Source organism: Lampetra fluviatilis, chromosome 21, assembly GCF_964198595.1.
Source record: "Lampetra fluviatilis chromosome 21, kcLamFluv1.1, whole genome shotgun sequence".
NCBI classification, from domain to species: domain Eukaryota; kingdom Metazoa; phylum Chordata; class Hyperoartia; order Petromyzontiformes; family Petromyzontidae; genus Lampetra; species Lampetra fluviatilis.
Window position 1 is genome coordinate 10,781,475 of NC_136295.1, and position 101,435 is coordinate 10,882,909.

General features: G+C 51.7%; 1 protein-coding gene across 1 annotated transcript; it reads right to left on the reverse strand.

Annotated features, from left to right (window-relative positions):
- Positions 1 to 3,290: 3,290 nt before the first annotated feature.
- LOC144938222 (sodium channel protein type 4 subunit alpha-like) lies at positions 3,291 to 66,474 on the reverse strand. Its single transcript, XM_078866038.1, has 26 exons — positions 66,001 to 66,474; positions 65,209 to 65,327; positions 58,668 to 58,757; positions 53,430 to 53,558; positions 52,457 to 52,548; positions 51,437 to 51,658; positions 50,373 to 50,439; positions 49,228 to 49,369; positions 46,015 to 46,227; positions 41,697 to 41,894; positions 41,044 to 41,289; positions 39,026 to 39,158; positions 36,601 to 36,839; positions 34,160 to 34,333; positions 23,476 to 23,832; positions 20,479 to 20,979; positions 19,698 to 19,821; positions 18,003 to 18,157; positions 16,888 to 17,061; positions 15,400 to 15,522; positions 13,073 to 13,354; positions 12,272 to 12,325; positions 9,559 to 9,696; positions 8,352 to 8,456; positions 6,272 to 6,542; positions 3,291 to 5,537 (listed from the first exon to the last, which is right to left on the reverse strand). The coding sequence occupies exons 1-26, from the start codon at positions 66,298 to 66,300 to the stop codon at positions 4,228 to 4,230; spliced, it is 5,958 nt and encodes a 1,985-aa protein (XP_078722164.1). The 5' UTR covers positions 66,301 to 66,474; the 3' UTR covers positions 3,291 to 4,227.
- Positions 66,475 to 101,435: the final 34,961 nt, after the last annotated feature.

The following is a 101,435-nucleotide window of genomic DNA, read 5'->3' on the forward strand; positions in this document are numbered from 1 at the left end:
TCATCTCTCTTCCCCCATGCTCTTATCACAATAGTATTGATAACCTCGCCCCAATTCAAGCAGCGCATTAGGTCGTGTGTAGTAACACCTGCAATAGTGCTGGTTAGTACTGGCTGCCAGGCTTTTTTAGTTTCTTGGGCCTGTGCTCGGAAACTAATAAATAAAAACTAAAAAAATACTCTTTGGTTATTTCGGTAAAGTCACGTGGGTATGAAATAAAATAAATCACGATGTCATAAACCACGTTTCGGGCGCAACACAAAGCTTGTGTTGCGCCTGAAACGTCGTGATTTATTTTATTTGATACCCACGTGACTTTACCGAAAGAACCAAAGGGTATGGATTCCTGCAGTCACGAAAGCTTCAAATCAAGATTAAAAAAAAAATGCCGACCAGATTCACCGCAGAGAAATCTCATCTCGCCGGCGTTTTCCCACGGGTCGAGCCCTCGGGCGGCGGGGCATTGGGCTCAGAGCCCCGTGCCCGGGAGGTCGTTGGCAGCGGAGATGAAGACGCGGGCAGACCGCGGCGTGGCTGGCGGTCGTTCAACGTGCGACTGTGGTCGTCCAGAACAGACCGTGCAACGTAGAACGACGCAATGCCCCGATCCACAAATACATCGCGGCGATAAAACTACTCCGCTGCTCCTGACGCGCTTGCCGTCTGGGCTTTGACCACCTGAATGTGCAACTGCAAGTTGTTGCTCTGCGCCCACATCAGCCGTACGACAAGAAGAAGAAGAAGTTCCAATCCCTCTGTCGCGTCCGCGGCCGCCCGCTCGGACGTTCGGTTCGGGCACCAAGCCAGTAGGCGGTCGCTGTTTCACAAGCGGTCGATGGTTTGTTGTTCTTGGCACTGCAAGAGGCGCGTGTCCCTTGTTTAGTTTGGTGTCCTTCCCCCGCACCTCCGACTCGCACGGTTTGGCTACGTACGTACGACACGTCCGTGCCCCGCCACGATAGGTCGAGCTTGCGAGCTTCGCGGTAATCTTTATTCGAAATTCACGGCCGTTGTGCGGGGAACAATAAATCCAATAGTTCACGGAGAGGTCGGGGATTGAGGTGGGGGCGGGTGGTCTGCCCCCCCCCCCCCCAAAATTACTTAGCAAAGCGGTCAGAGGCTCAGAGCAGCTCGCGATCGGAAGGTCGCAAGTTAAAATCCCGGTCAGAGGGTCAAGTTGGGACACCAATTCTCTAAGGTCGATTAAAATGTGGGGTTGTCACCAGCGGTCATGCTATGGAGAGACTGGCCCCGGCCATGATAACGTGGAAAACCCACCGCTGGCTGAGCACCGGGGAAGAAAGATGAGCACCGCCCCATTGCCCATCTGAGCAGGGAGATGACTCGAACGACGACCTGTCAACTCAACTCATTTACCGGCAGCCGTAGTCAATACACTGCTGGATGGACGAAGGCCCCCCCCACCACCCCTCAAGCCGCCATTTCTCGTGATGTAATAAACCATTCCCTGCAATAATCCACAGCCGATTTCATTGCTCCATCGGCTGAGTTCCCCCCCGTTCCTTGGCCACCGCTCCGCTATGATTCTGGACCACCGTGCCATCATACGAAGGAGGAGACATCGCAGCAGTTAACAACTTCGCTGCTCCCGGCTATCGGGCTTGACCACCTGAATGTGACGAGATGTTAATTGCCTCGCCTGGTATACAGGAGGTCGTGGGTTTGATCCATACCCCTGTATATTTGGAGTTTGCATTCTCTCTCTCTCTCCCCGTGGTCACGTGGATTTCTCTCCGGGTCCTCCGGTTTTCCCCTCCACATTTTGAAACACGCGTCTAAGAGTATTTTGGCTGCAATAAACGTCCACGTGATAAGCCACTTCGTTGAGCTATCATTTACGATAGCTATACAGCTCAGTAGGGCCTTACCTGGTTAAAAAAAAAATAGTTGCGTGAAATCGCTGCTCTGCGTCTACATCAGCCGTACGACAAGAAGAAGATCCCTTCTAGCCGCGACGCGTCCAGCCCAAAAGGCAAATTAAACTTTTCTCAACGCCTCGAATCGTGCCGCTGTCCCGGTTGTGTTCATCCGACGACAACGCAAAATTGCCAATCGGTTCGCCAACGACCTATCAAACGCTTCCGTTGTGCGCACTCCTCGTCGTTTTCGCACGTTTCCCACGCCTCTGGTCGCAGGCGTCGGAAATTTCACGTCGCAAGCAAAAATAAACCCCGCAAGATCACTTCCCAAACGCAAAAAAAAAACCTCACGTTGGCAATCGTGCGACGGAAACCGCCCCGCGCGTCGTTCGCCATCTTTCTCGCGCAGGTTGAGTTGTTGTTTATTTATTTTCTCCCCCATTCAGAGTGAGAGAGCTGGTACAAAACTGACACCTTTATTCAAGGCATCATGTTTGCAATGACCACAACACAAGTAGTCAATAAAGCAAACAAAAAGAAGCAACTCTGATAAGGATGATAATATGCACTGTCCAGTACAGTGCATATTATCATCCTTATCAGAAGCAACTCGGATAAGGATGATAATATGCACTGTACTGGACAGTGCATATTATCATCCTTATCAGAGTTGCTTCTTTTTGTTTGCTTTTTTTGACTACTTGTGTTGTGTACTTGTGTTGTGGTCATTGCAAACATGATGCCTTGAATAAAGGTGTCAGTTTTGTACCAGTTAAAAGGGTAAAAACCTACTATCATATTTTGCCACTGGTAAAAGAGATCTCATAGTGAGTGAGAGAGCTGTTCGTATCTTCGTGTCTCCAATTTTTTGTTTATTTTCATTCATATTATTGAATATTCACTTGGAGCTGCAGCAATTTCTTTCATAACAGCGGAGTATATCACATTATAGAAACATAAACCGCTCGGAGGCAGGGGAAAATAAAAATTACATCCCCTAAATCCTTAAACTTAAAGTGTCCGTAGAGACAAAGTGGGGGGGGGACGGGGGACGGTCGGGATCCCCTTTAGGCTGTCACAGACATCGGCAGGGTCCGTGTGCAAAAATACAAAAGAAATAATTAAAGTAATCGTAATAAGAATAACATTCATAACGGTAATAGTTTCTGCATACCTTATACACATCAGAACATGCAAGCGTCGATACGTATCATCATCATCATCATCCCAGGGCGTTGAAAGAATTAAAAATAACGATTAAAAAAAACAACAACAAGCAGAACCTCGCTGCATCATCTCACTGCGGAAGCCACTTCGCTCAAACGCATGCTTCATCCACTCGCCGGCTCCGTCGCCGCAGCGTTTATTTATTTATTTATCCCCCCCCTCCCCCCCAAAAAAAGCCTCTAAACCCCGGGGCGGTGTAAATGGCATGCGTCGTGCAAACCCGCTCGATTGTCCCGTCGACGTCACGCCGCCGTTCCGGCTCATGCTTCGTGGTGGCGGCTCCTTCTCGCTCGCCAGATTGATGTATCACGTACATATTATTGTTATTTTTTGGTTGCAGCTGCAATTGCGGGCTGGTAGAGGCGGGTGGGTAGGGGCGGTCGGGCGGGCGGGCACCGTGGCAATTTTGCAGCTGGTGGATAACTTGGCCGAGGTGGCGGACGGCTCGGAGAGCGGCGATTGCGTCGCGTTGAGCGCCGTGACCCCTGACCCTGCCCCTGCCCCGTCCACCCCACCGCCGCCTCCTCCTCTCCCCGCGTACTTCCCCGCCTGACCTCGCTTCAACCCGGAGCTTTCCGTCGCAATAAATAATTTCGGAGTAGATTCCGGCTTTCTTTCCGAAGAAACAAAACAAAAAACGGCGGCCCGTTGAATTTGTTAACAACGATCTTTCTTTTTTGGTTTTCTTCAAACGTGCGCCTTCCGTCTGCGAGCTCGCGCGAAAGCTGCACCGGGAGTGTACCACTCGGCGGACGCGACGTGGGTGCATCTCCTGGCAAAAGTGCACACAAATAAAAACGATAATGTCCACGCAACGTCGAAAGAGCGATGCTTTGTTGGCAAGTCATTACTTGATCACAGTTGTTGTTTTTCATTTTGCGCAAGTGCGATTCGCAGCAAGCAGTTGCATAATTTTGGCATCCGAGCGAGATACATGTTGCCGACAGGCGTCGGCGGTACGGGCGTCGCGAGCGGTCATCCCGGCACGCACGTGGGCGGCAGCCGGAGGAGACAGCGCCAACTCGTTCACCGCGGAGCGTCCCGTCTCGTCAGAAAGGGCCGAACCTTTCGGCGCCGCCGCCGCTTGGCTCGGACGCGAAGGGGTGGTGCGCGTGCGCCGCTAGACGACGGATTCCCGTATGTTCTTGCCCTCGAAGTCCTTGTTTTCTGGCTTGAGCCGCGCCGTGGCGACGCCGCCTTTGTCGCCTTCTTCTTTACGTTCCGCCTCCTTGTCATAGACGACGTCGTCCGGCGTCGCGGGAGACTCGCCGGGCAGCGGCGGAGATGCCAACGTCGCCGACGCGTCCGGCGACGCAGCTTCGGGATCGACGACCTCCGCTTCTGGCCGAGTCGCCGCCGCCGCCGCGGCTGCCGCGGCCGCCGTCTCCGGCTCCGGTACCTCCACCGTGGCGGCGTCTTTCGGCCCCGCGTCCGCCCCGTCGCCCGCTCCGGGCTTGACGTCGCCGTCGTGAATCTTCTTGAGCGACACGCGCATGCGGTGGCGCCGGTACGCGCGCTGGATGACGCGCGCCGCCAGCTCCTCCTGCCGGCGCCGCAGCGTCGTGGTGATGGGCTCGTAGGAGATCTTGGAGGGGTTCGCCGCCATGAAGCGGTCCTCCATCTGCTGCTTGAGCGCGTCCATGCCGGCGCCCTCGCCCAGCACGCGCTTGGTGAACGCGAAGAGGATGTCCAGGCAGTGGATGCGGTCGCCTATCACCATGGGCAGGTCCATGTTGTAGAGGCGGATCTTGTTGGGCTTGGCGACGCGCAGCGGGTCGTCCAGGGCGTCGGCAAAGTCCGACAGGCGCTCCCACTCCATGAACTGCGTGACGTCCGGGTCGAAGCGCTCCCACACCTCGTAGAACGTCTCGAAGTCGTCCTCGCTCAGCGGCTCGGTGCTCTCCTCCGTGGCCACGTTGAAGTTCTCGAGGATGATGGCGATGTACATGTTGACGACCACCAGGAAGGAGATGATGATGTAGCTGGTGAAGAAGGCGATGCCCACCGGCGAGTTGCCGCAGTCGCCCCTCACCGACGTGCCCGGGTGCTCCTGCTCGAGGTCGCAGTCGGGCGGGCTGTTGAGGATGGGGTTCAGGAGGCCGTCCCAGCCGGCCGACGTGGTGATCATGAAGAGGCAGATCATGCTGTTGCCGAACGTCTCGAAGTTGAACATGTCGTCGATGCCGCTCTCCCGCCGCACGTAGGCGAAGTTGGACATGGCGAAGATGGAGAAGATGAACATGACGAGGAAGAGCAGCAGGCCGATGTTGAAGAGCGCCGGCAGCGACATCATGAGCGCGAAGAGCAGCGTGCGGATGCCCTTGGCGCCGCGGATCAGGCGGAGCACTCGCCCGATTCGGGCGAGGCGGATCACGCGGAACAACGTGGGGGACACGAAGTACTTCTCGATGATGTCCGCCAGCAGGATGCCTGCGAGACACGCGCACACACGCACACACACGCACACACACGCGCACACACGCGCACACACGCGCACACACGCGCTTACTGTGTTGCGTTTGTTGTCCTTCCCCCCCACGCCCGCACGGTGCGAAAGAAGTTCAACATGCGTACAGGCGTCATTCTCCAACGGCACGTTGCGTTTACAAGCGTTGTCGAACATCGCAACTTCGCAAATGTGCCGCGGTGGCTAGGAGATGTTAACTACCTCGCCTGGTATACAGGAGGCCGTGGGTTCGATCCCGACCCTGACGCCTGCTGTATATTTGGAGTTTGCGTGTCTCTCTATCATCATCACGGTGGCTAGGAGATGTTAACTACCTTGCCTGATATACAGCAGGCCGTGGGTTCGATCCCGAGCCTGACGCCTGCCGCTGTATATTTGGAGTTTGCGTGTCTCTCTCCCCGTGGTCGCGTGAATTTTTTTCCGGATCCTCCGGTTTTTCCCTCCACATTTGGTATTTGGCTACTGCTATAAATGTCCACGTGAAAAGCCACTTCGTTGAGCTGTCATTTGTGGCCAGGTGGCTTCTGAAAAAGAGTGATCTTGCTCAGTGGGTGCCTTACCTGGTAAAATAAAAAAAAATATTAATTGTTATACGATTACCGTCATGAAGGTGACCTCGTCTCTGTCTCTCTGACCTCTGGCTCCCTGACCTCGCCAGCCCAAGGAACCTGATGGCGCGACCTTTGCATCAACTCACCCACGATGGACAGGATGACCACCACGAAGTCGAAAATGTTCCACCCGACGGTGAAGTAGTAGTGACGGAGCGAGAAGAGCTTGAGGAGGCACTCGCCGGTGAAGACGACGATGAAGATGAGGTTGACGTAGTAGAGAACTTCGCTCATCAACTGGCTCTGATCGTCGACCTCCACCATCATCGTCACCATGTTGAGGCAGATGAGGACCATGATGATGATGTCGAAGGCCTGCTTGGCCACCAGGTCGTACACCCAGCCCTGGACGATGTTCTGCGTGGCGGGAGCGGACGACGGGAGGAACGGAATTAGCGTCGCGGTCACAAGGGGTTCTAAAAATATACATTGAACCTATTTTTTTTAAATATGAAAACCTACGCTTAGGTGTTTTCGGTAAAGTCACGTAGGCAAAAAAATAATAAGAATAAAATAAAATAATAATGAATGAAAATAACTCAATTAAATCACGACGTTTCGGAGGCAACACAAGTCTCCGTCTTCAGGTGGGACAGTCACAGCTAAATTTACTGTTTCATTTAATTGAGTTATTTTAATTTATTATTATTTTATTATTATTATTATTATTATTTTACCCACGTGACTTTACCGAAAAAACCAAAGAGTATGAATCCTTGCAGTCATGAAAGCTTCAAATCTAGATTCATGAAAACCTACTTGGATTTATTTTACCAGGTAAGGCCCACTGAGCCTATATAGGTCGGTGAGAGAGACTGTGTCAAGGAGTCTGCGATCCAAAGATAATAATAATAATCTTACATACAAGAGGTGAACCATCACATGATGTGCAAGGCATGATGGGAGAACTGATCTGACGGTCATGACTCTGCCTATTTTGCTTAATACAATCCACATTTTGCACTGCTACTATTGTTTGTCTTCAGACTGCTCAGTTCAGTTTGAGTTTATTTTGAATTACCCTGCGAGCCAATAAGCTCTTGAATCAACAAAAAACAACATCGCCGCTTCTCCGACATTAGCTACAAGTCACAGTAAAATACATCAATAATAGACAATAGCAGATAAGTGAAATCAAAAATAGAAATCGCAATGTAAAAAAACAAATTTCAGCAGCATAAAAATTCAGTTAAATATAGATTCTTATCAATTAGCACGCTTTAGCTAAAAAAAATACTAATTTTAATCTGCCATATTAATTGAAATGCCTAAAACACGATGGCATTATATATTTTTTGGCGTCTGACATATATCCTTGTGTGCTTGCATTTCATAACAAGTCACCTCTGATAAGCACGGATGGCTATGTATGGCTTGGAAATTCATAACAGCCAAATACTCGTAAACGGGCGTTGATTATAAATATGGAAGGAAAAACCGGAGGACGCGGAGAAAAATCTACGCGACCACAGGGAGAGAGAGAGACACGCAAACTTCAAATATACAGCAGCAGTCGTCAGGGTCGGGATCGAACCCACAACCTCCTGTATACCAGGCGAGATAGTCAACATCTTCTAGCCACTGCAGCGCCCCCGTTCACAATGCGTCTCATCGTGAAGAGCGAACGGAGGGGCCGCATCGTCGATGTCATTATCTATCAGCGTCAGCCATGATCTATACACCACTGGATGTGAAGGCTTCCTCAAGATCTCACGAAGCAACGACCCATCTAGCGTCTTCCACAAGAGCAGATTTCACCGCACCACCTGTTTGGTGGGCGTCCTGAGCAACGCAGGCAATGACGATGCTGATGATCCGAATGATGACGGTGACACTGATGCTGACAATGACGACGAAGACGATAATTACTACGACTGTTATGACAGTGATGAGACAATGACGATTGTGACTGATCCTGATGATGATGATTGTGACGATATCAGTGACGATGACGATGATGACGATGACGACAACAACGACGGCGGCAGTCATTTCAGCGATGGGCAATAACGATGAGGACGATGACAATGTTCCTGACGACGACGACGAAGACATCGATGACGATGACAGCGACGACGCTTCATGAAGGCCGGGAAACCCGGTGACGACGACGGTAATGATGACGGTGAGATTGACGGTGTAAACGTCGCGAGCGAAGCGTCTCACCGACGGCCGCGGTATCGGCTTCACCGGCTTCTTGGAGCCGAGCTTCTTCATGGCGCTGTGGAACTTCTTCTGCTCTTCCGTCATGAAGATATCCTCACCACCAAAGTACGCGGGAGACAACGCCACGCTGGTTACAACCGGGAACTCGAGAGCTCGCGCTCGCGCGGAGAACTTCGGCGTTCGCATTCACCAAAGAGTTTGCCGCCCCCGGTTGGTGCCGCGGGCGCGATCGCCGATGCCGCCGACGGCACCGTCGCCTCGCAGCAGCGTCATCACACACGGCACGAGCAACCACAAGCATCATCTTAACCATGGCGTTATCTAGCATGGCATCGTCTCACACAGCGTCATTACACGCAGCAACATCAATCATAGCATCATCACACGCAGCATCATCGCAGGCAGCATCATCGACTACAACATTATCTAGCATCACATCATCACACACAGCGTCATCACCGACAGTATCGTCAACCACAGAATTACCACACACAGTGGCCTGTCCTGATCAACTCTGTGGATGTATTGATAATAATGGACGATGCGCTGTCTGCTTCACAGCGAAAGTTACGGGTCCCTTGATGTTGTTTGATGAAGGGTAGGCCACGTGTGCTGGCCTACCATGTATCACTGGGGAGACAAAGGCGGCCGGGAAGTGGTTCTGGCCCACGCCACCCATTTGCTGGCCTTCATAGGTGCTACTCGGTCACTCCACTTGCCCCAACAGTATGTTAAGGCTACACGGGGGACCTTTGTCTCTGTGTGTATTAAACAGGGTCCTGTTCGGCATGTTTGGCTAATCCCTTTTGGAGTCAGTTGACAAGATCTTATTGTTGGCTTAGTCCGGTAACATGGCCTGGGCGCTGGCCTTGTGTCAGCTGACAAATTCCGTCACCATTGGCTTTGTCAGCTGACAAATTCCCTGACCGTTGGTTTTGTTAGGTAACAAATTCCATCACCGTTGGCTTTATCAGGTGACAAATTCCCTCACCGTTGCCTTTGTCAGGTGACAAATTCCCCTCGCCGTCCGCTTCATCGGGTCCAAAATGACCTCGACCTCGGCTTGCGAGCGCCCAGAGAAAGCCCCGCGCGTGCGAAGCGACAACACCGCGCGCACAGGCCCGGGCCTACTTGCCGCACTGCCTGATCCCTCCCGGGGGCCGTCACGCCACGCGCGCCCCTCCCGCGAGCACCGACTTCAACTTATCTTTTTCTTCTGCTGGTTGAAATTGTCGATGATGACGCCGATGAAGAGGTTGAGCGTGAAGAAGGAGCCAAAGATGATGAAGATGACGAAGTACAGGTACATGTAGATGTTCGTCTCGTAGATGGGCTGCTCGGTAACCTGCAGGACGAGGCGCGGTGGGGGGGAGGGGGGGGTCACACACTCATCGTTGGCCCCCCGAGGCTTTGCGGTTCGAACCCGGCAGGTCGCCCGCCCCCCTCACGACCGGTTATTGGCTGCGATGTGCCGACAAGAGGAGGGCCCCCCTTGCTTTTGCCGGCCGTCACGCTCCGAATTTGGCAAGAAACAATAAAAAAAATGGAAACAATCGGCTTTGACCTGTTCTGGGCAATGAAATATTTATCAGAGTATGTTTTTGCCAAAAGCATGTGCGGCGAATGCGGACTTGATGCCCTGCAATCGGCATCCGTTTGGTGTTTCGAACATCTTCACACCTCGTGTTTTAATTGCCAGAAAGGGTCACAAAGCCTTTTGTTGTTTTACATCGAATTACTCAGTTGGGATGGCGCACACGGCACTCATCGCCCACTACCCGTGGGCTGACGGCTAGTCACCCACCACCCAGTGCCACACAGGGACAGCTGCCACTGAGGGGCTGCCCTTTGAAACGTGTGGAGACAGAGACGTGCCGCACGTCGCTCGTGCAAAGCCTTACGAGACGCCACGGAAATAATAACAAAATCATTCTCATCGTCATGGTAAAAAGAAATTACACCGGTAAAATGTTTGAGGTGACATCACCTCATCACTAGCTCATGGTAAAATACCTCATCGCTGGCTTTATCAGAGGGCAAGTGACCTGAATTACGAAGTCACGTGACAAATTACGTCACCACTGGCATTTTCCAGGTATCAATCAAACTCACCAGTGGCTTTTTAGGGGACAATTTACCTCACCGCTGGCTTCGTCGGGCAGTAACAAACCTAATCTTTAGCTTTGCAAGATGGCAAGGGGGCCTAATCATGAGCTCTGTCAGGTGACACATCGCCTCCTGACTGGCTTTGCCCGATGCCAAGTGAACTCGGTGACCTCGTCGTCATCGTCAAAGTGACACATTTACCACTTCGTCAGGTGACAAACGACGCAGGCGAGGCGTCGCGACACCTCGCGAACCGCGAATAAATTGCGCTTGAGGGTCTCTTGAAATATAATTTTTTTAAAAAAGTATTAAACGATAACAGCAAGAAACCTTAAGACGCCAACGCGAACTTGAAACGGAGCGGGTTATAATTAAAGCGGTGTCGCGTTTATTTATTTATTTACCTATCCCTTATATTTAGCCGGGGGGGCGTTGGCGCGAAAGATGCCGCGTCTCTGCTGGCGTGCGATCCGGGGGGGCCGGGGGGGGGGGGCGGGGGGGGGCCGGGGGGGGGGGGCGGGGGGGGGCCGGGGGGGGAGGGGGGGGCGGAGGGCGACCTCTCATTCGACCCAGCAGGGGCCGCGTCAGGTCACAGGGACCCCGTCGTCGCGACACGGGGTGGGGGGGGGGGAACGATCGGAGGAGGCACGGGGGGCCCTCCCGTGACGCCGAAGCCCGCCCGCCGCTCGACCCTCCGTGGCGCCCGTTCCGAGATGCCGGGAACCAATCAGGGATCGGCGCTCCCGCGCGACACGACTGGACGACGCGGGGGGGGGGTCCAACTGCACTGGACGTCTGTGACAAAAGAGCTTTGGAGCTCATCGGATTCCTCCGGCATGAATAAATAAGTGTTCTAATGTTCTAAAGGTTCTAAAGGTTCCCAACACCGGGGAAGCCCCAACCGCAGCTGCTCAGCAATGGCTTCGACCTGCCGAGACGACAGTGGCGGCTCCTCCGTCAAGCCGCAACAGAACGGCGACCGCACAGATGACTCCCCCCCCCCCCCCCAACGCATTTGCGACCTCAGAAGGAAAAATCTAAAGTGGATGATAGGTGACGTTTTAAGCCATGGCCGTTCTTCGTTGCACACGAATGGCGAGCGCAGAGGGATATTGACGAGCCCGCGCCGCGTTATCCAACATGTGTTGCCGAATGCATTCATGCAGAAGCGCACAAGACAAAAAGACAAAGATCCCCCGTGAAGCCTTAACAGGCTATTGGGGCAAGTGCTGTTAGCGAGCAGCACCTACGAAGGCTGGAACAGCGCACAAGGGGGTGGGTGGCCAACACCATGCCCAGCCGCCGTTGTCTCTCCGGTGGCGATGTTTACTAAACACTGCACTGGGTACTCATTTAAGGCTGAGTCGACCTAGGGGAGGCCCAGGACCGGTTCAGATAATCGTCACCACTGGTGTTGGCCGTGAGCGGGAATCGAACTCGGGTCCGCCGGGGTTCATAGCGCGGCGCGCAGACCGCTACACCACCGCTCACACACAGACACACGCACGCACCGCAGAAGCCTACACGCGGACACGACGGGCACGTGAACATCGCCGCCACTCATCAAACTCCCTAGCGCCCGGCGCCTCGTGTGTGTACAGTACGACGACGGGGATGGCGGTGGTAAGCGACGGCTCGGCAACCCGCCTCAGAAAGCGCGCGCCGCGTTTCCCCCCGGAGGAGGGAAAACCGCATCTCATCGATCGCTCAGGTTACCCCGAGGGGAAAAATCAAATCGCTTCGCTCGGGTCAGATGACGACGCCATTACAGGGTGGGGGCGTGAGGGGGCGGGGGGGGGGCTCAATTAACTTACTCCGCGGGAGTCGACGGCCGCGTACATGATGTCCATCCAGCCCTTGAACGTCGCCTACCGTGAAAGGGGCAAAGGCGAGAGGTTTAGTTGGGTTGGGGTGGCGGTGGGGAGGGGGCGTAGGGATGGGGGAGGCAGGGGCGGCACTTTTTATTCAGCATCCCTTGCCGAAAGGGATGTCCCCCAACGGCGCGATGGTTGACGCACGCCAGGCTTGCAATCAAGACAATGAACACAACCGCCGCCACCTTCTCCCCCGTCGCTACACGAAGGAGCGGCAGCCCCCCCGCCATCGTCGTTGTCATCTTGCTGCTGCTGCAAATTCGCAACAACAGCGGCGTTCACTCCGCACCGACTTTTCAGAGACACTCGAAAGGCCCCAACTCTATCACCTCGGAGCGACGCCTCAGTCACGGTCGTTCACGTCCGTGAATTATTGCGAGCGTTCACAATGAGCATTTTCAAAAATCATCATTATCGCGATCCACGGGCAGACAGCCTGTAGGTGTCCACTGCAACATCTCGCCATTTGTTTCCACTTTCCTCCGTCTCTGTGGCAATGTGCTCAGCCGGTGCCACATCTTTCCGGCACTAATCTCTTACGATGTCGTCGCCACGCCATTCTTCGTCTTCCTCTCATTCCGGTTCCTTCCATTTCCCCCCGAACAACGCACTTTTGATTTCCCCGTTGTTGTCCGTCCTACACGTGTCTCCAAACGGTGCCGGTTTCCCTCGTTATCATTACATTAATTTTAAACGGTAACATTTGTTGTTATTCACAAGAAGCCAGTGAGGAACACTCACGACTTGGAGGAGGGCCAGGTAGCCGAAGCCAACGTTGTCGTAGTTGACCTTGACGTTGAGCCAGCGCGCCTCCTGAGTGCTCTGTTTGAGCACCATGCAATCGGAATAGTTGTTGACCACCTCGGGCAGGAAGCGGCTGCCGTCCGTCGTGTTCATGCAGTAGTAGTACTTCCCCGCAAACAGGTTGACGCCCATGATGCTGAAGATGAGCCAGAAGATGAGGCACACGAGCAGCACGTTCATGATGGACGGGATGGCTCCCACCAGCGCGTTCACCACCACCTGGAGGACACGAACACCGGAGGAGGGAGGGAGGCGGGGGGAGGAGAGGGATTGAGGCAGGGAGGGAGGATGGGGGAGAAGGAGGGGAAAAAGGGAGGGAGGTGAGAAAGGGAGGGAGGGAGGAGGGGCGAGAAGGAGGTGAGAAAGGGAGGGGTAAAAAGAGAACAAAACAATATTTACAAAAGTTGTGTCACGTAGCACCAGAGACACGTCAATTAGACATTAATAGACAGACAGGCAGACTGGTCTCTGATGGGATCCCCAGATAATGGACAGATATGAAATCAACACGCCAAATCAGAAAGGCGTCTGGGAGTAATTACAGGGCAAAATGAGTTGTTGTTTGTATTTACGCGCCACAGCCGACGCGGCATCGCTAAACAAATGGTGTGACATTTCCCAGGGATTCTAACGATCACCTCCATGCAGGGCCATCCATGGGGGGGTCAGGACAAACCCCACCGCGTGGACGCCTTCAAACTAAACCGGAAGTATTACATCCGACACCGTGACGCGGAAGCGCGGGGGAGGGGGGGCTCCCCCCCAAAGCGTGGGGGGCCCGGGTCGGTCGCATTGATTCTCCGTACACCCTAGATACACCCTAGGGACGGCCCTGCCTCCACCGCTCGGTGGCGTGGGCATGGCGCGGCTACTACCCCCCAAAGCCCCCCCCCCCCCACCTCCAATCTCAGCCTCTCAAGTCGACGGAGAAATTTAAAATGAAATTGGGTCAACGCCTGCGAGCGTTTCATCGCGGCGGGTCGGCCGCGAGGAATTATTTTTGGCGAGCGCCGTTGAATAAGTGAACGTTCGCACGGCAGCGCACGAAGCGGCGGCGCGGAGACGGTGAAGCGGCACGAATGCCACGGTCTCCGTGACCCCCGCGTGACCCCCACGACCCCAACGGCCACCATGACCCCCACGACCGCCGCGACCCCCACGACCGCCACGACCCCCACGACCGCCACGACCCCAACAACCTTCACGACCACCACCACTCTGTCCTACAGACAAGTTTTTTTGGGGGGGGGACCACCACCACTCTGTCCTACAGACAAGTTTTTTTGGGGGGGGGAGGGGAGGTGAATTCTCTTCTTGACTATGGTCCTTAAATGATGTGCAACACCTTTTGAATGTCGCCTTCCTCCAATGTGCTTGCTACTCGGGCGTCTGCAGCGTTTACGATCCGTTCCCCGTTGTAACTTCCTTTTTTTTTACGACCAAGGTCCTCCTCGGGTCATTCACGTAAAGCAGCTCATGGCTGAATGTTTCTTACCGGCGTCAACAAACACGCGAACAAATCAAGTCAACGAACGACACTGCGTCGCACGCGAGTAGATACGAGGCCTTGTTCGGACTTTGTTTGAAGGACATGACAATGACCGTGGTGAGGAAGACCTGATGGGAATTTTGGAAGGAGGATCTCAGAAGAAGGACTTGGTCAGATAGCAGATCAGAAGGACACCTTGGTTCGGAGCAAATCAGAAGGAGGACGTTTGATGGAGGACATCAGAAGGAAGACATCAGAAGGAGGACAATGGAAGGAGGACAACGGAAGGAGGACAATGGAAGGAGGACAACAGAAGGAGGACAACGGAAAGAGAACAACGGAAGGAGGACAATGAAAGGAGGACAACGGAAGGACAACGGAAGGAGAACAACGGAAGGAGGACAATGGAAGGAGGACAATTTAACACGTCGGCTTTCGCGACTCAAATTTTTAAATGCTGTTGATTCTCTCTTCAGCACACCGGTGGGGTAAAGAAGTCAATTAATTTGTCCTTTGAAAAACGTGACGCATTTTTTTACTGTTTGGCCGTGTCGGGTGGTGGAGGGTTACGACACATTTATAAATAACGCGATCTGACCCAAAAACCTTTATTATGGAAGGAGGACAATGGAAGGAGGACAATGGAAGGAGGACAATGGAAGGAGGACAATGGAACGAAGACAACGGAAGGAAGACATCGGAAGGAAAGACAAAGGAAGGAAGACATCAGAAGGAGGACAATGGAAGAAGACCCTCTGATGCGACGGGGCCTTACCCGCATGCCTTCAAAGCGAGACAGAGCACGGAGAGGTCGCAGGGCCCTGAGCGTGCGCAGGGACTTGATGGCTCCGAGCTCCGAGTAGCCCATGGCGGTTGCCGCGAGGCTCACCAGGGACACCTGGGGCGAGGAGATGACGGGGGAGGGGTGAGACACAGGGAGTCGGGGGGTATCAACACATTGTGCGTGAAACCTACAATCCCTCTACATTGATTCCACATTAGGATGACCGACTAAACCGAATAACACTTTTGTATTCGTGCAACCAACGGTGCAAAATCCTCGGATTGCATCGCTTGACGAGCATGAAAACCACCACGACCATTAAAAACCGACAGGGTAATTGGACGATTTGTATGGAAACGACGGCACGTTAGCGGCAAGAGGGATGTGGACTCGCTCGCAGAACAGGCAGACACGCCAGCCTTCACGCGAGACTCAAACGCGGCCGAGGAATCCACCACGTTCACAAAGTTACGGGGGACGGATTTGCAGGACTCGCGAGCCGCACCAGAATACGATGTAAAACAGAAGTAACTATTTCACGGTAACTTCACGATTAGAGCCGTCTGTGATTGTTCGGACGGAATCCGTCGCACACGGCTTATTGCGTGGTAACTTCCCGATTGTAACCATCTGTGATTGGACGGGATCCATCACGTGTCGTTTATTTTAACTTCCTTCACAATTGTGGCTAATCGCCTGATGATGCTGGTTGTTGTAATCGCCCGCGAAACGTCACGGTACTGGAATTGTAAATGTTGTAAGAACTAAAAAATGTTTTACGTGACAAACCTTCCTGATTGCCCCTCCCCCCCTTAATTATGAATGATATCGTATTCATTAATTTAATGAATATTTAAATTACTCGTACATTTAGACTCATTTGCCCCTCGTATTTTATTTTAGTCTTCTGCCAGCACGAGGTTATACCGCGCGATGACTCTCCATCCGGTCCGCATACCGGCGTGCACAGCACCCCACTTGAGATTCTGATTTCGTGAGGGGTGCGAGGGAGTCGCGGTGTGGGAAAGGGTGGGAAGGGTGTGAGGGTGTGGAATGCCGGCGAAGCGTTGGGTGGTGTGGAGGCGTTGAGGCGTGGATCACACGGGCGCGTGGAAGGGGGGGGGTACACCCGAGATGATTTATTTGCGAGGGAGAGACGTTAAAGCCAGCGGGGATTCCCCTTCCGCCCGCGCTGACGCGAGCAAGAAACTGCGGGGCTGCGCCTGCAGCTGCGCCGAGACAACGCAACTCGCGTGCAATTCTCCCCTCTCCTGCTATTGTAAAACATCCTTCTTATTAAACACGTCCCGGTATTTTTTGGTACGTTCTTTTGTATTCATTATTTAGTTTATTCTCTTTTTAATTTCGTATATTTTTTTTACTCGAGCCCCACGTGGGCGACCTTAACGAAGGGGAGGCGTCGGGAGGTTGCCCGGCGCACGGTGGGCCTGGCGGTCGTGCCGCCACTTCGCTACGTACGTCCACGATGAGGAAGTCGAGCCAGCACCACGCGTTGGTGAAGTACGTGTGGAAGCCGTAGGCCACCCACTTGAGCAGCATCTCCATCACGAAGATGTAGGAGAACACCTTGTCGGCGTATTCCAGCACCGTCTTGATCATCCTGCGCTGGTCGATGTAGATGTCTTCGAACGCCTGCGCAGAGCGGTCTCCAGTCAGCTACTTGTGACTCGCCCGCCCGCCCGCCCGCTCGCTTACCGGCATTGACACTTCAATGCAAAGTAAAGGCGCAGCCCTGCAAGCGCTCGCTCACTCGCGACACTGCTGGCGGAACAGGCCTCCGCGAGAGGAAGCCCTACAGAGACCCCGTGAAGGGTGTTTGGCCTAGTCTTCTACTACGCACACTTTACCCCACCGCACGTAACCTGCCTCGCGACTAACCGTGGGTGTACCCGTTGGTACTGCTGCGTGGACAGATGAAGGGTGGGGGGAGGGCGAGATTGAATCGATCGTGACGAACTGTGGATTGGCAGCGTGCGACCTGTGGCACCACGGCCACCTTTTGTCATCGAAATCGCAATTTGAAACAATGCGATTAGCAAATTGCAAAGGCTGCAATTTTTTGCGAAGTCCTATTACAGTACTTTCTTATTGGAATTGTTGTAATTGTTATTATATTAAATTTATGTATTTAAACTTAACAATTGTTCCGTGTTTGATTGATCTATTTCAATTTAAACATTTTAATAAATACATGTTGGAAGCAATTCATATCTTTTAAGTTCTCATCCTTGCACTAGAATATATAGAGCAATTCATATTTTGATGGTATCATATGGTAATGCCCCATCGCATGTTTTACATCTATTACACAGTGAATATTGAACAGAAGCTTGTCTTTAAAATGTAATCGCAATATCTGTCAGAAAACTCGCAATTAGATATTTTCCCCAAATCGTTCAGCCCTAGACTCTTCCTAGATCAACGAAGCCGAGTTCGATTCCCGGCCAGGGTTGAACGTAAAGTGGCGAGTGTCCATCCCGAGCCTCCACGTCGCCGACTTTGACGCCGTGGTGGTGCACCGTCACGGTGCTGCGACCGTCTCTCGCAGCGCTTCGGAAGGCCGGCGCTCTCACCAGCGCGCCGCTGCTCATCAGGATCATGAAGACGATGAACGTCTCGAACCAGTTGTGCTCGACGATGCGGAAGCAGGCGCGGCGCAGCGTCCACCAGACGAGGCCGCGTCCGCTCTCCACGTCCACGTCGCAGATCGGGTGGCGACGCACAAACTCTGCCGGGGGGGGGGGGGGGGGCGGTCGTTCGCTCGGCGTTACCGATTGGCGTGAGCATTCGGCATTTGTCCGTCCGTTGTCCGTCACGTGTTGTTTTAGTTTTGTTACGTGAGCGTCACAATAACTCTAGCAAAGATGGGACGATATGAACGAATCTTCAGTGCGAAGTTGTCTTGCTGTTAGGGAGTTACCACGTGGAAAGCCGGTTAAAATTGGAAACAGTGGAAATCAAGTCAGCATTTAATCACTTTCCAGCTAAGGTCGAAAGCGTTCATGCATTAACTGTGTCCTTCTGTCAGCCTGTCCAACAGTCTGTCTATTTGTAACGTGGGGTCACAATTACTCTGTCGTAAAGGTGATCAGGCACCAAATATCTGGGAGGCTGAATCATTGGAACACAATTTTTTTTGTTTTACCAGGTCAGACCCACTGAGCTAAATAGCTCTTTTTCAGAAGCGACCTGGCCACAAATGATAGCTCAATGAGGAGGCTTATCACATGGAAATTTATAGCAGCCAAATACTCTAAACGCACGTTTATAAAATGTAGAGGGAATATCCGGAGGACACGGACCAAAATCGACACGATCTCGAGGAGAACATGAAAACTCCAAATATACAGGTATCAGGGTCGGGATTGAAACCACGACCTCCTGTATACCAGGTGAGGGAGTTAACATCTCGCCACCGTGGCACGCCATAGGGGCTCTCTAGAGCTACCGCAGGCGAAGGCTCTGCCACCAGCGCTTTCACCGAACCAGTAACGGGTGGCAATCTGACAGCCCCTCCCTCAACTCCGCCAAACCCTGTCCACTATTACGTAGACACCCACTCAGTCACTAGGCCTCCTCAGCCTTTCGTGTCAGCTCCGCCCACTACTCTGGCGGCTCCGCCCACTACTCTGGCGGCTCCGCCCACTACTCTGGAAGCTCCGCCCACTACTACGGTGGCTCCGCCCACTACTCTGGAAGCTCCGCCCACTACTCTGGCGGCTCCGCCCACTACTCTGGCGGCTCCGCCCACTACTCTGGCGGCTCCGCCCACTACTCTGGCGGCTCCGCCCACTACTCTGGCGGCTCCGCCCACTACTCGGGCGGCTCCGCCCACTACTCGGGCGGCTCCGCCCACTACTCTGGCGGCTCCGCCCACTACTAGGGTGGCTCCGCCCACTACTCTGGCAGCTCCGCCCACTACTCTGGCGGCTCCGCCCATTACTCTGGCGGCTCCGCCCACTACTCAGGTAGCTCCGCCCACTACTCTGGCGTCTCCGCCCACTACTACGGTGGCTCTGCCCTTTGCCGCGGTAAGATTTTAAAGAGGCGACAAAATCCTGATTTTCACAAAAGCTTCGGTGTGTGTGTGTACGTTGAACTTCTTTTGCACCACCGTACGTAGCCAACCGTGTTAATCGGAGGTGTGGGGCGGGGGGGGAGAAGGACAACAAGCTAACACGCAAAAATCAGTTCGCATCTAGACGCCGTATAAATCTGTGAGGGCACCGGTACTGTTCCGGCTAAACCGGGACGTTTGGCAGCCTTACCATCGGTGAAGCAGCCGAGGGGCCCCTCCTCCTGCTCCTCGGTATCCAGCGCCTCCTCGACCACGTCATTGGGAGCCAGGTCCACGGTGCTCGCCTCCGACGAGCTGCCCTCGTGACCGTTTCTCTGCACAAAGCACAAAGACCCCCCCCCCCCCCCCCCGTATAGCTTTTTTACGGACTGTTGGGGCAAGTCCTGTGAGAGAGTAGCACCTGTGAAGGCTGGAACGATGGGGTGGGGTGGCCAGCACCACGCCCGGTCGCCTTTGTCTCCCCAGTGGTCTATGTTGACACTCCGCACCAGGTACTCTTTTTGAGGCTGAGTCGACCTAGGGGAGGCCCAGGACCAGTTCAGACAATCGTCACTGATGTTGGCCGTGAGCGGGAATCGAAACGGGGTGGCCGAGTTCGTCGAGCATCGTGCTAACCGCTGCACTACCACAACCACCACCACAAGCACACACACAGACGGGTCCCTTGTTCAATCTCGTTTAGACTGCAGGAGCAAGGGATGTCAGCGGGCGCCGATCAAGGCAGGTGCTAAATTATAGGGAGGAGCGCACTGCGCTACGAACCCGGCAGCCTGTGCTCGATTTCCGGCCTTGGGCTTCCCCGACTTCAACTCGGCCACCAATGAGTACCTGGGGCATTGTGGGAACGGCAGCAGAAGGGAAGCCAAGGCGGCCGGGCGGGCGGGCGCAGTGATGGCCACCCACCACACACCCGTGCTGGCCTCAACAGGGTGCTGCCTCAAGCGAACGCGAGGGCCTCCTCTCGCGCTCACCTTCTTCTTCACGCCATCCACCAGCGACAACGACGACGAGGAGGTCGACGAGGACGAGCTGCTCGAAGCCCGGCGCTCCAACTCGGCCTCCAGCTTGGCTATCGGCACTCGCACCGGAAGGACGGCATTCGCCAGGAGCCCCGCTCGTTCCCCGTCCGTGGCAGGCGACCCCTTGGTATCGTCGCCGGCACCCTGCCCGTTACTCTGCAGGGTCTCCATCTCGAGCGCCGTGTGGTTCCGGACGCAGTTGTCGGACTTGTCCGGCAGTTTCCCCTCTTCGAGAGCGGCGGCGTCATTGCCGTTGCTGTCGCTGCCGTCGGCGCCGGGGCCGCCGCTCTTGATGCACTTGGCGAAAACTCCCCGCACGTAGCCCTTCATGAACGCGACGCCGCGCTCGATGCGCGCGATGGCGATCTGTAGGCTGTTGGCTTCGTTGTCGTCGTCGCTGGCCGATAGGCCGCTGAACGAGCTGAGCAGCAGGGCCAGGAAGAGGTTGAGGAGCTGACGGGTTTCGGATGAAGGGGGCAAGGGGGGGGGGTCGGGAAGAAGAAATGTCGGTCAAAGCCAGTGAATGATCGTCAGCGAAACGGTTGTTGTTTGTTTGCTGTTGTCGTTGGTGTCGTCGTCGTCGTATTTGTCGCTGTTGGTTTAGTTGTCGATGTATATACGTATGTTGAACTTCTTTGCCACCATACGTAGCCAACTGTGTTAACGAGAAGTGCTGGAAAGAGTGCATATTTCCGAGAGACCTGCGCATTTTCGTAGTACAGGGAGCAACGATTGATATGCGTTTTGCAATTAAGTATTTTACGAGGTGCAGGGGAAGGACAACAAACTGTCATCGTCGTCATCATCATCATCAGCCTTTGCCATGGATGACGTCGTCGCGGTTATAATGGGCATAATTGTCAGAATAATTTCTAGCAATCGTCATTGTGCCTGACGCCACGTGAAATATGTCCACACCAACACCGTGGTGAAACTTACCGGCGGGGTCACGTGACGTGTCCCATGCTGCTACTGCACTCTAAACCCTGATTGGCTGCCGGTTCACTCAACACCCCCACCCACCGGAAGTGGTCATTATGCGCCATTAGGCGACCCTGCCGACATCACTCATTTGAGAATAAGAACTGGCCAAATGTCTTGTCATAAAGGCCCTCCACCACCCGACATAGGGAAACAAGTTCAGGTGTGCCGTGGTGTGCAAGCCCCCGAACGTAACGATCGTTATTGTTTCGGCTCGCCTGTAAGTTCAAGGACAATTATCATGGCCAAATGGGGCGCTCGGATATGGAGTTTCACGTGAAACCGCTTCAGGAAAAGAAAATCAAGGAAAGACAAAGGAGCCACAAATGTGGCCAGCTTATTACGTGGCAAAACCAAAACTAACATTAAGATGAATCATAATAATAATCTTACGTTGCTCGAAGGGGAATTCTGGTTGTCACTCGCTATTGTCCCCGCCCACCAATTCCTCTTCCTGTTGCGCGTACACTCCACACCGCCCCCCGCCCCGATTCCACAACCCCCCCACTCCGCACCAACCACTATTCACTCGCGCTGTCTCACGCGCCAATGTGCCTTGAAAACTAAAAACACGCCCAAAACAAGCCCGGGGCCTGTAGCCGGAATAGAGGGCGGGGGCCCTCAAGATAAAGGGAGTGGGGCCTAAACAGGAAATGGTTGTGGCCTAAACAGGAAATGGGTGGGGCCTAAACAGGAAATGGGTGGGGCCTAAACAGGCAATGGGTGGGGCCTAAACAGGAAATGGGTGGGACCTAAACAAGAAATGGGTGGGGCCTAAACAGGAAATGGGTGGGGCCTAAACAGGAAATGGGTGGGGCCTAAACAGGACATGGGTGGGGCCTAAACAGGAAATGGGTGGGGCCTAAACAGGAAATGGGTGGGGCCTAAACAGGAAGATGGCAGGGCCTGAACAAGGAAAGGGCTGGCCTAAATATTGAAGGGTGTAGGCCGAAACAAGAAGGGGGTTGGGCCTAAAGAGGAAGGAGGCAGGGCGTGAAGAGGAGGCCTAAATAGAGGACTTCCAATTAAAACAGCAGGGCCCCTTAAAAAAAAATAAACCGCAACTCGACAATGAGAGCTTCGACCATGAACTTCCCACGACAAAAAGACAGTCAAATGAGCACAGCAGGCATCAACAAAGTAATGCTGCAGATGCGACCACAAGCCAACTGGTTACAGATTATAATAGAGGCTGCGAAAGCCTTCGTGTTAAGGTTCTAACTGGTTCCCCGTGACGTCAGGCCCGGCTCCACCTCCTCTCGAATTGGGGGTCCAAAGAAACATTTGGTGGTTCAGGGCTCACCCACTCCAGCACCTTCCCCAGCACCCTCCTAACGCTGACCCTGCGTGCCACGATGAAGTCCTCCCCGTGCCGACAACAGCTGGGGGAGGTCAGGAAATACTATTACATTGCAATGGTGGCGAGATGTTAACTACCTCGCCTGGTATAAATGAGGTCGTGGGTTCGATTCCTGACCCTGACGCCTGCTGTATATTTGAAGATTGCACATCTCTCTCTCTCCCCGTGGTCACATTGATTTTTCTCCGGGTCCTCCGTTTTTTCCCTCCACATTTAGAATCAACATCACGCGTTTAGATTATTCGGCTGCTATAAATGTCCAAGTGATCATAAGCCACTTTGTTGAGCGATCATTTGTGATAGCCAGGTTGCTTCTGAAAACGAGCTACTACATAGCTCAGTGGGCCTTCATCATCATCATCACGATCCATGGGCAGATAGCCCGTAGGTGTCCACTGCACATTTCGTAATTTCTTTCCACTTTCCTTCGTCTCGTGCCAATACGCTCAAATAGCGCCACATCTTTCTGGCGCCAATCTTTTACGTCGAAGCCCTTCTGGCACCAACCTCTAATGTCGGTAAGCCATTTCAGTGAGCTGGTAAAAGTGAAAAAAAAACATAATTCTAAATGAGCATCGATCGCCGCCGTGGAGCTTTTGCCAACGCACCACAAGGTTGCCGATGACCATGACCATCATGAAGACGATGAGGCACATGGTCTGGCCCGCCACCTCCATGCAGTCCCACATGGTCTCGATCCACTCGCCGCAGAGCACGCGGAACACGATGAGGAACGAGTGGAAGAAGTCGTGCATGTGCCAGCGTGGCAGCACACACTCATCGTTGATCTTGCACACGCACTCCTTGTAGTTCTTGCCAAAGAGCTGCATGCCGACGACGGCGAAGATGAAGACGATGATGGCGAGCACCAGCGTCAGGTTGCCCAGGGCGCCCACCGAGTTGCCGATGATCTTGATGAGCATGTTGAGCGTCGGCCATGACTTGGCCAGCTTGAACACTCGCATCTGGATTGAGATGAAATAATACAATGAAAAGTGGAGGAGTTGTATGCACATATGTATGCTCAACTGCTTTCGCACAGTATGTATATCCAACCGCGCAGTCGGAGGTGCGGAGGAAGGGCACCAAACGAAACACAAAAAGCAGTTTTATAGCTCCAGTGGCTTCCTCACATCGGAAGAAAGAGCGTTCCAGACGGCCTCAGCAGCGCACCTGAAAGCGTACGATGTGGTGACCGTCTTTGTTCGATGGTTAGCCAAAAGCCGTTGCGAGGATTACCGGAGTTTGCGTGATGGTATAACGCGTAGTACGGGTTTTTGCGGCCGATGTTACGACTCGTACCTATGTATTTATTTTTCGGGCCGCCACGCGGCGAACTGACCAAATTGTGTATCGGGAAAAACCCTCCGGCCCCTGACACGGCCACCAAAACAAATTCGTCGTCACGCGTGCCCAGCGCTTAACGCGCAAAATTGCTGTTGTTTCAGCTCGCCGGTGAGCTTGAAGAATAATTTTCAACAACCAAATGTAACAATTAGATGCGACGTTCCGTTTGAAACTATGTCAAACCGCTGTCAGGATAGCCCATTCAATCAAAGACTGCGCAACAACGACAACAACAACAAAACCCATCACATGAAATTTGGTTCCATACTGAATTTGGTTAAGATTCCAGCTCTGATAATGAAATATGGGTTTAACCGTTGTGCGTTAAACGTTACTCTCGGCGACGGTGTGGGTAGGGAAAGTGCTGCCCCCTGCTTTGTCACTTGAAGAAGGTATCTCAAGAGGTAGTTCTGCGATATCCACTTTCCTCGGGCCATTGGCTAATACGAAGGGGTCGCAGCTGCTTTGCGAGCGATCTGAGCGGATTCTTCATCGAACGGGGCGACGCCGGTGGCACAATCGGGGAGGAAACGACGCAAATATTTACGATTAAAGTAAATGGCCAAGACCGGTAAAACTGGTGTGAACAGATCGCGAGCGCGCACGCAGTTTGATGAGCGAATGATCGTGCGGGCGCTTGGGCGACCGTGCGAAAACAACCACTACGCAAAGTGGGCAGTAGCTTGAGTGAGTGGGTTTCCCTGCTGTGCGAGTGTGCGAGCGATGTGAACGTCAGCGGTTCAACGTGGGAGCGTTTGAGCGAGCGTGTGAAGGGAAATCACGCTTGCGAGAAGACTGAGCGTTTGATGGAGTGAGCGTCACAGGGAGTAAATGCACGAGGGTGTGTGGATGTGCGTGTTGAGCGAGGTGCTCGCTAAAGAAGCACTTGCCCTGAAAGTTTGTTAAGGCTATATGGGGGGGGGGGGATCTTTGTCTTTGCCTTGCGTGAGCGAGCACATTTTTATTCGGTAATTATTTTAAGCGACGAATGAGCCGCGGTTTTTCGTCCGATCGGCAAAGGAAAAAGAAAAAAACTGCCGGCTGCGTTTGCGAAACACTTACATGGAACTATCATTTTTAATGGAAAAAGAACGAATAATAAATATTTCGATTTAAAGCTTTCGTGACTGCAGGGATTCATCTTCTTGGTTCTTTCGGTAAAGTCACGTAGAAGGGAAGTAATAAAATAATAAAAATAAAACATAATAAAACAATTCTCACGACGTTTCGGCCACAACGCAAGCAGCCATCCTCAGGCGAAGAATGAAACACCCCAAGCTTGGAGCGTATATTTAAGCTGGGTTAGAGGGGGGGGAGGTGGGAAGAAGAGCGCCTAAACAAAATAATTTGCATATCAAGAGGAATTCAGCATATGGAAAATGCGTAGGAGGTGGGCGGGGGGGGTTCCAAATCAATACTATGCCCGTGCATTATGCAGGATTAGCAGCATCAAAGGGGGGGGGGGAAGGGGGGGAGCATTAACAAAGGAAAGGAATGTTAATAGTATGTAGCTGTAGTTACTAAACAACCACGTAAAAAACTACAGTATAAACTGAATGACAAACTAAAGTATAAACTACATAGCATCATCAGTAAACTTACTATACTCTACAATAAGCTGAGTTACTAACAGTAAGTAATACATGAAAAATTCTACGTTGTAAAAAATTATATAATATGCTTCCATCTAAACTTTATTCTCTTACATCACACGCGTCTATACCGTACTATATACTTCCATAGGCAAAACCAACATTAAATTACATACTGTATTGCTATAAACCACCCTATACCTTATACATTTTTAATATAACACTATGTATTATTCTACCCACCCTAATGTGTATCAAAATGGTTTATTACGTCCTTCCAGTGATTGCTAAGCCAGAATCCATCTTCTCGGTTAAAATTGTCTCTGTGTTTGTAAATGTGGATCGCCTCATGTACGAATCTCTCATGATAGCCAGATGGCTTGCAGAGAACCTCTGTCTTGGAGAAGTCAATGTCATGTGAGCCCACTGAGTTGTAACAGTGATCTGCCACGGCTGAGGTGTTTGTCCTACAGTGTTTCAGGTCAGCTTTATGTTCACGGATGCGGTCTGAGACATGTCGTTTGGTTTCCCCAATGTAACTGCTACCACAGAGGCAACTTAGTTTGTAGACACCAGGGTACTGTATGTCTGGAACCACATCTTTTACAGACGGTACCAGATCACGGATTTTATGTACTGTGTTGAATCGGACCTGGATCTTGTGTTTAATCAGGATTTTGGAGATCTTTTTTGTGACCCCAGCAATGTAGGGTAAGGTGATGGTCTTGAAAGGCTCCTCAACAGGATCCTTCTTGGTGGTTGGAGTGATGGCTTTGCGGATTGTGTAGTCGGAGTAACCATTAGCCTTAAGAGCTTGGCGTACGTGTTTGAGTTCACTGGAAATGTGTTCATGGTCGGAGATGCATTGGGCTCTATGATATAGAGTCTTGATGAGGGAATTCTTCTGGGATGGATGGTGGTGGGAATCCGGTTTTAGATAAGCATCCGTGTGGGTGGCTTTCCTGTAGACAGAGTGGCTCATTGAACCATCAGGTCTCCTTTTGATTAGGACATCCAAAAAGGGTAGCTTGCCATCATTTTCGACTTCCATGGTGAATCTGATCATATTCACCATGGAAGTCGAAAATGATGGCAAGCTACCCTTTTTGGATGTCCTAATCAAAAGGAGACCTGATGGTTCAATGAGCCACTCTGTCTACAGGAAAGCCACCCACACGGATGCTTATCTAAAACCGGATTCCCACCACCATCCATCCCAGAAGAATTCCCTCATCAAGACTCTATATCATAGAGCCCAATGCATCTCCGACCATGAACACATTTCCAGTGAACTCAAACACGTACGCCAAGCTCTTAAGGCTAATGGTTACTCCGACTACACAATCCGCAAAGCCATCACTCCAACCACCAAGAAGGATCCTGTTGAGGAGCCTTTCAAGACCATCACCTTACCCTACATTGCTGGGGTCACAAAAAAGATCTCCAAAATCCTGATTAAACACAAGATCCAGGTCCGATTCAACACAGTACATAAAATCCGTGATCTGGTACCGTCTGTAAAAGATGTGGTTCCAGACATACAGTACCCTGGTGTCTACAAACTAAGTTGCCTCTGTGGTAGCAGTTACATTGGGGAAACCAAACGACATGTCTCAGACCGCATCCGTGAACATAAAGCTGACCTGAAACACTGTAGGACAAACACCTCAGCCGTGGCAGATCACTGTTACAACTCAGTGGGCTCACATGACATTGACTTCTCCAAGACAGAGGTTCTCTGCAAGCCATCTGGCTATCATGAGAGATTCGTACATGAGGCGATCCACATTTACAAACACAGAGACAATTTTAACCGAGAAGATGGATTCTGGCTTAGCAATCACTGGAAGGACGTAATAAACCATTTTGATACACATTAGGGTGGGTAGAATAATACATAGTGTTATATTAAAAATGTATAAGGTATAGGGTGGTTTATAGCAATACAGTATGTAATTTAATGTTGGTTTTGCCTATGGAAGTATATAGTACGGTATAGACGCGTGTGATGTAAGAGAATAAAGTTTAGATGGAAGCATATTATATAATTTTTTACAACGTAGAATTTTTCATGTATTACTTACTGTTAGTAACTCAGCTTATTGTAGAGTATAGTAAGTTTACTGATGATGCTATGTAGTTTATACTTTAGTTTGTCATGCAGTTTATACTGTAGTTTTTTACGTGGTTGTTTAGTAACTACAGCTACATACTATTAACATTCCTTTCCTTTGTTAATGCTCCCCCCCTTCCCCCCCCCCCTTTGATGCTGCTAATCCTGCATAATGCACGGGCATAGTATTGATTTGGAACCCCCCCCGCCCACCTCCTACGCATTTTCCATATGCTGAATTCCTCTTGATATGCAAATTATTTTGTTTAGGCGCTCTTCTTCCCACCTCCCCCCCCTCTAACCCAGCTTAAATATACGCTCCAAGCTTGGGGTGTTTCATTCTTCGCCTGAGGATGGCTGCTTGCGTTGTGGCCGAAACGTCGTGAGAATTGTTTTATTATGTTTTATTTTTATTATTTTATTACTTCCCTTCTACGTGACTTTACCGAAAGAACCAAGAAGATGAATAATAAATACCCTGTAACATGATAACAAATGTAATGTTAATAGCTTCAAAAAGTCAAAGAGTCTCCCACTTGTCCACCATCGCTGTCAACACATGGAATCTTCTCCAGGTGGTCTTCAGAGCCTGGAGGCGGCAAATTTCACGTGGCGTTGTTGCAAATTCTCCGAAGTGTTAACATATTTTAGAAGCGCCCTGTGTATACGTGTATATACTCTGCTCTCCTCTCACGTTGCCTCGCTCGTCCGCCCCGGCGTGTGTCGCGAGCTCGCCCAGGTGAGGGGGCTCGGGTAACACGAAACGCCCTTTGCCTTGTAACCCAGCCGCCCGTCTAATTGCGTCCGTTCACGATATTTCACCCGACACTAAACGTCGTCGTCACTTTTTTTGCAACGCCCGTTCGGCTTTTTTTTTTGCCTTCACGCGAGAACGCCGCGGAGAGTGTGCACTGGAGAAAGTGCTCACGGCTCAAACTCAAATAATCATAATAATGGCAGACGAGGTAAAGGCGCGGCCCTGCAAGCGCTTTATCACGCCCGCTGCTGCCAGAGAGGCCCTCTTGACTAACACGGGCATGGCTCGGAGGTCCTCATCATCAGCGGCCTGAAGAATGCCTGTGAATTAACGAGAGTGGAACGTAACGCATATGCTGTAGCACGGAGAGATGTGTCCCCATGCGAGAGCATTCGCTGGAGGGAGCTCTGTCTAGAAGAGCCCTTCTTCCTAACCTTTTGGTTCCCGAACCACCGGTTGGCCTGCTAGGCCGTGGGAAATGGTCCGCTGTTATAATTACAGACATTAATACCAACAGTAACAAACGAACACATCCTGGCTCAAACACCATCAGCCGTCTCATTCGTGCGAGTAAACAAAAATCAACTTCAGTATTCGGCTATTGCGCACTATGGAAGCAGCAATGTGTTGAGGAGCTATAGATGCCAATGCGGAGGTCTGCTGCTGGTCACGACGAGAGGGCTTCAGCAGACATTCGTGTCGTGTCACTGGTCATTCTCCTCCTCCGTCGAAGGAGAGCAGGCCACAGTGGGTTTACTGTGGGGTTCATAGCTTAGGTTGCATGGGCACAGTCACACGACTGTGGCTTTTCATTATTGCATTTCTAGAAGTTTCTCTCTATGAGTCTCTATGTGTCTCTATGGGTCTTTAGCTCCATGACGGTGTATCTCATATGTGTCTCTCTGGGCTTACTATATGGGTCCATGGTTTGGGGCACATGGCCACAATCGCAAGGAGATGTTGCGCATCGACCTGCTGGCATTCTGATTTAGTTGATAGTTAGACCACCAGTGTCTACGAGGACGAGGAGGAGGAAGAATATCCAAGCCAAGAGGAGCTGTGATGATATAAGAAGAGGTTTTACCCTTTCTGGCAATAACACAGCTGTGTTAAGAGATGTTAACACACCAAACAGAAACGTGTTGCAAGGAATCCTGTCTGCAAGAAAGGTCCCATGACGTGTGATGGTGTTTGGGTCTCGAATGAGGCCGTCCACGTTGTTCTACTCTGTTCGCAATGGTTTTTATGGCTTTTCAATGAACACTTCACAACACTCTCAAGAGTTTTTGTTTCAAATATACACTTTCAATAGGAGCCCGGTGCCGAGCACAAACTGTGACGTGAAGGTGGGGAACAAAAAAGTCCGCGGACCTCGGTCCCGAACACTACGCACCTATACTCTTTGGTTGTTTCGGTAAAGTCACGTAGCTAAAAAAGAATAAAAATGAAAACAACTAAATAAAATCACAAAAAAATAGTTATTTCTTTAATTTGTGATTTCATTTAGTTGTTTCCATTTTTATTATTTTTTACCTACGTGACTTTACCTAAAAAACCAAAGAGTATGGATCCTTGCAGTCACGAAAACTTCAAATCTAGAACTACGCACCTAGCCTCAAAGTAGAGGGCTGAAGGGTACTTGTTGATATTTGACAGACTGCGTGTTATTTTGGCGCAAGGTGCTACGAGGAAATCCGCTGACGGGTGAAAGCGGTGCGTGAGTTGAGAACGAGCGGCGAAGCGCGGCCCTGGAGGGTGCTGCTTGGTCCCCACGCTCCCTCCCCGCACGCTTGCCACGCTGCGCAGAAGACGTGGAAGAACCCCACGATTTACCCCACCGCACGCGACCCGGCGAGCGACCAAGCGTGTTCGCACGCAGTGACTCTGCTGGGTGGGCGGAGGCGAGGCGGGAGGGAGGGGGGTTTAAGAAGCTCGCACTGTTGACAGTGCCGGATTAAGCTAAGTCATTTTATTTTTTTCATTTGCTATACAGCCAGATAATACGACAAATCTCTAACCTTAAACACCCAGTCGTTAATAAAAGATGAAGGCGGTATAGTACTATAGTAATAGAGCAAGGGCAGAATCACTGAACTGGAATTGATAGCTTGAAAGCATTTCGCGTGGGGCCCTTGAAAGTTCGGGGCCCGTAGCATGTGTAGCTACTTTTGCTACGAGGATAATCCGGCACTGACTGTTGATCAATCGTTTCAGTCGCTGCGCCGGGAGATTGAATCGAACCGGCGACGTCCGGATCGTGCGTCCAGTGCGCTGACCGCTACACCGCCGCCTGATGAACTGTTGACGGTTTTATGGAGATTGCGTGCTCACGATGTGCTAATGTTGATTCGAGATGAATGAAGCCAAAAGAATGGCATGAACGAAAAAAACGAAACATACAGACGAGATAGCACCCAGCGCCAGCAACACCACGATCAACACCACCACGATCATTGCCACCACCACCAGCGCGATCATCACCACCACTAAGGTCAACACCACCACCACTTCTACAATCACCAACATCACCAAGATCACCACCACCTTGATCATCACCACCAACACCACCCCGATCATCACCACCACAACGATCACCGACACCACCACTCTACCACCATCATCGCCATCGCCACCATGATCATCAACACCACGACAATCATCACCACCACCACCACCACGATTATCACCATCATCAGCATCACCACCACGACCATTGCCACCATCAGAATCACCTCCGCCATCCACCATCATCATCATCATCACTACCGACACACGCCCGAGATCTCGCCAGGCTATGTTTAACTCCCCTCTCCTGTGTCAAGCCTCGGATTTCCATTAATGAAGCTCGGAGCGCAAAGGATCATTTTGTAATCCGAGCGAGTAGAGGGGAAAAAGAGAGGGCGAGAGAATGTGTGCGCACACGAATAACGTCGACGATCACGCACACGTTCTACTACGACAAGCTCGCTCACGCACGCACAAAGACAAAGATACCCCGTGTGGCCTTTACAGACCGTCGGGGCAAGTGCCGTTAGCGAGCGCCACTTATGAAGGCCGGCACGGCACACGAGGGGGCGGTGTGGCTAGTACCAACCCCCGGCCGCCTTTGTCTCCTCGGCACTGATGTTCACTACACACTGCACGCCGCTGGGGGTGGAGTCCAGCTTGCGACTTCGGCGTGCTGAGAACCATCGCGCCGTTCAGCAGCGCCACGGCGGTTTCCCCAACGTCACTCGACGACTAATTTGAGCAATTTCCAGCTTTATCTAATTTGCAACGAGAATACGACTATTAAAATGTATGATTTAGTGATACAATAAAAGTACTCAGAACACAGATATAGATTTCCTTATTAATTTTTTAAAGAATAATACTCAATTACATATCAACGAAGAGTTTATTAACTTTTTTCATCCGAGGAAATCTCGCTGAATCTGAAGATTATTTTTCAGAGGGCCCTGCCTCTAGGATGCTTGCCCAATTCCTTCATCATCATCATCGTCATTCACGGCCAATCCGTCACCATCTCTCGCGGTGCTGCACTCTAAAAATCCGTCCATTGCGTCCTGTCTTGGTAAATTGTGGGTAATTATTAAAAAAAAACCCACGGACAACAAACCTGTGGTTGTTTAAACCACTGAATAAATACAAATAAAATAAAGCTATCTGTTGACCATCCCCACCAATGTTTCATTGTGGCATTTGCTTAGTGGACCACATCCTGCCGATGAGTCTCAAAGAAGTTGAAACAGATCCAAGCGTTTTATTTGCCTAATTCAACAGCTGTTGTCGACGAATATTGGTTCTGCTTTTTGTGTTTAGTTTGTTGCCGCCCCCGCCAGCAAAATCCGATTAGAACGGCTGGCTACGTACGGTGCGAAAGAAATTCGACATACACACACACAGCACGAAAGGTCAATAGGCCATTGAACCGCAACGCCATTGCATTCTATATGAGAGTGGCACAACTTGACTATTCCGTTACTAATTTAATTCCTTCTTGAGTATCTTTGCTCATGCTGGAAGAAACCTGGGGTGCCCGGAGAACCCACCACCCCACCAAAGACAAAGATCTCCCGTATAGCCTTCGCATACAGTTGGGGCAAGTGCTGTTAGCAAGCAACGCCTGATCTCCCCCCCCCCCCCCACACGCGCAAACTCGAGGGAATGGTACGGCCGTGACCGGTTGCGTGCCACTTGCCACGGACCGTACCACTATCACGCAGGGGTGTCACTGATGTTTCAGCTAGGCCAACCCCCTTGGGTCGGTTATCGAGTCCTTCCCATGCAGCTGCTTAGCAGAGGGGGGGGGGTCACATGACATTGCGAGCTTAATCAATGTTTTAATGGGATGAGCCCGGTGTATTTTTAGTAAACGAGCTGCAGCATAACCACAGGGTAGCTGGACCCCCCCCAACCCCTAGCGTGGTTGGATGTGGCCAAGACACAACCGCCACTACCCCCCACCAACCTTCAAGTTTGTCGATGTGGCTAAGAGGCACCCACGGAACGTTTAGTTCTGGCTGAACCACTCACAACATTTTGGCCAGTAATACAAACAAAAATCACAGTATACTTTTGGGTTTCTCTCCCGTCCACGAGCTAAAGCTGACGACGAGACCGTTACGTACACCGTCAGTAGACTAGCCAGTAGTTTTAATAAAGTACAATTTAATTTAATTCACTCTCCTCATCCATGACGAAGTGGAAAAGGGGGGGGGGGGTGGAGGGGCGAACTGGCATGTAACTAATAACCAGCAGGAAACATTCCCTAGGCAGGTAGGTGAGTATGTGGGTGGGTAAGTGAGTAGTCAGGTAGATGGGTAGGCAGAAAGGTGGGTAAGCAGAAAGTGAGTAGCTGGGTAGGTGGGTGAGTAGGCAGATACGTGGGTAGGCAGATTGTCAGGTGGGTGAGTTGGCAGGTAGGAGGGTAGGGATATAGAGAGGTCTGCTGATAGGTGGATAGGCAGGTACAGTAGGTCAGTAGGCAGCAGAGGTCGCAAACGGGTTTTGATTTCTTACCCGTACCCGGCCGCACCAGGGTCGCAAACGGGTACCCGTACCCGGCCGTACCCGTACCTTACCCGTACCCAGCCGGTACGGGTAGGGTACGGGTATCGGGTACCTGATTGCGACCTCTGGGATGAAGCCATGTTGCAGGCGCGGGTGGGTTGATTCTAGGAACTTGAATTGTGAGAAGAGACAAGACGTTTGGAAATGAGTGACAAACGGTGACTCACCAGTGACTCATGGTCTACCCGTACCCGGCCGCACCAGGGTCGCAAACGGCTACCCGTACCCATACCCGGCCGGGTACGGGTAGCTGGGTATCGGGTAGGGTACGGGTATCGGGTACCCGGTTGCGACCTCTGGTAGGCAGGTAGATGGGCCGACAGGTAGGTGAGTAAGTGGGAAGGTGGGTGGGCAGTTAGGTCGGTGAGTAAGTGGTCTGGTAGGTGGGTGGGCCGGTGCGTGAGGCCTACCAGCCTGAAGGAGCGCAGCACGGAGAGGCCCTCCACGTCTGCGAGGCCTAGCTCCATGAGGCTCAGGCTCACGATGATGCTGTCGAAGATGTTCCAGCCCACCTGGAAGTAGTCGTAGGGGTCGAGTGCGATGAGCTTGAGCACCATCTCTGCCGTGAATATCCCAGTGAACACCTTCGTGCACGGCGGGGGGTGGGGCGGAGGGGGGGGGGCGGCAAACAGAGACTCTGGTCAGCGATTCACCTCTCAACGTAGCGCACGGGCGTTCGCAGCCAATGTTACGATTCATCACCGCAACAACCAACCGGCTCTCAACCAACTGGTTCCCGTCTAGTGCCAATCCGGAACCGCTGCTAGGCGGGCTTAGAGTGGGAAGAATATCGGCACGAGGCACTACCACTGGAGTACAAGACACGCCCGCTCCGTGCGCAACACCGCATCATCACGAGGGGCCAGGATCAAATCCGAGGGGCGGACGTGGCCGGCCGGGTGCTAAAAATTACTCCCGGAAAAGCATTCCGGACTGTTCCGGCTGAAAATGAGGCACCGGGCGGAGTGGTTGAATAAGTCGCGAGCCGAGTCGAGAGTGGGTCACTCAACAACGCTCCCCGGCACGCGTGGCGGGAGAACGGGGCGGGGGAGTCTTTGACTCGTGGCAGGCGTTGCGAGCGGTCACAGTATGCCCGTTGGTGGGGGCAGCGACACGGAGGCGAGTGTCCTTTTAGCACCGGTTGCTTTTTCTTTCTCGCCTTCAAGTTGAGGGCGACCCTCTGATCAAGTTGGGCCGGTTTTCTTGAGAGTAACTTCCAAATAACAAATAGCACATCTATATGTATATACACAGCAAAAAAGCTCTATATATGTGAGACTCATTTGCCAGTTACCAAAATGACGAGACAACAAACACCTGATTTTATTGGCAGAAGGGGTACAACCTCAACTTGTTTTTTAAGAAAAAAATATCTGTTATCCGGCATCCATGGGGAATACAGGGCGCCGGTTAATCAGGCACGCCGGTTATCGGAGGCTTCTACCCCCGCTTCTCCAATAATATACTCTCTTAGAGAGGTACTCACACGGGTGCAGTTTAACTTCTATTTTTGGGGGTGGGCAGGGGTTCTCTTTGTCAATCACATTAGGAATCACGGGTGCATATACAGGGTGCTTAAAACAATGTTAACACTTATATGGGACTGTCGTTTTTAATGGAAAAAGAACGGATAATACCCTGCAACATGGTTACAAATGGATGCGAATAGCTTCAAAAAGTCAACGAGTCTCCACTTATTCACCATCATTATCAACACGTTGCCTGGAATCTTCTCCAGGTGGTCTCCAGAGCCCGGAGGCACATTTGTTTCCAAGCACTCTGTACTTAATTGGTGTATCTTCATTGTAAACTACTGAAAACAAATTAATGAAGGCGTCCAGTTTGGGGGTGGCATTTGCCCCCCCACTCCCCCGTGCCCCGTGTCCCCCCCCCACCCAACAAACTCTGCCCATGGGTACTCACCAGTCAGTTGTAGAGCACTCTAAATTGATTGCAGTGAATCAGTGGGGCCCGTTTAAGAGAGTACAGAATAATCTTGATTTGAAGCTTACGTAACTGCAGGAATCCATACTCGTTGGTTCTTTCGGTAAAGTCACGTAGGTAGAAAATAAAATAAATCACGACGTTTCAATTGCAACACAAGCAATCATCATCAGGTGGGAAAACCACAGCAAGAATACAGAATACAGGAGCACGGTCACCGCATGCAAAGCGACGTCCCAAAGCTGCCGTGAAGAAACGACGGATCCGCGGGAAGCGTACGGCAAGATGCCGGAAGTTCTATCGACATTGTTCCAGACGAGGCGAACGGAGGGTTTGCATTGCCGCCTGCGACAGATGCCGGTTAATAGAGCGCCCGGATGGTTACGTGCTGGGTAACAGGGCTGTTGCTGTACTGACGTTATTTTTGCATGCAGGAAGATGGAAAATCCGTTGATCAGCGTAGCTGGTTTTCGCTCGGTTAAGTCTCGAACAGCAATGGAACTTTGTGTTCATGATTTAATATTACGAGAGTTATCGTGTACCCCGCACCACCACCATTCACGATAAACAGACGGAGAACGCCATCTCAATCATCACCGCCACCAACCATCACACCTAGCCTCATCACCAACAACATCACCATTACACCACCACCAACCTCACTACCACCACCACTACCACCCCCAGCCTCACCACCTTCAGCCTCATCACCACCACCACCACCACCAACTACAACCCCCAACCTCACCACCATCACCTCCAGCCTCACCACCACCCCCACCCCTAGCCTCATCACCACCACCACCCCTAGCCTCACCACCACCATCACCATCTCCACCACCCCCAGCCTCACCACCTTCACCACCACCACAGCCCCACCATCACCACCACCAGCCCCGGCTCTCACCAGATTGCCGACCATCAGGACCTCTTCGAATTCGTGTGAAATGGGGTAGTGCTCCATGGCCATGAAGAGCGTGTTGAGGATGATGCAGATGGTGATGGCCAGGTCGACGAACGGGTCCATGACGAACAACTTAATCAGGTTCTTGAACTTGACCCACAGCGGGCAGCAGTCCCAGATGAGGAAGGTGTTGGCGAACTTGTACCAGACAGGGGGGCACTTCTTCTGCGATTCCTCCAACTCTGCCCCACGGGGAATGACAACGAGCGCGCCGGGCAAGGAGTGAGCGACCCGCGACGTGTGCGTGCCCGGCGCGTCCATAACTAGAACTACAAAAAAATGAACTTAGTTTTTTGTATGTTACCAGGTAAGGGCCCCACACTGAGCTACTTAGATCTTTTTCAGAAGCAACCTGACATTTCCCGGGTTGTCTGTCCCCCCCCCTCCCCATCAACCAGGACGGGTCGGTTACATGGGCTCGCCGGATATACGCGTGCAGTTTTTTTCTTGCCAAACGTCGTTCGGCACGGTGTCCGACGTTCCACTCCACGTGCCGTTAACCTTATTCGGGAATTGAAGCTCACACTGGCACATCCGAGCCGAGCCAGTGTGGAGTCCTCACGGTACACGTGATTTTTTTCCCACGAACTCACTTTCGTTCCAGCAAAGCAAGAATCAAACTGTGCTGTACTGGCCTCACAAGGCATCTGAATCCGGCTCAGTTAACGACGCAAGGATGCGGCATCACCGCATCATCTCCACACGTCTCGTATGTTACGGACGTACGAACGTGGAACTTCTTTCGCACCACTGTACGTAGCCAACCGTGCTAATCGGACGTGTGGGGGAAGGATAACAAACTAAGCACTAAAAGCAGTTATAAAAAACAAAATGGCCTCCTAATATCGGAAGGAAGAGTGGTCCAGATGGCCGCAGAAGAGCATCTGAAAGCGTGCCATGTGGTGACCACCGTCTTTGTTCGATAGCTCGTTCTATGCCAAGGCTTCTACTTCTGCAGGGGAAAAAAGCCAACCTGGAGCATACGAGCTACTCTCGATCATGCGTGGGGGAGGGGGGGGGCGCAGATTATCCGAGTTGCGAGAAAAAAAAAAATCTTTACGTAAAAAAAATATCTCCCGATTGCCGAAGAGTACTGACGTTCCGCTCCGCGTTCTGGGAGCTCATGTTCGTGGGGCGGAATGCCGTGCCTGTTACCCAAGTCTCGTGGAGCCAGGCTAAGGCACCTCCCTCGAGACTGATGCACCTCTAGGCTGAGGCACCTCTAGGCTGATGCACCTCTAGGCTGAGGCACCTCTAGGCTGATGCACCTCTAGGCTGAGGCACCTCTAGGCTGAGGCACCTCTAGGCTGAGGCACCTCTAGGCTGATGCACCTCTAGGCTGAGGCACCTCTAGGCAAAGGTACCTTTAGGATTCGTCTGGTTGCACATTAATGCCTGAAACTCAGCAAAGCCACCTTTTAAGCTCTACACGGCCAGGGGAGAGAGATAACAAAAATCACCCAGTTACATCAAAGTTAATATTTATCCTCCACTCTCAAGAAACGATAAAATACAAAAGCGGCGATGTGGCTTTACGGATCGTGGAAGCGACGCCTCGACATCACACAAATGTAAAAGGGGGGGTGGTGGGGGGGTGATACGAATCTTGCCAGCCGAGGAGAGATGAGGGATTTTATCCGGCTATTTTTGGAGGGGTGAGAGTTGGAGTGGTGGGGGGGGTAGGAGGCTTCGAACTGGCAGACAGGGAGAGTAGATCGCAGTACGGCAAAGGTGAACTTGAAGACACATACGGCGTCTAGATGCGAACTGCTTTTTGCGTCTTAGTTTGTTGTCAAGCGCACCGCACCTCCGATTATCAAGGTTGGCTACGTACGAAATAGGTTCAACTTACATACATACATGCGAGGCAGTCAGCGAAACGTCTCTATGGGTCCCTGTGGGTTTATGGGTCTCTGTGTGAGTCTATAGGTTTCTATGGGTCTATGAAGCTCTATGTAAGTCTATGGGTCCCGGAGGGTTTATGGGTCTCTGTGTGAGTCTATAGGTTTCTATGGGTCTATGAGGCTCTATGTAAGTCTATGGGTCCCGGAGGGTTTATGGGTCTCTGTGCGAGTCTATAGGTTTCTATGGGTCTACGAGGCTCTATGTAAGTCTATGGGTCCCTGAGGGTTTATGGGTCTCTGTGTGAGTCTATAGGTTTCTATGGGTCTATGAGGCTCTATGTAAGTCTATGGGTCCCTGAGGGTTTATGGGTCTCTGTGCAAGTCTATAGGTCTACGCTTCTATGAGACTCCATATAACAAAAATTAGAATCCTAATACGGCGGGATCCTCCTGAAAGTGATAAAAGAGGCCTACGACTCCTGGGTAATTAACAACAACAACAAAAACAAAAACACAAGCGGTACCCTCCATGGCGGTGGTGAGCACGGTGACAGCGCTGCGCGTGCGCTTGCTCAGCCGCGGCTCCTCCAGGAGGTTGAGCGAGCGGCTGCTGAGCCTCCTGCAGCTGCGCCGCGTACCGGCCTCGCTGCTCGTGTCCTGCACACCGTCGCACACACGCACGCACACGCACCACGCGTCGTCACACACACACCATCGCACACACGCACACACACGCACCACGCGTCGTCACACACACACCGTCGCACACACGCACGCACACGCACCACGCGTCGTCACACACACACCATCGCACACACGCACGCACACGCACCACGCGTCGTCACACACACATCGTCGCACACACGCACCACGCGTCGTCACGCACACACGCACACACACGCCGTCGCACACACATACACACGCACAGGTCGTCGCACGTACACGCATCGCACACACGCACACACACGCGCACGTCCTCGCACACGTGCACACACTCACGCACGCAAGTCGTCGCACACACGCACACATGCACGCACGCGTGCACGAGTTGTCACACACACACATGAACACACATCGTCGCGGACACGGACACAGACATTGTCGCACACAAGCACACACGAAACAAAGACAAAGATCCCCCGTATATCCTTTAACAGACTGTTAGGGCAAGTGTTGTTAGCCCTGTCGCACCTATGAAGGCCGGCAGAGCACACAAGAGAATGAGTGGCCAGCACCCCAGTGGCGATGTTTACACACCGCACCAGGTATTCATTTGAGGCTGAGTCGACCTAGGGGAGACTCAGGACCGTACCGGCGCACTGCTACTGGCCGTGCCGGGTCCATTGCCCACACGTAGCCGGCGTTCGGCCGATTGCTTTGGTTCGGTGGACGCCGCGCGACGTCAGAATCAGACTTTTTTTTCTCTCTCAGAATCAGAATCTTTACTTGTCCTGTATAATCGTAGTGCCACTCCCCCCCTCACCCCGCCCCCCTCGCCCTTTCACCCACCCCACCCGCACGACCCCCCCTGTCTGTTCCCAAACGAGCGTTGGATCGAGGTCATCAAGCTGGGACCCAGTGGCATAGCGTGGCTGGCACGGGCCCCTGTGCAAGGAATTAAACGGGCCCACCTCCACCGGTCAAATTTCACGCGCCCCACACCGCCACCTCCTAGCCCGATGCCAGGGTCCCTCTGTCCCCGTGGGCTCCGGTGCAGTTGCACCGTCCGCACAGCGGTTGACAGCTACGACACTGTGAGGGCACGATGAGATGTGACGGGAGATGGGACGGAGTCGGGCAGGAAGGATAGTGTGGGAGGACTGAACCCGAGTCGGGACAGGGTGATAGAGGACAGGACTAGACAGGGCAGGACAGAAAAAGAGAGTCAGGAGAGAGCGAACAGGACCACGCAGGGCAGGATGGGGACAAGGCAGGAGGCTTAATAGAGCAACAGAGCCAGGTGGGACAGGACACAAGACAGGGCATTTAAGAGACTGAAGAGGACGAGGTAGAAGAGTTGAGGAAAGGTACAGGACCTGCACAAGACATTTGAGGCCTAGGCAGGGCGGCTGAGAAACTAACGTGAACTAGATGGGGGATAGGACGGGACAAGAAGGTTTAGAGACGGTACAGGGGCAAAACAGGACGCGGCGGGACAAGACAATAATAGAGGGGTTTTTTGGTGTTAGATCGTGTAAATGTGTAAATGTGTCGTTAAAACCCGCCACCACCCGACACTGCCAACTAGTAAGGGTTGTCACGTAAACAGAACGTGGCCAATTCGTCACTAGTACAGCACACCGGTGTGTTGGAGAGCCAAGCCACAACATTTACAATATAAGTACGACGTTTCGCCAGTAATTACAACGAGCTTCATCAGGCGACAGCCAGATTTGTGGAGAAGTCCACCTGTTTCGTTCCTTATATGAAGACTAGACAAGACAAGACGCCACGGGTGCAAGGCAGAGGGCGGTCGCGAGACGGAACGCGACGGGGCGGGGTTAGACGAGACATCGGCGGGAAGCTCGGAGTGCGGCCTCACCGCTTCGTCGGTCGGTGCTCTGTCCACCACAATCTCGGGCAGCAGCAGCAGGTGCTGGTTGGCGCCACCGCCGCCGCCGGCGGCCGTCGCGGCCCCCGCCACGGCCCGCTCCCCGCGGCCGTTGCTGCGGCGCTGGACGGCCGAGCCGCGCCGGCTCCCGGGCACGCTCCTCTCGTCGTCGGCGAGCTCCGTGTCGGAGCTCGGGTCGCGCGCCCGCTTGGGCTTGTAGTACATGCCGATGAGCGACTGTGGGCGGAGGACGACGTGGTGGGTGGGGAGAGAGAGAGGTGGGTGGGATGGGTGGAGGGGGGCCGGGAGGGAGTGCAGGTGGGAGAGACGGCAAGGTGGGGAGATGGGAGGTGAAGGTTGGCGTGGTGGAAGATGGAGGCGGGGAATCGGAAAAAAAACTTTGGAGGTGAGCGGGTGGGTGATTTGCTAAGTGAGTGGGTGGGTGACTTCGTGGTGAGTGGGTGGATGACTTGGGAAGTCAGTGGGTAGGTGGTTGACTTGTTAAGTGAATGGATGGGTGACTTAGTAAGTGGGTGAGTGGGTGTGTGACTTGGTGAGTGGGTGATTTGGGAGGTCGGCAGGCGGACGGGCGGGTGACTCTGTTCGCTGAGCGGACGAGGGGGGCCAGGGAGAGGCGGCCGTACCTCTCGCGAGCGCCCCTTCTTCTTGCCGTTGCTCTTGGCGGTCTCGGCGAGGCTCTCCTCCGACTCGGTCTTGACAATGCCCTCTCCGCTGGTGCATGACTTTCGCTTCTTCTTGTGGCTTACGCGCTCCGTGCCGCTGCTTGGCTTTGACATCTCCGAGGACGAGGAGGAGCTCAGGCCAGCTTGGTCCTCGGCGTACTGCAGGGTTACAAAGGCGGGAAGCAAACAGAGCAGCAGGCTTGGAATCAATTGTCAATTTTCTCGGAGGCTCAATCTGGACGCATGGTGAATTGGCAGCCCCCTCCCACTTATGCAGAGCTCTGCCCACCCAGTCACTTGCCCCGCCCACTATGCAGGTAGCCCCGCCCACTATGCAGGTAGCCCCGCCCATTGCATAGGTAGCCCCGCCCACCACGCATGTAGCCCCGCCCACTACGCATGTAGCCCCGCCCATTACATAGGTAGCCCCGCCCATTACATAGGTAGCCCCGCCCATTGCATAGGTAGCCCCGCCCATTCCGAAGGTAACCCCGCCCATTCCGTAGGTAGCCCCGCCCATTCCGTAGGTAGCCTCGCCCACTACGCGGGTAGCCGTGACCAGTGCATGCACATTCCAAAACATGCAAAAGGCAATGATCCCCAGTTTAGCCTTGAAAGGCCGATTTAGAGCTGAACAAAGACAACGGAGGGTACGGTGACGCTGTGTTAATGTTCGCATCTTCATTGTAGACGTAGCCACAGCGTTACATTAAATGACAAAAATGTTTTACTGTGCTCAACACGAGTGTACAGCAAGTCAGCCTTAACACAAATTAGACGGTGTACAATAACATACAGTGCACTAAAAAAATCACCAAAAAACTGTACATAAATAATATATTGTACTGTGCAGTGCAGTACATTTCTTTGTGCATGAGGCAAATTCGTTTCCGTACGGGGCTAGGTGGAGGCAGTGCCGGATTAAGCTAGTGCATATGTTATAAAGGGGCCCTAAAAACATAAAAAAACATAAAAAACGTACAGTTTTTTACTTGCATGATAAAGTTATTGTATGTTTTTATTTGATATACGGCCAGATAATACGACAAATCGCTAACCTTAAACACCCAGTCGTTCGTGAAAGTTGAAGGTGGTATACTACTACAGTAGTAGAGCAAGTGCAGAATCAGAATTGATTGAAAGCATTCAGCGCGGGGCCCTTGAAAGTGCGGGGGCCCGTAGCATGTGTAGCTACTACGTATGTCGCTACGACATATGTAGCTGCTTTTGCTACTAGAATCATCCGGCATTGGGTGGAGGTGAGGGGCTGAGGCGACGGATACGAGAAATGACGGACGCTATCAGCGACGTAAGTGCGCGGGGGCGAGTCGGGCAGCGGTGTTCATAATAAAGCGACAAAAGCGTTTTGGCGAAACGAGGCAAAAAGGGAGGAGACGAAAACCTGCACGTGGGGACTAGGCTCTAAAGAAAGCCGTCTCGGGTGTGGGCCAATCAACTTCAAGGACAGTGCATATTATTATCCTTATCAGTTGCTTCTTTTTGTTTGCTTTATTGACTACTTGTGTTGTGGTCATTGCAAACATGATGCCTTGAATAAAGGTGTCAGTTTTGTACCAGTTAAAAGGGTAAAAACCTACCATTACTGCACGTGGCTGTTGCTCATGAAGTATGCCGCCATTCGTGAGGCCGTTGGTTTGGCCAGCACCACACCGCTTCAGCTCCGTCTCCCCAGTGGCAATGTTTACGCACCACGCCAGGCACTCATTTAAAGGCTGAGTTGACCAGATGCACAAATATAAAGTTCCCCCGGGTTTTTCCCTCCACACTTTGAATTTAATCCTAATAATAATTGAAATGTTTCATGCGCATTCCATCCTAGGATCCCAAATGCGCGATGCATGGCAACCGACCAAACTAAAGAGGAAAGGCCACTTTTAAGAGATGGGGTTTTCTCAAAGCAGACTTAAATATATCTACCGACTCCGATTGCCCTGATTTCAAGTGGCAAGGCACTTCCATCGTTTGGGTGCCACCGCGAACAAAAGCACCGCTCGCCAAAAGAGCGCAACCCAGACCTGGGAGCGCTGAGCAGTTGGAGATGAGAAGCTTTTAAGGCCCTTGATGGAATATATAAATGTTTTAGTTCCTGCAAGTAATGCGGGGTATTTTTGGCTGATTTACATTCCCACGTGATGAGGAGCCACTGTCTCGCTTCTCAAAAAGAGCTACATAGCCCAGCGGGTACCTTACCTGGTAAAAAATAAAGAGTTTTTAATTCTAGATTTGAAGCTTTCGTGACTGCAAGGATTCATATTCTTGGGTTTTTTCGGTAAAGTCACGTAGGTAAAAAATTATTTTACTTTTATTTTTTACCTACGTGACTTTACCGAAAGAACCCAAAAGAGTTTTTAGTTCAGCCGCAGCTCCGCGCCGCCGACTACCCCGACCTCAACCGCCGAGCCTCCGGCTCCGAGGCTGGGGACCGGGCGACATCAAACGCGGGGCGAGCCGACGGCGCCCCGAGGCTGCGGCAAGGAAACGCCGCCGCCACCGCCGCCTTTCTCGCGAGCGCCGCAATTATTCTGCCCGTCATTCACCGCGGCGGTGGCGCCGGAGTGGTGCGTGTCCCTTACCCCCCTCCCCACCACCCCTCCAGGCCCCTCGCTCCCCACACCCACACGCAACCCCAACTCCCCCCAGACAGCGGGTCACGTGATCCCACACTGCCCACTGCACCGCCGATTCACAGAGCGCGGGTCACGTGATCCCACACTGCCCCCTGCACCACCGACTCACAGACCGTGGGTCACGTGATCCCACACTGCCCACTGCACCACCGATTCACAGACCGTGGGTCACGTGATCCCACACTGCGCCCTGCACCGCTGATTCACAGACCGTGGGTCACGTGATACCACACTGCCCACTGCACCGCCGATTCACAGAGCGCGGGTCACGTGATCCCACACTGCCCCCTGCACCACCGACTCACAGACCGTGGGTCACGTGATCCCACACTGCCCACTGCACCACCGATTCACAGACCGTGGGTCACGTGATCCCACACTGCGCCCTGCACCGCTGATTCACAGACCGTGGGTCACGTGATACCACACTGCCCACTGCACCGCCGATTCACAGAGCGCGGGTCACGTGATCCCACACTGCCCCCTGCACCGCCAATTCACAGACCGTAGGTCACTTGGTAGTATTGGTGGCAACAATGGTGGGAGTTAGTGGTGGTGATGGTGGAGTTGGTGGTTGTCACGGCAGCGGCAATTGTGGCGGTGGTCGTAAGGTGTTTGCAGGCTGCGGTGGCTTCGTGACCAAGTCTCCTTCAGGGCAGGCAGGTGACAGGTGCAATTGTGAGGAAGGTTCCCATTGTGTGCGGGGGTTCACGCGTGTTTGCTCAACGCACAACACGCACGGACGCGCTCGCGGCCGGCCCACCGTGCGTCCGGTCGCCACTGCAGTGGACAGACAAATCGAGCGCCTTGAGAGAAAGGCTGCATTTATTGAAAATTGGAGTTCGGGGAATGGTGTAATTTTTTTTTCTATGCAACTGAACCCGGGACCTGACCAGTGGTTCTCTCGCCCTTCCAATTATTGTAGCCTGATTCGTGGTGATGGCTGAGCCCTTTTACTTGAAGTACCCAAACCTCGTGGTCAATGTTAAGGTCTCACCTCCAGATCTCTCACCTCTCGGGAATTAATGAGGTGCACCTCTTGGTAATTATTGAGGTGCACCTCCGATTAGCACGGTTGGCTACGTACGGTACGAAATAAGTTCAACATGCGTACATACAACATGGGGGTTTTCACAGCTGGCCATTGCTGGGGTCTCATCTTGAGATGCTTTTACCTCTTGGTAATTGTTGACAGTCTTACGCTGAGGTTGTTACATCTTGGTTGTGATTGATAAAGTGTCACCTAAGGATATTTTCAGCCTACGGAGGTCTCGCCTGAGACCATCATACCCGATTGTTGTTGTTGAGCTCCTCGCCTGAGGTACTAAAATCTCCTGGTCAACAACTGAGGACTCGCTTTAGAGGTCCCAGCGTCCGGTCGTGACAGCGAAAATTTTACCATGTGGGTCCTTAAACCTCTTTGTGAACACCAAGAGGGCTCACCTTTGAGATCACCACACCTCCTGAGCATTTCTGAGATCTCAACCTTAAGGTCACCACAGCTGGTGGTAACTTCCGAGTTTTTTCATCCTCAAAGTTCCCGGTAAGTCCCAGGTCCTCCTGGCGGCGATTGTGCAGGCCTCCCGTCCGAGGCCCGTACGCACGTCCACCGCTTTGCGGTTGCCCCTCACCTGCTGCTCCATGTCATCCTGGTGCTTGTGGAGGTTCTCCAGCATCTGCTGGAACTCCCGCTCCTTCTCCTCGGCCTCGGCCAGCGTGGCCTGGTTCTGCTCGTCGTACGCCATGGCCACCACGGCCAGGATGAGGTTGATGAGGTAGAAGGATCCAATGAAGATCACCACCACGAAGAAAATCATGTAGGTCTTTCCGGCGGCCCTCAGCGTCTGCAAGTACAAAGCAATGCCCATTCGCGTCAGTTGGCTTATTACGTTGTTGAGCGACCTGGCCACTTTTCACAGAGTTCCTACGTATCTCTATGATCTTTTATGTATGGGCGCCGCGGTGGCTAAGAGATGTTAACTACCTCGACTGGTATACAGGAGGTCGTGCGTTCGATCCCGACCCTGAACGCCTTTTGCGTGATGCATCAGCATCACGCGTTTACAGATTTGGCTGCTGTAAATGTCCACACGATAAGCCACTTGTTGAGCGATCATTTTTGATGTCCAGGTCGCTTCTGAAAAAGAGCTATACAGCTCAGCGGGCCTTACCTGGTCAAATAAAACGTTGTTAGTTTAGTATCTCTATAAGTCTCTATGTATCTCTTTGAGTTTATGTATCTCTTTGAGTCTATGTATCTCTATGAGTTTCTGTGAGTCTCTATGTCAATTTTATTACGTTTTTGAGTCAGCTGGGCCAGGATTGGCCAATACATTAAAACTAACTATGAACTTTTAAAGAATGACAGTTAAGAGACAAACAACAGTATCCATACTATTAAAATGAACTAAAATAAAAACACATTTGAAACGGGAAGTGAAACCACTCGTGCGCACCGATCATCTGCAACTGCTGCCATTGCGCCGTTCTCCCCAGAAGCATCCCAACTATCGACGCTAAACATCACTTGGAGCCGCACGACGAGGTGACGTAACGACGAGGTGACGAGGTGATGTGACGTGGTGACGAGGTGACGTGACGTGGTGACGAGGTGACGTGACGTGTCAGCGTGTGGCGAGCGGCGGCTTAGGGAAGTGCGGGGGTCGGGGGGGCACAGGAGGCACCCGCTTCCAGTTCGGATTTTAGCACATATTTCTCGCCTCTAAATTCTGGGCAACCCGTTCATCGCTGTACCTCCACCGCCTCTAGCCCCACGCACTGCGCAGAAGGACCGATGCTCGGAACGTTGCCCAACCTCTTCGTAAGTCGTAATTGACGAACCCGTAGAGTTCCTTACATCGATCTGGGCCCGTTCCCTGAGGGGGCAAGTCCCCTCCTTGGCGAAGACAACTCGATGCAAAAGTTTCGCCGTACACGGGATAGTCTTCTTACCGTGCCCCTCAACCCCCACCCACCCCTTCCCCCTTACCTCCGCCCACACGTCGCAGACAGACGGAGCTTAGTTGGAAAGCGTAAAGAAAAACAAGACCCAGATATTAATATCCTAAGATTCGGGTTTGCGAATTAAAAATAGCCGCCATTACCGAACGTCAGGATCGCTGTTAACCGCTGTTGTCCTGTTTACTTGATCTTCTCCTGAGGTGCCAGTGACCACGGAGATAAAAGTGGACGGCCTCCGTGTATCAGCGGTTGGCACAAGGAGGTCCTATAAATGTACAGGAATTCCTGGAATGACTACGATAGCAGATGGGCAGGAGGAGGAGGAAGAAAAAAAAACTCACTCCTGTCGCCCGCCACAGCTCCTCGCATCTCCCACACATCCGGTCGTAACCGCGGCGTTCCTGCGTTGGTGACGCTCCTTCGTTTTTTGTCTGTCGCGTTACTCGATCTCGTGCCCCTGATGCCAAGAGGGTGGCATAGTTGCCAACGGTACCGGTCGCGTCCACCGGCGGTCAGTCGCCTGCTTGTCACTCTTCTATCTGCTAACGACCGTGTGATCGCTGATCCCCGTGAACTTTGCCCGTCGATTCCTCCTCCACCCATGTTGAGGATGACTCGGGTCTGTACCAGAGTCTGACTGTTTCGTCTCAACCACCATCACCACCAACACCGACTCACTCACTCGCTCGCTCACCCACCCATTCACTCATCCGACTGCGGGTCATAACAACTCAGTCACACACACTCAGTCACTCACCCACTCACTCAGCCACTCACACACACACACTCAGCCACTCACCCACGCACTCAGGCACTCACTCACACACTCACTCAGTCACTCACCCACTCACTCAGCCACTCACACACTCACTCAGTCACTCACCCACTCACTCAGGCACTCACCCACTCACTCAGCCACTCACACACACACTCAGTCACTCACCACACTGCTTCTTCCCTCCCACCCACCTGGTTCTCCCAAGCTCTTACGACAATAACCTCGCTCTACTCTCCTCGTATTGAGTACAACGTCAACACTGTCGTCTGTTGCTCGAATCTAGCCATTGATTTTGATGTCGACTTATACGGTCGGTGTCACACTAACTACTAAGACACAATATTTGTAATCAGTCAACCGATTGGCTTGTTCTCTCCCTTAGCTAATTTGAAAGTTTTCAATGGAAAAAAAAATATATAGAGCATATATGTTCATATATATGCCAATTTAATTTATACGCCAATATCGTGGCCACGCGCACACAGTAACCAACTGTGGCCATGCGCTCCTTCAAAGGAGGACGAACAGCGCCACGATCTCTCGCTCTCTCCTGAAGCCCTCTCGTCATGCCGAGCAGCAGCAGTAGGCCGCGACATTGAGGCCCTGAACATCTCGCTTCTGCTGCCATCATACCCAAGAAGAAAAGAGAATGCCCACTTGCGTGCCGGTTCCGTTTACATCTCGTGCCACACAGGGACAGCTGCCAGTGGGGGGAGGGGGAGGGAGGAGGGGTGCCCTATCCTCGCCTTCGGCAGGGCCTTGGCATGGTAGAGATTAGATCTGTGGTGTAAGGCGCTTGGGGAGTTCAATTCCTGGTTGGGTGTGACCCGGCCCAATCAATCCCTCCGTGGTCAATAACATGAGTGCCACTTGTGTGTGCAAGTCAGCAATGGTTGTCCTATGGATTAGACTCCCCGATGTACGTTCGTCTGCTGAACTTCTCTCGCACCGAAACGTAGCCAACCGCGCTGATCGGAGGTGGAACTCCCAACAGTGGTTGGAACATGGGGATCACTTGACTTTTGACTTCCGAGTTGCCGAGGCGTGCGAAGCGGGTGGCCCTGTTCGCGGCAGAGACCCTCCGATGCCGTGACGAGGTTCCCACCTGCATGAAGAGGTTTTCCCAGAAGTCCTGCGTCATGAGGCGGAAGAGCGCGAGGAAGGCCCAGCTGAAGGAGTCGAAGCTCGTGTAGCCGTAATTGGGGTTGCGCCCGGCCTTGATGCACGTGAAGCCCTCGGGGCATTGGCTGCGTGAGGACAACGCACGGGGCTGCATCACGGCACGCTCGCATGCACGCGCGCGCACGCGCACGCACGCTCGCTCGCTCACTCACTCACTCACCCCTGTAAACTCGAGCACTCCCCTCGCTCGCACGCTTTCGTACCTGGCAAGCGGGCGCGCACACACACACGCTCGCTCATCCCGCGCACAGTCGCTCGCTTACCCATGCAGACTTGTTCACCCACATGCACACACACACCCGCTCGCTCACCCACACACACTCGCTCGCTCACCCACGCGCACACACACTCGCTCGCTCACCCACACACACACGCTCGTTCACCCACACGCACACACACTCGCTCGCTCACCCACACACACGCTCGCTCACCCACGAGCACACACACCCGCTCGCTCACCCACATACACGCTCGCTCACCCACGCGCACACAAACTTGCTCGCTCAGCCCTTGTACACGCTCGCTCCCCCATGCACACTCGCTTATCCGCACACACACGCTGGCTCCCTCGCCCACACCGACTCTGCTCGCACACTTGTGTCCTCAAAATCTCACAATTTGCTCTACTAATACTTGCTTACTATTTCATTTTATTTCGCAGGTGAAGCCCACTGAGATATTAGACATTTTTCCGAGGCGATGTGGCCGCACGTGATGACGGCTCACCGTCAAAGTGGCTGGGAATTCATAGCAGCAGCCAAACCATCTAAATGCGAGTCGATTCTACATGTGGAGGAGGGGGGCAAAGCCGGAGGAACCCGGAGAACAATCCATCCGACGGCCACGGGGAGAGAAGGGAGAGAACACGCGGACTCCAACTATACAACAGGCATTGTCCGGGGTCCGGGATCGAACCCACGAGCGGGCGAGAGAGATAACATCTCCCCGCCACCACAGCGCCTGTGTTCGTGACCGCTTAGTTAGGCCGCAGAATAATTCGGCCGCTCGCAAAAAAGATACGTAAAACGCCATCGGGACCTCGCGTCTCGATGCGCAAGTTCCGCTCACCCGGCGTCCGAGCCATTGCCGCAGAGAAGCGCGTCTTTCCCCTTGACTTCCCAGACGTAATGGTTTTCTGGAAACACACGCGCACAACAGCGACACTCATGAAATAATAATTGCCGTTGTCGTCGTCACCATTCAGGGTTCTGTCTGTAGACAGGTCCGTGGGACAATTTTCCTCCCGCGCGTCTCTGCTCGTTGGACGTCCACTGCGGTAAACCGCTGCTGTCTGCACTCCTTCAACGGAGGAGGAACAGCGACGCGACACGAACTCCCTCGCTCTGCTGAAGCCCTCTCGTCATGGCCAGCAGCAGCAGCAGCAAACCTCGACATTGCCATCCAGCTGCTGAACACACTGCCAAAGAGGCTAGAAAAAATAGAACGCTTGTACATGATCGAAAACTCCTGGGACGCATCATCCTCCAGGGAATCAGCCCTCTCATCGACTTGGTGATCCCCCAAGATCAAGTGGGTTTCTAACCTGAATGCTGTTGCTACGACCAAGTATTGGCCATTGCGACCCACAAACCTATTCGAGGCCAGATTTTTTTTTATAAAATCCAAGACAGGCATAGCCTACGTAGACTCATCTTCAGCCTACAATATGGTCTGGATTAACGCCTGATAATGAAGTTCTCAAGGATCATCCCCTGCTGCCTCCAAAACACGACTACGCCCGATACGGACGGTGTGCACCTACGTATGTTGAACGTCTTTTGCACCACTGTACGTGGCCAACCGCGCTAATCAGAGGTGCGGGGGAAGGACAACAAACTGAACACGAAAATCAGCTCTAAAGAAATTAGTTTTCAGTGTACATTTAAAAGTGCATAGCTCCAGTGGCTTCCTGATATCGGAAGGAAGAGCATTCCGGACGGCCGCAGAAGCGCATCTGAAAGCGCTCGATGCGGTGGCCGTCATCTTTGTTTGATGGCCAACCAAAAATGGCGCCGCCGCTGCTGCCGCTGCTGGCGCGAGGATGACCGGGGTTCGCGCGATGGCGCACGCTCCCTCACGACATCGGGACAAGGCATCGCGGGTTCATTCGCGACGAGCGCCCCGCCACCCACTCGTATCGTCGACGTAGCTCTGCCAGTCGAAGGGCTCCTCCGTCGTGTTGTACGCGAACGAGACGTTTGGCAGCGGCCAGAGGATGCACTTGTGCCGCAGGTTGCCCATGAAGAGCTGCAGGCCGATGAGGGCGAACACGCTGAGGCAGAAGACGGTGAGGATCACCACGTCCGACAGCTTCTTCACCGACTGGATCAGCGCCCCCACTATGGTCTTGAGGCCTGCGCACAGAGCCAGCGACATACGTACGTTGAACTTCTTTCACACCGCACGCAAGCCAACCGCGCCAATTGGAGGTGCGTGTACTCTGCAAGAAAGGCTACGCATCGCAAATGTGGCTGCGTGCAGGGCGTTGTCACACGCGCTGGGGCGAGAGAGAGGAGTCGAGCTCGCGACTTTCCGACCTCGAGCCGTTTGGCTCTGCCGCTCAGCCACCCCAGCGGGGTCACCCCCCCCCCCCCCCCCCCCCAGGTCGGCTCAAGCTCGTGCACGGAATTATTGTTGTCAATCCACTGCTGGATGACGTACGTCTACAAATGCCCCCCCCCCACCCCCCACCCCCCCCCCCCCTTAGCAACCCCCTCCCCTCCCCGCCACCTCTCCGAGTATATGAATATACATTCTCCCATGTCATCAAAGAAAACCAATGTTCGGAAAGATATTAGTTCATCTTTTTTTAATAATTTGTGAGCCTCTTTCGTTTTGTAGGGGAAGGAGGAAGCGGTGGCGCCGCGGTGGCTCGCGGTGCTGTGATACGAACAGCGGTGGGCCGAGTTTGAATACCCGCTCACGGCTAACATCGGTGGCGAAAATCTGAACCGATCCCCGGCCTGCCCTAGGACCACTCGTCCGTAACCAACTCGCCGACACGGAGAGTCAGAATCAGACGAAGGCGGCCTGGCTCCGGCCACACCAACGCGTCGTGCGCCGGGTTGGCCTTAATCGGTGCTCGCTAACGGCACTTGCCCTGTGCAGGCTATACGGGAGGACCTTTGTCTTTGTGTGTGTGTGAACGTCACCCGGGATAACGGAGATGGTCTTGAGAGCTCGCAGAACCCGGAAGGTTCTCAGAGCCGAGACGTTCCCCAGGTCCACGAACTCCGTCACGTACCTGGGCACAGTCACACGCGTGAACTACTGATACCACTCCTCACTACGAACGACTCGCTACGACTCCTCACTGCAGCAACTCCACATAAACCACCGGCACTTCTCACTTTTGATACAATTCCATCAATTCGACAAGGCTACTTACTATTAATGAATACGCTTCACGAATATTTAACGCTTCCTGCAAAATTAAAGAGGCGCAGATGTTTCCGCGAGCACACAATGGAGCCCACAGACACTTCCACGACGGAATCCACAGATTTCGATCCCGCGCTAACGAATCATCTCGCGGATTTCTCCTCCTCAACATTCGGCGCAATAACCGAGGAGCACGAACGCGCCCGAGAGAGGAACGTCCCACCCCGGAGACGGAGCGGATTAAAATCAATGCACTTGCGGCTTGGGGGAGGGCCTTCATCCAGCAGTGGATTTTGTCAGGGCTTTCTAGCCCCCCCCCACCCCTGTGAACCCCCCCACCCACAGCCTCGCCCCCCCCCCCCGAAACCACCACTCCCCCCCCCCCTAACACCACTCGCCCCATGGCTGGCTGCATAGATCTCTAATTTAACTATTCTATTCTTATTTTACCAGGTGTGTAAGGGCCCCACTGAGCTATCTAACACATCTTTTTTCTTTTTCAGAAGCGACCTGGCTATCAAAAATAATATGTCTCAACAACGTGGGCTTCATCGCGTGGACATTTATAGCAGTCGCCAAATTACTGTGAAACGCCGTGACGTTGATTCTAAATGCGGTGATGGGTGGGGGGGAAGGAAATATTGGAGCACTCTGGACAAAAATCCACGCGACCACGGGGAGAGACAGAGAGAGACACCGCAAACGCCACATATACAGAACCCCCCCCCTTCCCCCACAACGCACGCCATAGTGATGACGCTGAAGTCCAGCCAATTCCAGGGGTCCCGGAGGAAGGTGAAGTTGTCGATGACGAATCCTCTCGCGACGATCTTGATGAGCGACTCGAACGTGTAGATCCCCGTGAAGGTGTACCTGGGTGGAGGTTACGGCGGCACGGTTACAAAGGCGGCCCGGCGTGGTGCTGGCCACCCACCACCTCGTGTACCGTTCTGGCCTTCACTTGCCCCGACATTCTGTTAAGGCTATACGGGGGATCTTTGTCTTTGTGCGTTTGGGGGGGGGGAGGGGGGCAAACCGGAGCTCTCGGAGAAAACCCGCCGCGTGAGAGAAAGGATGAGGGGGAGGATGCCCGACACTCTGTAAAATCTCTCGCACGCAAAAGATGGAAAGAGATGAAGATTAATGTCGCGCGTAACTCGTCCGCAAGTAACCGTCTCCTCCTGCCGGACCAGCCTGATCCGCCGACCCTAGCCGTCTCCACGGTGCTGAATTCCAGGCAGCCACGTGCAGAGAGCCACCACCGCCACCACGGCCTGGCTACGTGAAGATCGCACGGTGTTCCTCGTGGACAAAAGCCGGTGCTGTAAACACACCTCCACCAGGGATTTCTATGCGCTGCCAGACCACGTGACCTCCGAGAAGTGGCCGAGCAGTCTCCCCATCATCTGGCCTTGAGACTGACAGAGCCCCACAGACTCGCACAGAGACCCACAGACTCGCACAGAGACCCGCAGACTCGCACAGAGACCCACAGACTCACACAGAGACCCACAGACTCATACAGAGACCCACAGACTCACACAGAGACCCACAGACTCACTAAGACCCATTGACTAACACAGATATCCACAGACTCACATAGACCCATAGACCAACACAGAGACCCGCAGACTCGCACAGAGACCCACAGACTCGCACAGAGACCCACAGACTCGCACAGAGACCCGCAGACTCGCACAGAGACCCACAGACTCACACAGAGACCCACAGACTCGCACAGAGACCCGCAGACTCACACAGAGACCCACAGACTCACTAAGACCCATTGACTAACACAGATATCCACAGACTCACATAGACCCATAGACCAACACAGAGACCCACATACTCCCATAGACCCATAAACCAACACAGAGACCCATAGATCCTGCCCTCACAGTATCCCACCACCATCTGGTCTTAGGCCTTCTCTTGCCCCGTGGTCGCCAGGCTCGTGGAGAGACCACTCCAAAGCCGGCCTCAGTAACCGGGCCCTCCCTCCATCCTGCACACGCGTCCCAGCCAGCGAATCCAGGTTTTGCCTAAACGATCCCAGGTAGCCGGGAGCGTAGCGGAATGTTGCTAACCACTGCGCCACCACTCCGCGCTCAAGCAAAAACAGGACAGGTGCCAACCGCCACTGAGTGGTTGTGACGTCACCGCCGTGCTTGTGCCAGGCTAGGTGCATTTCGAGTCAATCACGTGAAGTGTGTAAGGCTCGCTGACGGGTCATGGGACAGACTCAGGTGTTACGCGTCGACTGAGATGATGACTGGAAAATGCAAAGACAAAGATGTCACATATAGCCTTAGACTTTTGGAGCAAGTGCTGTTAGCGAGCACATATGAAAGCCGGCACAACAAACGAAGGGGAGGGGGGGGGGGGTGGCCAGCACCACGCCCGGCCGCCTTTGTCTCCCCGGTGGCGATGTTGAACAACACATCACCAAAGCACAGCATTCATTTGAGGCTGAGTGGCGTCTCGGGGGGAGGCCCAGGACCGGCTCGGATAAATCGTCACCGGAGTTGGTGGCCGTAGGAGCAGCAGGGATCGAACTCGGGCAGCCGGGGCGGCCACCGCTCGCCGCACATCGAGCTCATTGCATTAGATATGAGCTGCGGATGTGGGGAGACGCGCTCACGCCGACGCGTCGCTGTGAGTGTGTATTATACATGAGCTTTGTTGTGGACGAGCGCAAAGGCGAGCAGCGGGGCAGTAGCGGCAGGTGTGCGCGCACGCACGCGCACGCACGCGCGCACGCACACGCACAGTCAAACAAAGGCAAATATCCCCCCAGCACCCCCCCCCCACCCCACCGTCCATTACAAAAGAGCCGGCAAACTCGTCGGGGCAAGTGCCGTCAGCGAGCAAACCGCCGAAGAAGAGCGAGCGACTCGCAAAGCGACCGACCGACAAGCGGTGACTCACTGCTGACGAGACTCCCGTCGAATGTTGGAATATATCGAAAAGCTGTCCAGATTAAAATAATAATAATAATGGGTCTTCTTGGTTCTTTCGGTAAAGTCACGTAGAATGGAAATAATAAAATATTAAAAATAAAACATAACAAAATAATTCTCACGACGTTTCGGCCACAACGCAAGCAGCCGTCCTCAGGTGACGCTGTCTTCTCGACAGACCTGTTCTTCACCTGAGGACGGCTGCTTGCGTTGTGGCCGAAACGTCGTGAGAGTTATTTTGTTATGTTTTATTTTTATTATTTTATTATTTCCATTCTACGTGACTTTACCGAAAGAACCAAGAAGATGAATCCCTGCAGTCACGAAAGCTTTAAATCGAAATAATAATAGGGTTTTCCCCCTTTTTCTGACAACAAAACTGAAACCTCTTTACGAGGATTCAAAGCCTATAATCATATTTTGGTACTGGCAAAAGAGGTCTAATGATGTAGATGCTCACCCCGAGCCCTCATTACTCTGATAGTGGAATTGTCTTTGAGCTGTACGCCTTTTGGCGTCCTCTGGTCTAGCACCAATTGAGACGAGGCTCAAAAGAAAGCCGTCTCTGGCGTGGATCAATCAGTTTCAAGGACAATGCATATATTATCAGAGTGTGTTTTTGTTTGCATTTTGACCGCAAGTATTGTGGTTAATGCAGACATTAATCCTCGTAAAAAAAGGTTTCAGTTTTGCTGCCAGAAAAAAGGGGGAAACCCCTATTATTATATTGGTACTGACAAAAGAAGTCTAATGAAGCTGTCCAGAGTTTTATTTTCTTGTGTTGAGACAAATGGCGCTGAAATTATGGACTTCAAAAGAAGGCGTGGGTCTGGTCTGGTCTGGCCGGCAGGCTGATGGGATGTGTTAAAAATAAACTTGTATTTTTTTTTAAGTGGTGGGGGGAGGGGGGCAGATGCGAGCAGCAGGCTTCGTGTCTAGTTATGTATCTCGTGTTATCTATTCCAAAGCCTACGTTTGATTCTCCGCGACAGCTGACACCGAGTGGGGGATGTCATTCCAACTCTACTCCTTAACCTAAAAACACACCACCTACATCACTTTTTACAATACAAAAAAATATTAATGAGCAAATTATTAAAACGATTGACTAATACCAATTGATTTATTCATCTTTTTCAGGGGAACTCGCCAAAAAGATCTGCTGCACGTGGAGGCGCCGGAGTGAAATTTCGCTCACGCGGGAAATTCGATGTCTTTTGGTCGAAAAAGTGCACGTAAACCTGTCGCTTTTGCGTTAACGCGACATTTCGGGAAAGCGAGCGTTCGTTAAACGCGGGAGCCCGCGGAGCAAACGTGGAGACCCTCGGACTCGCAGAGAGGCCCACTGCCTTAGAGAGGAACACGCATTTAGGTAACGGTCCAGGCACCATCAGCACACAAAGGAGCCAGAAAGGTCGATGTTACATCGAGACCCCATATGAACACATCGAGACACGGAGACTCGCATCGAGGTTGACAACGTGCGGTGCGAAAGAAGTTCTACATACGTACGGACACACAAACTCGAATAGACCCATTACACTCACACAGAGACCCATGCCCATAAACCGCACACAGAAACTAAGACTTATGTCGAGGCCTATGGACTCACACAGAGAAACCTGAAATAAATAAATGTGTCCACTGTCTGTGTAGCGTGCCATGTTAGACGCTATGCGAGTCCACATTGCATTGTTCTCTAGGGCTGATGTACATGCTTTTAGAAGCGATGGTCTTAGAGAGTGCTTTGCTTCAGACGATAATCACATATTCATTCACTTTTGTGGGCCAAATTAATTATTTTGCAGTACAGTACAGTACTGTACCAGCGCCTTGCTATCACGCCCGGTGCACGTGATTGCACTGAACCACCCTGGACTATTAATGGGGTTATGAATTCATTTACAAAATTTATTTTTGCTTGTGCCCTGAAATAGAGATCAGTGTACATTTGTATTAATTTTCAAAATCTTCTTTTTTTTAAATACAAACTATATCATAAAAATCTATCTCATCCCACTAAAAACTAGAACTAAATATATACCCGCCCTTAATTTTACTTTATTTTCACATTCATTTTCAAATTGTATTTCCCACTGCGCTCGGGGCAGCTGCTTATGCAGTCGACACGTGACCTCCAACACCTGCCTCTGCTCTTTAGGCCCTCTGTGTCCCCTGGTCACCAGACTCACGGAGGCCACTCCAATAGCACACGTGCCCCACCTATCACCGCCTCGTCCTTGCTATCACATCCGCAACGCTTTGTCGTTATTGCTCTATTACAAACCCACCGGGTTGTTTACCCTGTACTCACGCAAAAAAAAAAATTGCAAGCATCTTCAACGCGCGCCGAGCTGCACACGCATCCTACCCAGGGAAACTGGATAGGAGGACATTGTGTGTGTGACATTGTGTGTGTGACACTGTGTGTGTGACACTGTGTGTGTGACATTGTGTGTGTGACACTGTGTGTGTGACATTGTGTGTGTGACACTGTGTGTGTTACATTGTGTGTGTGACATTGTGTGTGTGACACTGTGTGTGTGACATTGTGTGTGTGACACTGTGTGTGTTACATTGTGTGTGTGACACTGTGTGTGTGACACTGTGTGTGTGACATTGTGTGTGTGACATGGGGAGCGGTAGTGTAGCGGTTAGCGCGCTGCGCTATGAACCTGGCGACCTGGGTTCGATTCCCGCTCACGGCTAACACCAGTGACGATTATCTGAACCGGTCCTGGGCCTCCCCTAGGTCGACTCAGCCTTAAATGAGTACCTTGGGCGGTGTGTAAACATCGCCACTGGGGAGACAAAGGCGGTCGGGCGTGGTGCTGGCCACCCACCCCCTCGTGTACCGTTCCGGCCTTCATAGGTGCTCGCTAACAGCACTTGCCCCTACAGTCTGTTAAGGCTATACGGGGGATCTTTGTTTTTGTTTTGTGACATTGTGTGTGTCAACCCGGCGAACGTGTTGGAGATTGTGGGCGGGGCAAGGCAGGTGATTGACAGCTGCAGGACTTACTCGACGTTCTTGGACCAATCGGGCGGATCGCTCATCGTCATGAAGACGCAGTTGGTGATGATGGTGACCATGATGAACAGGCTGAATATCGTGGCTCGGAGTTAGGGAGATCCTTCACCACCATTAGCATCACATCGCCATCATCTTCCCATCACGGCCATGCTACTCCCTCGCCCATCATGTCATACATCACTCCACGGCGATCTCTCCATTACAGCCCTCCTAGAATTATCACAGCCACACAGCATCCCATACATCACAACACCCGTCATATATCCATCACCGCTTCCATCAATTTCCGAAAAACCCTACCATTATACATTCCATTACCTCGCCCATCCCCTCTCCCATCACTTCCCCCATCACTTACACGTCCCCCGACATCGCTGCTTACATGACCTCCATATCACCCCACCCCATCACTCATCACCTCCCCGTCACTCCCAGCCCATCAGCACCTGCACCAACAGTCACTGGCCTTAAAAATATATATACATATATAATTTGAATTAAAAGCTGTAGGAAAAATTCATTAACTTAAAGGAAATACAAAAAAAAACTTTTTGTTTATCATTCACTGCCACCTAAATACATTCATTGGAGATATAACAAATTGATGAAGTTTGAATATGTTTACATTTTCCAGCCCTGCAATTTCCTGCTCACGCCACTGCAGCGGAAGAGCCTCTACTGGAGCCCCCTCGACGGGGGAATTTTGGCCAAATCTCCCGCGCAGACTGGCATGTCTCGGAAGAGGCGGGAGCTCCCACACTTTACCCCACCGCTCCTGCCGATAGACTAAAGGTCGCACGAATTTATGCAAAGGTGAATGTTATTGATTTGTAAATAGATCGACATTTTTCGAACCCCTCCGGTCGAATGATCGGACGCAGGAGGGAAGCGGTCGGCGCGCTGCGCTAAGTACCCAGCGGCACGAGTTCGATTCCCGCTCGCGGCCACCAACACCAGTGACGATTATCTGAACCGATCCTGGGCCTCCCCTAGGTCGACTCAGCCTCAAATGAGTACCTGGTGCGGTGTGTAAATATCGCCACTGGGGAGGCAAAGGTGGCCGGGCGTATGTGCTGGTGAACAGCACTTGCCCCAAACAAAAGGATGTTAAGGCTATAGGGGGCAGTTCCCAGCACCATATCTGGTGGTTACTCCACAACTCGTGTTAGCGGCAGTGGCCGGGAACAGAACTGAAATGAAAAGTCAGGCAGGCGCTTCGAATGCAAGGGTCGCATCAGTGGCCAATCGCATTGATCTCTCATCCTGACGATAGCCAATAACATTGATTTGTCATCCTGACTCTATGAGGTGTCAGTGGCCAATCGCATTGATTTATAATCCTGATTATAACCAATCACATTGATTTATTATCCTGCCTCTTAGCCAATTACATTGAGCTCTCACCCTGCCTCCAGAGGCATCAGTAGCCAATGACATTGATCTCTCTCACACTGCCGATAACCAATCATATTGATCTCTCACTGCCTATAGCCAGCAAATTGATCGATTGCATTGCCTAAAGAGGCATCGGTAGTCAATAACAAAGATCTTGCGTGAATGACACAGTGAAGGGAAACCGAAGAAACAGAAACGCAAGACGTGGGGACTTATTTCACCGTCTGGGTATGTCGGTCATCATTCGAAACCAACTAAAGACCATGGGGGGGGGGGGGGGGCTGTCTTGGGGTGAAGCAGAGGAAACTGCTGAAGACCGTCCGGCGTTGTGGGCTTGTTGCGGCCTTGCGCCCCAGAGGGAGCGAAGAGGAGTCGGATAAGCTGGGTCTGTCGGTGGCTTGAGAAAGCCTTCATTTAGCAGTGGATTGAACATGGCTTTTGATAGCGGTGTTATGTTTTTGGGTAGCATCTTCCTGTAGGCGATGCAGGTCAACCTAACTACTATTTCAGATTGCATTTGAACGTTTTAAGGGAGGATAATCATGACCACAGAATCGGAATATTTTATATTGAAGGAATCCGATGATATATAAAGCTCTTTTTTCACAAGATGTCCAATTAATGTACAGGAGGACTTGGGGTTTCTTTTTATTAAAGAAAGGAGCCTTTAAAGCAGGGGTGGGGAACCTTTTTTCTGCCAAGGGCCATTTGGATATTTCTAACATCATTCGCGGGCCATATAAATGTATCATCTTAAAAATGTGCCTGTTATATTTGGTTAAACATTTAATTAACTCGCCCCTAATGCGATGGCTGTAACTGCTTCTCTTTGTCGAGGCGTGTGATGTTCGCTGGTGTTGACGATGTTGCTGCTACTCGCAACTGCTTTTCCAGGTTTGCTCCTAGATTCATTGAATTTCGAGTCCATGTCTGCGGTTGCCTTGGCAGGGCCACACCAAATGATTTCGCGGGCCTTGTACGGCCCGCGGGCCGGACGTTCCCCACCCCTGTGTTAAAGAAATAAAATTCTGACTGATTGACGGAAACTTTGGCCAACAAAACCCCTTCCGCGTTCCTCGAAGGCGCATTCTGCCATTCTCTCACCTCGCCCACGGTCGCCTCCACCAAGTGAACTGCTGCCCCCTCCCCCCCCCCCCCCCGAGAGACACGTGGCGTGGCCACCACTCGCTCCTGCCTCACCCAGTAGGGGGCCAGCCATGGAGTAGGCACGCACAAGTCTGTCAAAACTTGACCCCTCTCTCCCCTCCCTGTACGCACACGGACTTTTTACACCCCCCCCCACCCCACCTGCGTACGTACGCCTAACGCACCCCCCCCCGCCCCCCGAATCCTAAAGAACGGCCGATATTTCATCCACGCAGAAACGATCAAGGATTAATAATATTAAGGGGCCGTCCATAAATGACGTCACGCGATTTTGGACGATTTTTACCCCCCCCCCTCGTCACACGGCGTCCGACAAAAAGTCAGACCCCCCTCAAATATGACGTCACAAAGCTCTGCCCCCGCCACCCCCAAAAAAATAAAACATGCTTCAAATCGCTTTAAACTATTGTCATTGTAGTGCGTATTTAATGTGGCGCTGCACTCTGATGTTGTAGGAGAAAACATTTATTAAGAAGATGTGACGTCACATTTCTCAACCCCCGCCCCCCCCCCTTGTTACACATCGTCACAAATGTCTGACCCCTCCCCCCCACCTAGGTGCGTGACGTCATTTATGGACGGCCCTTAAATGTCCAAATGATGGTGCCACTTTGTAGAGCTACCGATCATTTGTGATAGCCAGGTCGCTCAGAGGGCTTTGACTGGTAGGAAAGATGGGGATGGTTTAGTTAATATTTGGATGTTTGGGTTATTTACCTTGCACTTTGCACTCCTATCACGTGTTTTTGTATTTTCGTTGACGTAACGTTCTTACCCCGTGACCCGACTGGACATCTGTGGAAAAGAGCTTTATAGCTCATCGGATTTTTTCAGTCTATATTAATATTCTGATTGTGGCACTCCTTCAGCTGATAACATCGTTACCATACCACTGATAATGTTGTTACTACACCAATGATAATGTAGCTACTACACCACTGATAATGTAGCTACTACACTACTGGTAATGTAGTTACTACGCCACTGATAATGTAGCTACTACACTACTGGTAATGTAGTCACTACGCCACTGATAATGTAGTCACTACGCCACTGATAATGTAGTTACTACGTCACTGATAATGTAGTTACTACGCCACTGATAATGTAGTCACTATACCACTGATAATGTAGTTACTAGGTCACTGATAATGTAGTTACTACACCACTGATAATGTAGTTACTACACCACTGATAATGTCGTCACTACGCCACTGATAATGTAGCTACTACACCACTGATAATGTAGTTACTACACCACTGATAATGTAGTTACTACACCACTGATAATGTAGTCACTATACACCACTGATAATGTAGTTACTACACCACTGATAATGTAGTTACTACACCACTGATAATGTAGTCACTATACACCACTGATAATGTAGCTACTACACCACTGATAATGTCGCTACCACACCACTGATAATGTAGTCACTACACCACTGATAATGTAGTCACTACACCCAGTGGCGGCTCCTGCAAAATCTCTCAGGGGGGGCAAATGTCTGGATGATTTATAAGGATAAGGTCCACCCATGCAAAGGATAAATTAGCAGCTTAAGCATGTAAAGGCAACTTCACTTCTTTAATATTAATGAAAAATAAAGTGACTCTTACAATACATCTTGTTTGTTTCTATACTCACTATTAATACAATCCACTCAAGTTTCTTTTATTAAAGATTCCACTAGGTGGCGACAAATTATATTGTTGGATGAAACGTGCTTACGTATGATGACGTAAGCACGTTAGTGCGAGCCCTCCCGGAAGCCATAGAGAATGCATTGCAGCGCCCCCCGTTCGAAAAAAAACATCTTTGAATGTAAGTCTATGGGACCACTCTGGGCGATTCTCAGCCGGAGTGAAATCGCCCAAAAAGAGGCGGTACTCCACAGAACGTGACATGACGCTGATTGGACTATATCCAGAGGCACAGTGACGGCTAGCGTGACTCTGTGGTTGAATGACATTGGTGGTGCGTCGCCCAATCGCCCTAATGAAGAAACCGCCCCTGACTACACCACTGATAATGTAGTTACTCCACCACTGATAATGTAGTTACTACGCCACTGATAATGTAGTCACTACACCACTGATAATGTAGTCACTACACCACTGATAATGTAGTCACTACACCACTGATAATGTCGTTACTAAACCACTGATAATGTCGTTATTACGCCATTGATAATGTAGTTACTACGTCACTGATGTGGTCACTACACCACTGATAATGTAGTTACTACACCACTGATAATGTAGTCACTACACCACTGATAATGTAGTCACTACACCACTGATAATGTAGTCACTACACCACTGATCATGTCGTTACTACACCACTGATCATGTCGTCACTACACCACTGATAATGTAGTTATTACACCACTGATAATGTAGTTACTACGCCACTGATAATGTAGTCACTACACCACTGATCATGTCGTTACTACACCACTGATAATGTTGCTACTACACCACTGATAATGTAGTTTCTACACCACTGATAATGTAGTTTCTACACCACTGATAATGTAGTCACTACACCACTGATAATGTAGTTATTACACCACTGATAATGTAGTTACTACGCCACTGATAATGTAGTCACTACACCACTGATCATGTCGTTACTACACCACTGATAATGTTGCTACTACACCACTGATAATGTAGTTTCTACACCACTGATAATGTAGTTTCTACACCACTGATAATGTAGTCACTACACCACTGATAATGTAGTCACTACACCACTGATAATGTAGTCACTACACCACTGATAATGTCGTTACTACACCACTGATCATGTCGTTACTACACCACTGATAATGTAGCTACTACACCACTGATAATGTCGCTACCACACCACTGATAATGTAGTTACTACACCACTGATAATGTAGTTATTACACCACTGATAATGTAGTTTCTACACCACTGATCATGTCGTTACTACACCATTGATAATGTAGTCACTACACCACTGATAATGCCGTTACTACACCACTGATCATGTCGTTACTACACCACTGATCATGTCGTTACTACACCACTGATAATGTAGCTATTACACCACTGATAATGTAGTTACTACACCACTGATAATGTAGTTACTACACCACTGATAATGTAGTTTCTACACCACTGATCATGTCGTTACTACACCACTAATAATGTCGCTCCTACGACGCTGGCCTCACCAGAAGCTGTTGAATGGATCGCTCACCTCGACACCGAACTACGACTGCTTCCGCAGCCATACGAAGAAAAAGACGAGGACCCCCCCTGCCCACCACTCTTCACCCTCTATTCTGCCACCTCTGTCCTCATTTAGGGGCCGTGCATAAATGACGTCACACGATTTTGGACGATTTTTGACCCCCTATCCCTCGTCACACGGCGTCACAAAAAGTCAGACCCCCCCCCCCAAAACCATATTTCCATTTTGAAAATAAAACATGCTTCAAATCGCTTTGAGAAAACATGTATTAAAAAGTCTATTTAATTAAGTAGAACGTGTTGTCTATATTTATTTAAAGTTGCGCATTTTGATGTGACGTCACATTTCTCAAACACACCCCCCCCCCCTCGTCACACATCGTCACAAATGTCTGACCCCCCCCCCTAGGTGCGTGACGTCATTTATGGACGGCCCCTTACACTCTTTGAAAACCACTCAAGTTTAAGCGCCAATGTAATTTTAAAACATAATTGCAACCTCGCTTACATTCGCTTTTGTTTTTAAATCTGTAATTTTAGAATGCTTTGATCAGAATCAGAATCGTTATTCACCCTGTAGAAATCCTAAGAAGCTCTTTTTGACAGAAATTACGTTTTGTCTGCGGGCCGAGTCGCCCCCTTTGAAAGAGAGCTTCCTTAGCCCTTACGGCCTTTACTCCGGCGGAAAATGAAGTTCCCATCCCAAACCTGTAATTCCTCGGCAACTCCAAAAGGATATGTGTGGGTGAGGACCCTGATGGCACCTCGCCTCATTAAGTTGAAGGGGCTGATCATGTAGAGCGCCGGGGTGGCGCTGAATCGGAAGATCGCCTTGCCTTTGTTGACGACGATGAACGTCTGTGACACACGGGGGGAAGGGGGGTCAGGGGTCGGAGGTTACATTTCTCGAAGTGTTCTTTTTTTTGTGGACAATCAATCGTGGAGGAGGTGGGGGGGGGTTCTATTATTTATTTGCATCGTCCGGTAACCGCAAGAAGAAAACCAGTTAGTAAAAAATATATAGTGGTTACCGGTTTCACCACGCGTATACAGGGACCCATCTATTTATGAACATTCGACCTACGAACTTTCAGAGATACGAACAAACGAGTTCATATGGTCCAGTCGCCTGTTCGGACTGAGAGTCGTAAGCTCAACCGCCGCGCAATAGATGACGGTAGTGGCATCAACATCTGCAGAACGTGAAGAGCCAGTGGAATCTACAGGAGATAATACAACGTTTAAAGCCATTCCCCGCGTTTAGTGTGCACGGTGTCCAACGTGTTTGGAATCGACAAAAGCAAAGTTGGACTTACGAACAAATCGACTTACGAACAGACCTCTGGAACAAAACTCGTTCTTGAGTAGAGGAATCCCTGGACAAGCAATGTTATGGCATGAACACAACGGGTGCACCTCTGGCGGTATATTGATTCAAATGTTTAAGCCAGCCGGAATAATCCATTGACCACCTTGAGGCGCCAGCGTTGGCGCCGGCGTGTATGGGGTGGGGTGGGGGTAGTTGGTTTACCTTCTGCGAGCTGTAGAACGGGTCCAGGTCCACGAGGGGGGTGCCGACCATTTCCGGAGGGATGTCGCCGTAGATCATGGGCAGGCCCTTGCCGGCCTCCAGGTCGCTCTTGGGCTTCGGCTTCTTGTCGTCGTCCTCCTCTTCGGTGCCCCCGTCGCTGCCGACCTTCTCGGCTCGCTGCTTCTCCTCGGCGATCCTCCTCTCGATCTCCTCCAGCACCTCCGGAGTGAACTTCTTGAAGCTGTGCGGTCCAGGTGGTGCCGCGCCACCGAAAGGGCTCTTTGCAGCTTGTGGGGCCATATCTGCATTCTGCAGTGATGAACCCCCCGCCCCCCTCCACTCACGCACCTAGCCTGGCACGGTGTCCCTCCAATGCTCGGCGGGTGAAGATTGTCGATTGTTTTTTCGTCGTCGGCGGTTGCGGTGTCGTGTGCTCGTCTGTTGAAGTTCTTCCACGACCGCGCTAATCGGAGGTGCCACTGTTGCCGCTTGTGCTGTAGGCGCGACTAGGTATGCTGCGAGTGGGCCATGTGTGTGTGTCAGAAGCGTGTACTGCGTGTGCCGTGGGTGTAATTAATGTGGAGTTAATATGGGCAGCGTGGAAGAGTAGGCCAAGTGCCCTGTCGAGACGATGCTCTGCGGAGCTCCCTCGAGAGTGGAGGCCCCTGCCGCCAGCAGTGCCGTGAGCAAGCAATTGCAGGGGCAGCGCCTTTAGCTTTTATCGTGAATGTACAGTACATGTAAATGTGTGCAATGCAATATTGTAACATATATGTGTGCGCGTGTGTATATATATATCTCGTGTATATATAATTAATGACCTATATGATAAATTTATGAACGTCGAGAAATGTGCGTGCGCATGCAATGCGATGTATATGCGCAGGCGTTACGCTCGCAACGGCGTTTGCAACATCACCCGCGCGCGTTATGTCCAGCCCGAGGTTAATCGGCGACTTGCCCGCCCAGCGCTTGGCACAGATGTCGTAGGTCGCGGCCCCGAGAGGGATGATCGTTGTTGGCTTGGTCACCCACGGCGAGCGGCGCGGGAGGACGCTTCTCGCCCCTGCGTGAACAATCGGCAGCGCGAGAAGGAGCGGCGGCGCAGTAGTTAGCGCACTGAGCTGTTGATGCACAGGGGTGTGGTGCGGGTTGGCGAGCGCCACGTCACGGCCGCCTTTGTCTCCCCAGTGCCGATTTTTATTTTTATTTTTATTTTCCCCCCCACCGCACCAGTTGGGTATAGGGCACTCAATTTGGAAGGTTGTTGAGTCGACCTCGGCGAGCCCAAGGGACCGGTTCGGATATCACTCGCCGCTGATGTGAGCCGTGTCTGGGAATCGAACCGATTGCAGGTGTGGGCAGGGACCGCAGCTTAACCAGTGCATTGCGTAACCATCAGCAACGGGGAGACAAAGGTGGTCTTAGGGTAAGTTGCTGTTTGCGAGCACCTATTAAGGCCGGCACGACACGCGAGGCGGTGATGTGAACAGCACCGCGCTCGGCCGCCTTTGTCTCCCCAGTGCTGATTTTATTTGTATATTCACACACCACACTGAAGATACCCATTTACGGCTGAGTCTACCTAGGGGAAGCCCAGCACAAATTCAGGCACCAGATGGGCTAGCAGACAGTGTCTTAGAATTGAAGCGCTCTTATTTCGTTGACTGGTACATTGCACACGTACGCTTCGCTGGCGATCGCTGTTTAACAGCCTCTGAACATCAACTCGGAGGGGAAGGGAGGTGAGACAAAGGCGGCCGGCAGTCGTAATGCCGACAGAACCACTCCCTCGTGTGCCGTTGGAGCCCTAATTGACACACACACACACATACAGAGACGCACACACACAGCAATTTATCTAATCTATCCTCGTGAGTGGCCCGCATTGGAAGTGGTTAATAATTGAGCGAGCGAGAGCTATGTTTGGACACTTAATGCGTGGTGTCTGTCTGCCCCCTGCTCCATTAGAGAACCAGGTGAGTCGAGCAAATGCCGAATATTTATGCCCCCGTTCGTCACATTAAGCAGCAGTGTACGTCTTTATAGATGCGGTGGTGGTGGGGGGGGATTAAGGGATTGATTAGATATTTTTTGTAATAGTTTTGGATACAAAAAACTGGCCGGATATCTTTCCCCAAAGAAATCGCCCAAATCGATTCCGCCTTCTTGGCCATTTCGGATGAAATCTGAATCTGAACCGAAGCCCCCCCCTCCCCACCCCTTAAACACGGGGGAGTGGGTTCTCTGAAACTAGTTTTGGTTGGTGGTGGAAATTACACATTTCTATGGCAGTGCCCATTCACTCCATGAACGCAACCAGCCGTTGATTTTTTTTTAATCTTCGTAAGTTGCACCGAAACGTCACATATTATTTTTTGGTGAGGCCGTGCCGTGAAAAAGGGTCATTGCCCAAAACGTCGCCTATTATATACTTTCCCTTGAAGGCGCCACAGCGTTATTGACAGATGTTTTGAGAATGTTGTTATCTGTGCTTGTGCACCACTGCGTATAACGGAAGTGCCACAGCATCACAAAGTAGTGCTCATTTTACTGATGCTTGTGATGATGATGATGATGATGGATCATGATCCTGATGATAGCATTGGTTAAATCAACCCTAGCCAGGATGTGAACTCATATTCTTACACATGTAAGCCCAACTGCTCGATTCGCAATGTTCGGTATAAAAGAATGATTCAGATGCTAAATCAAATACTGGCTTTTTCGTCCTCTGCACACACAATATAGAACATAATCAACGTTTTTGGGTAAGATCGCGTTATTTATAAATGTGTCATAACCCTCCACCACCCGACACGGCCAATCAGCAAAAAAGTGTCACGTTGACAAAAGTCAAATAGTTCACGACTTTAGCCCACCGGTGTGTTGAAGCGTGAAACCACAACATTGTAAATGTGTCGGGTGGTGGAGGGTTACGACACATTTATAAATAACGCGATCTAACCCAAAAACGTTGATCATGAATAATATTGATCGCGAAAGCCTACGTGTTAAACAATAAAGAACAGGCGTCTTCATATCGTATGGCTGATGTAGATGCAGAGCAGACAACTACAATTTCACATTCGGGTGGTCACGCCCAGATAACCGCGTCAAGGAGCAGTAGCGAAGTGTATCATCATTGCTCTGATGTCTCTCTTTCGTATTTGAGGATCGGGGCATTGCGTCGCTAGACGTTGTACGGTCTGTTCTGGATGACCACGGACGCACACTGCCAGAGAGTTTTCCACATCCGCATCTGCCACGGTTTTGTGCAGTCGATGCGGCTAAGGGTGGACCGTGAGCTTCGTGGAAGATCAAAACCCAGGGATATTCTGCGTTGAGGGCTTTCACGCTGTATATAGAACAGAGTTTTAATATTTATATACTGTATATATTGAACGACAGATACAATGTTTTATACGATATTGAGGAAGTGCTCTATGCGGTAACAGCATCTGATAGCCGAGCAGCATTTGCGTAACAAGACTGACGTTGCTGGAGAGACAACTTTGAAAGTCAACATCGTTGAAGCAAAAGCTTCTGGGTTAATGTTCCCTCAGAAAATCAACAGGCTGGTGGACTGAAACGAGATCGCATCGCTACGCGTGGAGATCATCGGAAGCAACGCTTGTTTAGCTTTAGGTATAAAATAGATTTTGCGCGTAATTCAACTTGACTGGGAGGTTGGGCACCACAAGCCAGATGGTGGTGGTGGTGGTGATGTATGTACTGTATGTTGAACTTCTTTCGCACAGCACGTAGCCAACCGTGCCAATCGGAGGTGCGGGGGAAGGACAAAGAAACTAAACACAAAAAGCAGTTCTCAAGAAATGATGATGATGATCAAACTGTTTGAGACTCGGCGATGCACTGCTGGTTCAATTCCACCCAAAGCCAAACTTTTCATATTGCAATTGGCAAAACATGATAATAGGCTTTTCCCCTTTTTTCTGGCAACAAAGCAGGTTTTAAGATGTTAAAACACCAAACTGAAACCTTTAACAAGGAATCATGTCTGCATTAACCACAATGCTTGTGGTCAGAATGCAAAAAAAAATAAACTCTGGTAATATATGCATTGTCTCTGAAACTGATTGGTCCACACCAGAGACAGCTTTCTTTTGAGCCTCGTCTCAAACGGTGTGAGACCAGAGGATGCCAAAAGGCGTACAGCCCAGGGACAACGCACTATCAGAGCAAAGAGAGCTCGGGGTGAGCATCTACATCATGGGACCTCCTTTGCCAGTACCAAAATATTATAATAAGTTTTCCCCTTTTTTCTGGCAACACAACAGCTGTGTTAAGATGTTAAAACACTAAACTGAAACCTTTTACAAGGAATCAAAACATCCCAATGTTTACTAATTTAACTCTTTTTTATTTTATTTTATCAGCTAAGGCCCACTGAGCCAAATAACTCATTTAGCAGAAGCGACCTGGCCATCACAAATTACAGCTCAGCGAAGTGGCTTGTCACGTGGGACATTTACAGCAAACCAAATACTCTAAACGCGTGATGTTGATTCTCTAAATGTGAAGGGGAAAAACCGGAGGACCCGGAGAAAAATCCACGCGACCGCGTGGGGGAGAGAGACGCAAACTCCAGACACACAGGGTCAGGATCCAACCCACGAGCTGCTACACACCAGCAAGACGCACCGCGCATTTCAGACGAGTGGGACGGCAGGAGCCACGCGATGAGGAGCCGGCGCCACCAACAATTGCCCGAGGTCTGCGGTCCTCTATATACGCTAAGGTGTTATTAGCCAATTAACGCGTGTGTATTACCCGTATTCGTCGGATTATCAGACGCACCCCAAATGTCTACTTGGTATGAATACAGTTATACAAATTTGGTCTCACATAAGGCGTACCTCCAACATTTGTTTTAAACTACAGGGACAAAACGCCCGTCTAGTAATCTAGACAATACAATATTAATGATTGGTATTTAGTTATTTCGCTCAGGGAGTGTGTACAGTGGTAAAGAATAACAACGGAGCGGCAGCAAAGGTATGGAACACGTCCGCAGGCTCCTGAGAGGTGGTGGCGGCGGCTTGGGGAGGCGTTCATCCAGCAGTGGATTGACCATTGCCGGTGACTCCAAAGACAAACATCCCCCGGAAGGCCTCAACAGACTGTAGGGGCAGGTGCTGCTATAGAGGCCGGCACGGCACACGAGGGGGTGGGTGGCCAACACCACTCCTACCGCGTGGCAAATTTGATGGAAAAATGTTTATACCCTTTCCATAGCAATGCGACGTGTCAACAAAAGCCGGTTAGCAAACTCGACACCCCACCGTCTCGGCTATCTTGGCTCGCGACGGGCTCCACTTACAGACGGGTGTACGCGATATTCCTTGATGAAATATCTAGATAATGTGTTAAAAATAAAATAAAAAATAAAAAGACCGGCCAAATATACCCTCCCCAAAAGTAATATGGTGAACTTCCATTGGCTCCCGTGAACCGGGCTGGCAAACCGCGCCTTGGCGTCGGCGCGTGTTTATGGGAGGCGCGGGAATTTAAATGGGGTTCCCATTAATACTTCAGCTAATATACACGCATGCATTATTGAGCGCGCATGCCATAACCCATCGGAGTTAACGTGCCCTGATTGAGATGCGAAGAGAAGAGAAAATAGTACGTCGAGATCGCTTGAAATATTCATCAGCGGAAGTTTGCACACACAAAAAATATAATTGCGTGCACGCGCGCGCAAAATTATTGGTCATGCGCACTTAACGCACGGCGGGGCCGACGTCGATACGAGGAGGTCGTTCAGAGCCGTTGTCTTCGGGGGGGCCTCCGCCCTTCCCGCATCGCTTTCTTCCTTCTGCGATATTTACGCGGCCGTCGAAAATCTGACAACGGGGGGGGGGGGGGGGGCCTCGAAGCGCCGTTCTTACACCGTTTGGCCTCAGTGCCGTGCCCTTGCGGCGCAGGTTGGCTTGCCCTTCAAAGGTCTGCTCTTTCATTCTCAACATCACCACAAACGTATATCAACAACAACAAACAATCAACAAACAAACAACAACAAACAAACAACAACAAACAAACAAACAACCACCGTCGTCCGGCATTAGATCGTCACCGCCCAAAAAAAAGTTTGCTACTTTTTTTTTATTTTACCAGCTCAGGTACCCACTGAACTATATGGCTCTTTTTTTTCAGAAGCGACCTGGCCACACACAAATGATAGCTCAACGATGTGGCTCATCGTGTGGATATCTATGGCAGCGGCCAAATGCTCTACAAGCATGTTTCTAAATGGGGGAAAAACCAGAGAAAAATCAACGCGACCACGGGGAAAGCACGCAAACTCCAAAGATACAGCAGGCCTCGGGGTCGGGATCGAACCCACAACCTCCTGTGTACCAGTCGAGGTAGTTAACATCTCCTAGCCACTGCTCAAAGTGGGTGCCACATCAATGCCCCATCACAACCGCCTCCTTCTAATGACATCCGCAACACTCTCCTATCCCACATTATATCCACAACTTCCAAGTTACTTTCACAAACCTCCTCCACCCTGCATGCTCGTCCCACTCATCACAACCACCTCCTCCTGATGACTGTATACGTATCTACAACGATGTTGTGGCTTTCTCGCCATTTTAGAACAATAATAAACACCATTCAGTCACAATCATATATGATTCACACGCGTAATAAAAATTCGGATGTTTTAAATTTTAAGGAAAATGTGGGATCTTTTCGCATTTTCAGATCATTTGGATGAGGTTATTTCTGTACGTGCCTTCGGGGTCACAAAAGTAATAACTTTACCTCACGCAACGTGACACCATTTTGGCGGGAAAACAACAAAATGGCGGGATATTAGCGGCATCGCTTCCCCCCCCTTTCTCGGAACAATCTGGAACAAGTCCGAAGCTCGGTGCCAAAAGCCAGATCTTCGTGGAAATTTTTCAGATTAGTCCGCAAACAGCAAGTACACCCCTCACATATACCAGCCAGTCACGTCACATATAAACACTTAGACAATAATATAACGAAGCAATCCCCAGGTTAGCATTTATATAACCGGCCTAGTCTGTGTGCCCTAAGCTGCTGCTAAACTTGGCAGGAACCCTCCTGGAATTAAAAGAGTCTCGATTATTCATTTCTGGGAAGATAGGGGCCGCCCATAAATGACGTCACGCGATTTTGGACGATTTTTTGACCCCCCCCCCCTCGTCACACGGCGTCACAAAAAGTCAGACCCCCACCTCAAATATGACGTCACAAAACTCTGCCGACCCCCGCCCCAAAACCATATTTCCATTTTGAAAATAAAACATGCTTCAAATCGCTTTAAACTATTGTCATTGTAGTGTGTATTTAATGTGGCGCTGCACTCTGATGTTGTAGGAGTGTTGTTATAACAATTAGTGTTATTATAACAATTCTATATTTATTTAAAGTTGCGCATTTTGATGTGACGTCACATTTCTAAACCCCCCCTCGTCACACATCGTCACAATTGTCTGACCCCCCCCCCCCCCCCTAGGTGCGTGACGTCATTTATGGACGGCCCCATAAATAAATACGTGGCATTGTTATTACATATAAAATGCCTGAGAACAGCTGAATATATGGGACAACACGCCTCAATGCCTATGCACCTCGCCTTCAGCGACTGGCACTGACCGGCGTGGTGAAGTATGGTCAAATAGCCCCCGCAAACTGCCCAGCGGCGGGAAGAGGCCCTCATCCAGCAGTGGATCAACAAACGGCCGTTGCTGTGCGCGCACGTGTTGAGTGGCGGTCAGCTTGGCATGAATGCTGAACTTCTTTTGCGCCATACGTAGCCAAACCAGGCTAATCGGTGGCAAACTTGGTATGAATGGGGGGGGGGAGTGGTGTGGTTTTGGGGGTGCTGTATCACACGCGCCCGACCGCCTTTGTCTCCTGGGTGTTAGTGTTCTCGACCGCACAGAGACTTGGCTGGAGTACTAATTTGTGCTGAGTGTACCTAAGGGAGGGCCAGACGTGGCCAATTTCCCAGCCCCCGCCTCTTCTCACCCTTGGGGCCCTGGTGCGTCACTGTTAGAGACCCACAGACTCAGATAGAGACCCACAGACTCACATAGAGACCCACAGACTCACATAGAGACCCATAGACTCACATAGAGACCCACAGACTCACATAGAGACCCACAGACTCGCATAGAGACCCACAGACTCACATAGAGACCCACAGACTCGCATAGAGACCCACAGACTCACATAGAGACCCACAGACTCGCATAGAGACCCACAGACTCACATAGAGACCCACAGACTCGCACAGAGACCCACAGACTCACATAGAGACCCATAGACTCACATAGAGACCCACAGACTCACATAGAGACCCACAGACTCACATAGAGACCCATAGACTCGCACAGAGACCCACAGACTCACATAGAGACCCATAGACTCACATAGAGACCCATAGACTCACATAGAGACCCACAGACTCACATAGAGACCCACAGACTCACATAGAGGTGCACAGACTCGCACAGAGACCCACAGACTCACATAGAGACCCACAGACTCACATAGAGACCCACATACTCACATAGAGATCAACAGACTCCCATAGAGACCCAAACTCACATAGAGATCCACAGACTCGCATAGAGACCCACAGACTCGCATAGAGGCCCACAGACTCACATACAGACCCACAGGCTCACATAGAGACCCACAGACTCACATAGAGGTCCACAGACTCGCACAGAGACCCACAGACTCACATAGAGACCCACAGACTCACATAGAGATCAACAGACTCCCATAGAGACCCAGACTCACATAGAGACCCACAGACTCGCATAGAGGCCCACAGACTCGCATACAGACCCACAGATTCACATAGAGACCCACAGACTCACATAGAGACCCAGACTCACATAGAGACCCACAGACTCACATAGAGACCCACAGACTCGCATATAGACCCACAGACTCACATAGAGACCCACAGACTCACAGAGACCCACAGACTCACATAGACACCCACAGACTCACATAGAGACCCACAAACTCACATAGAGACCCACAGACTCACATAGAGACCCACAGACTCGCATAGAGACCAACAGACTCGCATAGAGACCCACAAACTCACATAGAGACCCACAGACTCGCATAGAGACCAACAAACTCAGACAGACCACCTCGGACTCGGACATTCGTATAGAGACTGAGAGCCAAATACCCGCACGAGACTCGCACAAAGACACCGAAACTCGAATCGCGACCTTTGAACTCGCATAGCGACCTACGGACTCACAGATTCACAAAAGAGATCCACAGACACGCGTGCTGTCCATAGAGACCCTTGGACTCACACGGAGGCCAGACCGTTCCATACTGGTGTCATTATCTGGAAGACATTGCTGTTTTTGAAAATGATGTTTCTGCTGCGTATAGTCACTATGACCACTGTTTCATTGCTTTTATGGCTTTATTTTGGTGATTTTCGATAAGTTTTTTGGTTTGGCCATGTTTGTTTGTTGTAGTACAGAGTTAGACTGATGGCCTTAATCTAAGTTGTCTTGTGGTTGTTGTTGTTTGACTTGCAACCCACTAGAATTTTTTCACATTTTGTGTACGGTGCTTTTTCTGCAATATTTAGTGTCTTTTCTTGGATTTTCTGTTTGCACTCAGTCAAACACAAGATGTTTTTTGTTCATGTTTTTTGTTTGTTGCGGTTGCACCCGATTCAAGCGCCGAATGGCTCACATGGCTATACCTAATAAATGAACTTGAACTTTAAGATGTTTCTTGCTCGTGTTTTTGTTTTGTTGCGGTTGCACCCGAGTCAAGAGCCACATGGCTCACAGGGTCATACCTAATACACGAAACTGAAAACTGAAACTGAGGTCACAGTGCCAGTGGCACAGAGTGGCTGGCATGGGTCCTGGTGGAGCAAGAAAATCCTCCCCAGTGGAATGTTCCCTCCCGGGAACCCTTGGGGCCCCTCTGGGGCGTGGTACACCTCATCCACCACGCGTGCCAGGGGTCAAGAAGTTCGTGGCGAAAAAGAGTGGAGGAGGAGGATGGGACGTTGGTGCCAGGCCCAACGCGAGTCAGAGTCAGCCACGGGGGGTGACCGTGAGACGCGATTAAAGCGGCGGTCGCCACCTCGGCTCGCTCGGGTGCCTGCTGGGCCGGTGACTTGGTAGATGACTGGGTTTGTTGATGGGTGACTTGTATGTGAATACAGCAGATGGGTGAGTGACTTGGTAGGCGAGTGGGATTGTTGGTGGGTGACTTGTACAGTATGTAAATGGATGGATGGGTGAGTGACTTGGTAGGTGAGTGGGATTGGTGGTGGGTGACTTGTATGTAAATGGATGAATAGGTGAGTGACTTGGTAGGTGACTGGGTTGTTGGTGGATGACTTGTATGTAAATGGATGGATGGGTGAGTGATTTGGTAGGTAAGTGGGATTGGTGGTGGGTGACTTGTATGTAAATTGATGGATGGGTGAGTGACTTGGTAGGTGAGTGGGATTGGTGGTGGGTGACTTGTATGTAAATGGATGAATAGGTGAGTGACTTGGTAGGTGACTGGGTTGTTGGTGGATGACTTGTATGTAAATGGATGGATGGGTGAGTGATTTGGTAGGTAAGTGGGATTGGTGGTGGGTGACTTGTATGTAAATTGATGGATGGGTGGGTGATTTGGTAGGTAAGTGTGTGGGTGACTTGGTAGGTGAGTGGGTGGATAGATAAAAAGTGTGGGTGGATTGGTAAGATACTGGGTGAGTAGGTGGATAAGTGACTAGGCTATTCGGTGAATATCTGGGTGGGTGACTGATCCAGTGACGAGCTGGGTGTGTGGGTTTATTGGTGGGTGACTGGGTAATTGGGTGTCGACTGCATCATGGAGACACGGGTGTGTGTTCCCATTCGGAGCACTGTAATGTTCATCTCCACCACAACACCCACATGCATCCAAACTTCAGCAGAAGACAAAGATCCCCCGTGTAGCCTTTGACATACTGTTGGGGAAAGTGCTGTTCGCGAGCAGCGCCTACGAAGGCCAGAATGACAGACACACGCAAGGGGGTTGGTGGGCGGCACCACGCCCGGCCGCCTTTGTCTCCCCAGCACTGATGTCTATACATTGCACCGGGCTGAGTCGACCTCGAGGAGGCCCAGGACGGGTTCAGATAATCGCCACTGATGTTGGCCGTGAGCGGGGATCGAACTCAAGCCGCCGGGTTCGCAGCGCAGAGCGCTGACCGCTACACTCAGCTGCTTGCACACAGACAAAGTTCCCCCATGTAGTCTTAACAGACTGTAGGGGCAAGTGCTGTTTGCGAGCACCTATGAAGGCCAGAACGGTGCACGAGGGGGTGGGTGGCCAGCACTACGCCGGACCGCCTTTGTCTCCCCAGTGGCGATGTTTACACACTGCACCAGGTACTCATTTGAGGCTGAGTCGACCTAGGGGAGGCCCAGGACCGGTTCAGATAATCGTCACTGGTGTTTGCCGTGAGCAGGAATCGAACCCGGGTCGCCGGGTTGATAGCGCAGCGTGCTAACTACTACACTATCGCTCCCCACATATAGACACACACACACAGAGACACACACACAGACAGACACACACATAGAGACACACAGACACACACAGACAGACACACACATAGAGACACACAGACACACACATAGAGACACACACACAGACAGACACACAGACACACACAGACAGACACACAGACACACACACAGACAGACACACACAGAGCGATCTCGTCTCCTCGCTTGCGTGTTTATGGAAATCTGCCCGCGTCTTCCCGGTCACACGGTCGGCATTACACAGATAGGTTTCGGTATCGAATGCGCACCTGGGCTTAGGCCAGGCAGAAAATGATGGGGGGGCTCTGAAGTGGGGGGGGGGCTATTGGCCCCATCGCCGCCCCCCCACTCCTTTCGACCCTAAATCTGGTATGTTATTGATAGCAGAGAAAATATATTGAACGTTTTTTTTTGTTCATGAATGCGAGGCGCTATTTAAAACGATTGAAGTTTCGCCCACCCCACCACCCACCACCCCACCACCACCCACCACTCCTTGGGAAGTTTCTACATCCGCCTTTGTATCTCTCGGAGCGCGCTCTGGCGAGGAACGGGAGCTCTGCCATGAGTCTCTTTTGGCTCCTCGTCGCTTAACCCCCCCCCACCAACATTCTGGATTCGTGATTCGGGTTGACTCCACTTCCTGTGTAACAATACGAACTGGGGGCCTTGTGAGACACAGTACGCGTTTGCGGTGTGCATCATCCCACATCTAAATCCAGTGGCGTCAAAGCTACATTATCAGTGACGTAGTAGCTACGTTATCAGTGATGTAGTAACTACATTATCAGTGGTGTAGTAGCTACATTATCAGTAGTGTAGTAGCTACATTATCAGCTCAGGGTGATGGGCAATCGATCAGGGTGCCCCCCCCCCCCCAAATATTAGATTTTTCTCGCCACGGTCGCACCTAGGGCTATGCTCAATCACGGCTCCTCTTGCTTGATCACATCCTTACACAATCATCTCGCCCATTTACACCAGTTGCTGAAAGCATTTCTGATGGTTGGTTATCAAGGAGGTAGCTTTGGCCACCTGGAGTGTGTGTTTGAAGGGAGGGGGGGTTGAGGGGGCCAGGCACCCCCCTGTCCTCAACGCTCATCACTCTCCTCCAAGTGAGGTGCGCATCTCAGCAGCGCTGGGCAGGGCCATCTCGCGAGGGTGCAGAGGCCGTAGCAGCGAGCGATCGGCTACGCACCGAAGCTAAACAATTTGATTTCACCAGGTGAGGCCCACCGAGCTGCATCACGAGGTTGTGTCTCTTTACACGCAAAGTGCTCGCCCACAAATGAACCGCAAGTGCCATCTGCTGCTGATCTTGTCAAAGAGTGCAAATCACCATCACTCGAACTCCGGTGGTCATCCACGTTACGGATGTTTTGGCCGCCGGCCATCGAACAAAAGGCGGCGGTCATCGCGTCGCGCGCTTGCGGATGCGCTTCTGCGGCCGTCTGGAACGCTCTGCCTGCGGATATTAGGAAACAACTGCAGCTAAATCACCCGGGTTGAAATTCACTTCTTTAAAACTGCTTTTGTGCGTTTAGTTTGTCGTGCTTCCCCTCCGATTAGCATGGTTGGCTACGCACGGCGCAAAATTAAATTCAACATACATACGACGCAACTCAGAACAGGGCTTGGAAACAAATCGTTCCATTTATGGCTGCTGCACGCAAGCTGATCGTATCGCCCCATCTCCGCGGTGGACTGCTCCTCTGGGACACTCTGGGCACGGCGGTGACACCACTCGAGTGATACGCCAGCTCACCCTGAGAGTCACGTGACAGTCGCCACGATCGACGTCGCCATCTGCCCTCAGGGACATCCCCGCAGTATCAGTCGGCGCGCACTTTCTAACACCCGTGGGCGCTTTCGCGACCAATATTAAGATTCTTAAAATAAAAAGTTGTATCAGATCTCCGCATGGAGTAGAATGTGCGTCCTACAACCCCCTCCGCCACCCGAAGCAGCTGTCACGTGATGAACACGTTTAACAGCTGACTTAGCCCGACGTTTCGCTCCTAGTCACGGTCTGCGGGTCTCACATCGTCAGGCAAAATCGCTAGACTCGTGAAAACGTCCTCCGGTGCCCGGTGCCTTAAGCATCGCCCGCGCTGTGGCGATGCAGTCCCATCGCCACCTTTGTCGCCGCCTGGGTTTGACTCTTTCTAACACCTCCGGGACCTCTTGAATACCACTCCGATGCGTGTCCCTTTGCAGAGAACCACAGTTTAGAGTAATTTCTCTCACTGGCCACGCTTGCGTATTGCACGCGCGCGGGCGGACGGGCGGCCGGACCACTCGCTCCCAGGTGCGTGGTCACTGCTGATGACGCGTCGCGTGCCTCCGATTAGCAAGCTTGGCTACGTACGGTGCGAAAGAAGTTCAGCATGCCTACATACAAATAACATGCAACTCAGGTGAAGGTGAGCAGAGACGTTGCAGATGTCACCTGACAGGAAGAGGTGGTGCAGAACGAACGGTTGAGGCTGGCAATACAGGTGAGTCGGTTCAAATGACAAAGAGATCAGAGACCAGGCGGTAGTGGTGATGAGATCAGGCAGGCTATACGGAGATCCCGTGCAGTTAACCCAGACCACACAGGTAACGCAACAAAGTTAGGTATCCCTTTTCCGTTTTAGTTTGTTGACCTTCCCACGGCACCTCCGATTAGCACGGTTGGACACGAACGGTGCGAAAGAAGTTCAACGTACACGCGCACGCACATACGTGCGAGGAGCTTGCAAATTTTTTTCTGAAATTTTTTTCTGACATTTTTTTTTATTTAAAGCTTTCGTGACTGCAGGGATTCATATTCTTGGTTCTTTCGGTAAAGTCACGTAGAAGGGAAATAATAAAATAATACAAATATAAAACAATAAAAATTCTCACGACGTTTCGACTGCAACACAAGCAATCCTCATCAGGTGTGAAATCCACAGCAAGAATTTTTTTTCAAATTTTCAAATTTTCTTGCTGTGGATTTTACACCTGATGATGATTTTTTCAAACTTTCTTGCTGTGGATTTCACACCTGATAATGATTGCTTGTGTTCCAGTCGAAACGTCGTGATAATTTTTATTGTGTTTTGTTTTTATTATTTTATTGTTTTTTATTGTTTTTATTATTGTATTACTTCCCTTCTACGTGACTTTACCGAAAAAACCAAGAAGATGGAAACGCTGTACATCCACAGGCGCTGTGGCGCTAAATGCACCGCGCACAACACAAAGGAAAGTCACGTGGTGATGGCGGTGGTGCGGTGGTGGTCATCGCGCACGCCACGGTGACAGCGAGGGAGAGAGAGGGCTGGAGAGAGAGGGCTGGAGAGAGAGAGAAAGAAATACATTTTTTAAAATAATAATATTACAAATATTACATAGAAAACATAGGGGGAACATAGACATGGAGTAGAGAGAGAGGGGGTAGAGAGAGAGGGGGGTAGAGAGAGAGGGGGGGTAGAGAGAAAGGGGTAGAGAGAGAGGGGGTAGAGAGAGGGGGGGTAGAGAAAGGGAGGGGGCGGTAGAGAGGGGGGGGGTAGAGAGAGAGGGGGTAGAGAGAGAGGGGGTAGAGAAAGGGGGGGGGGGCGGTAGAGAGGGGGGTAGAGAGAGAGAGGCAAGTGGTAATGAGAGCAGAGCGTGAAATCTTTTGTGAAATCTTTCATTTAAAAAGGAGGGTGGGCGGGTTACATAAAGCAAAGCATAAAAAAAACGAAATGATGAACGAAGCAAAGTGCCGACGACACCGAGCATCTTCTTGTTTCCTCTGATCGTAAAAAAAGAGAACGAGAGAGAGAGAGAGAAAGAGCGAGCGAGCGAGCGAAAGGTTGGGAACCGCTCTTCTGAAATCCATTCAACAAAACTCGTCTGCGGTCGGAAGCGGCTCGCCGTCGGTGTCCGGGAGTGAAAGGGAATTCGGGGCACTCGACCGCGTGGAATCCAATCCCTCCCGGCCGTTATCAAGCGATTTCCGCTACGCGGACGAAATCCGAATTCAAAATCTCTGGTTTCTTAACGGAATACCACCCCGCCATCATCCCCCTCGCAAAAGCACCACCCACCCCCCGCCTCTCGCTACCCCCCCCCCCCGCCCCCCCCGTAACAACAAACAGAAAAAAATGTATTCTTGGTTCTTTCGGTAAAGTCACGTAGGTGAAAAAATAAAATAATAAAATAATAATACAAAAAATAAGAATAAAATAAATTGAAATAACTAAAGTAGTGATTTAATTTAGTTGTTTCTGTTTTAAATTGTATTCTTATTTTGTATTTTTATTTTATTCATATTTTTATTATATTTTTTCATCTACGTGACTTTACCGAAATAACCAAAGAGTATGGATCCTTGCAGTCACGAAAACTTCAAATCGAGTTGAAACCGTTCCTTACCTACAGTGGGCAGTTCACCAGCATTGATTCACGGGATCCTGACACTTTAGTGATGAGACACTAAATATTCTTGGTTCTTTCGGTAAAGTCACGTCGTGAGAATTGTTTTATTGTGTTTTGTTTTTATTATTGTATTACTTCCCTTCTACGTGACTTTACCGAAAAAACCAAGAAGATGAATTCCTGCAGTCACGAAAGCTTTAAATCGAAATGTACAGCGTTTGTTTATTTGTTTGCTGGTGACTTTGTGTATTTCGTATCGGAATCGTCTCGAGTGCTGTGAGCTGCTGGCGGCAATAGAAGTTGTTTAAAAAGTCAAAAGTCTTTCTCGCCGTCGCTCTCGCTCTGTGCGCGTTGAATGTGTCCGTGGTGATCACAGACGAATCATACTACGCGTTGCTCATTTCACCTCGCCCACAGCTCACCTCGCCACAGCTCACCACAACTCACCACACCTCACCACACCTCACCACACCTTACCTTGCCACGGCATAGCATTAGCTCACCTCACCACACCTCACCATAGTCTACCACGTCATCACCACACCTCGTCATCACCACACCTCGTCATCACCACACCTCGTCATCACCACACCTCGTCATCACACCGCGTGACCACACCACGTCACCACACCTCGTCATCACCACACCTCGTCATCACACCACGTGACCACACCTCGTCATCACACCACGTGACCACACCTCGTCATCACACCACGTGACCACACCACGTGACCACACCTCGTCATCACACCACGTGACCACACCACGTGACCACACCTCGTCACCACACCTCGTCATCACACCACGTGACCACACCTCGTCATCACACCACGTGACCACACCTCGTCATCACACCACGTGACCACACCACGTGACCACACCTCGTCATCACACCACGTGACCATACCTCGTCATCGCACCTCGTCATCGCACCTCGTCACCACACCTCGTCACCACACCTCGTCATCACACCACGTGACCACACCTCGTCATAACACCACGTGACCACACCTCGTCATCACACCACGTGACCACACCACGTGACCACACCTCGTCATCACACCACGTGACCATACCTCGTCATCGCACCTCGTCACCACACCTCGTTATCACACCTCGTCATCACACCTCGTCATCACACCACGTGACTACACCTCGTCACCACACCACGTGACCACACCTCGTCACCACACCTCGTCATCACACCTCGTCATCACACCACGTGACCACACCTCGTCATCACACCACGTCATCACACCACGTGACCACACCTCGTCACCACACCACGTGACCACACCTCGTCACCACACCTCGTCATCACACCACGGGGCCATTCTTTTAAAAACAACAGCCCCCTAAGCAGGAGGATGCGAGTCAGCGAGAGACGAGGGGGGAGAGAGAGGATAGCTGTGAGGGCTGAAATCATTCTCAAATTAATAAATTGCTCATTGATAGAGATAGATTAGCGTTAGGTAGACGTTGGGGAAAGAGAGTGTCAGGAGTAACTGTAGATATCGAGAGAGTGAATTACAATACAGTCCCCTGATAAAATAAAAAAAACTAATAACGATCTATTTTTATTTTACCAGGTAAGGCCAACTGAGCTATACGGCTATTTTTCCTGAAGCGATCCGGTCACAAATGATAGTTCAACGAAGTGACTTATCACGTGGAAATCTACAGCAGCCAAAACATTTATAGCAGCCAAACGTGGAGGGGAAACCCGCAGGAACCGGAGAAAATCCACGCGACCTTGGGGGAGAGAGAGAGAGAGAGACACGCAAACTCTAAATATACAGCAGGCGTCAGGGTCGGGATCGAACCCACGACCTCCTGCATACCAGGCGAGGGAGTTAACGTCTCCTAGCCACCGTGATGATGATGATGAGAGAGAGATACACGCAGACTCCCAATACACAATAGGCGTCAGGGTCGGGATCGAACCCACGACCTCCTGCACACCAGGCGAGGGAGTTAACGTCTCCTAGCCACCGTGATGATGATGATGAGAGAGAGATACACGCAGACTCCCAATACACAATAGGCGTCAGGGTCGGGATCGAAGCCACGACCTCCTGCATACCAGGCAAGGTAGGTAACATCTCCGAGCCACCGTGGTGATGATGATGGAGAGAGAGACACGCAAACTCCAAATATACAGCAGGCGTCAGGGTCGGGATCGAACCCACGACCTCCTGTATACCAGGCGAGGTAGTTAACATCGTCTAGCCACCGTGGCACCCCTATGATTTGGTGATGCTTCTGGTACAAACTCAACGCGTTCGTCATTTACACTGAGTGGCCTCCTTCATAGCACTTGTTAGAGAGTGGCAAAGAGATTTGGGTAGGTAGATAGATAAAAAAAAACATTTTAAGAAAAAGTGAGATATCAAGATATCTCGACTGACGAATACTTATAAAATAACCTGAAAAATGATCAATTATTAAACGTTAAATGTTGCATCACGTAATCATGATTAGTAATATTAATCGACTTGATTTGGTAATTGCGCTCAAAGGGGTTATGTTTCACAGGCGGGCATAGCACGATTGGCTACGTACGGTGCGAAAGAAGTTGAACTGACGTACACATAAATACGTGTAGTCCCAATTGAGTAATTTCCCGAGTAACTTTTCAAACTTGTTCAATTTGACACCTTCGGATGACGTCAGGAGCTCTTTAACATCCACTCTGATGCAGACGGCGCGTAGTAGTCGTCGTAGTGTGTGTACGGTTCATACAACACCAGTGCAGTATTAACCAGGGCGGCCTGGTCGTTTCGAACCGCGAACCTCTGCAACAAGCGGCATATGCGCCATCGGTCACCGGGCAAAATACAGGACGAGTTTTGGTTGGGAAAACCCCTTAATTGTACGTGCATGTTGTTGCCTGTCGGGTTCCAAAATACCAACGCTTTCAGTCGTGGAGTGACGCTCACTGCACGCTGTACGTATTGCAATTTCTCTTGAATCGTAAACAAAAATAACGATGAGATGGCATGAAAATGCTTGGGTTCGGTGGCTGACTGGGCAGTTTGGTAGCTTGGTTTATAATAGGTGGGTAACTCTGTGGTTGGGTTGGTGGCTGGAGTGGGTGAGAAGGGGACTGGGAGGATAGATTCGATGGGTGAGTGACTTGGTGGCTGGGTGAGTGGATAGAGTGGCGAGTGGCTTGGTGACGACTGGCTGGCTGGATCTATAGGGAAGTAACCCGGTGACTTGGTCGGATGGGTGGTGTATTGGTGGTGCCGCTGAATGAGTTGGTGGATGAGTTGGTGGGTGGCTACTTTGTTAGCTCGCTAGCTGGGTGGCTGGCTGGGTTGGTGAGTGGCTGAATTAATGGGGTGGGGGGGGGTATCTGCTGAGTTTGGGTGATTAGTTTCTGCCTGCGTGGGTGGATGGATAGTAGGCAGCTAAATTGTCCGGGAGTGGGGGGGGAGTTGAAACCGGCCTCCGGATGCAAACGCGAGACGGCGTGCTTCCGAGTGATCCGCGGTCTTCGCGGAACGAGACCGGAACGAGAGTCCTCGTCGCACGCTACACGGCAATCTTGGGACAGCTGCTCGCGGCGATTGCTGCTCGTCACGTGGTCGCAGCAGCAGCAGCAGCAGCGCCGCCGATGTAAGATCCGGGACCCAACACCGCGCTCCGCGTGGCCCACGCCGACACGGAGAGGCCTTCTCCCGTCTCAAGTGGCGACGCAAGCGACGCATAGTTTGGCAGCGAAGTGGAGGGGAGGTGGTGGGGGAGGGGTGTCTTGGTTTGGGGGTACGCGGGGTGCTGGCGAGTGGTGGTGGTGGGGTGTGTGGTTGGCTGGGTGTGTGGGTAGGTGGTTGCGTTGGTGGCTGGGTGGCTGAGTAGGTTAGTGGGTGGGTGGATTGAGGAATCGCTGAGTAGGTGAGTTAGTGCGTGGGTGGGTGGGTGGCTGGCTAGCTGGCTGGGTTGGTAGCTTGGTTAATGGGCGGGTAATTGGGTGCTTGGGTTGGTGACTGAGAGGTTAGTGGGACAGTTACTGGCTGCGTGGGTGACTAGATGAGTAGATTGTTGGGCGAGTGATGTTGTGGCTGGGTGAGTGGGTGAGTAAATGGGTAGCTGGCTGGGTGAGATAGATGGGTGGCTGGATGAATATCTGGGTGGTGGAGTAGGTGGCTGGGTCAATGGATAGATATCTGTGTGACTGGATGAGTGGACGGCTGGGTGTGTGGGTAGATGGGGCTGAGCAGCTGAGTGACTGGGTTAAGTTGCTGTGTGGGCAAGTTGAAAGAGGCGGCGAGTGGTGGCAATTGTCCCCTCAAGAGACTATCAACACGCGCGAGATTGAATACCACCACCACGAACACCGCCGGAACACCGTCACCCGACTGAAAAGCAAGCCATGGCCTCCAGGGTTGACTATGTACGACATCAACCACAACCATCCTCATGGGAGAGCCTGATCCCCCCCCACCATAGCAATGTGGAATTCCCACCGCTGGCACATGACCACCAAGAGAATTGAGCCCCCGCCCCCACCCAACATCGCTCGATCGAGAGCATGCGGAGCGTTTGACTTAGGATGAAATTTCCTTCTCCCCTCCCACCGCACCCCCCACCTCCCCCCACCCCCCCCACCTCCCCCCACCTCCACCCCCATCCTCACCCCCCCCCCCCCCCCCCCGAAATCTCCTGGCAGTCGACGCGAGGAAATTCGGCCGCACCACCTCTCGCCAATTTGGCGGAGTCGTCGGAAAAACGATTCGGAGCTTTGGAGCTCGGGCACCGGCGAGAAATTACAAAACGACACGAGGAGAGTTTGCGAGGAATTGGAGGGGGGCGGGGGGGAGGGGCGGGGCGGGGTGGGGGGGCAGGTGAACCGACGGCTCCATCGCTTAACTGTTCTCTTCCGCGGCGTAGCGGAAGCTGTCGAAGAGTGCAGGCGGTACAGCTGCACCGGGAGGGGGCTGTGGGCACGGCATGGAGGGGCCGGGTTACGGCGAGAGAGAGAGAGAGCCGGTGGGAATTGGGCAGGGGAAGGGTTGGGTGGTGGGAGGAGGGGGCGCTGGGTGGAATTAATTCCTTGCTCCAGGAGAGGCCGTGCCAAACGCACTACACCACTGAGCAGAAATGCGTATCAGGCGAAAGTTTGGACATGCGGGGAGCGGGAGTGTAGTAGCGGTTAGCGCGCTACGAACCCCGGCGATGCGGGTTCGATTCCCGCTCACGGCCGCCAACACCCAGTGACGATTATTTGAACCGGTCATGGGCCTCCCCTAGGTCGACTCAGCCTCAAAAGAGTACCTGGTGCGGTGTGTAAACCTCGCCTCTATCAACACAAAGGTGGCGTGGTGCTGGTCACCCAGCCCCTCGTGTGCCGTGCCGGCCTTCATAGGTGCTCGCTCACAGCACTTGCCCCAACAGTCTGCTAAGACTATACGGGGGATTACTCTTTGGTTCTTTCGGTAAAGTGATGTAGAAAAAAAATAAATTAAATAATAATAGAATACGACGATTCGATTGCAACACAAGCAACCATCATCAGGTACAAATGAATGAGAAAACAAACAAAGTAAACTTGGAAATACAATGCAATACAACACAGAGAGTCTGCCAACACAACAGTCAACATCCTACCTGGTTGATTACGTGCTTCCAAAGATTGCTACATTTGAGAGAGAGAGACAAAACACAGACACGGAGACACACAGACAGACACACAAGCAGGGAGAGAGACTCACACAGAGACATACAGAGAGAGACACACAGACAGACACACACGCAGAGAGAGACTCACACGGAGACACACAGAGAGAGAACACGCAGAGATACACAAAGAGAGACACACAACACAGACAGACACACAAGCAGAGAGACACACACAGAGACAAACAAAGAGAGACACACAAACGGGGGGTCTTTGTCTATGGTGGTGGTAGCTGCACAGATATAGTGAAAATCAAAAACAGAGATTAGCGAGGTGGAGGGGTGCACGTGTACACGTGTGCAGCCGTCTTGTCTGCCCACTGCTGGATGAATGCCTCCCCACGCTGTCTGGGTCGTGGGGGGTTTGTTTGGCCACAGTTCCATTATATCTACTGCGCGCGGCTACCATCAGTGGCGAGGGATTTCTTAACCGGTCCTGGATCCCCCCGCCACCTGCCCGCTTCACGAACCCGCGCGCTGTCCGGCGTGGTGAAGTATGGTCAAACAACTCCCACGGCCAACATAACACGGGACAGGTCTTCGTCCAGCAGTGAAGTGGCAAAAATGGGGTTGTGATGAAAACGCACGTGCGTTTCTCGATCTCACTCTCTCGTCATCTTTAGATCTCTCTATGTATGTATGTATGTATGTTGAACTTCTATCGCACCGTACGGAGCCGACCGTGCTCGTCGGAGGTGTTGTTGTCCATCGAGCCCCTGTGGACGGCCACTGCCGCTGTTAACCATGAGCGGGAATCGAACTCGGGTGGTGGCCTCTTTTCGGAGCGCAGCGCACTTAACCACACGACACGTTCCCTGTAACCGCTACACTACCACCACCACCACCGCACACACGCACACTCACATCGCCATCGACGGGGAAATTACTGCTAATGTAAAGAAAGCCACGACCTTTACTCGTGAGGTGCAGTGGTACTCTAAATATGCATTTATCTTGAGATGGTTAACGATTTAAAGCGGATGACAAGGAATAAGATAATTCCTCTGGAGGTTAGCGTCTGTCTCGGGGAGACAAATGCGGCCGGGAGTGGTGTTGGCCACCCACCCCCTCGGTGTGCCGTGTTGGTCTTCATAGGTGCTACTCGCTAAGAACACTTGCCCCTAGTCTGTTCAGGATATACGGGGGGTCTTTGTCTTTGCCTGCTGCCAACAAAACACAAGCGACAGGGATCTTCCGGAAAGCCTGCGACGTTGTTCGGGCAAGTGCTGTTAGCTAGCACCTCTGAAGGCCGAAACATACACACACACAAGACAAAGATCCCCCGTGAAGCCTCAACATACTGTTCGGGCAAGTGCTGTTCGCGTGCATCTATGAAGGCCGGACCACACACACACACAAGACAAAGATCCCCCGTGAAGCCTTAACAGACTGTTCGGGCAAGTGCTGTTCGCGAGCACCTATACAGGCCGGAACATACACACACACAAGACAAAGATCCCCCGTGAAGCCTTAACAGTCTGTTCGGGCAAGTGCTGTTCGCTAGCACCGATGAATGACGGCACTAGAGAGGTGAGGGCAAAACCACGCCCAGCCACCTTTGTCTTCCAAGTGTTGATGTTCACACACACACACGGCTCCGGTTACTTATTTAAGGCTGAGTCGACCGATAGGAGGCCCAGGACTGGCTCCGATGTTTGTTTACTGACGTCGGCCATGAGCTGAAATCGAGAACTCGCGGTCATCAATTTCGCAGCGCGCTGCGCTAACCGCCGCGCCACCGCTCCCACGCGTAGCGAGTAGCATGTAATACACACGTATCATGGCACGTGTAGGTGAATAGTGTGCACACAACGATATCGCACTCCGACCCGTACGCACTGTGTGTGTTTGCACACAAAGACACGCATACACAAAAGACAAAGATCCCCCGGATAGCCTTTTACAGACTGTTGGCGCAAGTGCTGTTCGCGAATAGCACCTATTAAGGCCGGCACGGTACGCGAGAGGGTGGGTGGCCAGCACCACGCCCGGCCGCCTTTGTCTCCCCAGTGGCGATGTTTACTACACACCGCACCAGGTACTCATTTGAGGCTGAGTCGCCATAGGGGAGGCCCAGGACCGGTTCAGAGAATCGTCACCACCGGTGTTGGCGGCCGTGAGCGGGAATCGAACTCGGGTCGCCGGGTTCGTAGCGCTGCGCCGTCACCGCTACACCACCGCTCCCCACACACACACAACGCACAGAGACACGCACGGATGGTGTTTGTATTTGAGTGTCTACTTTAGAGGGCGGGTCTCGATGCCACCACGGGCCCTCTCAACTGCCCACGTCAAAAGGTGGCCGTGAATTTTGCGAGTTCGTGCCATGTTGCAACTGCGTGCGCACCGTATCCCCCGGCTGCTGTCTTCCCAGGCATTGTTATTGTCGGTGGTGTCGGTGGTGTTGGTGGTGGTGTTGGTGGTGGTGAGCGAGGTTGTGGAGGATGTGGTGCTTGTGGCGATGTTGAAGAAAGTGATGAAGGTGGTGGTGGTGGTGGAGTAGGAGGTGAGCGTGGTGTTATTCGTTGGAGGAGGTGGAGTTGTAGTTGGTGGTGGAGGTGTTGGTGGAGCTGGTAGTGGTGGAGACGATGGTAGTGGAGGAGGTTGTGATAGAGTTGGGGATACAAAAGGAAGGTGGTGGTGGTGGTGGTGAAGGTGGTGGTGATGGAGGAGGCGGTGGAGGTGCTGGTCGAGGTAGTGGAGGTGGTTGTAGTAGTAGTTGCTGGTGGTGTTGGTGGTGGTGGCGTTGTTGCAGGCTGTGCCTGACACAGGGTCCTGTTGCCACGATCCACCCGTTTCGCGCGTTCGCGTGCGACACGGGAGCCGCTCGCTGAACGAGTAGAGCGAGTAATGTGGTGCGTAATGACTCCAGAGGGCACACACACACACCAACACACACACAGACACACACACGCACACACACGCACGCGTGAACACATAGACACACACACCAACACACACACGCACGTGTGAACGCACAGACACACACACACAAACACACACAAACACACACACGCACGTGTGAACACACACACGCACAAACACACACACGCACGTGTGAACACACAGACACACACACACGTGTGAACACACAGACACACACACACACCAACACACACGTGTGAACACACAGACACACACACGCACTAACACACACACGCATGTGTGAACACACAGACACACACACACATGCACCAACACACACACGCACGTGTGAACACACAGACACACGCACGTGTGAACACACAGACACACACACGCACTAACACACACACGCACCAACACTCACGTGTGAACACACAGACACACACATACACGCACGTGTGAACACACAGACACACACATACACGCACGTGTGAACACACAAACACACACACACACGCACAAACACACACACGCACGTGTGAGCACACAGACAGACACATGCGTGAACACAGACGCACGCCAAGAAGCACACGTGTGTGAGCACACGGACAGACGCACGTGTAAACACACACGCACGCAGAGACGCACACGTGTGAACACGAGTCGGGGGTAACCAGTACCACGAGCGCCTTTGTCTCCCCCCGTGTCCATGTCTTACCGCAATGCACTCGGTTCTCATTTGAGGTTGAGGCGACCCCGTAGAGACTCAGGACTTACTCGCGCAGCCGGTTCGTAGCGCAAGTGCGCTAACCACTGCTCCACCGCTCCCCCCTCGCCCCACAACACAACACAAGAGCACCCATGAAGACCGACACGGCATACTAGAGGGCGGTGGGTTGGTGGCTAGCGCCACGCCCGGCCGCCTTTGTCTCCCCGCGCCAGGCAAGTCACTTAAGGCTGCGTCGACCTAGGGGAGGCCCAGGTACGGGTTCGCGTAATCGTCGCTGGTGTTGACCGGTGACACGGAGAAAGACACACTCATGAAGGCACAGAGGCGAAACGTTGACCCCCCCCCCACGTAACCGCTGCACAGCTACACACGGAAGAGGGGGGGGGGGGTGTGGGAACCGTGGGTCTTCCGACCTCCGTCCAATACGTCTGGCCGACGTGAGAGAGGAAACCAAACGTGGCGTTGAGCGAGCAATTGCAGGGCTGCACCTTTGCCTTCGCAAGCACGCGCACGCAACGCACCGGCGAACGGATACCGACAACAACAACAACATTAACGACGCCGCCGCGGCAGCAGCCTCCTCGCTCAGAGCAAACACGCACGGCGGCACGCGCGCGCTGGAGGGGCCACGTGACCACACCTGTCTCCCACACACCTGCCGAGCGGCGCGCGCCGCCGTGTTCGGGATGGTGCGGGGGGGGGGCGACGGGGGGGGTGGGTGGTGGGGGGCGACGTGGGGGGTGAGGTGGGTGAGGATGGTGTAGAAGGCGTGAGTGAGGGTGGCGAGTGCCTGGTGAGGCGCGCTGGAGGGGCCACGTGACCACACCTGTCCCCCACACACCTGCCGAGCGCGCGCGCGCCGCCGTGTTCGGGATGGTGCGGGTGGGGGGCGACGTGGGGGGGGGGGCGACGTGGGGGGTAGGGGATGGAGTGAGGGGGTGGGGGCTAGGGGTGGGCGGTGAGGTGAGTGAGGATGGTGAGGTTGTGTAGAGAACGGCACTGGGGAGACAAAGGTGGCCGGGCGTGCTGCTGCTGCTGCCCACCTCAACGTGCGCTGCGCCATCGTTCATTGGGGCCAGGTAGCCTGGGTAGGCTATACGGGTGATCTTTGGCTTTGTGGTGGGATATTGATAAGATGTGAGGTGGTAGGAGTGGATGGAGCGAGGTGATAGGTATGAGTAGGAAGATGTAAGGTGGTACTAGTAGCTGTGGGTAGCGTGAGCTAGTAGGTAAGGGCACACTAAGATGAGGTGTTAGGTGTGAGTAAGATTAAGTTAAAAGTGTGGTTAAGATGAGGCGGTAGGCGTGGCTAAGATGAGGCGGTAGGCGTGGCTAAGACGGTAGGCGTGGCTAAGATGAGGTGGTAGGTGTGGCTAAGATGAGACAGGAGGAGTGGCTAAGATGAAGCGGTAGGAGTGGCTAAGATGAGGTGGTAGGAGTGGCTAAGATGAGGCGGTAGGCGTGGCTAAGAAGAAGTGGTAGGCGTGGCTAAGATGAGGTGGTAGGCGTGGCTAAGATGAAGTGGTAGGCCTGGCTAAGACGAGGCGGTAGGAGTGGCTAAGATGAGGTGGTAGGCGTGGCTAAGACGAGGTGGTAGGCGTGGCTAAGATGAAGCGGTAGGCGTGGCTAATATGAGGCGGTAGGTGTGGCTCGGGTGTGCTTGGCGCAGGTCACGTGCTGTCGTCCATCACGGGATCCGCGTGCACGTGACAGCTAAGACACGAGTGATGGGGCCAATGATTCGACTCTTCATTCTTTCTCTTGCTGCATATTTAATGCTAAAAGCGGTTGACAAAACATACAACACGCATCCCTAATGCACGGCAACTCGCGTGACGCAGTGACTGATGTGAATTTTAGTGGTGTTCTCCAAGGGCTAGAGAGCTGAATGATGTGAATTGTAATGCTGATCTAGAAGGGCTAGAGAGATGAGTGAGTTATGTGAATTTTAATGATGATCTCGAAGGGCTAGAGAGCTGAGTGAGTTATGTGAATTTTAATGATGAACTCGAAGGGCTAGAGAGCTGAGTGAGTTATGTGAATTGTAATGATGTTCTTGAAGGGCTAGAGAGCTGAGTGAGTGATGTGAATTGTAATGATGTTCTAGAAGGGCTAGAGAGCTGAGTGAGTTATGTGAATTGTAATGATGTTCTAGAAGGGCTAGAGAGCTGAGTGAGTTATGTGAATTGTAATGATGTTCTAGAAGGGCTAGAAAGCTGAGTGAGTTATGTGAATTGTAATGATGTTCTAGAAGGGCTAGATAGCTGAGTGAGTTACGTGAATTGTAATGATGTTCTAGAAGGGTGAGAGAGCTGAGTGAGTTACGTGAATTGTAATGATGTTCTAGAAGGGTGAGAGAGCTGAGTGAGTTACGTGAATTGTAATGATGTTCTAGAAGGGTGAGAGAGCTGAGTGAGTTACGTGAATTGTAATGATGTTCTAGAAGGGCTAGAGAGCTGAGTGAGTTACGTGAATTGTAATGATGTTCTAGAAGGGTGAGAGAGCTGAGTGAGTGAGTGAATTGCAATGATGTTCTGGAAGGGATAGATAGCTGAGTGAGTGATATCAATTCTAATGATGCTTTAGAAGTCCTAGAAAGCTCATTCGGCACACATTTGGGACAAAGGTGCTGGAGTCTATGCTAATCATTATAAAAACACACCCAAATTATTAGATTTATATCTGTATTAACCTATATAACTTGGGCCCTAGTACCGAGGTTAATTGCTCTCATTCATAGAGCAGGGAGGGTTCAGCTATGCGTCCTAGATCGCTCCAACACTCACACGTGTCCACGACACCCATCATCATCGTCGCCGCCGGTAAACCGAGTACTTCGCCCTGTCCAGTGTGACGCTGAAGCCGATAGAAAGCGCCATTAACCGCTTACTCGTGTTGTTGATTGTTGTTGTTGTTGACCGTACCGTTTAATACGTAAATAAATAAATACAAATAACAAGACGGACTTCCACGCGTCACCACGGTGACAATTAAAATCAAGTGACGCGCTATTGTGATCATTATTATAATTATATTATAATTATTATATTATATAATCATGTTATTATTATCAGTATATTAGTATTATGTTAGTATTATCATTATATTATCATGACATTATTATATTATCATCATCATATTATTTTGTTCAAGAGACGTGTGCGCTCACCGCTAGCCTGTCCGCCTTCCACGCCGAAGTTTGCCAGGCGCCAGTTTAAGCGGCAAAGAACCCTGGATCGGTTCCACTTCTCTGGGTGTCATCAGCAGGGCTGTGGTCAGCTTAAGGCAAATGCTATGCGGGCTTACGAGGTAAAGCGCGCTTCATGAGCACAGCGCAAGAGACCCGCCCCTTACAGGACAACAACAACGTGCAAAGTGCTGCGACTCACAATGATGATGATGGTGCTGCTGATGACGGTCTAAGTTGCTGCTGCTGATACTGCTGATGATGATTCTGGACCAGATCTGCTGCTGATGCTGATGATGATAATTACGGACCAAGCTGCTGCTGATGATGATGATGACAGTCTAAGTTGCTGCTGCTGATACTGCTGATGATGATTCTGGATCAGATCTGCTGCTGATGCTGTTGCTGATGATGATAATTACGGACCAAGCTGCTGATGATGATGATGATGACGGTCTAAGTTGCTGCTGCTGATACTGCTGATGATGATTCTGGACCAGATCTGCTGCTGATGCTGTTGCTGATGATGATAATTACGGACCAAGCTGCTGCTGATGATGATGATGATTCTGGACCTAATCTGCTGCTGATGATGATAATTATGGACCAAACTGCTGCTGCGGATGATGATAATTATGGACCAAACTGCTGCTGCTGCTGATAGAGACGTTAATGAAGGAACAAGCAGCTGCTGCTCTGTCTTCTGCAGCTGCTATACTGACTGCTGATACTGGTGGATTCGTCATGATGTTCACGATTAATTCTAGATTTGAAGCTTTCGTGACTGCAATGATTCATATTCTTAGGTTTTTTCGGTAAAGTCACGTAGGTAAAAACATTAAAAAGTAAAATAAAATAAAATTGCCTCCGAAACGTCGTGATTTTTATTTTATTTTACTTCTTAATGTTTTTACCTACGTGACTTTACCGAAAAAACCTAAGAATATGTTCACGATTAAGTTGGTTTGGGATAGATCGCGTACCTCCACCCGAAGCAGCCAATTAGTAATGTCTGTCACGTGAACAACACGTGCCAATGTGTGACTACTTTAGCACCACCAGTGTGTGTGTGGGGGGGGGCGGTAATTAGTCCAGCAATTACGCGCGGAAGTCAGCAATCATGGCGTGGTAATGTGGAGTGGCGACGGTGTAAATTGTAACTCTAATCCACTTTCATCGCCCCCACCCTACCCACTCACCCCCCCCCCCCCCCCCGGGTGTGCCGCTCTCGGCTTACACGATTGTTCTGTGTTGTTTACACAACTTTCACAGCCCGTCTGGGATAACCGTGGCGGCCTGTGAGCTGGGAAACGGCTTCACGATGAACCCCCGATGAAGGCGAAGACGCGTTATAAACACCGTGAGTCCGTCTGAAGCTGGCTTCGGTTCAGTGCAGAGCCCGAAATGAACACGCGTACCAAAATGGGACTCTTCTTATATCGGCCTGTATAGCTGCCAATATTATCCACATTAGAGGTTTTTGGATTAGATCTCGTGAATGTATATGCGTCGTTAAACTGTAAATGTTGCGGGTTTACTCTCCAACACAATGACTGTACTAGTTACGAATTGGCTACGTTTTGTTTACGTGACAAAACTTATCAATTGGCTGTGTCGGGTGGTGGCGGGTTTAACGACACATTTATATTTACGCGATCTAACAAAAAACCTATTATGGATAGCTGGTTATTGTAATAGTCATGAGGCCCACTACAAATAGACGACGCGTTTATAACACTCTGGGCTGTCCATTAACCCGCTGTTGCTGGTTACGGGTTACTGATGAGCCTCGCGTGAGTTGAAGATCCATGGAAGACGCTGAGCTCTCTCTAGCCACGTGCAGCTGGGCTTGGTTAACCGATGATCCCCAGTGATTACGAGGACACGTTACACCACTCTCTGCTGCCCTTGACAGCCTGGTGCCTAGGCATGGATGAATGATGAGTCTTAATTAAGTCGAAGACCCGTGTAATACGCCGGGCTCCCCTTAACGAATTGCAGCTGGGCATGGCACCCCGATGAGCCCCAACGAGGCTGAAGATGTACGCGGGAACCGCGTGGACTTTTTGTCTTGACTTTTTTTCGTGACTTTTTTTGTTTGCATTGATAAGCCGGGCCACGACTCACCGATGAGCCCGTGTGAAGAAACGAAACCCGGCAAATAACATTCGTCCTGAAACGCGCTGTAACACAACAGGACTGCCCATCCCGCGACTGCACGGCGCTTTCCTTTGAGCTTCGATTAGGACCAAAACAAAAGAAACGGCGATTTAAAAAAAAGAAGTCACGGCCGTGCGCGTCATTGCCGCGAACTCAGTGACGTCACTGCACCTACTGCAATGGCGCGCGCGGTCGCACCAATGGTGAATGATTCGCCATTTTTTATTTTACCCGTCATCCTTTGCGGCGCGATGAACGGCTTGCATCGCCCCAGTGGCAGCGTGTCCCATGTGTGGCACATGGTGACTCGGCATCTGAACTAAACTACCAGGGTAAGGTCCCACTGAGCTATGTAGCTCTTTTTGCAGAAGCGACCTGCCCACCGCAAATGACAGCTCAACGAAGTGGCTTGTCATCGCGTGGAAATTTATAGCGGCCGAACACGCCACACGCGTGACGCCGATTCTAAACGTGGAGGGCAAAACCGGAGGACCCGGAGAGAGACGCACAAACTCCAAATATACAACAGGCATCAGAATCGCGATTGAACACACGACCTCCTGTATACCAGGCGAGGTAGTTAACATCTCCTAGCCACCGTGACGCACCTTGTCTGCAAGACGGCACGAGTCTTGCACTAAGGGAGGGTAATCGTTAATTCAGCGTGTGCGTAACCGCTGAGTCATGGTCTATAATATTTATTTAGGTGGCAATTATTGCTGCTGCGTGTAACCCAAATTGAGTTAATTTTGCGGCCACAAATCCCAAAACTATCGACCATGCATTGTAAACACAACACCGCTGCCACCGCAGGATGACACATATATCCATTCTGCTCATGAACAGACAATTGAGTGGATAACAACATCTCAGGTCGCATATTTCATTTTCTGTTATTAATCCGTACGAAAGAATACGAATTAGACGACTGTGCATCAGAGCGAGCGTGGTATGTTGCGGTAATACCACGCCACCGCAGTGATAGCCAGGGCGGCCCGCGGGGTTCCAACCGCGAACCTCTGCGACAAACCCGCGAACGATGCATCGAGTCATCGATTAATAATCGATTTGCCGAGGTCGCGATGCTAAACGTAGAATCGCGCGTGTCAATGCTAGGGGTCGGGGGATGGGTTTGCGATTGAATCACGTGTCGTGTAACGAGCTCACGTGACCCGCCACAAGCCACCAGAGGCCGCTACACTCACCACTCAAGAAAACCCCCGCGATTGCTACTCCTTAATTAGCGACAATTAATCGAATCCCCGTCGAGAACTGGAATAGTTTCACGTATATTGGTAGACCGTGTTTAGGGTGGTGATGATGATGATACTGTTGCTGCTGCGTTGACACTGGTGTGCAAGCACAATTAACAACAACAGCACGTACTCGACAATAACTCTGAGCTCGTGTGGCCTTCAAACGAAAAATATATCATTGGCGACGTTTCGGGCAACGGCCCTTCGTCATAGCGGACGGATAATAATAATACTACGTTATAGACTGTCTCCCTTTGAGAGTGCACGTTAAGTAAAATAAAATAGCAAGACAAAGTTCCCCCATATAAGCTTCGACGGACTGCTATGGCAAGTGCTGTTAGCGAGCGCCTGTTAAAGCCGGCACGGCACACGGAGGAGGATGGGCGACCAGCACCACGCCCGGCCGCCTTTGCCTCCCGAGTGGAGATGTTTACACCACCGCACACCGGCTGTACTCATTTGAGGCTGAGTCGACCTCGGAGGAGGCGGGGGGTAGGTTCCAGGAGGATCCCGTTCAGACATTCGCCGCCTCTGCTATTGGCCGGGATGAGCGGGAATCGAACTCCGGTCGCCGGGGTTTGATGGGTCGTAGCGCATCACGGCAGCCACGACAACCTACCCTCTCCTCTAACGACACGACGACGACTCGATCCCAATGAGCGTTACGCGAGCGCGCGCGCGCGCGTAACGTGAACGCGCGCACGCACGCGCGCGCTCTTTCGCGACGGTCAAGTTCAGGCGCGGCGTCGTTTGTTCTTGTTGTCAATTCTCGTTCTGATCGTCGCTGATCTGGCGACGTCGCGACATCGCCCCCGGTCCTCACCACCCTAACCCGGCCCGAGCGAGGCAGAGCGAGATTGTAAAACTCTTACCCGCGTCCGGGGGGGTGGGGGAGGAAGAGTTGAACGCGTGCGTTTCTTCAAGGCAGTCGTGGGATGGGTGGGTGGAGGTTGGTGAGTTTCTTGGTGAGTTTCTTGGTGGTGGTGCGGATCTTTTTCGGCTTCGCAGAGGAGTAAAAAAAAAGGTCGCTTCTTCACAGCGCGAGTTGAAGTGGGTGCGAGCCGCCGGCGTCAGTTCTTCACAAGAAGTGTGAGTTGTTCACCACACGAGGCGTGAGTTCTTCACGACACCAGCGATGGGGTGGCGACGAACAGGAGCGGTGGTGCGTCGCTTCGTCACTATCACCAATGAGGCATTCTTCTTCTCTCTCTCTCTCGGTCGTGTGTGTGTGTGTTTTTTTTGACAGCCTGAAGAAGAAAAAGAAACAACTCGAGGTAGAGTGGGGAGTCAAAACGTCGTGAAAAGCACGGCACTTACAACGACCGATGGCGAGGTTCTTCGCGGCGCGGTTTAACGACGAGTGGTTTCTTCACGACGCTAATTTATAAATAAAAAAAGTAGTTCTCAAAATGTTTAAATACAAATTTTAAAAAAAACCACCCAACCTCCCTTGGTGCTCTGCACTCGAGGTCTACGGGGGAAGCGTGAAGACGGCGCGCGGATTCGTCCGAACTTCGGTCGACGAGAGGGCGACTCGGCCGCGTCTCCTCTGACGAACTCTTTCGGGTGAGTCGGCTCACGGAACGAATCTCCCCTCTCTCTCCACCGCCGCCACCGTCTCCTCTCTGAAGAGGAAAGGCGGATGCCTCCTCGGTGACTCCTGGCTACCTCTTCAGGTCACCGCCTCCTTCAAACGCCCCTCAACGTCACCTCACCGCCCCATCTTCCTCCTCGGCTCGGCTCTTCTTCTCGCGAAATGAAGATCGCTCACTCACTGGCGGTGATGGCTGTTGCTTGCTCGGTGGTCGTCGTGGTGCTCGCGATGGCCGTGGCGGCAGCGGTGATGGTAATGAAGGTGATGGTTGTGGTGGTGGTGGTGGTAATGAAGGTGATGGTTGGTGGTGATGGGGACGGAAGGCTGAGAGCAAATGAGCGGAGAGTGGCTATGGAATTTCGCTTAGACGAGGAGGAGGAGGAGGATGGTGATGACGGTGATGCGACTGCTCTGAGGTTGTCTTGAAGACTGAGTCGGGTCTGCCCGCGGGTGTCGTCTTCCCCGCGCTCCTATGTTTATCCGGACCAGAAGTTACGGCGACTGCCTCTACCTCCTCCTCCTGCCTCATTATAAATAAACCCGGCGAGCCATGCGATAACGTGCGCGTGTGTGTGTCAGTGCGCATGTGGGTGGGTGTCTCAGTGTGTGTGTGTGTGTCAGTGCGCGTAGGGGAGGGGGGGGGGTCTCGTGTGTGGGGTGGGGTCTGGGATATGTGGGTGTCTCAGTGTGTGGGTGTCTCAGTGTGTGTGTGGGTGAGTCTGAGTTTGTGGGTGAGTGTCACTGTGTGGGTGTGTGCGTGTGTCAGTGCGCATGTAGGTGGGTGTCTCAGTGTGTGTGTGTCAGTGCGCGTAGGGGAGGGGGGTCTCGTGTGTGGGGTGGGGTATGTGGGTGTCTCAGTGTGTGGGTGTCTCAGTGTGGGTGTGTGGGTGAGTCTGGGTATGGTGGGTGTCACAGTGTGTGGGTGTGTGGGTGGGTGTCACAGTGTGTGGGTGTGTGGTGGGTGTCCCAGTGTGTGGGTGGGTGTCACAGTGTGTGGGTGTGTGGGTGAGTGTCTCAGTGTGTGGGTGTGTGGGTGAGTGTCACAGTGTGTGGGTGTGTGGGTGTCTCAGTGTGTGGGTGTGTGGGTGAGTGTCACAGTGTGTGGGTGTGTGTGTGTCTCAGTGTGTGGGTGAGTGTCTCAGTGTGTGGGTGTGTGGGTGAGTGTCACAGTATGTGGGTGTGTGTGTGTCTCAGTGTGTGGGTGTGTGGGTGAGTGTCTCAGTGTGTGGGTGTGTGGGTGAGTGTCACAGTGTGTGGGTGTGTGGGTGTCTCAGTGTGTGGGTGAGTGTCACAGTGTGTGGGTGTGTGGTGGGTGTCAGTGTGTGGGTGTGTGGTGGGTGTCTCAGTGTGTGGGTGTGTGGGTGAGTGTCACAGTGTGTGGGTGTGTGGGTGTCTCAGTGTGTGGGTGTGTGTCTCAGTGTGTGGGTGTGGGTGAGTGTCACAGTGTGTGGGTGTGTGGTGGGTGTCAGTGTGTGGGTGTGTGGTGGGTGTCTCAGTGTGTGGGTGTGTGGGTGAGTGTCTCAGTGTGTCTGTGTGTGTCTCGCTGTGTGGGGAGTGGATACTCGAGTTAACATCGGAGGCGAATATCTGAACCGATCCTGGGCCTCCCCTAGGTCGACTCAGCCTTACATGGTTGCCTAGCGCAGTGTGTAAACATCGACATTGGCGAGACAAAGGCGGCCGGGCGTGGTCCTGGCCACCCCACCTCTCCGTATGCCCTGCCGGCCTTCATTGGTGCTTGCTGACAGCACTTGCCCTAAACGCCTCTTAGAGGCTACACAGTGGATCATTGTCTTTGCATCAGTGTCTGTACATGCGTGTCTCTGTGTCTTTGTGCGTGTCTGCAGGTGTTGAGTGGAGCGGTGGCGAAGTGGTTAGCGCACTCTTCGATTCTCGGTCATGGCTAACATCAGTGGCGAACATCTAAGTCGGTCCTGGGCCTCCCCTAGGTCGACTCAGCCTCAAATGAGTATCTGGCGCGATG

Bases quoted from the DNA above. Each gene is read 5' to 3' on its own strand.
- LOC144938222 (XM_078866038.1), bottom strand. From the start codon at position 66,300: ATGGCCCCACAAGCTGCAAAGAGCCCTTTCGGTGGCGCGGCACCACCT. The intron at 19,822-20,478 runs GTGAGCGCGAGA...TGCTTTGTGCAG, and splicing joins TGGATGGCGTGAAGAAGAAG to AGAAACGGTCACGAGGGCAG. The intron at 18,158-19,697 runs GTAAGGCTGCCA...CCCCCCCGGCAG, and splicing joins CCTCGGCTGCTTCACCGATG to AGTTTGTGCGTCGCCACCCG.